The 144,179-nt window shown below is 39.8% G+C and overlaps 4 protein-coding genes, 1 long non-coding RNA gene and 1 other non-coding gene across 11 annotated transcripts; 2 read left to right on the top strand and 4 right to left on the bottom strand.

The window, feature by feature from the left end:
- Nucleotides 1-1,545: 1,545 nt before the first annotated feature.
- On the bottom strand, nt 1,546-2,619 carry LOC133252006 (putative olfactory receptor 2W6). The gene has a single exon (XM_061424761.1). It carries the CDS (start codon nt 2,488-2,490, stop codon nt 1,546-1,548), a length of 945 nt encoding a protein of 314 aa, XP_061280745.1. The 5' UTR covers nt 2,491-2,619.
- A 5,287-nt stretch (nt 2,620-7,906) lies between these two features.
- Nucleotides 7,907-28,892, bottom strand: LOC133251136 (uncharacterized). Its single transcript, XR_009737530.1, has 3 exons — nt 28,821-28,892; nt 10,029-10,131; nt 7,907-8,324 (listed from the first exon to the last, which is right to left on the bottom strand). It is a non-coding gene; the product is annotated as an uncharacterized LOC133251136 (long non-coding RNA).
- A 6,444-nt stretch (nt 28,893-35,336) lies between these two features.
- Nucleotides 35,337-36,944, top strand: LOC133252005 (olfactory receptor 2B11; the record flags this gene model as incomplete). The annotated part of the gene is made up of 2 exons (XM_061424760.1): nt 35,337-36,322; nt 36,928-36,944. Coding segments are annotated over exons 1-2 (945 nt in total), but the record flags the coding sequence as incomplete, so codon positions are not given.
- Nucleotides 36,945-38,180: 1,236 nt separating this feature from the next.
- On the top strand, nt 38,181-69,493 carry LOC133252100 (olfactory receptor 2H2-like). Its single transcript, XM_061424822.1, has 2 exons — nt 38,181-38,248; nt 68,407-69,493. Exons 1-2 carry the CDS (start codon nt 38,181-38,183, stop codon nt 69,365-69,367), a joined length of 1,029 nt encoding a protein of 342 aa, XP_061280806.1. The 3' UTR covers nt 69,368-69,493.
- An 8,422-nt stretch (nt 69,494-77,915) lies between these two features.
- Nucleotides 77,916-127,299, bottom strand: NLRP3 (NLR family pyrin domain containing 3). 6 transcript variants are annotated; one of them, XM_061423196.1, is made up of 11 exons: nt 127,054-127,299; nt 125,024-125,085; nt 124,536-124,838; nt 120,121-120,225; nt 117,858-119,613; nt 112,050-112,217; nt 104,411-104,581; nt 103,210-103,380; nt 82,525-82,695; nt 81,897-82,067; nt 77,916-78,693 (listed from the first exon to the last, which is right to left on the bottom strand). In XM_061423196.1, the coding sequence occupies exons 3-11, from the start codon at nt 124,816-124,818 to the stop codon at nt 78,594-78,596; spliced, it is 3,096 nt and encodes a 1,031-aa protein (XP_061279180.1). In that variant the 5' UTR covers nt 124,819-124,838; nt 125,024-125,085; nt 127,054-127,299; the 3' UTR covers nt 77,916-78,593. The 6 variants fall into 6 exon arrangements, with proteins under 6 accessions (XP_061279180.1, XP_061279178.1, XP_061279181.1 ...); XM_061423194.1 differs by lacking the exon at nt 127,054-127,299 and having other exon boundaries at nt 125,024-127,047; XM_061423197.1 differs by lacking the exons at nt 103,210-103,380; nt 127,054-127,299 and having other exon boundaries at nt 124,536-127,047.
- A 4,167-nt stretch (nt 127,300-131,466) lies between these two features.
- On the bottom strand, nt 131,467-131,573 carry LOC133252255 (U6 spliceosomal RNA). Its single transcript, XR_009737867.1, has one exon. It is a non-coding gene; the product is annotated as a U6 spliceosomal RNA (small nuclear RNA).
- Nucleotides 131,574-144,179: the final 12,606 nt, after the last annotated feature.

Genomic DNA, 144,179 nt, shown 5'->3' with positions numbered 1-144,179 from the left:
ATTTACTTAATATAAAAGAAACAAGCAAAGGGTGATTCCTATAACTAAGAGAAAGCATTTTTTACCTTGCAGATATTCACTGGGAAAATACTAAAGTCAGTTTTTACTAAAAAAAAAAAAAAAAAAAAAAATCTAAATAACAAAATTGCATCTATTCCAAAAGGAATAGATTACCCATGACTGTAAATATTATTGAGAGGCCGTTTACCTCACATTTGTCATCTCTAAACTTATTTAATCTCTATTGTTCTCAGTCATTCAGTCGTGTCCAACTCTTTGTGGCTCCATGGATGGTAGCCCACTAGGCTCCTCTGCCTACCAAGCTTTTCTGTCCATGAAATTTCCCAGGCAGGAATACTGTAGTGGGCTGAAATTTCCCTCTCCATTAACCTTTGCTACAATCTTGTAAAATTAGGATTATTTACCCCTATATGATACAGATGAAAAACCCTAGACTCCAAGATATAAGTGGTAAGAGGATAAACCAGTACCAAGCACAGATATGGATGATATCATCTCCTGTATCTGCTTTGTAGCATCATTCATGCCCAGTGAAGGTGGCCAAACATTCAAAATGCTCTAGGAGGATTTCTGGTTGATGTAAGAAGTTGGATTTAGAGTATTTCTAAATAACAATGATTTCCAAATTTGACTGTCATCTAGTAACATCTAGAGACCTTTTTAATAATAGAAATGCCTAGACCCCACACTTGTTTCAACTACAAGAAATCTAATGAGTTCTTGGAAATCTGTATTTTACAAATCTGATAGAAAATGAAGTTCTGGTAATACTGCTCTTAGTAACTTCCAGGCCCAATAACTTTGGCTGCCAAAAAATTTTTTTGAGGTGGTAATAATCGATCTGTCTATAAAACAGCTTTTTAAAAAGAAAAATATTTGCACCTGTTTAAAGTAGCCTGCTAAAGATTCCAGAGTGTTTCATTCTAATATTTTCCACTTGCTCTATTCTCTACAAAGTCTTAAATGCCTAAATCTACTCAACTATCTTGTAAATGCTTTGGCTATGAGATAAGGTCAAGGAAAAGGTACAAATGACAAAAAAAAAAAAAAATCTTCCTTCCTTTTCAAAAAGCAAATCAAAGAACACTCCTTAGTCGTAGAGAGCTAAGATATATCTAGGACAGCACACTATGATTTTACTGATGCTGACTCAACCCTCTCTGAAAAAACACTGTCATCATAAATAAAGGAGCTTCAAGAGGAAGCCATTCATGTTGTCTCATTTTTATTTGACATCTCATGACGTTGTCTGCAGACTGTGTGATCTGAATTCATTCCACATATCCCCTGCAGTTCTAAATAAAGCCCAAAGATGGATAAAATGCAAATGCACTAAAGATCTTCTAAAGTAGACACCTTTAAACAGAAGAAAGACACTTCACATCCAGAGAGTAAAGAATGGGGTCAAACTCAAAAGCCCATTGTGCCTATCCATGTTCCCTTCACGCTTTACATATTAGTTTTCCACACAGTTAAGATACACATAAGACAGCAGAACACCGAAGTATTATTCCAACATTTCTCTTAGGTTTCCTTATTCTCTTTCTCCCACCCCAAGAGTTTCCTCATTGCCCCTTTCACATCTTTGTTCCTTAAAGTATAGATGAGGGGGTTGACACTGGGAGTGACAATGGTATAGAAGAGAGTGAGGAACTTGCCCTGATCTTGGGAGTAGCTGTTGGCTGGCTGCAGGTACATGTAAATGATGGTTCCATAGAAGAGAATGACCACTGTTAGGTGAGATGAGCAGGTGTTGAAAGCCTTCTTGCGCCCTGCTGCTGACTTGATCCTCAGCACAGCAGCAGTGATCATGCCATAGGAGATGAGGATCAGAGAAAGGGGCACCAGGAGAAGAGCAACCCCCAGGACAAAGGCAAGTGCTTCCACCAGCATTGTGTCTTCACAGGACATGGCAATAAGAGCAGGCATCTCACACAGAAAGTGGTCCACCTTGCGACGCCCACATCGGGACAGATGCATCGTCTGGGGACACATAACAAAGGAGTTTAGAAAGCCACAGCACCAGGCCACAGCCACCAGTTGCAGGCAGAGATGTGAGTGCATGCCCACAGTGTAGTGCAGTGGCCGGCAGACAGCCATGTAGCGGTCGTAGGACATGACAGCTAGGAGAACACACTCAGTTGAGCCCAACACCATATAGATATAGAGTTGGGCCACACAGCCATGGTATGTGATAGTCTTCTCTGGACCCCAAAGGTTCCATAGCAGCTGGGGAACAATGCTCGTTGTAAAGCAGAGGTCCAAGAAAGATAGGTTCCCAAGAAAGAAGTACATGGGTGTGTGGAGCCTGGAGTCCACGATAGACAAGAGAATGATGGCTGTGTTGCCTACTAGAGTCAGGATGTAGAAGATCAAGATAAAAGCAAAGAGAATTATTTCCAGTTGAGGCCGGTCAGAAAAGCCCACCAAGATGAATGCCTGATGGTAGCTGTCATTGTCCCTTCCCATAATCTTCACCAGTTGTTATGGAGACACAGAGAAAAGAATCAGATAAGATAGCAGGTGAAGACTACCTAACACTCTCCAATTTCCACTTATGGGTCTGTGAATTTTGCAAGGTCATTTGCCCTTCCATTACTTTTTTAGCATACACTTATGGATATATTTCTTACACAAAGCAGTGTGCTTGATACTGCTGAAGATTAAAGGGTGAATTGACTTGGGAGTTGTTCTCCCTGGTGAATAATATATGCAAATAATGACAAAGAAAGGAGAAAAGTGAAAGTTCTCTAAAAGAAAACTTGTTTAAAAGCTGAGTGTTTTGCAAGTTATTTCCAATTGATCAGGAAAGAACTTATAGAAGTGCGTATATTACAAGAAGGGCTTCCCAGTTGGCGCAGTGGTAAAGAATCGGCCTGCCAATGCAGGAGACGCAAGAGACACAGGGTTGATCCCTGGGTCAGGAACAACCCTTGGAGTAGGAAGTGAAAACCACTCCAGTTTTCTTACCTGGAAAATTCCATGTACAGAGGAACCTGGCAGGCTGCAGTCCATAGAGTCGCAAAGAGTCAAACAAGACTGAGCACACATACACATTGCAAGAAACTGTTGCACCTGAGAGGTCCTTGTTTTTGCCTGTTTTTCAAATACCAAGTAGGAATTTTACATGTGGCAGATTGAGCAATATGTTTCAAGGAGAGAAAGTAGTACATAGAAAGGCCCAAAGGTTAAATTCATTGATGATGTTCAGGATATCCATGAATGTATATGTCTGGCAACTTCTTAATGACATGGAATTTTATTGAGATTAAACACAATATCTTTGGCTCTAAAAGGAGGAGTTGAGATAGATTGGATTCTGCCTCAAGTCTGCAAATGTGTGGCCAAATATCTGATTTCTTTCTCTGTATCTTGGATTTTCTTTGTGCAAGAGAGGGGCTAGATCCTTTCTACATCTCCATCCAGATGTCACATGTTTTCATGATTCATGACATCAGGTATATTACATGAACATTTTTAACTTCTCATGGTTTCTACAGTCAATACCAAGGAATTTGTTGGGGCTCTGCCTCATAGGAGAGCACTGGCATTCACCCAAGCTTGTATCAACTGTGGTAATAGAAAATGGCATCAAAGCAACACACAAGAAAGAAGCAGTAAGAACTAGAGTACAAAACCTTTTTGAAAGATGAGTGGCTCCATGAGCTTGCTGTCACCACTGTTTTGAGCCTGATAGTGAAAAAGTTATGAAACTCTCTCTAGTTGAAGCTGCAGATAGAAATTCTGTAAGTTCCCACTCAGTTCAGGCATAGGACTGAATCTAAGTTCCCATTCCCATAAAGGCACAAGAAGCTCAGCAAAATCCCATGAAGAGATTAAAGGGTGCAGGGAATGATCAGAAATAATCAGCCAAGTACCAAAGACTTTACTAGGTCAACTGAGTATTTAAAAGGGAGACTCCTACACACACACTCTGCTGGCATTTGTTTGAAAAACAACTTGCACTGTTTTTCCCACCTACCTGTCACAGCTCTCACTCAAGTTTAAGAGAATCAATAAACAGATCCTGTGAGTGACAATTAGACAATGTACACAAATTGCTTAGCTATATATATCGCTTAGGACATGTTAGGTAGGTAGAATAGGGAAAAGGAGTCCAAAATGGTGGTGGCTAAAAGACAAGGAAGGTCAAAGGAAGGTCCGAGGACCAGAGTGAAAACTTCAGGCAGAACAAACAGCACTCCTGGCTAAGCCCAATTTGCATAGGGCAGGCCCAGGTGGAGGAAAAAACATATAAAAGGAGGAGCCAAAGCGCTTTCTCTCAGACTCTCTCTACCGCGTGCATGCGCGCGCACTCTCTCTCTCTTTCTCTCTCTCTCTTTCTCCCTCCCCACACACTCCTCCACTTTCTTCTCTTTAAGTCTTGGATTCTCCTGCTATCTTCTAAATAAAATGGAGCTGTAACACTGATTTGCCTAAGAGCTGTAACACAGTTTGTCCAAGACCCGAGAGCTGTGATGCGCCGAGGGCTTTAATGTCCATCGCTCCAAATCTTTGTTGTGACGAGACAAAGAACTGAGGAACGTACACTCGCATGACACGACATAACTCCTCAGCCAAATTCCAACATCATATTTATTTATAATTTACCTATTCTAAAGGGCAGTTTATGAATGTGTTATTCTTTCATTCCAAGAAGCCCTAACGCTTAGGCCTCTGTCCCATACCGGAGACTCACCTGTTTCACCTAACAAGCATTTCAAGTATAATGTACTTGATTTTTCATGCTTTTCTTTTTTTAACTCATCCTTCGTTCAGAATCACGAAATTGCAAGGAATAAAGCTGTTGCAAATGGAAATTGAAAAGAATTAAGCTGCTCAAACACCAGTAGTAGTTTAGTTAGCATTGTTGTTCAGTTGCTCAGTTGTGTCCGACTCTTTGCAACATCATGGACTGCAGCATGCCAGGCTCCCCTGTCCCTCACTATCTCCCAGAGTTTGCTCAAACTCATGTCCATTGAGTTGATCACACCAACCAACTATCTCATCCTCTGTTTCCCTCTTCTCCTCCTTCCCTCAATCTTTCCCAGCATCAGGGTCTTAAAACTATAAACTTGTACTAATTTTGAAAACTTTGGCCTAAAAATCTGGACAGATGCACTGGACTTGATTCTCTGACTAAGGATTATACCCAAACTTGTACCACCAACTCATAAAGGAAGACTACCTGAATGGGATTTAACAATATCAAGTAGTGGAGCTAAATTTGTCTGCTTCAGGTATAAACATATCCTAAACAATCATCACTCGTTTCACAATTACAATACATTACATGTTTTGAAGAGCTTTTACACCTACACTTGCACACCATCCTCACAACAACTCTGTAATGTGGGCAAGCCAAGCATTAGGATCTCCATTTCAGAGATGAACAATCTCAATGACAGAAGGGTCAAAAGGATAGCCAACACTTGAAATTTCATATCATAGCAGGAACCATAAAGCCGCATGTGTGTGAAGTTGCTTCAGTAGTGCTGACTCTTTGCAGCCCTATGGATTGCAACCCACCAGGCTCCTCTGCCCATGGGATTCTTCAGGCAAGAATGCTGGAGTGCGTTGCCATGCCTTCCTCCAGGAGATCTTCCTGACCCAGGGATCAAACCCGTCTCTTACATTTCCTGCATTGGCAAGGCCATTCTTTACCATTAGCTCCACCTGGTAAATCCATAATCCTACTTATTAGCATGAAGTTTCATTTGCTCTGCTTCCTCCCCTATTTCTATCTAGTTACACTTGTTTAAAGATGATCTTTTATTACTACTCCCCCATGAATCTGCACATACAGACCTAACTACTATATTCTGAATACTTGCTGGGGTGAAATTTGTGATCATTCTCAACATTACCAGAGAAGGTTTGCAATGCTTGATTTGTCACTGTGACAAAATAGAACAGCAGCAGAGGTTTTCTGCTCAAATTGGCTATTATTTCAAGAGGAGATTAAAAAGGATAATTTGATATGTGTAAATCTAAGGTGACAGGATGCCCTTGGATTGTCCCAGCTATGAAGAGGAAGCAAGTAGAATGTAATTTATCCTAATCTACCTGTCTTGGATCCAGTTCGTTAAAATGTGATGCATTCTGTTGTTTTCTAATTGGATGCAGTTGCTGTGTTCCAAGATGAAATTAAAGTGTGAGTTGGCTTTGAGAACTTTCATATTCTGTCACCCTAACAGATAAAAACCCTACTAGAACCATCACAAAGATAATCATAAATCCTTCAAATGATCAAAGGTACAGAAAAAGATTCATTGCTACAGCAAAGCACATATCAAAATCTTCACTGTTGTTCCTCCCAGAAAGTAGAAGACCTAACAGTCTGTTAGCCCTCCTTACTTTGATTCCAGAGAGTTTTCTCAGGGATAAGGCAGCTAATTCTGGTCCCTTTTAGTTTCTGGATCTTCTGAAGGAAGGAAACTCCAACAAAAACTGATGGGGGATTGAGCACAAAAATAATTTATGCCCCATTAATGCTTTAAAATGAAACTTTAAGTATCACAGCTTGAAAAAGAAATAGTTAACTGTGGGCAAAAGTTGTCAGGAATGGCCACAGATAGCATCTCTTCTTAGCTAAATGGATGAGGTGGCGTGGTGCCACATTTCAAATCTGTATGTTTTATCTTACTCCTATATAAACAGGCACCCTAGGATTAAGGAGATAGTAGATGTTCCCCAGGGATGAAGGGAAGCATGCATCACTAAGAGCTTTAATACATATGATGATATTTCACTTGTGCATAATAAGGGGATGGGAGGACAACTTCAATATCATGTCACCTTGGGGATTTGAAATAATCTAGGGGCCTGAAGATAGATATCAGTTTGTTTACAGAGTTAAGACCTTAGGGACTGATGCTCTCATCTAGAGATCAGCTCAGGTCCCCACACATGAAGGCAAAACTCACAAGGGCGGTATCAAGGGAAATTCCCAAGTATGGAAGTCAGATTTTCTTGAAGAGAGAATGATTACTGAGTTTTACATAAAATTTAAGTTAGATCAATTTATTTTGATCCTGGACTCACAAAATTAAAACCATGTAATTGTGGGGAGCCAAGCAACTCCAAAGAGCTGAATCCACACCTTCTAACATGGGGGAAATGGGGTAAGGGAGACCAGATATTATAGAGAGTGGTTTGGTCTCCTGACATATTGAGAAGTCAAGAGAAAAGTCACTTCTTCCTTCTATTCCACCCAATGTGTCTTCATCTTGTATGGATAGTGCCAGAACTTGAGGCTGATGTTCAGCCAGTCCAATCTAGTTCAAGTGACTAGATAGTGTCCCTGCCCCTCTGCTTTCCACATTTACTGTTCATATGACTTTCCAGGGCCCAAGACTGCTTTGTCTTGCCTCTTGCAGACCCACCAAACACAAATATGGGATGGGAATATCAGTATTCCACATACTAGTAAAAATAATTTGATTACAATGTTTTATTTTATTTTTTCTTAGGCTTCAAAATCCCTGCAGATGGTGACTGAAGCTATGAGATTAAAAGGCATTTGATCCTTGGAAGTAAAGCTATGACAAACTTAGACATCATATTAAAAAGCAGAGACACTACTTGGCCAACAAAGGTCTATATAGTCAAAGCTATGGCTTTCCATTCTTCATATATGGATGTGATAGCTGAACCATAAAGAAGGCTGAGCACTAAAAAGTTGATGCTTTTGAAATCTGGTGTTGGAGAAGACTCTTGAGAGTCCCTTGGACTGCAAGGAGATCCAATCAGTCCATCCTAAAGGAAATCAGTCCTGAATATTCTTTGCAAGGACTGATGCTAAAGCTTGTTGGGGATTTTCTCCCCGGGACTCGGAAGCAATGAACCTGAAAGAAGGACTCTCGGACAGTCTCTTGCAAGGACTGACAAGTTTATTTCTGCAGTCAAGTCTTTTTTATAGAAGTAGGAACGAAGAGCTTAGAGTATACAGCCAGCAGAGTGCATATGGGGTTAACACCTAGTCAGTAAAAATATTTCAAGGACAGTGCGCTCTAAGTGACCCATGTACTTATCCCATAACCCGTTTTCTCAAGCAACATCCTTAATATTTATTATTAAATCTTGGCGCCAGGCATAACCAAAGGCAGGAGATGTTTTTCTGCCCAAGTAGACCAAGCTGGGGTATTTCTGGCCCTTCGCCATTTTCCCAAGGATTTCCTCCAACCGGCTATTTTGTACTGGGCTTCCCAACTATCCTCCTTTTGTTTTTAATTTAAGCATGGCAGCTGCTAGTTGGACTCCATCGTGGGAGGCACAGAGTCTTGACTAGAGACATCTGAATCCTATAAGCAATGACAGAAAAAGCAGGGTGATTAATACATATATAAAAATATTGCTTCCTGAAAACCAAGCTCTAGGGTCTAGAGATGATAGGGTTTTGGTTGAAGTATCATAAAATTGAGTGCTGTACAATTCCTTAGGTACCTTAACTTGAAAATTAGCAACTTGTTGTTTCAACAAATTGATGTCTAAACTTGAGTTATCTGTGAGATCCTGCAAATGTGCTTTAACTTTATCCCAAGGATATTCAGTGCTATTATAGGGCATGTTAGTCAGACAAAAAGAAGTAAAATTCCAGTGACAACGTATACGTGTTTGGAAAGTCAGTTGCTGCACTTGATCTCCTAAGTGGATAACCACAGTTTGTAACTCATTAATTCATGTTTGTAATTGCTGATCTATTTGAGCTTGTCGAGTCCAAAGATCATGAGAGTCTTTGTGCCAAGCAGTGATAAAATCATGATTTTGTATAGAATTATGTAAAGCCATACTGGACAAAGTTCTTACAGTCACAATAAAGATAAGGCTTAAGATGCCTGCAATAATCCACCCAATGATTCACTTAGATCACCTAAGTCCAATTTTCAACAATACAGAAAGAAATACAGAACCAGTCCAAGGCTTAGTTAAGTTTACTGGAAGCCATAACTCAGATCTTTGTTTAACTAGTGCAATGCTAGCATTGTGATATGAAATGGTGTGATTAAGGCAGGTATACAATGCACATGCAGTACAATCGACAATCTTGGCCGATAAGTCAATATCAAAATGCCCTACAATAAACAAGTACGGAAGGTGAACACACGATTGAATATAGCCAGTACTATTGTATAGGAAGGTATAATTAGAAGGACGAAACACACCCACAGTCCCATAAACACTAGTGAAGTGCTGTAAGGCTGCTGGAATTTTCCAAATGTGCCATTGAAGTAATTGTCGAGGATTTTGAATTATCTTTGCTATTTGAAAAAAATCATATGGCATCCAAAGTTCAGCCCATCCTCTGAGAAATTCTATACAGTAAGGAGAATTAGGTCCATATAGAGTGAATGCTTTCTTAAAGCTAGACAACATGCCAAAATCTAGATTAGCCCAAGGATTTTGGTCTTGGTCAGGTTGATTAAATTGCATTGGGAAAACGAAAGCGCAAGCAGGCATCTCCTGAGAAGGAGCGAAATGATTAGTATGAACAAAGTTAGCAATTGCTGTTACAGGTGGAGCAGAAGGAAAAACCTCAGATTTGGGCTGTCCATTGAATGAAATGACCTCCATTCTAAGCGGCTTCAATTTTGACACATCCTGTATATAGGTCTCTAAGTTGTTTTTCTAAGGATTGTGTCTGATTGAGCATAACATCCTTATATTTCAAAGCACCTTGCATATCTTGTTCCTTATGCTCATATTCATGTAAGGATTGAATAGTTTTTCACTTCCAAATTAACGTTATGCCCTTCAATTTGTTCTATGATAGCCCGTATGAGTGACCATGTAACCCTTGCCGATATGCTTGCAAAACATTATTTTTAACCCTTTTCTATATGTCTAGATTGAGTGTCCCCTCTTCTGGGAACCATGAATTGTTCCAATAGTATATGATAGCAGTCATTCAACTGATCTCTGGAAACATTAACACCGTTTTGTTTCAAAAAATGATGCATTATAGAAATGAAAGGAATTTTACTGCTGTGTTGTCCCATCCTGCTTACCTCTTTCTGCAGGGCTCGTCGCTTTGTTCAGCCTTCCTTTCAAGCCCCTGTTCGTGGCGCCACTTGTTAAGGATTTTCTCTCCGGGACTTGGAAGCGACGAACCTGAAAGAAGGACACTCGGACAGTCTCTTGCAAGGACTGACAAGTTTATTTCTGCAGTCAAGCCTTTTTTATAGAAGTAGGAACGAAGAGCTTAGAGTATACAGCCAGCAGAGTGCATATGGGGTTAACACCTAGTCAGTAAAAATATTTCAAGGACAGTGCGCTCTAAGTGACCCATGTACTTATCCCATAACCCGTTTTCTCAAGCAACATCCTTAATATTTATTATTAAATCTTGGCGCCAGGCATAACCAAAGGCAGGAGATGTTTTTCTGCCCGAGCACACCAAGCTGGGGTATTTCTGGCCCTTCGCCATTTTCCCAAGGACTTCCTCCAACTGGCTATTTTGTACTGGGCTTCCCAACAAAGCTGAAACTCCAATACTTTGGCCACCTTATGCAAAGAGCTGACCAATTATAAAAGACCCTGAATCTGGGAAAGATTGAAGGCAGGAGGAAAAGGGGACAATAGAAGACAAAATAATTGGATGGCATCACTGACTCAATGGACATGAGTTTAAGCAAGCTCCAGGAGATGGTGAAGGACAGGGAAGCCTGGTGTGCTGCAGTCCATGGGGTTGCAAAGAGTAGAACATGACTCAGTGACTGAACAACAACAACAACAAAACAGTGTTTTATTTAGCTCTTTAAATTGGTGTTGGCACTACCTCTTGCAATAAGACAAGAATTTCTTTGAGAAGTTGTAGAAAACAGAATATATATGATTTTCTTGGAGCCCAGCTGGTCACACTTCATTAATTTAAAGAATACAATCCTACATACAGTTTAAATTATTCTAACTTTATATATAAAGAAATTAATTTCCAGACACGTTGTGAACTCAAAGTCAGGTCACTAATGGCCAGTGACTACCAAATAGGACAAGCTCTCAGACCTTCTTAACACACAATATTTCCATGAAATCAGATAAAATGCAATGCTACTCATTGAAGTAAGAGATAATTAGTAATAAGGTTCAAACTATGCTGTTAAGGCTACAAGTTTAAGCTCTTGTTTTTGTAGAATAAAAATATGTGCTCACTGCACAGGATTCTGTCTTTTCTTGGACTTTGAAAATAGGAAGGCTTATGGAAAATTGGAGAGAATTTTTATATTTGGGCCTAAATCTAATACCTTTTCTCTTCTGTAGTATGCAACAAGACATTGAGGATCACTTATCACCTAATACCTGTCAGAATGGCTATCATCAAAAGACCACAAATAAGGACTTCTTTGGTCATATGGTAGTTAAGAATCCTCCTTGAAATGTGGGGGACATACATTTAATTCCTAAGTTGGGGAACTAAAATCCCACATGCCATGGAGCAACTAAGCCCATGCACCACAACTGAGCTCTCATGCTCCAGAGTCTGTGCATTACAACTAGAGAGCCCGCATACCACAACTAAATAGTCGGTATGCCACAATGAAAGATCCTGCATGACACAATGAAGATCCTACATGACATAATGAAGACCCAATTCAGTCAAAGAAATAAATAATTCTTTAAAAAGAATGCCTTGAAAAAAATACCACAAATGATAAATGTCTGTGAGAATGTGTGGAGAAAAGTGACCCCTTGTACACCATTAGTGGAAAAGTAAATTTGCACAGTCACTGTGGAAAACAGTATGGAGGTTTTTCAAAAAACTAAAACTGGTACTGCCATGCTGCTGCTGCTGCTGCTGCTGCTAAATCATTTCCATCGTGTCCAACTCTGTGCAGCCCCATAGACAGCAGCCCACCAGGCTCTGCTGTCCCTGGGATTCTCCAGGCAAGAACACTGGGGTGGGTTGCCATTTCCTTCTCCAATGCAGGAAAGTGAAAAGTGAAAGTGAAGTTGCTCAGTCATGCCCAGCTCTTAGTGACCCCATGGACTGCAGCCTACCAGGCTCCTCTGTCCATGGGATTTTCCAGGCAAGATTACTGGAGTGGGTTGCCATTACCTTCTCTGGGTACTGCCAGAGACCAACAATTGACCAACAATATGACCCAACAATTCCTGGGATTCCTTAAAAAACTGGTAATAGAACTGCCATATGACCTAACAGTCCCACTGCTGGGCATATACCCCTAGGAAAACAGAATTAAAAGAGACACACGCACCCCAATGTTCATTGCAGTACTATTTACAATAGCTAGGACATGGAAGCCACCTAGATGTCTGTTGGCAGATGAATAGATAAGAATGTTGTGGTACATATATACAATGGAATATTATTCAGCTATAAAAGGTAATGCATTTGAGTCAGTTCTAATGAGATGGATGAACCTGGAGCCTATTATACAGAGTGAAGTAAGTCAGAAAAAGAAACACAAATACTGTATATTAACACATATATAGGAATTTAGAAAGACGGTACCGATGATCCCACATGCACGGCAGCAAAGGAGACACAGATGTATAGAACAGACTTTTGAGCTCAGTGGGAAAAGGCAAGGATGGGATGATTTGAAAGAAAAACATTGACACATGTACATTACCATATGTAAAATAGATGACCAGTGCAAGTTTGATGCATGAAGCAAGGCATCTAAAGCTGATGTTCTGGAACAGCCCAGAGGGATAGGGTGGAGAAGGAGGTGGGAGGGGGCTCAGGATGGGGGGACATGTGTATACATGAAGCAAATTCATGTTGATATATGACAAAAACCATCACAAAATTGTAAAGCAATTACCCTCCAATTAAAATAAATTAATTAATTTTTTAAAAATTCCACTCCTGGATATTTATCCAAAAAATATCAAAACACTAATCCAAAAAGATACAATGCACCCCCATGCTATGTTCATAGAAATATTATTTACAATTGACAAGATATGAAAGCCACCTAAGTGTCCACCAACAGATAAATGGATAAAGAAGAAGAGATGTGCTATGGGGGGGACCTCCAAGATGACAGAGGAGTAAGACATGGCGATTACCTTCCATGCCCACAAATACATCAAAAATACATCTGTATTTGAAACAACTACATAACATCAACTGAAAACTGGCAGAAGACCACAGATTTCCAAAAAGGTCAGTTAATTTCCCCATAATGGAGTAGGGCAAAAGAAGTAAGGAAAAAGAGAGAGAGAGAGAAAGGAATCATGATGGCACCTGTGCCTCTGGGAAGAAGCTGTGAAGGAGGAAAGTTTTACATACATTTAGACACCCCCTCACTTGTGGAGACAGTACGGAGCTTCAGAGCCTCAGAGAAGAGTGAAGCAGCAGGGGTGCAGAGGGAAAAGTATAGAGAATTCCACACAGGGATTGGTACCAACCAGCACCCCCCAACCTGAGATGTTTGTCTGCATGCCTGCTGAGGCAGCTGGACACTGGGTGCTGAGGCTTAGACTTTGGAGGTCTGACCCCAGGGAGAGGACTGGGGTTGACTGCCATGAAGACAGTCTGTGGGGTCTAATATGACATAGCCAAGGGAATCCAGGGAAAAGCTTCTGCTAGCCAGAGAGGCAAGAGATCCCTGTCATGGGGTATACAAGAAGAAGGGCAGGCCTCCCAAAGACCCTCTAACTCCATAAATCACGGATGGCAGGGCACCAACATCATGAGTTCCAGAGGCAATGCAAGCTGTGGCTTCTATCTCTGACCCCAGATGTGGCCACAACAGCTACCACTGATGCCACTAAGCTGTGAGCAAGTACAGGTCACTGCCCACACCATCCCAGAAGATTGTGCAGCCTGGCAATGCCAAGGGACCCAGGGCCAACTCCCCAAGGAGAATGCATGGCCCCCCTCAGGCTGTAGCAACATCCTCAAGATCTCTACCACCACAGGTGCATTCCAATTGTAACTGCTGGATTCCTCACTCTGGCCAAACTGAGCAAGTGAAGTTGAACCAAAGTGAAGTCGCTCAGTCATGTCCAACTCTTTGCGACCCCATAGACTGTAGCGTACCAAGCTCCTCTGTCCATGGGATTTTCCAGGCAATAGTACTGGAGTGGATTGCCATTTCCTTCTCCAGGGGATCTTCCCAACCCAGGGCTCAAACCCCGGTCTCCCGCATTGTAGACAGACGCTTTACCGTCTGAGCCACCAGGGAAGTCAGACTGAGCAAGTGAGCCCTAATTAACCACTGCTTTTGCCCCCCTTCTGTCTGGGCAGGGAACTGGAGAGCAGCATATAAGCAAAGGTGGGGCCAAAATTAAAACTAAGCACAGTGGCTGTGTGATTAAAGAAGAGGACAACTGTGGACACTGGAAGCAAGTACAAGCTGGAGTAAAGCCAGATTAGAATCTGAACTGGCCCCACAGTGCTCATAGCAGGTCCAAATACCTTCCTAGAAATATTGAATGACTTCCTGAGTAGGCAGATTGGCTGGAGCTCACTGTGGGGAGCACGAACACTGACAGCTGAGGCCACAGGAAAATAATCTTCTTACTACTACTGTCTCTATATTTAATTTTCTTCTGTTCTTTTCTGTTTTGTTCTATTGTTATTTTTATTGTTCTTTAATTTTTTATTTTTTACTTACTTTTTAATGCTTTCATTTTTAAATAAATTTATTTTATTTTATTTCCTATTTCTACTGCACTCTTTTGTTATATTGCATTTTTCTGGACTTAGAAAAGGCAGAAGAACCAGAGATCAACTTGCCAACATTCATTGGATCATAGTAAAAGTAAGAGAATTCAAAAAAAACATCTACTTCTGCTTCATTGACTATGCTAAAAACTTTGACTCTATGGATCACAACAAACTGGAGAATTCTTCAAGAGATGGGAATACCAGATCACCTTACCTGTCTCCTGAAAAACCTATATGCAGGTCAAGAAGCAACAGTTAGAACTGGACATGGAACAAAAAACTGATTTAAAATTGGGAAAGGAGTACTTCAAGACAAAGGTGTCCACTCTCATAATTATCATTCAATAAGATTTGGAAGTCCTAGTCACAGCACTCAGAGAACATAAAGAAATAAAAGGAGTCTAGATTGGAAAAGAAGTAAAACATTCACTGTTTGCAGAAGACATCATGCTATACACCTAAAGAAAACCCTAAAGATGCCACTAGAAAATTACTAGAGCTAGTAAATAAATTTAATAAAGTCACAGGATATGAAATTAATACACAGAAATCCCTTCCTTTCCTATACACTAACAAGGAAAAATCAGAAATAGAAATTAAGGAAACAATCCCATTCACCTTTGCAACAAAAAATTAAAATATCTAGGAATAAACCCACCTAGAGAGACAAAAGACCTGTATGTACAAAACTATAAGATACTGATAAAAGAACTCAAAGACAATACAAACAGATGGAGAGATATATCATGTTCTTAGATTGGAAGAATCAATAGTGTGAAAACTACTATACTACCCAAAGCAATCTACAGATTCAATGCAACCCCTATCAAATTACCAATGGCATTTTTCACAGAACTAGAACAAAAAATTTCACATTTTGTACAAAAACATAAAAGAGCCCAAATAGCAAAACAAACTTGACAAAGAAAAACTGAGCTGGAGGAATCAACCTGCCTGACTTCAGACTATACTGCAAAGCTACAGTCAACAAGGCAGTACAGTACTGGCACAAAAACAGAAATTAGACCAATGGAGCAAGATAGAAAGCCCAAAAATAAACCTATGCACCTATGAGCACTTTACCTTTAACAAAGGAGGCAAGAATATATAATGGAGAAGAGACAGCCTCTTCAATAAGTGGTGCTAGGAAAACTGGACAGCTATGTGTAAAAGAATGAAATTAGAACACTTCCTAACACAATACACAAAGATAGACTCAAAATGGATTGAAGACCTAAATGTAAAACCAGAAACTATAAAACTCTTAGAGGGAAATATAGGCAGAACACTCAGTGACATAAATCAGAGCAAGGTCTTCTATGACCCACCTCCTAGAGTAACAGAAATAAAAGCAAAAGTAAACAAGTGGGACCTAATTAAACTTAAAAGTTTTGCACAGCAAAGAAAACTATAAACAAGGTGAAAAGACAGCCCTCAGAATGGGAGAAAATAATAGCAAATGAAACAACTGACAAAGGGTTAAGTCCCAAAATATACAAGTAGCTCATACAACTCAATACCAAAAAAACAAACAACCCAACCAAAAAGTGGAAAAAGACCTAAGCAGACAGTTTTCCAAAGAAGACATACTTAATGGCTACCAAATACAGGAAAAGATGCTCAACATCACTCATTATTAGAGAAATGCAAATCAAAACTACAATGAGATATCACCTCACACTGGTCAGAATGGCCATCATCAAAAAGTCTAAAACAATAAATGCTGGAGAGGATGTGGAGAAAAAGGAAACCTCTTGTACTGTTGGTGGGAATGCAAATTGATACAGCCACTAAGAAGTATGGAGTTTCCTTTTAAAAGTAGGAATAAAACCACCATATGACCTACCAATCACACTCCTAGGCATGTACACTGAGGAAACCAAAACTGAAAAAGACACATGTACCCCAATGTTCATTGCAGTACTATTGACAATAGCTAGAACATGGAAGCAACTTAGATATCTATTGACAAATGCATGGATAAAGAAGTTGTGGTACATACACACAGTGAAATATTACTCAGCCATAAAAAGGAACACATTTGAGTCAGTTCTAATGAGGTGGATGAACCTAGAATCTGTTATACAGAGTGAAGTAAGTTTGAAAGAGAAAGATAAATATCGTATACTAATGCATATATATGGAATCTAGAAGGATGGTACTGAAGAATTTATTGGCAGGGCAGCAATGGAGAAGGCAATGGCACCCCACTCCAGTACTTTTACCTGGAAAATCCAATGGATGGAGGAGCCTGGTAGGCTGCAGTCCATGGGGTCGCTAAGAGTCGGACACGACTGAGCGACTTCACTTTCCCTTTTCACTTTCATGTATTGGAGAAGGAAATGGCAACCCACTCCAGTGTTCTTGCCTGGAGAATCCCAGGGACAGGGTAGCCAGGTGGGCTGCCATCTATGGGGTCACACAGAGTCGGACAAGACTGAAGCAACTTAGCAGCAGCAGCAGCAATGGAGAAGTATGGAGACATAGAGAACAGACTTATGGACACAGGGAGAAAGGAGGAGAGGGTGAGATGTATGGAAAGAGTAACATGGAAGCTTATATTACCATATGTAAAATAAATAGCCAACGGGAATTTGCTGTATGTCTCAGGAAACTCAAACAGGGGCTCTGTAACAATCTAGATAGGTGGGATAGGAAGGGACGTGGGAGGGAAGTTCAAGAGGGAGGGCACACATGTATACTTATGGCTGATTTATGTTGAGGTTTGGCAGAAAACAAGAAAATTCTATAAAGCAATTGTCCTTCAAGAACAAAACCAAGAGCATTAAAAGAAGTAACCAAGAAGGAATCTAGCTTCTCTATTCAGCTTTAAGTAAAGTCACATTTATGACTTCTTTTAAAAAGTCATATAGGACTCTTTTCTTCTTTCAGGAGAAAAAAGAGTAGTCATCATAATTGTATGTTTGAAAAATTGAAAGATCATTTATTAAATAAAGACCATTTATTTAAAAAAAGAATGAAATTAGAACCCTTCTTAATGCCATACACAAAAATAAATTTTAAATGGATTAAAGACTTAAATATAAGGCCAGAAAGTAGAAAACTCTAAGGGGAAAACATAGACAAGAACACACGTTGACCTAAATTGCAGCAAGATTCTCTTTGACACACTGCCTAGAGTAATGGAAATAAAAGCAAAAATAAACAAATGTGACCTAATTAAACTTAAAAGCTTTTGCACAGCAAAGGAAACTATAACATGATGAAAAGACAATCCTCAGAATAGGAAAAAATATTTGCCAATGAAGCAACTGACAAAGAATTAATTTCAAAAATATGGGCAGAATATGGGAGGGAATATGTGTACACCTACGGCTGATTCATGTTGAGGTTTGACAGAAAACAGCAAAATTCTGTAAAGCAATTATCCTTCAATAAAAAATAAATTTTTTTTTTAATTTACAAACAATAAATGCCAGAGAGGATGTGGAGCAAAGGGAACACTTTTGCACTGTTGGTGGGAATGTAAATTGATATGGCCACTATAGAGAACAACGTGGAGATTCCTTAAAAAACTAAAAATAAAACTACCATATGACTCAGCATTACCACTTCTGAGCATATAACCTGAGAAAACTATATTTTAAAAAGACACATGTACCCCAGTGTTCATTTCAGCACTATTTACAATAGGACAACAGTCTATAAAATACTTTTGCTTATACACTGGGGAAAGTAAGCACTTGTCTGCACATTTTCAGCCAACTATTTTTCATTAAACAGTTGCAAGGGAGTATGCTATGGTGCATTATTTACCACCTGCTTGACTTAAACATGTTAATCACACTTTGGATTTGTAGGTTTAGTTTATTAACTCTTTGAAAACGTCTCCCATCTGCCTCCATGACCCAGTTGTCAATTTCTAATGAACAAGTCTATTAGATTTATTATTCATCTGAAAAATCTGAAAATAATAAAACTATTTTTATTAAATGTGTCTTTAAAAATACATCCCTGTGACATTGTTATCAAGTCTGCATTTTAACCTAGAAATAGACATTAATATGGAGATGAGAAACAGAGAAAAAGTAAATTGGCAGAGATAGATCGATTTAGTTAGATGAGAGGGAGAAGGCATGGGACTCATCATATTCATCATCGTGGGAAATGAGGCAATCCTGCCTTCAACATTTCCCACCTAAGCTCTCTAGGGCTCTCTGCTATAAGTGATACTCCTTTAAAAGTGATACTTTAAAAAAAAAATCATCCCTTTGTTTTAATTAGCCCCTTGTTTGCAATATAGAGTCATCTACTCAGAAATATTCAGGATGAGTGAAAGAAATACCTGTTCTGCTATATGTGTGTGTGCATGCATGCTAAGTCACTTCAGTCACAAAGTGTCTGACTCTTTGCAACCCTATGGACTGTAGCCCACTAGGCCCCTCTGTCCAAGGGATTCTCTAGGCAAGAATACTGCAGTGGGTTGCCAAACTCTCCTCTAGAGGATCTTCCTGACTCAGGGATCAAACCCACGTCTCTTTACATCTCCTGCATTGGCAGGCAGGCTCTTTATCACTAGTGCCATCTGGGAAGGCCATATGTGGGCTATATGTGGGAGGAGATTAACTGTGTAAAGGAAGATGGGGAAGAAAAACTAGCAGTCAGCTTCTGGATTCTCAGAAAAGCATTTTGGGAGAAAGAACATGTGAAAGTTGAAGCACACCTCCCATAGTATCTATCAAACATCGTCTTTCGGCTTCTTTGTAATACCTCTCATGAAGCCTTTGTGAATTTCAGAAATTATTTAATTTTATAATGAAAAGATTGTACAGGTCAGAAGCTGTTTGGCTCCTGATCCTAGAAATTGTGAAAACAATGTTATCTGGAAGATGAATCTGTACTGAGAAAAATCTTCCCGGTGCTGTGTCCTAAATATCTGAAATATTCCCCAAAGCAGAACAAGGAAGAACAAGAAGCTACAGAGGTGTGGCATCACACGGGGACCTCAACATTCAGACTCAGAACTGGAATGGTAGTCTAAACAGAGCCTTAACTAAAACCAGATTACAAGAAGTAACATCATAAGGGTTTGCTGGTAGCTCATTTCTGTGCTATACAGCGGGTCCTTGTTGGTTATCTATTTTAAATATAGAAGTGTGTACACTTCGTCATACACCTGAAACCAACACAACATTGTTAATCAACTCTACTCCAATATAAAATAAAAAGTTAAAACATAGAAAGGTAGACAATTATATAGGTATGTTTTATACAATGTACATAATTATGTGATTTATATTATATAGTATCAATATAAATATAATATAAATGAGCATGTATTTTAATATGTATATGCTGAGAATTCTGTGGATGCAGAGACCTATATTGAAGAACACATCAGCACATTCATGTTGTCAGGGCAATGAAAGAAAAATGTTCTGGAAAGAAAAAGAGTGATGAGCAGAGAGAATGGAAGATAAGTCTGGAAATCTGGATAGCCCCTGATTTTGCTCAGAACCCTTCCTGCTCCTACTTTTGCCACTGACAGCATCTCTCATTCATTTCCTGCCTCTCGTATCTTGTCAAAGCCACAGAAAGTACATCATAAACATAAGGTTTCTTATTTTTCTCACCCATCTGGAAAATTTTCCTTATTTTAATTTAATTATCCTATTTAATTTGAGTCTAAGCAATAAACATGGCAGACGGTATGGTCCAGTGGTAATGCATCCTAAAGCTGGTCTGAAAATAATTACCTGTATTTTTCTTCTCCTGGTCTCCCATGAAGCATATAACTATCTCTTTATAGCCTGTTAGCGCTGCACTCTGATGTATCAGTTGAATAATTACAGCAACTATCTGGAAGCACTTATAAATTAATTATTCCAGAAAAACCTCTAGTAGTCATAAGGCTAGGCATAACATAAAGTTTTAATTCAGGGTTATACTCTCAAATGTCCTGGAAATGATTTTAATAGTATAGTGTTTCAAAAATATAAATTAAAACCTGTCATGTTGTCTGTAACACTGTCTCTCATAAACGGTGCTATTTAATCATTGTTGTTCCTTCTTTATCAGTCTTTCTATTCTCTTTTTTCTCTTAAAAAAAATCTTAGTTTTTTTTAAATTTTCTTAATTTTATTTGTTTATTTTTCCCAAATATTATAAGTCTTTATTTTTTCCCATTTGGTTTTTCCTATTTGGTTAATCTGAAAACACAGTCCTTATACACCAAATTTAATTTTGAAACATTTTTCCCACAGAAGCAGTCCTTCATTTTTCTTTCATTAATAGTGGTGGTGGTGGTTTAGTCGCTAAGTTGTGTCTGACTCTTGCGACCCCACTTACTGTAGCCTGCCAGGCTCCTCTGTCCATGGGATTCTCTAAGCAAGAATACTGGAATGGGTTGCCATTTCCTTCTCCAGTGAATCTTCCCAACCCAGGGATCAAACCCAGGTGTCCTGCATTGCAGGCAGATTCTTTACCAGCTGAGTCGTGATTCATACCCACATGACTGAGATAAAGTTGTCTGAAATTGGTTATTAATTTAGGTACAACATATGATGACTTTAGTATACTTAACATAATTTTTATTGTGACACAAATAAAATTTGATTATCTGAAAGGAAACCTTGCTTTTCTTCTTTTTTTTTTTTTTCATTTTAATTGGTTGGAATAGATGCCAAAGAGACCAAATCATGGATGTTAATAAATAATGATCTTATCATCTTCTATTTATTTCTGAGCATGGGTCTTATTCCATATAACTAGTAAAGGTCTTAGCATACTAATCAGTGAACCATTTGACATGGATACTATGGACATTGCCTATGGGGGTCCAGCCCCGGTGGATCCAAGGAATTCGAAGCGGGGACAGCATCATCGAGGATCAGGAAACAATCGCTTAATTAAACGTTAATTAAGGATATACAGAGTGGTTAAATAAGGATAGCTCAGTGAGGAAATTCAGTGGAGAAAAGAGGCTGAATAATTCAGCCAGAAGGTGAGAGAAAGAACGACATGGGGAGACCAAGCTTCAGTGAACAAGGCCTGCACTTTATTTTCCAAAGTAGTTTTTATACCTTAAGTTATACATAGAGGATAATGGGGAAAGGGGTAGAGTCATGCAGTAAGCCAGGCTTTCTTCCTGCAAACTTATCACATGCAAAAGTTTAGGTGATTTGCATCATCTTCTGGCCCAGAGGCCTGTTAACATTTTAAGACCCTTTCTTCAGAAAACTTATTTTTCTCTAAAGGTGCTTAGTCAGGCGCCACCCTCCAAAAGCATTAGATAAAGTTGCATTCCTACAGGGCAAAGGTGTGGTGGACTATAACAAGAAAAAAAATTAACTCAAGGGTCCAAGGTTACAAACATTAAAGCTACTACTTACATTTCTATACACCAATTATATCAATCAATACACTGCCAGGGACACAGTAGGTAAGGGATATGGACACTTAGCAGTAAACATTGGCCCAACAAGTGAAAAACCCTTCACCAATACAATTTCTAATCAATCTTTTAACTGCTCAAAGGAATCTGTATTTAGACAGTTTAGAACATCTCATGCCTCTCACAGTTCGGAGGCTCTGAACAATCACATGTGGCCGGAAAAACCTATTCAGGCAGGCTAGAGGACTTCCAAAGGAGTTTGTAGGTTGAAACACTATCACACCCAGGAACTTTATTAACTGTAGCTGTAAGTTAACTCTTTTTCAGAGAGAGGTAGTGGGGGACAGCCCCCCGTAAAGTCAGAGGTATAGGTGAGAGCACAAAGCAGTAAAGTAGGCAGACTCTGGTTTTGGGGGTAGATGCTCGAGAATTTCCAGGGGGACTCCTGAGGCTCGATCCCACCTTTGAGTATACCAAGCCTCCTTCCTCATGACCTTTGCCACGGGCAGAGTTCCTCACGCTGGCTCCCAGCAGTTGCCATTCAATAGGGTAGGTCAAAGGTACTGAAGTACAATAATTATCCATGACTGCATCACATAGATTGCATATTCTGCTCAGAGACAGGTCAATTCCAACATCTTTATGGGTTTAAGACAGATTTAACTCAGAAGTGTGATTATGTGTCATCTCAGTCAGCGTTTGCCAATGAACATCCCTGAAGGTCGAAAACCCAGGTCTCCTGAATTGCAGGCAGATTCTTTACAGTCTAAGCCACCAGGGAAACCCAAGAATACTGGAATGGGTAGCCTATCCCTTCTCCAGGGGATCTTCCTGACCCAGGAATTGAACTGGGGTCTCCTGCATGGCAGGCGGATTCTTTACCAGCTGATCTACCAGGGAAGCCCAAGTATAAACTACTATTTATTAAATTATATACCATGAATACTAAGAAATTTGCATCTATTATTTCAGTTTTCCTCATAACAACCCAGGGCTCAGATAGTACTATTTCTATTTTACAGATAAATAGACTGGGCCTCAGAAAACTTTTGCAACTCATTCAAAGTCCAATAGTGAATACATGGGTACTGGGATGAGAATTCAGTTCATTTGATTACAAAAGTCTATTTTTCACCACCAATTTTTACTGATTTCATGTTCAATAAATATTGGTCTGGAGATGTTTCTTGTGGTTATCAGGTACAAATATTTTTCTCCTTTAATTTTAACCATACCTGAAATAACATGAAATTCCAGAAATATAGGCAATCTGTATTATACCCTCCCCCTCCACAAGAGAACCTTCCAGTTCATTCCAAGGAGAAGAGGCATCTCTCTTCTCCACTAACTATAGCCACATTAGGTATTTTTATCACATTTGATCATTAAACTGATCATTCATTTGTTCACTATTAATTCAATTATTAATCTATTTAATCCATATCAAGATAGACTGCTTTAGGTTATATTCTCCCAAAGTTTGGGAGATTGTTGGAAATACTGATATCAATACCTTTTTTATAGCCTATAATATAATAATTTTAAGAAAGAAATTTCAGAAAATCTTGAAACATCTGTCATAATTAGGTTCAGCTTTCTAAAGCATAAAACCAAATCGGTGCTAAAAACAAAGTGGAAGACTCTCTCTCATATCACAGATGCTAGAGGTCAACAGCTCATGGCACTTCCATGATCATCAGGGACCCTGGCTTATGTGAATGCTCCATCATTCATAGTGTGCAGCTTTCATCTTCAAGTTTGCCTCAAGGAGAAATATGGCTGCTAGAATTCCAGCCATCAAGTCTAAACTGGACACCAAAAAAATGGAGAAAAGAGGACTGACAAATATTTCTATGAGATTTCCCAGCATCTCATTCCTCTCATTACAGTCTTCTATCAAAGAAAGTGAAAAATATAACTCCTTCACAAGGTTCCTTACAGTCTGGAGTAAAAAGGACTGCCAAAAATAAGAGTGGCACAACAGATATTTGAAGTGTGGAAGTTGATCATTAGTATAAGGAGACTCTGTCTCAGTCCTGACAGTTTCTATGTATACCAGCATTTCCTTATCACCAAACTCTAAATTTCATCTATTTTTTTCCACCTTCACATATATTTAAGCCTCTATACCTTTGGAAATCACCCCCTCTGAACATGAAGACGATTCCCAAGAATTCCTACATCCCACATCTGGCTCACCATGAAAGAGAGCACATGTGAAATAAATTGGAATCAGGGAATTGCCCCTCCTTATCAGTGTCAAAGAACGTTCAATCTACTGTATGCTGCTGCTAAGTCGCTTCAGTCGTGTCCAACTCTGTGCGACCCCATAGACAGGAAACCCATGAGGCTCCCCTGTCCCTGGGATTCTCCAGGCAAGAACACTGGAGTGGGTTGCCATTTCCTTCTCACTGTATAGTCATGCTCACTTCACATGCTAGTAAGGTTATACTCAAAATCCCTCAAGCTAGGCTTCCATAGTACTTGAGCCAAGAACTTCCAGATATAAAATCTGGGTTTTGAAGAGGCAGATCATATAGCCAACATTCACTGGATCATGGAGAAAAGCAAGGAAGTTCCAGAAAAATATTTACTTTGGCTTCATTAACTACACTGAAGCCTTTGACTGTGTGAATCACAGCAAATTGTGGGAAATTGTTAAGGAGATGAGAGTACCAGACCACCTTACTTGTCTCCTGAGAAACCTGTATGCTGGTCAAGAAGCAACAGTTAGAACCAGGCATGGAACAATGGACTGGTTCAAACTTGGGAAAGGAGTACGACAAGGCTATATATTATCACCCTGCTTATTTAACTTATACGAAGAGTACATCATGTGAAATGCCAGTTTGGGTGGAATTACAAGTTGGAATCAAGATTGCAGGGGGAATGTAGGAACTCTTGGGAACTGTCTTATTGTTCAGATGGGATGATTTCCATTGCCGGGGGAAATGTCAACAACCCCAGATACGGAAATGATATCTCTCTAACGGCAGAAAGTGAAGAGGAACTAAAGAGCCTCTTGATGACTATGAAAGAGGAAAGTGAAAAAGCTGGCTTGAAACTCAACATTCCAAAAACTAAGATCATGTTATCCACTCTCATAACTTCATAGCAAATCAGATCAGATCAGATCAGTCGCTCAGTCGTGTCCAACTCTTTGCGACCCCATGAATCGCAGCATGCCAGGCCTCCCTGTCCATCACAAACTCCCGGAGTTCACTGAGACTCACGTCCATCGAGTCAGTGATGCCATCCAGCCATCTCATCCTCTGTCGTCCCCTTCTCCTCCTGCCCCCAATCCCTCCCAGCATCAGAGTCTTTTACAATGAGTCAACTCTTCCCATGAGGTGGCCAAAGTACTGGAGTTTCAGCTTTAGCATCATTCCTTCCAAAGAAATCCCAGGGCTGATCTCCTTCAGAATGGACTAGATTGGGAAAAAGTAAAAACAGTGACAGATTTACTTTTCTTGGACTCCAAAATCAGTGCAGACAGTGACTGCAGCCATAAAATTAAAAGACACTTGCTTCTTGGAAGAAAAGCTATGACAAAACTAGACAGTGAATTAAAAATGCAGACACATCACTTTGCCAACAAAGGTCCACATAGTCAAAGTTATAGTTTTTCCAGTAGTCATGTACAGATGTGAGAGTTCAACCATAAAATAGGCTGAGCACCAAAGAATTGATGCTTTTGAATTGTGGTGTGGGAGAGGACTCTTGAGAGTCCCTTGGATTGCAAGGAGATCAAACCAATCAATTGTAAGGGAAGTCAGTCTGAATATTCATCAGCAGGACTGATGCTGAAGCTGAAGCTCCAATACTTTGACCACTGGATGCAAAGAGCCGATTCACTGGAAAAGACCCTGATGCTGGGAAAGACTGAGGTCAGATGGAGAGGAGGGAAACAGAGGATGAGATGGTCAGATGACATCACTGACTCAATGAATAGGAAGTTGAGCTAACTCTGGGAGATAGCAGAGGATAGAGGAGCCAGGCATGCTGCAGTCCATGGGATCGAAGAGTTGAACATGACTTAGTGGCTGAACAACAAAAACCCACCTCATCACCCAGGCACAATTCACCATCTTTTTTGCAGGCAAGCTTTCTATCCTCATTCTAATCCTAGACAAAACGCTTCCTAAAACCCCAGAGGATAAAAAGAAACCACTGCCATAAACTGATATCATGCCAAATCAAGACATCTAGAACTATAGGCAAAAATAATTAAGTTGAAACATACAGAGTAAAAATAACTCTCCCCAAATGTCACTATCCATCGTGTTTTATGGTACACACTAACTTTTATTTCAGAGAAGGCAATGGCAAGCCACTCCAGTACTCTTGCCTAGAAAATCCCATGGACGGAGGAGCCTGATAGGCTTCAGTTCATGGGGTCGCTAAGAGTCAGGCACGACTGAGCGACTTCACTTTCACTTTTCACTTTCATGCATTGGAGAAGGAAATGGCAACCCACTCCAGTGCTCTTGCCTGGAGAATCCCAGGGATGGGGTAGCCTGGTGGGCTGCTGTCTACGGGGTCGCACAGAGTCGGACATGACTGAAGCGACTTAGCAGCAGCAGCAGCAGCAGCTTTTATTTACATGAATTAAAACTTGTACCACTTCACACTGGCTGCCTACCAAAAGATGTTTTTATCCATCCTTTCCATGTGACAAATAGAACAGGCAGTTGAAACCATGTGTAGTAGTCTGAAAAAAAAAAAAATCCAAAGCTATTACTCTGTGCCAGTCACTGTTCTGAGTGCTTTATGCTTTATAAAAATCAACTCATTTTGCACTTATAATAGACTGAATGATGACATGAGGGTTTCCTGTAGTTTTCTGATCATGAGTGAGGCACACAGAAATTAGGTAACTTGCTCAAAAATGCACAGACGGTGACTAGCTGAGTTTGGTGCTGAAGGCTGTTCAATGTCCACTTTCGGATTGAATTATGTGCTAGACAGACTAATTTTTCACTCTGGTTTTAAAGCAGTCTTGAGCTACCTGAAAAAGTTAAAAATACAGAGTTCTCATTCCTCATTATTGGTCAATTTCCTCTGGTCTTCTGGTCTTCTAGGATTTACCATTAATTGCAAGTACTCCAAACTCTCAGACTACATCAATTATCAGATAACCCCTCAGACACTAATTAAACAAAACATCAGGGATAACTTACAAGCCAGAGGAGAACAAGGTTTTCCTCTCAATGTCTGGGGAGAAAGAACAGAGCCCTTTTAGAAATAAATGTAGACAAGGAGATCAAATTTCATCTGAGGGATAATTTTGAAGTGAGCATGGAGCATGACATAGGAAGGTTTGTCATCTTAGAGTCTTATCCTCAGAGGTAACCTCCACTACATAAGCACATAAGCTTGCTCCACCAAATCAAAATGTCTGCAGGGACTCTGGAGACCAAGACTATAGCAGATCCATGGAGCTCACCCAGAAGGCACTTAGTCTCCGCACCAATCGTGTTGTGACGGAAGGCAGTCTTTTCTTCTAGACTAAGAATAACCTCTCCACATGTACTCAGAGGACAAGCTTCAGGTAAGGGTGAAGTCCTAGCAACTTCATGAGAGAAAGCATGTTGTATCTTTCTAGAATATGTTTCCAGTGACTTCATCCCTAAATGTCTCTGCCCAACAAAAAGCACCACATGCTGCTAATAAAGCCTCCATTCCCTAACCAAGCTCTCTGTATAAGTTAAGAAGTTAGCCCTTAACTCCAGACAAACTAAAGCCGGCACCATGCAGTAGAGGTGGTCAGTCTGTGGTATGAGAAACACTGGACTGCAATGGAGAGCAAGATGATATGGGACAGAGGACAGGCAGATCAATGAAGAGTGGCCAAGCATTAAGCAGCTTATACAATACTGTGCACCATAGAAGCTAGAAAAGGCATCCAGGAACAGAACAGGCTGCCCCTGCCTCTAGGTAGATGAGCTATTCAATATTCACTGGAAGAGTGGATGTTGCTCCGAGTAAATGAGACTCCAATCTCATTTATGCTGCCTCTGAATATTTTTGACAATGTTGAGTCATAGTCACAAAAACAATATTAAACCCTGCATGGTCATGAAAAAAGATAAACAGAGCATGTAAAGCCAAACAGTCCCAGAGACAGCAACTTTCCAGATGCATTTTAGCAGGGAAATGAAATATAAAGAGAGCATCAAAAGGCAATGGAAATGGGTGGGGGACCAGCTTTATGCAGGAGAGGCCATCCTGTCTCAGTGACATGTGTCTGCTTGCAGAAGCTGGTGCCCCCGCTGTGAGGGTTTGTGTCCCTTCTTTCTGGTCCCAGAGACCCATCACTACTGAGTTCCAGCTCCTTCTTCTTCCTTCCTCCCCACCCCAACCCCACCACCACAAGAAAGACTAACCCATGCAGCTCAGCACTCTACATACCATCTGGAATAAGGAGTTATTTGAAGAATGAGACCTTTGGATTTGTGAACATAATCAGTAATCACTTCATAAATTAATTGCATTACTCATGCTAAGTGCTTTGAATGGCACAATGTGTAAGATTCTCATTTTTAGAGAAATTACAATCTTCCAAAATTAAAAATTAACATATTGGAAATTATTAATGAAAAACATAACACTTATAAGATTTTCCTTTACACAAGGTCTTGAATATTTTTCAGAATATTTAACTAAGATTTGTGAATATAAAAGGGAATTGTTCATACTCTGGAGGCAATGATGTCCTGGCTCAGCAGTTATGACATCTGGGGGCTTATGAGGAGGTAACTTACCCTCTGGATGAACCAATATCAATGGACTTAAATATCTTACCCCATGGAGTCATACTGCAGCTTCAGCCTGAATGAGGAAGATGTTCTTAAGCTTTGTGAACTTCTGTTTTCCCAGAGTTATTGAAGTAGGAACTGAAACAGTCCATATATAGTGTCTGGTACACAGACTAAGTAATGACACTCATTCAGTGCTGATTTACTTCCTATCCTTTCTCATGGTTTGCTAGAAAATGTTTGTTTGTCTGTTTTATAATCTCTATAAGTAAAACACCTTGAAAAATCATACCTCAGTCTTCTTGTGAGGATATGGTTACCTATGCTCTTCAAACCTCTCTGTCTATGGGATTTTACTGGGGATGACCCACAGTGAGGATCAGTGAGGATGCTTGATGAAAGAAGTAGAGGTTGAGCTATAATGAAATCAAGCATATGATGTAAAGTAAAACAGCCCAGGTTTGCAGTTGAGGTGTGTGTGTGTGTGTGTGTGTGTGTGTGTGTGTATGCGCGTGCGCACGCATGGTCATCCAGAAATGCCTGATACACTGAACTGGAAATTACAAAAAATCTCTTCTCAATTCCCTTACCACTCTCCCTCCTCTGACATTACTTTTCTCTTTCTGGCATTCTTTTCTGTCTTAGTCATTTGCACAAATGCTGCTGCTCTCCCAGTCACTAACTGCTTTTACAAAAGCAAAGTTCTAGAAGAAAAAACAGCAAAAGCAAAACTAAACAAGAGGGATTACATCAAACTAAATTTCTGCATGGCAAAGGAAATTACCAGAAAAATGAAAAGGCAACTTACTAAATAAGAGAAAATATTTGTAAATTATAATAACTGATAAGGGGTTAATATCCAAAATATCTATATAAATTCATACAACTTAATAATAAAAAACAATCAATTCAATTCAATTCTAATGTGCAGAGGGCCTGAGTAGACATTTTATCCAAAGGAAACATTATAAACAACCAGCAAGAAAAGGTGTTCAACATCACTAATCATCAGAGAAATACAAGTCCAAACCACAATGAAGCATCACCTCACACCTGTCAGAATGGCTGTCACCAAAAACTCAGCAATTGTTGGTGAGGATATGGAGAAAAAGCCACCCTCATTCACTGTTGGTGGGAATGTAAATTGGTGCAGCCACTATGGTAAGTGGTATGGAAAAAAATAAAAGTGGGACAATTAAATATGATTCAGAAATTCCACTTTTGGGTGTTCATCTGAAGAAACCAAAAACAATCCTGGCATAACTCAGAGATATTGTGGGTTCTGTTTCAGACCACAACAATAAAGCAAATATCGATAAAACAAATGACACATTTTTTTTTTTTTTGGTTTCCCAGTGCATATAAAAGTTACTATATTGTAGTCTATTAAAAGTGTAACAGAAGTATATTTTTAAAAATGTACATACCCTAATTTTAAAATGCTCTATTGCTGAAAAAAGAAAAAGGCTAACCATTATCTGAGCCTTCAGGGAGTTATAATTGTTTTGCAACAGTAATATCAAAGATCACTGACCATAGGGAATTCCCTGGAGGTCCAGTGGTTAGGACTCTGCTCTTGCACTGCTGAGGCCCTGAGTTCAGTCCCTGGTCAGGAAACGAAGATCCCACAAGCCATGTGGTGCAGCTAAAAACAAAAAGAGGACAGGATCACTGATCACGAATCACCATAATAAATAAAATAATCATTAAAAAGTTTGCAATATTGTGAAAAGTACTAAAATGGGACACTGAGATGTGAAGTGAACAGATGCTATTGAAAAAATAATGCCAATAAATTTTTCAGTGCAGGGTTGCCACAAACTTTCAACTTGTAAAAAATATAATAAATGAAAAGGCCAATAAAGTGAACCTCAATAAAACAAGCTATACGCATAATTCAAAAAGATGTATATACACACCCACTGAAGCATTATTTGCAATAGTCAAGATATGGAACCAAGCTAAATGACCCATCATTCATCAATGAATGAGTGGATAAAGAAAATGTGGTATATATACACATGAAATACTACAGGACGATAAAAAAATAAAATCTTGCTATTTGTGACAACATTGATGGGCCTTGAGGGCATTATGCTAAGTGAACTAAGTTAGAGAAACAAAAATACCATATGATTGATTGTACTTATATGTGAACTACTAGGGAAAAAAAAAAAAGCTCATAGACACAGAAAACAGACTGGCAATTGGCAGAGGTGGGAAGATGGACAAAATGGACTAACAGGGACAAAAGGTATGAACTTTCACTTATAAATTAAATAGGTAATGGAGATGTAATATACATCATGGTAACTATAATTAATAATACTGCTGCTAAGTCACTTCAGTCATGTCTGACTCTGTGTGACCCCATAGACAGCAGCCCACAAGACTCCCCCATCCCTGGGATTCTCCAGGCAAGAACACTGGAGTGGGTTGCCATTTCCTTCTCCAATGGATGAAAGTGAAAATTGAAAGTGAAGTCACTCAGTCCTTCCCGACTCTTAGCGACCCCATGGACTACAGCCCACCAGGCCCTCTGTCCATGGGATTTTCCAGGCAAGAGTACTGGAGTGGGGTGCCATTGCCTTCTAGTATTGCCTTCTATTATTGCCTTAATAGTAGTGTATTGTATATTTGAAAGTTGCTAAGGGAGTAAATTGTAAGTGTTCTCATAACAAGAAAAAATTGTAACTATATGAAAACAGAATGTCAAATAGAATTACTATGGTAATAATTTTCCAATATATATGAATAGAGAATCATTATATTGTACACCTGAAACTAATATAGTGTTATATGTCCATTAGACCTTAATTTAAAAAATTAAAAGGCAAAGTGCTAGAGAGAATAATGATTAAGATCATAGCTTTCAGTATTGATTATCTCTTGCTGCTACATAAATAATCTAAGGTAAACGAGTTATCTTCCCCAAGTCAGTCTGCTTAGCAGTAAAACAGGAGTGAAAACATCTGCCTTACTGGATTGTTAAAGCCCTAAAGCCACCTCATGCGAAGAGTTGACTCATTGGAAAAGACTCTGATTCTGGAAGGGATTGGGGGCAGGAGGAAAAGGGGACGACAGAGGATGAGACGGCTGGATGGCATCACCGACTCGATGGACGTGAGTTTGAGTGAACTCCGGGAGTTGGTGATGGACAAGGAGGCCTGGTGTGCTGCAATTCATGGAGGTCGCAAAGAATCGGACACGACTGAGCGACTGAACTGAACTGAACTGAACTGAAGATAATCATATAAAAGTGAAAGCGAAAGGAAAGTGAAGTTGCTCAGTCGTGTCCGACTCTTTGCAACTTCATGGGCTGTAGCCTACCACGCTTCTGCGTCCATGGGATTTTTCCAGGCAAGAGTTCTGGAGTGGGTTGCCATTTCCTTCTCCAGGGGATCTTCCCAGCCCAGGGATCGGACCTGGGTCTCCTGCATTGTAGGCAGACGCTTTACCATCTGAGCCACCACGGAAGTCAATCATGTAAAGCTGTTATTAAAGAATCTCACTCACACTGAGTGCTTACTCAAATAAGATAAAAAATAAAGCCAAGCCAAATCTGAAAAAAGAATAATTTGTATTTATTATTACAATAGCCTGTATATATTTTTCTTTCTTCCTCCATACCTTTAGGATTCCTTGGTGGCTCAGACAGTAAAGAGTCTGCCTGCAATGTGGGAGACCCAGGTTTGATCCCTGGGTCAGAAAGTTCTCATGGAGAAGGAAATGGCAACCCACCCAGTAATCTTGCCTGAAATATCACATGGATGGAGGAGCCTGGTGGATTACAGTCCATAGGGTTGCAAAGAGTCAGACACAACTGAGTGACTTCACTACCCCCATACTTTTATCTTTTTTCAATATCCCTGCAACAGTTCCCTTTCTTGTATATTTTAGGTTCTGAGAGGAAACCTTAGAATCAGAAATTAGGAAAGGAAAGCGACATGATCACTTTTCATTTTAAAAAGGGAGAAAACCCTACTTTGCCCTGCTGCAACTCATGTATCAAAATCTGAGTGCTGATTTCCCATTAGAGATAAAATAATGAAATTCAGTAAGAACTATCCTAGAAGTACTTTTGATAGAACAGGTAGGGGGGAGAAGTGCAGCAACTGGATGTTCCACAAGAATATAGGAAATATTATAATATAGCTTTGAAAAAGCAGAGGAAGAAAGGTAATTTGCATTTATTTATCCATTTCAACCCCAGAGTTTGAATTCTTTTCAAATGTATTAGAGTTCTTTAGAATGTAAGACTGTGGGGGTGGGAGGAAATATGCTTATTACCTCATCTAGACTGAAGAGCAATGGCACCCCACTCCAGTACTCTTGCCTGGAAAATCCCATGGACAGAGATGCCTGGTGGGCTGCAGTTCATGGGGTCGCTGAGAGTCAGACATGACTGAGCAACTTCACTTTCACTTTTCATTTTCATGCATTGGAGAAGGAAATGGCAACCCACTCCAGTGTTCTTGCCTGGAGAATCCCAGGGATGGAGCCTGGTGGGCTGCCATCTATGGGGTCGCACAGAGTTGGACACAACTGAAGTCACTTAGCAGCAGCAGCAGACTGAAGAGATCTCTATGAATTTTAGATTTTATGTATAAAACCAAACATGCAGATGTAGAGAATGGACATGGGGTCGGGGGGAAGGGAGGGTGGGATAAATTGGAAGAATAGGATTGACACACATATATATATATTACAGTACCATGTGTAAAATAAATAGCTAGAGAGAAGCTGCTGTATACACAGGGAGCTCAACTTGGTGCTCTGTAATGACCTAGAGGGATGGTGGGGAGTGGGGAGGGAAGCTCAAGAGGGAGAGGATATAGTTTATCCACTTCGTTGTACAACAGAAATTAAAACAACATCGTAAAGCAATTATACTCCAATTAAAAATACAATATAATTGTATTTTAATGCCAGTTGTATAATTGGCATTAAAAATACCAATTTTTAATAAAATTGGAGAAGGGGCAACAGAGGATGAGATGGTTGGATGACATCGCCGACTCAATGGACACGGGTTTGGGTGGATTCCAGGAGTTGGTGATGGACAGGGAGGCCTGGCATGCTGCAGTTCATGGGATCGCAAAGAGTCGGACATGACTGAGCAACCAAACTGAATTTGGTATAAATAATTTTAAAATGAATACTTCATAGGTTACCTGCACACAGGACTCAATTCCCTTTCAATAGTTTCATGGATTATATCATCTCCACCAAGAACTTGAGGGTGTACAGTCCTATGGGGAGTGCAGGAGTTTGGAAATTGACGCAGCTCAGTAGTAAGACCCCTTGAATCAGCAAATAGCAACCCAGTTGCTTTCTGACAGCAATGGAATCAGTTGTGTCTTTCAACTCCGAGAGGAAACAGCTCCTTGGCAAAGAAGTTGTAGAGGGAATTCAAATGTCATTCAAACTGTCTGTTTTCTCTAGAGGCAATTGGATCTTTCAGTAGAAAACTTGAGGTGCTATGTTTCTTCCACTGACCAACACTTTTCTCCGTTTGCTCAGAATTCTACGTTCTGGGGTCTCATTTGTTGACATGACTGAGTCAAAGGTGGGCACGACTTAACTCCTCCACTCAGAAGATGTTGGACTGTGCTTTCTATTTACTGACAAATTGAATAATAGTGCTGCACATGTATGAACTGTCATGGAGGGAGAGACCAGCATGGTACAGAGGGTCAGGGAGGCAATATAAGCCTTAGGAGGTAAGTAGGATGTGTTCTTATCAAGAAACCCCTTATCTGTTTACAAAGCCCTTATTCTTATTTTATACCACCTTTAAGCTCCCTCCCACTACCACCTCCAAAAGGCAAAGCAAGAATGCCTGAGAAAATGACCAATGCCTTGTTAATGACTATGTAGAGAGAATTCAAACCTTCTGATAGTGATGGGAGCTATGGCAGACTTCGACCAAACTGGAAGAAAATTGCTTTCACAAACCTAATGTCCCTTTATCATCCTCAAGACTCTGTAGTTGAAGCAGGTACTTTCTCCACACATTACAGATGCAGAAATTAAGTTTCAGAAAAATTAAATGGCATAGTCAAGGTCAAAGACTATGAAGGAAAGCAAGACATATATGTAACTCTTCTAATTCATGGTTCTGATTTCCCCAATATTTCAGTGTCCCTACAGAGATAAGGCTTCCCTGGTTGCTCAGCTTGTAAAGAATCCTCCTGCAATGCAGGTGACCCCAGTTTGATTCCTGGGTCAAGAAGATCCGCTGGAGAAGGAATAGGCTACTTATTCCAGTGTTCTTAGGTTTCCCTGATAGCTCAGCTGGTAAAGAATCTGCCTGCAATGTGGGAGACCTGGGTTTGATCCCTGGGTTGAGAAGATCCCCTGGAGAAGGGAATGACTACCCACTCAAATATTCTTGCCTGTAAATTTTCATGGACTACATTTCATGGGTCCTGAAGAGTTGGATACGACTGAGTGACTTTCATTTTCACTTTCAAAGAGGTAAGGAAAATCAGATAGGTGGAACTTGTGAAAGCAAGAGCAAGCACAGGAATGAGAAAGACATTTTTCATTTATTTATTTATTTATTTATTTTATGCCAGCTTTCTCAATTCATCCCAGGTGCTGGAAAGTGCCTCAGCATGAGAAGTGACAACCAAAGCATTTGGGGGGATCCCCCTAAGGACTTCATCCTTCTGGGTGTTTCTGACAGGCCATGGCTGGAACTCCCTCTCTTTGTGGTCCTCCTAGTGTCCTATGTGCTGGCCATGTTGGGGAACATTTCCATCATCTTGGTGTCCCGCCTGGATCCCCAGCTCCACAGCCCCATGTACATCTTCCTTAGCCACCTCTCCTTCCTGGACCTCTGCTATACCACCACCACTGTTCCTCAGATGCTGGTCAACATGGGCAGCTCCAGCAAGACCATCAGCTACAGTGGATGCACAGTACAGTATGCAATTTTCCACTGGTTGGGATGCACTGAGTGCATCATTTTGGCAGCCATGGCCCTGGACCGCTACGTGGCCATTTGCGAGCCCCTCCGATATACCATTATCATGCACCGCCCTTTATGCCAGCAGCTAGTGGCTGTGGCCTGGCTCAGTGGCTTTGGCAACTCCCTCGTTCAAGTGGTCCTGACAGTGCAGTTGCCTTTCTGTGGGCGACAGGTGCTAAATAACTTCTTCTGTGAAGTGCCAGCCATGATCAAGCTATCATGTACTGACACAGCCGTGAATGACACCACACTGGCGGTGCTGGTGGCCTTCTTTGTGCTGGTCCCCCTGGCTCTCATCCTTCTCTCCTATGGCTTCATTGTCCGTGCAGTGTTCAGAATTCAGTCCTCCAAGGGTCGGCACAAAACCTTTGGGACCTGTTCTTCCCAGGTGGTGGTGGTCTCCCTCTTCTACCTACCTGCCACCTACATGTACCTGCAACCTCCTTCCAGCTACTCCCAAGAGCAGGGCAAATTTATCTCCCTCTTCTATTCCATTATCACCCCCACCCTCAATCCCTTCATCTATACCCTAAGGAACAAGGATGTGAAGGGTGCTTTGAGAAGACTTCTGGCAAGGATCTGGAGGTTCTGCATAAGGTACAGACCTGAGATGTGGTAGTTTCCATTAGTTAGAGAAAACTAGGCAGGTGTATTGTGTGCTTAGAATACTTTTCATTAAGGAGTCAATAATGAAACGGTGTACTTGTTTTTGAGAGAGCCCAAAATTCGCTACCCAAAGTATCTCACTTCCTGTGTTCTCACAGTATCTAAAGTCCCACCTTTCCCAGGGATCTTTAATTCTAAGAGGCCATAATTAGGAACCGTTTAAACAGAATTGATGAAAAGATGCTTGCTCCTTGGAATAAAAGCTATGACCAACTAAGACAGCATATTAAAAAGCAGAGACATTACTTTGCCAAGGTCTGTCTAGTCAAGGCTATTGTTTTTCCAGTAGTCATGTATGGATATGAGAGTTGGACTATAAAGAAAGCTGAGTGCTGAAGAATTGATGCTTTTGAACTGTGGTGTTGGAGAAGACTTGAGAGTCCCAGGGTCTGCAAGGAGATCCAACCAGTCCATCCTAAAGGAAATCAGTCCTGAATATTCACTGGAAGGGCTGATGTTGAATCTAAAATTCCTATATTTTGGCCATCTGATGCAAAGAACTGACTCATTTGAAAAGACCCTGATGCTGGAAAAGATTGAATGCAGGAGGAGAAGGGGGCGACAGATGATGAGATGGTTGGATGGCATCACTGACTCAGCGGACATTAATTTGAATAAACTCCAAGAGGTGGTGATGGACAGGGAGGCCTGACATGCTTCGTCCATGGGGTCACAAAGAGTCGGACACGACTGAGCGACTAAACTGAACTGAACTGAATTGATGTCCAGTAAGTGTCAAATTATTTAGCTTCTAATTTCCTGATCTTTTCCCCTTTTCATGTTCCTGTTTTTCTTCTGCTTCTCCCATTTGTCTCTTTCTAAACTTTCTTCCTTTTCGCATTACTTTTAAGCATAAATAAGGTGAAACTAAGCAATCTTATACTACTTATAAGAAATTTATGCTCTTCTTCATGTATTTAAATCTTCATAAATTATATGTGCTTTTGAAAAAATTCCAAAACTGAAGTAGATTACTTTCTTATTCCTGTCTTAGGTGGTGCTTTTTTCAAGTTAAAGTTTTTTTCTATAGAAAGTTTTTTCCACCATTTACTGAGAACTAGTACAAGCATATGTATTGTGAGTATATAAAACTCTATATTGGTTCTATGAGTACAAAAACAAACAAAAAAAAAAATGGCATAATCTCTTTTCCAAAAAAGAGAATGCATTCTAATTGAGAACACAGGATATAAATACAATCCTAATTAATGACAATAAAAACTTTAAACAACAAGTTCAAGTTTATTGCAATAGCTAGTATTTGTAGCAGACTTCCAAAATGTAAGTACTACATTAAGTGCATTTACACAGACCATCTTGTTTAATCTGCAAATAACTTTATAGTATAATCACTGTTATGATTCTTCATTGTCATAAAATAAATTAATTACTAGAGAGGTTGCAATAGCTTGGCCAAGGTCCTTCCAGTAAATGAAAGAACTGAGACAAGAACTAAACCAGAACCGTGTGGGCCACTTCTCTTAGTAGTAAAACAGATGATAATGTTAGAACTTTATATTTGTATTTTGTTTTTTCCTGTTCTAGATTTCTTTAAATTTAATTCATTCATTTTTATCCCCCTGCCATGCATATGCCAAATATGCAAGCATAAGAAATAGTGTATAATAATAGTAATATAAATAATGTATAAAAATTAAGAAAAAACAAAATTGAAGAAGTCCTTCTACAGTAAGGACAAAAAAAGGAATATGAATCAGAAAGCTAAAGCATTTGATTTAAGAGGAGTGAAAAAGTGAAAAAATCATGACTATTCCTGGTACCAAGACGACGAAGGACTTTTCCCCCCTGGGCGACCATATAGCAGCCACTGGGTAGTAGCAAACATACATAATGATGCATGAGAGCTTACTCCTCTCGTTTTTCCTGATGACACAGATCCAATTCAACAAAGCAGTGTGACCTGGAAGAAAGTCAATCCACACATACAGCTATGAAATGAACTGACCTAATTCTAGAACACATGGAGAGTATTAAGTTTCTCAAAAGACATGCTAGATTAAAGATGATCTCAAGGTCTTTTCTATCCTGCAATGAGAAGTGGAGACTAATTTTCTTTTTAAATGAGGACTGACCTTAGTGACTTGATTGACCATTTGAATGAACTTATGGTTGCTGGGGGAAAGGTAGGGGAGGAAGGATAATTAGGGAATTTGGGATGGACACGTACACACTGCTATATTTAAAATGGATAACCAATAAAGACATAATGTATAGCACAGGGAACTCTGTTCAGTGTTATGTGACAGCCTGGATGGGAGGCGAGTTTGGGGCAGAATGGATACATGTATATATTTGGCTGAGTCCCTTTCTTGTTCAGGCCTGAAACTATCACAACATTGTTAACTGACTATACACAATACAAAATAAAGATTTTTTAAAAATAAATAAATAAAGATAGGGTTGTAAGAAAAACCTGGCAGCTTCCAGATAATAATATTCCTTCTGGGTCCCTAAAATCCCTAGGTAAGAAGTCCAGCTATCCTAAGACATCCTTGCTAGGGAAACTGCAGGTAAATTCTACTGTACAAAATGAACGAGGCTTCCAGCCAGCTGTGCCACACCTGAGTGGAACCATCCTAGACCTCCCCACTAGTTGAAGACCTTCTAGTGACCTTGGTAGACATAACATGGAGCAGATGAGTCTCCCTCCCAGCTGAGCTCTGCTCAAATTCCTAACCCACAAAATGGTGAGACAGAGAAGCCTGGGGGGCTACAGTCCATAGGATTGCAAAGAATTGGACACAACAGAAGTGACTTAGCAATAAAATAGTTGTCACTCTAGTAATAATAGTTGGAGAAGGCAATGGCAACCCACTCCAGTACTCTTGCCTGGAGAATCCCAGGGATGGTGGAGCCTGGTGGGCTGCCATCTATGGGGTTGCACAGAGTTGGGCACGACTGAAGCAACTTAGCAGCAGCAGCAGTTGTTACTCTAAGCCACTAAATTTCACTCTGGGTGGGACAGCAGAGGGCAGTGGCAGGCAGCCATAGATAACTAGAATACTAGGAACCCCTAGACTATTCAATATTAGTTATATAAAGCCACAGGTAAACATGGTGAATTTTCCAGAAGCATCAATGTTATGCAACATTTTAGGGGAAAATATTTAAATAACTCAACTAATAAATAAATTAAAACATGTTTATATTACAATCAACTGACATGATAGATATAAAAATATAGGTAAATTTTTATAATGAAACACAGGACTCCAAATATTTTATATGCTCTTGGTGCTCTGCTTTGTTTTACAGTAAACTTCTTGAAATTCACTTTCCTCTGCCTTTGTAACTACTTTGTAGAAAAATGAGAAAAACTTATGAAAAGGAAATAATAGAATGTGTGTGTTCTTCACGTACTCTTTCAAAAATATCATTTTTCCCAAGAAAGATTTGGAAATATATTGGTTTGTACTGTGAATATAGAGAGACTCTTTGAGAGGTTCTTGGAAGTAGTTATATGTTGCCAATTAAGAGCAAAGCCATGGTCTTCAATGGTCACATCTTGGATACTTTACTCAAAATGACTCAACGCCTAACTTGGTGTCTCAAGGTGTCTACCCTGAGTAGACACCCTCTTGAAGTGAACATGAAAGTCAGCAGAATATCAAAATCTTCCTCAAGAAAGCTTGGCAATATATATTCTAAAATTTCACTGCCGCCTATAGAGGGTCAACCTTTGATCGATAAAGGTTTTTCACACACTAAATATGGGGTTTGCAAAATATTCAGGTAGTTGTTAGCCATATCACCTTGTGGCAGAATCATTAATTATTGAGATTTGTATAGAAAAAAAAGAATGATATTAAATCTAGGATTTCCATGGCACTTATTTCTTTTTTATTTTTGTTTATTTTTATTGGATTATAGTTGATTTACAATGTCGTGTTAGTTTCTGCTGCACAGCTCAGTGAATCATTTTTAGACTGTTTTCCCATCTAGGCCACTACATAGTTTCGAGTAGTTTCCTGCACTACTCAGTAGGTATATCTATTTTATATGTAATAGTCTGTATATGTCAATCCCGATCTGCCCATTTATTCCTTCCTCCCTTACCCTCTGGTAACCATAAAATTATTTTCTACATCTGTAACTCTCTGTTTTGTAAATAAGTTCATTTGTATCATTTTTTTAGATTCCAGATATAAGTGATATCATACGCTATTTCTCCTTCTCTGTCTGATTTACTTCACTCACTATGACAACCTCTAGGTCCATCCATGGTGCTACAAACAGCATTGCTTCATATTTTCTTATGGCTGAGTGATATCCCATTGTATTATATATAGGTACCACATCTCAGTTTATCCATCCCTTGGTCAATGAACCTTTAGGTTACTTCCATGTCCTGGCTATCGTAAATAGTGCTCCGGTGAAGACTGGAGTACATGTATCTTTTTGAATTATGGTTTTGTTGTTGTTTTTCAGTTGCTAAGTTGTGTCTGACTCTGTGATCCCATGAACTGCAGCATGCCAGACTTCACTGTCCTTCACTGTCTCCCGGAGTTTGTTCAAACTCATATCCATTCAGTCTGTGATGCCATCCAATCATCTCATCCTCTGTCACCCTCTTCTCCTCCTGCCCTCAATCTTTGCCAGCATCAGAGTCTTTACCAATGAGTTGGTTCTTCACATTAGTTGGCCAAAGTATTGGAGCTTCAGCTTCAGCATCAGTTCTTCCAATCGGATATTCAGGGTTGATTGCCTTTAGGATTAATTAGTTTTATCTCCTTGCAGTGCAAGAGGCTCTCAAGAGTCTTCTCCAGCACCACAATTAGAAGGCATCAATTCTTTGGTACTCAGCCTTCTTTATGGTCCAGCTTTCACATCCTACTGGATGACTGTAAAAACTATAGCTTTGACTATATGAATCTTTGTTGGCAAAGTGATGTCTCTACTTTTTAATATGCTATCTAGGTTTGTCATAGCTTTTCTTCCAAGGAGCAAGCATCATTTAATTTCATGGCTGCAGTTGCTTTCTGTAGTGATTTTGGGGCCCAAGAAAACAAAATCTGCCACTGTTTCCATTGTTTCCTCATATATTTGCCATGAAGTAATGGGACCAGATGCCTTAATCCTAGTTTTTTAATGTTGAGTTTTAAGCCAGCGTATGCATGTCACTTATTTCTGACATTAATCATTTAGCAGACCCAAAGTCTAATCAGGTCACTCTTAGTCCATGAAGATAAAATAAATAAAATAAATGTTTTAATTCTTTATTTCTCTAAAGAATTACTACAATCTTCCATGTTTCCCTCATTAGCAATTATCAGATGTTTTAAAAATCATGTAAGTTAAGCACACAAATTTGACCTTTTTCAAGTGCTTTCACTTTTTTAATGCCTTTGGAACTCATTATATTTCAAGAAAAACCCAAATTTCTAAATAAAACATATGCTTATCCTTGTCCTTTCTCTTAGTTTCATCTCCTATGATGGCTGTCCATCCACCAGGCATTAGTTCTTCCTCTGCTCATCCTTGTCTCCTATATCCATATTGCAGTTGTAAAGACTGATTCAAGGCATAAGGTTCTAATGCAGCATCCTTTTTTCAGTTGATTTTGAAAACTACATTTTCATTCTACATTCCAGCCAAATTCTCCAGCATAAGGATAACCATTTTATGTTATATCACATAAACATGTAAGTCTTGTGCAGTTCAATTCAGTCATTCACTTGTGTCTGACTCTTCACAACCCCATGGACCACAGCATGCCAGGCCTCCCTGCTTCCAGAGTTTACTCAAACTAATCTCCATTGAGTCGGTCATGCCATGCAACCATCTCAACCTCTGTTGTCCCCTTATCCTCCTGCCTTCAATCTTTCCCAGCATCAGGATCTTTTCAAACGAGTCAGCTCTTCACATCAGGTGGCCAAAGTATTGGAGTTTCAGCTTCAACATCAGTCCTTCCAATGAACACCCAGGACTGATCTCCTTTAGGATGGACTGGTTGGATCTCTTTGCAGTCCAAGGGACTCTCAAGAGTCTTCTCCAGCACCACAGTTCAAAAGCATCAATTCTTCGGTGCTCAGCTTTCTTTATAGACCAACTCTCACATCCATACATGACTACTGGAAAAACCATAGCCTTGATGAGATGGACCTTTGTTGGCAAAGTAATGTCTCTGCTTTTTAATATGCTGTCTAGGTTGATCATAACTTGTTACTCTCATTTTATTCTGGGGGTGGAGATGCAGTTAAGTCATCACAGTGTTTCTCTAAGTGCTTATTTTACTGAAAATGACAGGCCTGGCATTTTATAATACAATTATGGTGCATGGTTTATATTAATATTTTCAAATTCATCACATTTGGCCATCTCTAGAACATAGTAACAACCAATGACCTTGAGAGATGTTGAAAATAGATATTACTGCTGGCACATCTTGACAATTTCTTTTTTCATTCCCTTTTATCCCAAGGATATCTGTTCACTATGTTGCTGAACTCAGGTTTGGCTGCTCACTTCTCAAAAGTCATGAAAGAGGCCAGGTTGGTGGAAATGAAAACTTGCTTTTTTTCAGAGCCTGGCAACCGGTTGGAGGTGGAGGGAGTGGATGCCTGTCCAAAGGCCAACTCCCCTTGACAGAAACAGCACAGTCAGCTCTGGCAGTCATCTTGAAATTGGTCATTGGTAGTCCAACAAGCATCATCTTAATTCTTTTTGTTTGTTTGTTTGCTTTAACTTTTTATTTTATATTGGGATATAGCTGATTAACAAACAATGCTGTGACAGTTTCAGGTGAACAGTGAAGAACTCAGCCATACATACTCATGTATCCATTCTTCCACAAACTCCCCTCCCTTCCAAGCTGCCACATAACATTGAGCAGAGTTCCATGTACTATACGGTAGGTCCTTGTTGGTTATCCATTTTAAATATAGAAGTGTGTACATGTCTATCTCAAACTCCTTAACTGTCCTTTTCCCCCTTACCTTGATTATTTTAAGTACAGTTGATCTTCGGTTCCAGGGTCAGTTTGTTCCCATTTCCTTGAGGCCAGTTATCAGAATTCTGGCAGGTTATGTCACCACTACAGTCTGGTCATCATGTAATTAACTTGTCCACAGGGTAGATGTTTCAGTATCTATAAGACAGCTCACAGGACATGATTCAGAATATTATCTATAGCCTCTGAGAAGGAAGCAAAGGTCCTTGACTATGCTTAATGACTAAACTATTATTATTTAGTCTCCTTTGTCTGCTTTCCTTTGTTTCTGTATGTTCTCATTTCTCTGATGAAACTTATTATTTGCCTAATGTTTTTCCACAGAGAAAGGCAAGCTGAGAACATGTGGAGGTGGGGACAAGGACCCTAGGGTCTTGCTGTTTCAACTATATAATGTGTGAAACACACATCATGAAAATTAGAATCATGATCTTACCCCAAGTATATTGAGATTTATCATTTTCTTCCTTTGAACCTCAATATCATCTATTTTATGAAATCTTCCTTGCTGAACTAAAAGAGGCACACCAAAACTTCCCCTAGTCCCATCTCCTCACCCCTAACTCCTGAAACCTCCCTTGGTCATCTCTTGGCACACATACTCAATTCTCATGTTCACTTATTTTTATTCACACTCCATACTAAATAGTACTGTGCTGGCTCTAAAGTTATTGCCTCTCAATGTCAAGTTGACTCCTTTGCATTCCTCTTTGCAGAACTGGGACTCTGAGTAAAAGGCTTCTTACTGGTTGGCTGCTTCCTATAAATTCTTCCATTTAGAAGCATGGTACTCAGGCTAAAAGAGACAGAATTACTATTTCATCCTGCTTTCTTATATGTCTCAAATTCATCTCAGCAACACTGCTTTCCCTCAGCTGCAGCAGCTTATTCCAGAGGCAGCAGCTGCTCCAGTATGCAACACTTGAAGAAGCAGACCTTCATATCCCTCTGGAACACCAACATCAATCCAGCAGCTCTCCTTTCTCAGAGGCTGAGATTCAACCCCATGGGACCCTCTTCCAAAGATCCAATAAATCCAACTCACCTGCTAACTGAAGTTGCTTCCCCCATGAAACTTTTGTTTTTCTCTCTCTTGTCAAGTGGACAATCACTAATCTAACCATCTGGTTTCTATCATGACTGTACTCAAAGGGGGCAAAGACAATACAAAGAGTGATAGGGTCAGTGTAGAAAAAAGTGAAACCAATGTTAGTGGAGTGTAGACTTCATAATATGTCAAGGTTGGACATAGAAGCAAGTCAGTGGAGTAAAAATGAATCCTTGTTAATGCATTTCAGATCATTGCCCGAATGTCCATGAATATAATTCATTGTCATCCTCGTCCATACTCAGTGTCAGCCATGCCACGGGGGAATGTCATCCCCCCACTGTGTCCACCAGGAAAGGCAGTAGTTTGAAGCAGTCTCTCCACCTGGAAAAATATTGCAGTCAACAGTTTACTGCATAACATCCATTTTTTTAAGGATAAAAATCTAAGCTTTAAAAAATCCTCTATAGTGAGAGAAAATGTCAAAGGACTAAATCTTCAGGAAAAACATGTAGCAAAATAACCCTCTGAGATATACTTTTATGTTTAAAGCCAATGGTTTTATTGATGTGTTACTTCATATCACACAATTCATTCATTTATAATGTACAATTCAATATGACACCTAAAGCACAAGCTACAAAATTTTAAAAATAAACAAGTGAAACTGAAAATGTTCTGCACAGCAAAAGAAACCACCAGAGAAATGAAAAGACAACCTAAGGAATAGGAAAAAATATTTGCAAACAATATATCTAATACAGGGTTGATATTCAAAACATATAGAGAACTTGTACAACTTAATAAAAAAAAAACCCAGTTAAAAATTGGCAAGAACTTGAGTAGAATATATGAAAGGCTAAAATGTACATGGAAAGATATTCGACATCACTAGTCATTAGGGAAATGCAAATCAAAGTTACGGGAAGCTATCACTTCACACCTGTTACAATAGCCATCATCAAAAAGCCAAGGGCTAAACACTGGCATGAATGTGGAGAAAAGGGAAGATTTGTGAACTATTGGTGGGATAGTAAATTTTTTCAGCCACTACTGAGGTTCTTCAAAAACATAAAAATAAAACTACCATATGATCCAGAAACTCCACTTCTGGGATAGGAATGTATCCAAGAAATGAAAACACTAACTCAAAAACATATTTGCAGTTATGTTTATAGCAGCATTAGTTACAATAGCTATGACTTTGAAACAGTCTAAGGGTCTATCAATGGAAGAATGGATAAAAAAGTTGTGACATAGATATAAGTATAGATAGAGATAACGAAATATTATTCAGCCATAAATAATGAAAAAGTCCTGCCAGTTGTGATCTGAATGGACCTTGAAGGCATTATGCTAAGTGAAATAAATCAGACCAAAAAAGACAAACATTATATAATCTTAGTTTATGTGTAGAATCTAAATAAAAATAAAACCTCATAGAAAAAAGAGGTAAGACGTGTCTGGTGAGGAAGAAGGAGGTGAGAGAGGGAACTGGAGAAAGGAGGCCAAAAGACACAAAGCTCCAGTTATAAGATAAATAAGTAATAAGAATGCAATGTACAGTGGGATGATTTGAGAGAATAGCATTGAAACATGTATATTACCATATGTGAAATAGATCGCCAGTCCAGGTTCAATGCATGGGACAGGGAGCTCCAGGCTGGTGCATTGGGAAGACCCTGAGGGATGGGATGGGGAGGGAAGTAGGAGGGGTTTCAGGATGGGGAACACATGTACACCCATGGCTGATTCATGTCAATGTATAGCAAAACAACACTACAATATTATAATTAGCCTCCAATTAAATAAATTTTTTAAAAAAGAATGCAAGGTACAACATGAAGACTACAGCTAACATAGCTGTATGCTATATAGGAAAGTTGCTAATAAAGTAGACCTTAGAGTTTTCAACACAATGATTTTTTTCCTTCTTATTCCTTCTTTTTTATTGTTTCCAAATGAGAAGATGGATATTATTGAATCTATTGTGGTAATCATTTCATACATATATAAATCAAACTATAAAGCTGTAACCTTGAACTTGTATAGTGAAGTATGTCAACTATCTTCAATAAAACTGGAAAAATGGAAAATTCAATGGCTTTTAGTATATCTACAGATTTGTAAACTCATCACAATTTTAGATTTCTTTTCTTCAGAGAATGCTCACTCTCCTTAGTCACCACACCGCTAAAAGTTCATTCCACCACACCCTAGTCCTAGGCAACCATCTACTTTCTGTCTCTATAGATTTGCCTATTTAAGACATTCCTCTGAAATATTTGAGGTGCATTTTTTCTTCCCAGTGATTACTGGTACCCTAGAGTTTCCCCACTGAGACTGAAGCATCTGCTGTTTCAGTGGTGTAAAGAAACCGTTCTTAACCTTGACATTTATCTTTAAAAACCTAAAGGAAAACAACCCTGAAAATTCTTTGGAAGGACTGATGATGAAGCTGAAGCTCCATACTTTGGCCACCTGATGCAAAGAGCTGACTCACTGGAAAAGACCCTGATGCTGGCCAAGATAGAAGGCAAAATGAGAAGAGGGTGGCAGAGGATGAGATAGTTAGATAGCATCACCGACTCAATGGACATGAATTTGAGCAAACTGTGGGAGATAGTGAAGGACAGGGAAGCTTGGAATGCTGCAGGCCATGGGGTCGCAAAAAGTCAGACACAACTTAGTGACTGAACAGCAAAATTCAGTTTCTCAACAAAATTTCCTGGAAATTGTTCTAGCCTTTCCATATGGAATAGTTTTGGTACTCTTGTCAAAAATAACTTGACCCTATATGTGTGGTTTTATTTCTACATTCAATATTTTATTTCATTGTTTTATATAACATAATTTCTATATATATGGAATAATTACTTGATAATTATGATTAAAACTTTAAGAACCATAGAGTCTATGTAAAAGAAAAAAAAAAACTAAATGGAAAATGTGGCCATGATTATTTGAGGGTCAGGAATTTAGGCAGGACTCTACTGAATGGTTCTTCACTGACATCTGCATGGTCCCAAAGAATCAGAGTCAGGAGCTCTGGCTTGGTGTGGTGTTCCATAAGAGCTAATAGGAAAAGGATACACATTCAAACTTTTCAAACTTAAGACTACAGAAGCAGGGACTTCCTGATTATCCAGTGGCTAAGACTCCATGCTCCCAATGCAGGGGAATTACTAAGTTATTAAGATCAAACCTGGGTTTGATCCCTGGTCAAGGAATTAGATACCACATGCTGCAACTAAAGATTCTGCACACCACAGTGAAGATTAAAGATCCCCATGCAGTCAAATAAATTAATTAATTAAAGTAATATATACTTTTTTTAAAAAGGACTACAGAAGCAGAAGTCAAAACTCAACAAGAAATGACAATTTTCCACCTTTTCCCCCCACATATAGTCATGCACTCCCTCATTCTCTTCATTACCTGCAAGGTATTTGTCTTTGTCCTTCTTACTTTCTTCTCAGTCTCCCCGTGTAGTTTCCCAATTAAACAACTTCAACCTGAGAAGAGAATGCCACATAACCAAGCACTTTGGTGGTTGTGTTCTAGGATGTTGGTCTCTCTGCTGGTCAAGGTAAAGCTCACCCCCCCAGCCTTCCTCTCTAATCTACCTCCTAACCCACCCTGTGGCAGGTGGCCTGACAATTTGGTGCATGAGAAGAGTTTTCCCTAGTACTCCAGACCTACATATTTTTACAGAACCAAATGAAGGAGATGAAAATGGGTAGGCAGCAACCAGAAACAGCTATGTTGATAACTTCTCAGTTCTTCCAATAGATATATAAACCCTGGTTTCACAATGGTACCAAAATATGCATTCACTATTCAGAGATGTTTTTATTTCAGGCATTGGCATCTGCATTATGTAAGTCATTGTTATTAGTAGTTACTTGATAGTGTAGCCATAACAAAATCTAAGTGGCAAAGGGAAGGTGCAGGCATCCTCTAGTCCAAGGCCACGGTATAAAGGAAGAGGAAATGGAGTGCCCAAAAGTAAGGTAATATTCACAGGCTTCTAAATGATAACTAAGTGATAACTGATCTGAGATGGAAACTTAGGAAATATGTTTGTGCTTTTTAGAAACACAGCACTTCCCCTCTAGCATATTGTGGATTTTGGCTTTTGTAAAATTTTTTGTACTTTGTGCCATGAAGTAAGAGAAAGAGAAAACCTACAGATAGATCTTTCCCCCTTGATGTTTTTCAGCCTATCATTTTGTCTCTACCATAGGGAAAAAAGAAGCTTCTCTTCTGTGTAGCTCAGTCGGTAAAGCATCTACCTGCAATGCAGGAAACCTGGGTTCAATTCCTGATCCCCTGGAGAAGGAAATGGCAACCCACTCCAGTATTCTTGCCTGGAGAATCCCATGGACAGAGGAGCCTGGCAGGTTACAGTCAATGGGATCACAAGAGTTGGACACAACTTAGCACTATCTTTCTTTCTTAGGAAAAAAATATGTATATAGTTGGCTTTGCATTTGTCCTTATGTACATACATAAAACTATGATGGTGACTACTGCAGGAAAACAGAATGGAGTTAGAATGAGAAAGTTTAATGCTTCTTTTTACATAAACTCAGTATACATGAGGGGGCTTCCCAGGTGGCACTATCGGTAAAGAACCCTCCTGCCAATGCAAACGATGTGGGTTCAGTCCCTGGGTCGGGAAGATCCCCTTCTCCCCCTGGGAGAAGGACATGGTAACCCACTCCCATATTCTTGCCTGGAGAATCCCACGAACAGAGGAGCCTGGCAGGCTACAGTCCATAGGGTCCCAAGAGTAGGACACAGCTGAAGCAACTTAGCACACATGCACGCAATACATGAATTTTCTTCTATAAGGACATATATAATTTATTTTGTGCATGTGTTCAACTGCTTTTCACATTTTTCAGTTTCCATATCAAACATTTTAATTTACACTTAAAACAATTTTTGGTTACAAAAAAAAAAATACTTGGTTGGCCAAAAAGTCATTTGAGTTTTTCCTTAACATCTTATAGAAAACCTAGACAAACTTTTTTTTTGCCACAGTAGCCCTTTTCAGCTGACAGAATTTTTAAAAATATTTGGATCAGTATTATAAACACAAAGATGACCCACCAGTTGAAGGATACATATAATTTAGAATATAAATATATATATATATATATATGAAATATTTTCTCCTGAATCCCAAAGTCTTTTCTGAGTATCTTTACATTTTTGTCCATGAGGAAGAAATCACTAGATTCTGAATCTAAACACCAGACTAGGGAAAGCATAAGAATGGGACCCAAACTGAGAAGGCTCCAAGGTCAATAGGATTTATTGAGTTTTCTGCTTACTGAATGGTTTTAAAACAGTAAAATCTAACTTAGATGAACAGAAAAACAGGGCGAAAGTCCCTTAAGGTGGATACCTATAAATTTTCCATCTCTAATAACTAGGAGCAGATATGGTTAGATCCCAAGGTGATGGAGAACTCACCATAGGAGACATTCAGACACAAAGCTGATTTTCTTCTGGGAAGGGAGTCCCAGTTGCCTCATCAGTCTCAGCAAGCTGAGGCTTCTTGAAATAGGCAGGAAATTTCCACAGCACTAGTACTGTCATCTCTTCATGATTCTGTGCCCAGGATGCTAATAAAGACAGGTCTCTAATTTCAACACTTCTTCAATGACCATGGTGTCCTGGAGGTAAGCCATTTATACCCTTGCTAAGGCTATGATCAAACTTGGGCTGATATACTATAAAATGCACATGAGAAGGGAAAAGGAACATGTGATGCCTTTGGGAATGGCTATGATTAGGTACATCGAGGGGAAAAGTAAACCTACTCCATGCACAAAGAACAATATGAGCAAATCACACTGGTAAAAATAAAAATAAGAAAACCAGAACTGTCTTATGAAGTATGAGGATGTGAAGTTCAAACATGATAGGATATTATTGAGTTATGAGAAAGAAGGAAATCCTACCATTTGCAACAACATAGATAGAATATGAGGGCATTATGTTAAATGAAATGTCAAGACAAAAGTAGGTAAATACTATATGATATCACATGTGTGGAATCTAGAAAAACTGAACTCACAGAAACAGAGTAGAGTGGTGGTTGCCATGGGCTGATGGGTGCAGAAATCAGGGAGATGATCAAAAAGTACAAACTTACAGTTAGAAGGTAAATGACATCTTGGAATCTAATTTATAGCACAATTATAGTTAAAAGTATCATATTATGTACTTGTAAGTTACTCAGTCTGTAGATCTTTAATGTTCTCACTAAAACAAAAACAAAAAGTAATTATGTGACATAATGGGCCTATTATTGAGGTTTTGGTGGTAACCATTCTTAATATATAAGCATATCAAATCAACACATTGTGCACTTTAAACTTATACAGTGTTATATGTCAATTAAATCTCAATAAAGCTGGAGAGGCAGGGAAAAGAAGCAACTTCATCTGAAAAAAAATTATGCCCAGAGTACTTGAAGGTGGAACAGTTAGTCAAAGGATAAAAGCAATATTTCTCTTTCTAAAAGACTAATTTAGATTTAACAGTGGTCAGCTGAATGAGGAGAAGGCAAAGGCGCTCCACTCCAGTACTCTTGCCTGGAAAGTCCCATGGGCAGAGGGGCCTGGTGGGCTGCAGTCCATGGGATCGCGAAGAGTTGGACACGACTGAGTGACTTCATATTCACTTTTCACTTTCATGCATTGGAGAAGGAAATGGCAACCCACTCCGGTGTTCTTGCCTGGAGAATCCCAGGGACGGGGGAGCCTGGTGGGCTGCCGTCTATGGGGTCACACAGAGTCGGACACGACTGAAGCAACAGCACCAGCAGCAGCAGCTGAATGAAACCCAATGAGAATGATTACCATTTTTTGTGTGTGGAAGATAGCATACAAATATTTGTGGGAATGCTACTTTTTAATTAATATAATTCATTTTCAGAGAAATTTTAGGTTCGCAGCAAAATTGAGGGTAAAAAATTCCCATATATTCACTCCCCCTATACATGAATAATCTCCCCACTATCAACATCCCACACAACAGTGGTACATTTGCTACAACTGTTGAATCTACATTGATAAATCATTATCATCTAAACCCAGAGTTTACCTTGAGATTCACTCTTGGTGTTGTACATTCTATAGATTTTAATAAATGTATAATCATGCATATCCACCATTATAGTATTGTACTATAATTTCACTGCCCTAAATATCCAATATGCTCTGCCTGAGAAAATGGTCTTTGTTTGAAAATTTTGTCAGTGATTTGTCTGTCTTTGCCTGGATTTATAAAGTGAGGAAAACATACAAATCAACATTTTCTGTAATCATTTTGGACACTTTTACTACCAATTAGCTTGTGTTATAACCAAAAGTTTATAACAATAGATACAGTTTATCTGTGCTTCACAACTTTATGATTTTTGTGTAATGCTTTGTATTCATTTTACATTAAATTATTTTCCAAATAAGTAGTAGAGATAGATGTGAATTCACCAAGGATGAGCCCAGTTCCACTCAAACCAATAGATTTTAAGACTGATGCTTTTGCATTGCAGTATTCTGACAATTCTCCCCAGATGATCAGCTCTACTGGTCATGCAGAGTATGTGGTCCAGGACGGGTGAATTTCTCAAAACCAAGAAAGGCTAAGGAGAGTTCATGGAGAATGGCAAAAAGTGGGGCTCCAGACTGCTAATACATGGCAACTGAGAACCAGAAAGGTGATAAAGTCAATCGACATTTTCCACCTCCTGGGATCTGTTATTGCCCCTCACTCTCTATAATCTCTGCCCCGGTGTACATGCCAGCTTTCAGCATCAATGATGTCATTATGTAATGGGAATACTTTATGGCAAGTGGATCTACATTTGTTCACTCAAGAGTGCTCTGGAAAAAACATAGGTTCTGGTAAGAACAAAACAAGTAAAAGAAGTTTCCACAAATTCTTGGGTCCTCAAGGATTTGTAATAACCAGTGTTGCGAAGATTGACAGGAATAGCTGGAGCTTTGATTAGAAGGGTCACAACATCTGTGAAAATAAAGAGTTTCAGAAGTTTATCACTGATAGACTAAACATTGTATGACTGAAGATTTGCCATTATAGAATAGGATGCTGCAACACAGATAATGGATGATGCTTTCTGAGCTTCAAGTACAAGGACCAGGGTTTCTAGAACAATATAATCCTAGACCTGGAAATATTATATTTCATTGTTTATAAATTATTAAATTAGAGGCTACAGATAAAGTGAATATATTTCAAATAAACACATAGTAATTAAGTGTTACTCGCTCAATCATGTCCAACTCTTTGAGATCCCAGGGACTGTCACCCACCAGCTCCTCTGTCCAGAGGATTTCCCAGGCCAGAATACTGGAGTAGATAGTCATTCCTTTCTCCAGGAGATCTTCCCAACCCAGGGATTGAACCAGGTCTCCTGAATTACAGGCAGATTTCTTGACTGTCTGAGCCTCTAGGGAAGCCCCAAAATAAATAAACCACAAATAAACACATCAGTTCAGTTCAGTTCAGTTGCTCAGTCGTGTCCAACTCCTTGTGACCCCATGAATCACAGCACGCCAGGTCTCCCTGTCCATCACCAACTCCCAGAGTTCACTCAGACTCGCATCCATCAAGTCAGTGATGCCATCCAGCCATCTCATCCTCTGTCGTCCCCTTCTCCTCCTGCCCCCAATCCCTCCCAGCATCAGAGTCTTTCCCAATGAGTCAACTCTTCACATGAGGTGGCCAAAGTATTGGAGTTTCAGCTTCAGCATCAGTCCCTCCAAAGAAATCCCAGGGCTGATCTCCTTCAGAATGGACTGGTTGGATCTCCTTGCAGTCCAAGGGACTCTCAAGAGTCTTCTCCAACACCACAGTTCAAAAGCATCAATTCTTCAGCGCTCAGCCTTCTTCACAGTCCAAGTCTCACATCCATACATGTCCACAGGAAAAAACATAGCCTTGACTAGACGAACCTTTGTTGGCAAAGTAATGTCTCTGCTTTTGAATATTCATAGTGGTGAACAAAATAAACTCTTCATGGAGCCATTAAGTGATAGCTGAGTACTCCCCTAGAAGATAAAGTAGGATTACCACACAGATCTCATGACACCTAACATTAGAGACTTCCCCTATCAGAAGTGCAGAGCATGTATCAGTAGCATGTTATGTTGGAAAAGAGAAACTTGGAGCTACAAGGGAACAGAGATCATTTAGATGAATATATATATATATATATACACACACACATATATATAGCTAAGGAGTCAAGGAATATGGTAAACGGAAGGCAGAATTCACCAGAAGGAAACTTAATCTACCTTTGCTACATCCCTACTATAGCATGGCCCAGAAACTACCTCTTCCCTTCATACATTTCCATAGTGCCATGTTAAGCTAGCACATTCCAGATTCAGCTTCCAGCTCCAAGTAGGTATCTCCTACCTGAATCGATCACAGGCTGGAGTAAGGTAATGAGAAAATGAATGAAACATAAATTCCTCCTTGAAGAAAATTATATTGATACAGAAATGCATCATAAGGACTGTTTTGGGATAAATAATATCAGTTAGAAAGTAAATAAACGTAGTCACAAATATTGAGCAATAATTAATATCGGCATTATTACTGAAAAGTATTAATGAGAAACAGATACTGTTATGATGCCTGCTTTGAAAACCAGTGGTCAGAAATGGCACTGTTGTCCTAAGTGTTAAAAAATGGGCAAAAAGAAAAGAAATGGCACCTTTTTAACTGAAGTTGCAAAGTGATAAATATTTAGTGAGTGCTTTACTTTGAAAGTCCCTTAGAGGGATGCTGAAATGAATTAGGTGAAGTTCTTGTCTCAGGGAAGTAAAAATCTCATAGGCATATATGACAACTTTCTTATTCAAAGGGCTCAAGCTCATTGTGTATATTTCCCCTAATTGAAAGTTCTATGCATTTTTGGAAGCCAGAGAAAGTAATATCTGTGAATAATGAGCAGAGCAATTTGGTATTTACTTGGAGTTTCTGATACCAGAGATTTGTCACAATATGTCAACATTTAGGACTGCTATTTAGAAGAGAACACAATAGATAATTGTCACATGAGAATGAAAATGAATCTAGTATGAAATTAGATGAATAAAAGTATAAATAGATAGGATGCATTTTTTAAAATTATCAACTATTAATGTAAGAGAACTACAGTAGGAGTGCTTGGGTGATACAAACTGAAATTGTCAGCAATCCAAGTATTTAAGATTTAGACCAGGATAGAAATGTGAATATATTAAAGTCTTTGATAGCAACCAAGATAACATTTTCCTAGATTTCAAGTAGCTGAAATAACACTAATCTCCATTTGGCCTCAGAGGTGGCAGGCACCATGATGATATGATCATCAGAGTAGCCAGAGGGCATCGGAAAGAAGCTCGCTGCACTTGTACAAGGACAGGTTCAGCATGATGCTAGCTAATGGCAGGGCTGTGGGGAGGTATCAGAAGATGGGAAATAATCAGAGATCCCTAGCAGGGTGAGGAGGGGACCTAGTTATGACTGTTCATCTAATTAATTAAATTTATGCTATGGGAAAGTGAAGGTCCTAAGCAGATGGAGGAGAAGGAGGATGAGAGAACAGCCATTTCCCAGAGGACTGTGTGTGAAGCTCAGGACTTGCTGCAGCATCCTAGCATGAGGGAAGCTGGACCTGCACTGCTAGTAGTGAGTAATGAAGAGGAAAATGCCAGGGAACACTGCCAGTAACACAAGGGAAAGTTTGGGCATGCACTTAGCTTATGTGTTTAGCAGGGAGTGGAAAAGCTTCATTATTTCTCCTATGCCATACTTTATATCATTATATTATATCTGACTCAGAAACACTTTATGATTCCCCAAAATATGCACAAAGTCCAGGTGAGACATTGCCCTTCCGTCAATGACTACCTCTTTCGTTGTTAGTTTTCTCTTTTATGTTTTCCTGGAGTATAGGATCATATACATGGATTCTCTATTCTTCTCCACCACCTGTAACCATGACTTCCTTTAGTTTAGGCCCTGAATGGGGTTTCCATGAATTATCAAGACTAGATAAGTAGAAAGACAGGGGAGGAAAGGCAAGTTAGGGACCAGCATCCTGAGGAGGAACCACAAAGCCGGCACCTCAGGGTTTTGGCGGAGGTTACATCCTAAGTGCAGCCCATTAGACCACCCAGTGCTGGTTAGAGAGGAAAGACCTGCAGTGAAGGGTAGGATGTCCTTACCCTTTTTCTGACCCACCTCTCACAAGCAACACCATCAGTAAAATCAATCCCTCCTAGCATCAGAGTCTTTTCCAATGAGTCAACTCTTCACATGAGGTGGCCAAAGTACTGGAGTTTCAGCTTTAGCATCATTCCTTCCAAAGAAATCCCATGGCTGATCTCCTTCAGAATGGACTGGTTGGATCTCCTTGCAGTCCAAGGGACTCTCAAGAGTCTTCTCCAACATTACAGTTCAAAAGCATCAATTCTTCAGCGCTCAGCTTTCTTCACAGTCCAAATCTCACATCCATACATGACCACAGGAAAAACCATAGCCTTGACTAGACAGACCTTTGTTGCCAAAGTAATGTCTCTGCTTTTGAATATGCTATCTAGGTTGGTCATAACTTTCCTTCCAAGAAATAAGTGTCTTTTAATTTCATGGCTGCACATAGACATGTATTATTAGGAAAAAATCACAGGCAGCTCCATGGAGTTGGGGGTAAAATGGGACAAGCATATCTTATAAGCTAAAATGTTTTGGAAGGAAGATCAATTAGCCAAGGCTTTTCCAGATGTGGGAAGAGAGTATCTAAGAGGCTGCTTGTTGCCAACCTCTGAGCACCTGCACACACACTGACAAAAAGTACGTATCAGCTCACAAAATCTTGGTGGCTTCATTACTGCTTGATGGAAATGCCATTCAGTGACACAACATTAGATGTCGAATTCTGCTCACTAGCAAAGAGTAGATATGCCTCAGGATGAGTACAGAAATGGATTGCTTTTCGGGGAGGGGGGTGGTAGAGGGAGTGGGATGGGTGCAGAGTTCCAGTTAGAGTAAACAGATTTCAATCAAAACCACTTACATAGAAGCTAAAGGGCAGCCTTGATTCCAAAGAAGAGATTAGAAGAATCATTTAATGCTACTACCGAAGGATGGCAAGGGTTGAGGTGTTTTGTGGAGGCTTTATTGCAGTTTTACTGAGTTATAGTTAACATACATCACTGCGTAAGTTTAAAGTGTACAGCATAATGGTTTGACAGACATACATTATGAAATGATTACATGCTTCATCTCGTATAGATAGTATAAAAAGAAAAAGGGAGAAAAAAATCCTATCCTTGTGATAAGAACTCTTAGGATCTGTTCTTAGTAACTTTCATGTACATCATAAAGTGAGAGTCTAATTGCTCAGTCATGTCCTACTCTTTGCAACCCTATCGACTATAGCCCACCAGGCTCCTCTGTCCACGGAATTCTCCAGGGAGTGGATAGCCATTCCCTTCTCCAGGGGATCTTCCAGACCCACGAACTGAACCCAGGTCTTTTGCATTACAGGCAGATTCTTTACCATCTGAGCCACCAAGGAAGCCCATTATAAAACAATGTTAACTATACTTATCATGTTGTATTATATCCCTTACTATTCATTTATCTTATACTGGAAGTTGGTACATTTTGACAACCTTATTCCAATTCCTATTCCCCCAACCTCTGCCTCTGGTAACAACAAATTTGATCTCTTTTTATAGGAGTTGTGTTTCATTCTTTTTGCATTCCACATTTAAATGATATCATACTGTATTTGTCTTTCTCTGTCTGACTTACATTCAGAAAACGAAGATGATGGCATCCGGTCCCATCACTTCATGGGAAATAGATGGGGAAACAGTGGAAACAGTGTCAGACTTTATTTTTCTGGGCTCCAAAATCACTGCAGATGGTGACTGCAGCCATGAAATTAAAAGACGCTTACTCCTTGGAAGGAAAGTTATGACCAACCTAGATAGCATATTCAAAAGCAGAGACATTACTTTGCCAACAAAGGTTCGTCTAGTCAAGGCTATGGTTTTTCCTGTGGTCATGTATGGATGTGAGACTTGGACTGTGAAGAAGGCTGAACGCCGAAGAATTGATACTTTTGAACTGTGGTGTTGAGGAAGACTCTTGAGAGTCCCTTGGACTGCAAGGAGATCCAACCAGTCCATTCTGAAGGAGATCAGCCCTGGGATTTCTTTGGAAGGAATGATGCTAAAGCTGAAACTCCAGTACTTTGGCCACCTGATGCGAAGAGTTGACTCATTGGAAAAGACTCTGATGCTGGGAGGGATTGGGGGCAGGAGGAGAAGGGGACGACAGAGGATGAGATGGCTGGATGGTATCACTGACTCGATGGACATGAGTCTGAGTGAACTCTGGGAGTTGGTGATGGACAGGGAGGCCTGGCATGCAGCGATTCACGGGGTCACAAAGAGTCGGACATGACTGAGCGACTGATCTGATCTGATCTGATCTGTCTGACTTATTTCACTTAGCATAATGTCCTCAAGATACAATGACATTGCTGCAAATGGTAGGATTTCCTATATATATAGGAAATCCTATATATATATATATATATAGGATATATATATCCATATATATAAATATAAATAGGATTTCCTATATTTATAAATATATATATATATATCACAGCTGCTTTACCCATTCATTCAACAGACAGGTTGTTTCCAGGTCTTGGCCATTGTAAACTCTGCTACTATTAGCATAGGAGTGTAGATATCTTTTTGAGTTATTGCTTTCATTTCCTTTGGCTGTATTGCCAGAAGTGGATTTGCTTGATCATACGGTAGTTCTAATCTTAATTTTTTGAGGATCTCATGTATGTTTTCCATTATGTCTGCACCAGTTTACAATCACACCAACAGTGCACAAATGTTCCCTTCTCTCTATATCTTTGTCAGCATTTGTTATCACTTGTCTTTTTGTGATGGTCATTCTAGCTGATGTAAGGGGATATATCATTGTAATTTTGATTTACATTTCCCTAATAGCTTGTGATGTTTAGCATTTTCTTGTGTTCCTATTGGCTTTTTGTATATCTTCTTTGAAAATATCTATTAAGGTTCATTCAGTTCAGTTCAGTTCAGTCACTCAGTCGTGTCCGACTCTTTGTGACCCCATGAATCACTGCATGCCAGGCCTCCCTGTCCATCACCAACTCCCAGAGTTCACTCAGACTCATGTCCATCGAGTCAGTGATACCATCCAGCCATCTCATCCTCTGTCGTCCCCTTCTCCTCCTGCCCCCAATCCCTCCCAGCATCAGAGTCTTTTCCAATGAGTCAACTCTTCGCATCAGGTGGCCAAAGTACTGGAGTTTCAGCTTTAGCATCATTCCTTCCAGAGAAATCCCAGGGCTGATCTCCTTCAGAATGGACTGGTTGGATCTCCTTGCAGTCCAAGGGACTCTCAAGAGTCTTCCTCAACACCACAGTTCAAAAGCATCAATTCTTCAGCGTTCAGCCTTCTTCACAGTCCAACTCTCACATCCATACATGACCACAGGAAAAACCATAGCCTTGACTAGACGAACCTTTGTTGGCAAAGTAATGTCTCTGCTTTTGAATATGCTATCTAGGTTGGTCATAACTTTCCTTCCAAGGAGTAAGCGTCTTTTAATTTCATGGCTGCAGTCACCAACTGCAGTGATTTTGGAGCCCAGAAAAATAAAGTCTGACACTGTTTCCACTGTTTCCCCATCTACTTCCCATGAAGTGATGGGACCGGATGCCATGATCTTCGTTTTCTGAATGTTGAGCTTTAAGCCAACTTTTTCACTCTCCACTTTCACTTTCATCAAGAGGCTTTTGAGTTCCTCTTCACTTTCTGCCATAACGGTGGTATCATCTGCATATCTGAGGCTATTGATATTTCTCCCCGCAATCTTGATTCCAGCTTGTGCTTCTTCCAGCCCAGCGTTTCTCATGATGTACTCTGCATATAAGTTAAATAAGCAGGGTGACAATATACAGCCTTGATGTACTCCTTTTCCTATTTGGACCCAGTTTGTTGTTCCATGTCCAGTTCTAACTGTTGCTTCCTGACCTGCATACAAATTTCTCAAGAGGCAGGTCAGGTGGTCTGGTATTCCCATCTCTTTCAGAATTTTCCACAGTTTATTGTGATCCACACAGTCAAAGGCTTTGGCATAGTCAAGAAAGCAGAAATAGATGCTTTTCTGGAACTCTCTTGTTTTTTCCATGATCCAGTGGATGTTGGCAATTTGATCTCTGGTTCCTCTGCCTTTTCTAAAACCAGCTTGAACATCAGGAAGTTCATGGTTCACGTATTGCTGAAGCCTGGCTTGGAGAATTTTGAGCATTACTTTACTAGCATGTGAGATGAATGCAATTGTGCGGTAGTTTGAGCATTCTTTGGCATTGCCTTTCTTTGGGATCAGAATGAAAACTGACCTTTTCCAGTCCTGTGGCCACTGCTGAGTTTTCCAAATTTGCTGGCATATTGAGTGCAGCACTTCCACAGCATCATCTTTCAGGATTTGGAATAGCTCAACTGGAATTCCATCACCTCCACTAGCTTTGTTCGTAGTGATGCTTTCTAAGGCCCACTTGACTTCACATTCCAGGAGGTCTGGCTCTAGGTCAGTGACCACACCATCATGATTATCTGGGTCGTGAAGATCTTTTTCGTACAGTTCTGTGTATTCTTGCCATTTCTTCTTAATATCTTCTGCTTCTGTTGGATCCATACCATTTTTGTCCTTTATTGAGCCCATCTTTGCATGAAATATTCCTCTGGTATCCCTAGTTTTCTTGAAGAGATCTCTAGTCTTTCCCATTCTGTTGTTTTCCTCTATTTCTTTGCATTGATCGCTGAAGAAGGCTTTCTTATCTCTTCTTGCTATTCTTTGGAACTCTGCATTCAGATGCTTATATCTTTCCTTTTCTCCTTTGCTTTTCACTTCTCTTCTTTTCACAGCTATTTGTAAGGCCTCCCCAGACAGCCATTTTGCTTTTTTGCATTTCTTTTCCATGGGGATGATCTTGATCCCTGTCTCCTGTACAATGTCACGAACATCCATCCTTAGTTCATCAGGCACTCTATCTATTAGATCTAGGCCCTTAAATCTATTTCAGGTTCATTACCTATTTTTAATTGGATTATTTGGTGTCTTTTTTTTTGTTTGTTTGATTGCTTGGTTGGGATTTCGGGCGATGTTTTGCTCTTTTTTTTTTTTTTTGATATTGAGTAGTATGAGTTTTTTATATATTTTAGATATTAACCTCTTATCAGATAAAGGATTTGCAAGTCTTTTTTTTCTCCCATTTTGTTGGTTATCTTTTAATTTTGTTGAACATTTCTTTTTGCTGTGCTGAAGTATTTTAGTTTTATGTAGTCACGTTTATTTTTTATATTGCTATTTATGCTTTAGGTGTCACATTTTTAATATTGCAAAGACCTATGGGGTTTTCTTCCCTATGTTTTCCTCCAGGAGTTTTATGTTTCAAGTCTTACACTTAAATCTTTAATCTATTTTGGATTAAGCTTTGTGAGCTGTATAAAAAAGTTTCGTTCTTTTTACATATGAATATTCAATTTTCCGAGCACCATTTATTGAGCTCTCTTATTGTTGGCTCTCTTGGCAAATGTTAGTTAAAAGTATGTACTAAGTTTGTTTTTGGGCTCTGCGTTCTATTCCAATTATTCATTAGTCTGTTTTTTTGCCAGTCTCATACTGTTTAATTTCCTAATTTTATACTATAGTTTGAAATGGAAGTGTGAAACTTCTCACTTTGTTCTTTTTCCTCAAAGTGAAAGTGATAGTTGCTCAGTTGTGTCCGTACATTAACTTTGTATCCTGAAACTTTAATGACTTTGTTAATTTGATTGAATAGTTTTTAGATGGTGCTTTTAGGATTTTCTATACATAAAATTCCCCTTCATGGATCACTGCCTTGTTGTAGCAAAGGGGCTTGCATAACTCAATGAAGCTATGAACCATGCCGTCATGCAGGGCCATCCAAGATGGATGGGTCATAGTGGAGAGTTCTGACAAAATATGATCCACTGGAGGAGGGAATGGTAAACCACTCCAGTATATGTGCCGTGAGAACTCCATGAACTGTATAAAAAGGCAAAAAGATATTGTTGTAGCCAAACACCCCGGGAAACAAACTCACTCAGAAGGACAGTGCAGATAGTGGAGTGCAGTTTATTACACCAGCAGGTCCAGGGCAGAGTTTCCTCTTTAGCCAGGGACCCTGACCATTTTTTGTGTCTGCCTTTTATACCTAGTGTGTATGTACCCAAGCCCACATTCCCAATTTTCTCAAGTCTGCTCTGGAAAATGTTAGAAGGAGATATAATTAAGTTACAGTCATGTTTCACATTCTGAAAGCCAACTAGCTATGCAGTGTAGCCCACATCAGTAAGTACCATTAAGATTACAGAAGGTATTCAATAACATAGTAAGTTATCATATTCTTCTCCTAAGAAGTCTAGGTATGAGGTCAGCCTGGTCTAGTGTTCATCCATCCAGGAGGCCTGCTCGCCCACTGGTATATTATCTCCATGGTTACCAGATGTGTAGTCCAGAGTTCATTAAAAGTATAAGGTGGAGTTGGAGACGGCAATGGCACCCCAATCCAGTACTCTTGCTTGGAAAATCCCATGGATGGAGGGCCTGGTGGGCTGTAGTCCATGGGGTCACTAAAAGTTGGACACGATTGAGCGACTTCACTTTCACTTTTCGCTTTCATGCATTGGAGAAGGAAATGGCAACCCACTCCAGTGTTCTTGCCCGGAGAATCCCAGGGACGGGGGAGTCTCGTGGGCTGCCGTCTATGGGGTCGCACAGAGTCAGACATGACTGAAGTGACTTAGCAGAAGCATAAGGTGGAGTTAGTTCAGTCTGGGCGATCTGCTTCTTCCCTTCTTCAATATGATACTGAAAGATGAGCCATCCAGGTCAGAAGATGTCCAATATGCTACTGGGGAAGAACGGAGGACAAATACTGATAGCTCCAGAAAGAAGTGCCTGGGCCAAACTGGAAACGACACTCAGTTGTGGATGTGTCTGGTGATGAAAGTAAAATCCAATGCTGTAAAGAACAGCACTGCAAAGGAACTTGGAATGTTAGGTCCATGAATCAAGGTAAACTGGACCTGGTCCAGCAGGAGATGGCAAGAGTAAAATGACATCTTAGAAATTAGTGAACTAAAATGGATGGGAATGGGTGAATTTACTTCAGATGACCATTATATCTACTACTGTGAGCACGAATCCCATAGAAGAAATGGAATAGCAAGAGTCTGAAATGAAGTGCTTGGGTGCAACCTCAAAAATGACAGAATGATCTTGGTTTTTTCCCCAAGGCAAACCATTCCACATCACAGTAATTAAAGTCTATGCCCAAACCACCGACGCTGAAGAAGCTGAAGTTGATCAGTTCTATGAAGACCTTGGGCTTCCGTGATAGCTCAGTTGGTAAAGAATCCACCTGCAATGCAGGAGACCCTGGTTTGATACCTGGGTAGGGAAGATACACTGGATAGGGGATAGGGGCTCAGCTGGTAAAGAATCTGCCTGCAATGTGGGAGACCTGGGTTCTATCCCTGGATTGGGAAGATCCCCTGGAGAAGGGAAAGGCTTACCCACCCCAGTATTCTGGCCTAGAGAATTCCACGGACTGTATAGTCCGTGGGGTTGCAAAGAGTCAGACATGACTGAGTGACTTTCATTTCACTTCATGAAGACCTCCTAGAATTAATAACAAAAAAAATTTCTTATTCATCATAGAGGATTGGAATGAAAAATAAGAAATCAAGAGATACCTGGAGTAACAGGTAAGTGTGGCCTTAGAGTACAAAATTAAGCAGGGCAAAGGCTAACAGAATTCTGCCAAGAGAATTCACTGGTCATAGTAAACACCATTTTCTGAAAAGAGATGACTTTACACATGGGCATCACCAAATGGTCAGTACAAAAATCAGATCAATTAAATTCTTTGTAGCCGAAGATGGAGAAGCTCTCTATACAGTCAGCAAAAATGAGACCGGGAGCTGACTATGGCTCAGATCATGAACTCCTTATTGCCAAATTAAGACTTAAATTGAAGAAACTAGGGAAAACCACTAGACCATTCAGGTATGACCTAAATCAAATCCCTTACAATTATACAGTGGAAGTGACAAATAGATTCAAGGTATTAGATCTGATAAACAGAGTGCCTGAAGAACTACAGACAGAGGTTCATAATATCGTACAGGAGGCAGTGAACAAAGCCACCCCAAAGAAAAAGAAAGGCAAGAAGGCAAAGTGGTTGTCTGAGGAGTCTTTACAAATAGCTGAAGAAAGAAGAGAAATGAAAAGCAAGGGGAAAGGGGAAAATACACCCAACTAAATGCAGAGTTTCAGAGAATAGCAAGGAGAGACAAGAAGGCCTTCCTCAATGAATAATGCAAAGAAATAGAGGAAAACAGCAGAAGGGGAAAGAGCAGAGATCTTTTTAAGAAAACTGGAAATATCGAAGGAATATTTCATCCAATGATGGGCACAATAAAGGACAGAAAAGGTAAAGTCTTAATAGAAGAAGAGATAAAGAAAAGATGGAAAGAATACACAGAAAAACTGTACCAAAAAAAAATCTTAATGAACTGGACAACCACGATGGTCTGGTCACTCACCCAGAACCAGACTTTCTGGAGTGTGAAGTCAAGTGAGCCTTAGGACATGCTGTCAATAAAGTGAATGGAGGTGATGGAATTCCAGCAGAGCTATTTAAAATCCTAAAAGATGGTGCTATCGAAGTGCTGCACTCACTATTTCAACAAATTTGGAAAACCCAGCAGTAGCCACGGAACTGGAAAAGATAAATCCTCATGCCAATTCTCAAGAAGAGCAGTATTAAAGAATATTCAAACCACCGGACAATTGCACTCATCTTCCATGCTAGTAAGGTTATACTCAAAATCCTTCATGCTAAGCTTCAGCATTGCACGAACTGAGAAAACCAGATATTCAAGCTGGGTTTATTTTTTTTTAACCATATATTTAAGGTTTCTTTATTTAAAAACACATAGGGGATGCAAATAAGAAGATATACTTTGAATCTAAGCTTGCAGATTACACCTTTTCTTTAATAGCCTGATTTGCTGAAAAAGTATATGATAAATTGTTGAAAATGAAGGCTGTTTTTTCAGTAGTTACTGAGTTTTAAGGTTTCCTTGGTGATGGTAAATAATCTGCCTGCAATTCAGGAGACCCAGGTTTTATCCCTGGGTGGGGAAAGACTCCATGGAAAAGGAAATGGCTACTCACTCCAGTATTTTTTGTCTGGAGAATTCTATGGACAGAGGAGCCTGGTGGGCTGCAGTCCACGGAGTCGCACAGAGTTGGACATAAATGAGCAACCAACACTTTTACTTTTTCACTCAGTGTTAAATTCTAAGATGGATAGTAACACCACATATACATACATACATATATGATATTAAAATAACAATTGATTCAGACTCATCAGATTCATACATACATATATTAAAATAACATTTGATTCAGATATACATATATATTTATTAAAATAGCAATTGATCAAAATAACAATAGCTTAGACTCATTAAAACAACTTTCTTATTAAGTAATAATTATTTTTCTTCCCTCACACAATTCATTTCTCATCTAGATTTTTCCAAAGAAGGCTATGTTATTGTCACAGAACCTTCTGTTATTAGAACTTAGGAGGTCATTTCTTATAGAGTAAAATGTCTCATACTTACATGGAGATTTCCAAAGGTTTAGCATCTTTATTAGTTCTTAAGATCTACTATGATATCATTGCACAGAAAGTCAACTTCTAGTCAACAATTTTAAAATAATCTGACTCTGGATGTTCAGAACTTTAGTTAGCTCTCAATTGCTGTAACTGTGGATTTTTTTTACTCCTCTCTTGAAAATACATATCAATAAAACCAGAAAGCAACAGTCATTCACTGGCAAGTAAATAGCTGCCACATTGTATATGTTTTATTTAGAACACCAGTGTTTTGGTCATTAAATGGAGGCAAAATGATTTGTGAATACTAAGTGCCCTGCAAACAGGTATTAGCATCTATGAATTTTGCATGCCACTTGGACTAGGCTGTTAATCAAGCTGGATTTAGAAAAACCAAAGGAACCAGAGATCAAATTGCCAACATTTGTTGGAACATAGAGAAAGCAAGGGAATTTCAGAAAGACATCTACCTCTCTTTCATTGACTACGCTAAAGCCTTTGTCTGTGTGGATCATAATAAACTGTGGAAAACAAAGAGATAGGAATACCAGAAGATCTTACCTGTCTCCTGAGAAACCCATATATGGGTCAAGAAGCAACAGTTAGAACCTTGTAAGGAGCAACTGACTGGTTCAGAATTAAGAAAGTAGTACGACAATGCTGTTTATTGTCACCCTGTTTATTTAACTTATACGCAGAGTACATCGTGCAAAATGCCAGGATGAATGAAACACAGGACGGAATCAAGATTGCTCAGAGAAATATCAACAACCTCAGACATGCGGATTATACCACTTTAATGTCAGAAAATGAAAAGGAACTAAAGAACCTCTTGATGAGGATGAAAGAGGAGAGTGAAAAAGCCAGCTTAAAACTGAATATTTAAAAAACCAAGATCATGACTAGAGAAGGAAATGGCAACCCACTCCAGTATTCTTGCCTAGAGAACTCCATGGACAAAACAGCCTGGTAGGATACAGTCCATGGGGTCACAAAGAGTTGGACACAGCTGAGCGACTAACACTGAAGATCATGGCATCCGGTCCCATCACTTCATGGCAAATAGAAGGAGAAAGAGTAGAAGCAGTGCCAAATTTCCTCTTCCTGGGCTCTAAAATCACTGTGGATGGTGAGTGTAGCCATGAAATTAAAAGATGATTGATTCTTGGGAAAAAAGCTATGACAAAACTAGACAGTATGTTAAAAGCAAAGACATCATTTTGTCAACAAAGGTCCATATAATCCAGGCAATAGTCTTTCTAGTAGTCATGTATGGATGTGACAGCTGGACCATAAAGAAAGCAGAGCACCAAAGAATTGATGGTTTTGAATTGTGTGTTGGACAAGACTCTTGAGAGTCCCTTGGACAGAAAGGAGAATAAACGAGTCAATCCTAAAAAAAATCAACCCTGAATATTCATCAGAAAGACTGATGCTGAAGCTGAAACTCCAGTACTTTGGCCATGTGATGTGAAAAGCCAACTCTTTGGAAAAGACTCTGATGCTGGGAAAGATTGAAGACAGGAGAAGAGGACAACAGAGGATGAGATGGTTGGACGGCATCACCAATTCAATGGACATGAATTTGAGCAGCCTCCAAGAGATGGTGAGGGACAGGGAAGCTTGGCATGCTGCAGTCCATGGGGTTGTGAAGAGTCAGACATGACTTGGCAAATGAACAGCAACACAGAATTGAATCATCTTCGAATTAAATCATCTGCAAATTGGAATCCTTTCCAATTCTATTGCCTTTTGTGTGTCTTTCATGCCTGATTCCTCTGGCTAGGACTTGTAGAACTATAAGTGGTAAGTGAGTGAACCCCCTGTATTATTCCTAATCTTAAAGAAAAAGCTTTCAAACTTTCACCATTGAGTATGATGTTAGCTGTGGACTTGCCATATATGGCCTTTATTATGCTGAAATAGGCTTCCTTGGTAGCTTGCTGGTAACCAATCCACCTGCAATACAGGAAAAGACCCTGGTTCAATCCTTGGGTCAGGAAGATCCCCTGGAAAAGGGATAGGCTACCCACTCCAGTATTCATGGTCTTCTCTGGTAGCACAGATGGTAAAGACTCTGCCTGCAGTGTGGGAGACCTGGGTTCGATCCCTGGGTTGGGAAGACCCCCTGGAGGAGGACCTGGCAACCTACTCCAGTATTCTTGCCTGGAGAATTCCCATGGACAGAGAGGCCTGGAAGGCTACAGTCCATAGGGTTTCAAAGAGTCGGAAATGACTGAGTGACTAAACACAGCACAGCATGCTGAGATACTTTCCTTCTATACCTAATTTGTTAAAAAGTTTTATCATGAACAGATGTTGAATTCTATAAAATGATTTTCTGTATCTATTGAGATTGTCATATGATTTATCATTTCATTTTATTAATGTGTTGTATCACACTGATTGATGTACCTATGTTGAATTATCCTTGCATCCCAAAGCCAAATTCCATTTCGTCATGGTGCATGATTCTTTAATGTGCTGCTGAATTTGATTTACCAGCATTTTATTGAGAATTTTTTCACCCATAGGTATCAGGGATATTGGTTTTAGTTTTCTCTTCCAGTAGCATATCTAGAATCTGACTTTGGTATCAGGGTAATGCTGGAATCATAAAATGAGTATGGGAGTTTTTCTTCACCTTTGATTTTTTGGAAGAGTTTGAGAAGGTTTGGCATTATTTGTTCTTTGGGTATTTGATAAGATTCACCAGGGAAGCCATCTGATTTTGGGTGTTTCTTAGTTGGGAGAGTTTTGATTATTCATTCAATCTCCTGACTAGTAATTGGTCTATTTTGATTTTCCATTTCTTCCTGATTCAGTCTTGGTTGTTTGTATATTTCTAAGAATTTTTCCATTTCTTGTAGGTTGTCCAGTTTTTAGCATGTAGTTGACTGTAGTGGCAAGGGTTAATTTTGAACATTCACTTACCATATTCTTGGCTTCTAGGAAAATGCTAGAATTATCCAAGTTTGAAGAAATGAACAGATGAAAATATCCAAAAATTAACAGGATGAATAAAAGGTCAGCAAAACATCAGAAAAAATATTAATATAGGATAATAGAGACAGTTTTCTAAAATCACAAATCACTTTTCTCTGCTACCTCTAGGTGATATTCTAATTGATGTCTTGCTTCTTGCAGTCCCAGATGGGCACTAGATGGACATGTCAATGACACCATCCCAGATGACTTCATCCTTTTGGGTTTTTCAGATAACCCCAGCCTTGAAATGACCCTTTTTGTGACTGTGTCTATCTCTTACATGGTCACCCTAATGGGCAACACCACAATCATACTTCTGTTCCACCTAGACCCCCACCTCCACACCCCCATGTACTTCTTCCTCACCAACCTCTCCCTCCTGGACCTCTGTTTCACCACCAGCTGCATTCCCCAGATGCTAGTCCATCTCAGGGGCCCAGACAAGACCATCAGCTACCTGGGATGTGCAGTCCAGCTCTATATCTTCTTGGGACTGGGAGCTGCTGAGTGTGTGCTGCTGCTGGTCATGGCCTTCGACAGATATGTGGCAGTATGCCGACCCCTACACTATACAGTCATCATGCAGCCTCACGTGTGTCACAAGCTAGCATTTTTGGTCTGGACAAGTGGGATATTTGGCACCTTGGTGCAGTCACCCACCACCATGAAGCTCCCCTTTTGCCATCATCACCGGGTGGATGACTTTGTCTGTGAAGTCCCTGCACTGATCCGTCTGGCCTGTGGGGACACACATTCCAATGAGCTCCAGATTTCTGTTATTGGCTCTGTTTTCCTGATGGTGCCACTCCTGCTCATCCTTATCTCCTATGGTCACATTGCCCGGACAGTGTTGGCCATCCAGTCCCATGAAGGGAGGAGGAAGGCCTTCCAAACCTGTTCCTCTCACCTGGTGGTTGTTTTCCTCTTCTACTGCACAGTCACTGCTGTCTACATCCAGCCCCGAAGCCATTTTTCCCGGAAGGGAGGAAAGTTTCTAACTCTTTTCTACACTGTGGTGACCCCCACTCTCAACCCTCTCATCTATACCTTGAGGAACAAGGACATGAAGGGGGCTCTCAAGAGGCTATTTGGGAAAGACAGAACATCCAATGTGCAGTAAGCAAATCAGCTCAGATTCATGAGCTAATTTGTCAGCCTTTGTCCAGTTCAGTTGCTCACAGCATTAAATATGTGGTATTTCTTTTGTGGGAACTCTCAATTATCAACAAGAATATGAAAGGTCAAAAGCCTTATTTGTCCAGACAGAAGATCCATCAATACTAAAATCTGATGCATCCTGCAATATTGTTCTTAAATTTAAATGGAAGTGCAACATTGCTCCCATCAGGTTACCAGCACATAATAGACACCATATATTTTATTTTTTTCAGTTTTTATTGGAGTATAGTTGCTTTACAATGTTATGTTAGTTTCTGCCATACAGCAAAGTGAATCAGTTATACATAGACATATATCCCTCATTTTTAGTTTTCCTTCCCATTTAGATCACCACAGAACACTGAGTAGAGTTCCCCGTTCTAGAGTAGCTTCTTATTAGTTATCTGTTTTATATATAGTGGTGTATATATGTCAATCCTGATCTTCCAATTAATCCCATTTCCTTCCTCCTTGGAATCCATAAGTTTGTTCTCTATGTCTGTGTCTCTATTAAAAGAGAGAACTTATTATAAGAAATTATTAACTAGCTATTGAAGGAAGGAAAGGCAAAAGGAAGTAGCTACAACCCCTAGCACTAAGGAAGCACAAGGAAATGACTGAAATTGCTAAATCTGACTATTGAAAAGAGCAACCTCAAGATGCCACCAAGCAACAAGCAAGGTCACCTGGACAGGCTTTTTCTACCTGCAAAGGTTTTCTTTCAATGGAGACCAGTTAGACCAACTCCCGCTCATTGTCAGCACTGTCGGGTTTACCTTCTGTGCTGTTTCTTTTAGTAATACCTGGTTGGGAGACTGCCTTCGAAGGGATAGTATCTATAATAGTAAGTGGAAATCTTGACCAATTTTCACAGCTAATGACATCACCTCAGTTTTGGCCCTAAAAATGGATCTGCTGCTGCTGCTAAGTCGCTTCAGTCGTGTCCGACTCTGTGCGACCCCATAGATTGCAGCCCACCAGGCTCCCCCGTCCCTGGGATTCTCCAGGCAAGAACACTGGAGTGGGTTGCCATTTCCTTCTCCAATGCATGAAAGTAAAAAGCGAAAGTGAAGTCGCTCAGTCGTGTCCGACTCTTTGCGACCCCATGGACTGCAGCCTACCAGGCTCCTCCGTCCATGGGATTTTCCAGGCAAGAGTACTAGAGTGGGGTGCCATTGCAGGCTGCATCAATTCTGGCTGATAGGTCTCTGGGCCAGATATTCCAGGACTGGGAACAATTTGAACAACAGGAATGAAGAAGGGAAAAACTTATTAAGTTATGTCACCCAGTTTGGCCACAATATCAGTTCGGAAATTGAAAATGGAATGAAGTACACTGTGTTCAAATTTTCATGGCCTTGCATTTAGGTAATAGAACCCAAAAAGAAGTTAAGGCATGTGTAACTTGGAGGGATAAATCCAGGAAGTACATAGAGGACATTTTAATAGACCCTCCCTACAGGACCATGCAGTCAGTATACTTAGTTGGGAATGAGGCCATCCGTGAGGGAAATCCACAATGGAATTACTTGGTGAATTCAATTGATAGAAATAGATGGGACCATATGATTACCCATTTAATAGAAGGTATGAAGAAATTTACAGTAAAACTTGTTAAATATGAAAAGGCAAAACAGGTCCAATAGGGGTCGGATGAAAATCCTGTAGTATTCCAAAGGAGACAAGTGGAGATTTTTTAAAAGTATACAAACATAGATTCCTCCTCTCCTGAAGGACAGGCCCTTTTGGATTCCATAGGCCAGTCTTCCCCAGACATCAGGCACAAAATTCAGAAAGTGATTTGTGAATCACTTCAGTGTGAGTTGTTCCAATTAGCTTATTCAGTTTCAATAATAAGCATATGGCCTTAAATGCTGAATGCACCCAGAGAAATATTTTAAAGGCCCAAATGTTGGAAGTAGCTTTTTCTGCTCAGAGAGCCCCAAAGGGGAAGCTGGTTTTTCTGATCCAATCTGGCCCTGGCAGACCAGCCGGCTTACAAGTACCCAGGCAGGACTAGTGTACCCCATGCAGATGAAAGGGGCACTGGATGAGGATTGCGATCAAGGAGACCCTGGCAAACAAGCAGCACATTGGAAGAAGGAATGCCCCAGATGCCAGAGAGTGGTGGGTGGCCCCTGGGCCATCGATAGTTTTGCAATCAGAAGACTGAAGGAATCAAAAAGTAGCTCTGACTAAAGATACCATCTACCTAAATAATGTAAAGCCTTGGGTGGTCTTTGATGTGATGGACTGCTTGATAGAATTCCCTATAGATTCTTTTTTTTTATTTTATTTTATTTTATTTTATTTTTTAACTTTACAATATTGTATTGGTTTTGCCATATATCAAAATGAATCCGCCACAGGTATACATGTGTTCCCCATCCTGAACCCTCCTCCCTCCTCCCTCCCCAGACCATCTCTCTGGGTCATCCCAGTGCACCAGCCCCAAGCATCCAGTATCGTGCATTGAACCTGGACTGGTGACTCATTTCATACATGATATCATACATGTTTCAATGCCATTCTCCCAAATCATCCCACCCTCTCCCTCTCTCACAGAGACCAAAAGACTGTTCTATACATCAGTGTCTCTTTTGCTATCTCCTATACAGGGTTATTGTTACCATCTTTCTAAATTCCATATATATGCGTTAGTATACTGTATTGGTGTTTTTCTTTCTGGCTTACTTCATTCTGTATAATAGGCTCCAGTATCATCCACCTCATTAGAACTGATTCAAATGTATTCTTTTTAATGGCTGAGTAATACTCCATTGTGTATATGTACCACAGCTTTCTTATCCATTCATCTGCTGATGGGCATCTAGGTTGCTTCCATGTCCTGGCTATTATAAACAGTGCTGCGATGAACATTGGGGTACACGTGTCTCTTTCAATTCTGGTTTCCTCAGTGTGTATGCCCAGCAGTGGGATTGCTGGATCATAAGGCAGTTCTATTTCCAGTTTTTTAAGGAATCTCCACACTGTTCTCCATAACTCTTTTGTGACCCTGGGGAATGTAGCCCTCCAGGCTCCTCTGTCTATGGGATTTCCCAGGCAAAAATACTGGGGTGGGTTGCCATTTCCTCCTGCAGGGGATCTTCCTGACCCAGAGATCAAACCCACCTCTCCTGCACTGGCAGGTGGATTCTTTACCACTGCACCATCAGGTAAACCAGTCTTTTCTGTAAATATTAGTAAAAAGATTTAGCCGTCTAGAAAAATGAGTTTGATTTGTTCCATCTGCCAGAAGCCTAATTGCAATCCAACAGTTTGTAGCTGATGAGTTTTATGATATTGTACCTGACTCAAGGCTGAAATTTTGTAATGGGAACTATGAGACCTCTGTGTGTGTGTGATTGTTAAGAATTTGTGTGTTACCGCTGCATGGTATTGCCAAAAATTAATTCAAAAGAGTTCTATTTAATTGGCTTAAAGGAAATTGAGTGCTTATACAAATACTCAGAAATAGAAAATAATCCAGCCAGAATAAATTTCAGGTTCATATCATCTGGAAAATATTCAGTACTAAACTCATATTTAGTACTAAATGTGGCTTAACCTTGTTGAATTAATATATACATGTCTTTAGAGTCATCAATGTTAAGTACAGAACTTCTGTTGTACCTATATTTACTAGAGATCAAATAAGACCTTATTCTGTTACAAATTTGTTAACAGGAAAGGTGAACTTAATGTGGAAAAAACTTTTAAAGAAAGTAGAATGTGTGTTTTCAGTAAAGAAGATACAAGGAATGAAATTGTATTTTATGAAGGGAGAAGACAGTAACTCTGTCTTAAAGCTGACTATTTCTGAAGAGAAAAAAATTAAGTGATATATATAGAAAATGATGGGAAGGTTTTTGGAAAGTGGACCCTGAGGAAAGTGTTTTGTGCATTGTCAGGATTGACTGTGTTTAGGATAGATTTAACTGAGTAAAGAATTTTAAAAGTAATCTGATGTAAGACTTGAATGGGCTTCCCTGGTGGCTCAGACAGTAAAGAATCTGCCTGCAAATGCAGACCAGGGTTCAATCCCTGGGTTGTGAAGATACTCTGGAGAAGGAAATAGCAACCCACTCCAGTATTCTTGAATGTGGCTTTTCTCTCTGTTAAGCAGACAGGAGACCCAGGTTTGATCCCTAGATAAGGAAGATACTCTGGAGAAGGGAATGACTGCCTACTCCAGTATTCTTGCCTGGAGAATTCCATGGACAGAGAAGCCTGGTGGGCTACAGTCCATGAGGTCACAAAGAGTCAGTTAGCAACTGAGCATGCACACATACATACATTGTGAAACAATCATCTCAATCAAGCTAACTAACATATTCATTATCTCATATAGTTGCACTTTTCCTTTTGTGTATACATGTGTATTTGCCTGAGCTGAGAACATTTAAAACCTACCCTCTTAGCAAACTTCAAGGATACAATTCAGTATTGTTAACTATAGTCACATTGTTGTACATATAGCTTTGCTTTTAAAGTTTGTCTTCATTACATTTGTAATTTATTTGTATTATATAAGGCAGAAATATAATGTTTCTATGTACATGGCTGCTTGTCCCAGTCAGGTTCATTGACTAGTCTTTCCTTTTCTCAACGTTTTTGGTGTCATAAATCATATTACCATGCATGCCTATGCTTGTGCATGAATTCTATCCTGTTTATATTACATCAGTCAGTTATTAATCTCTAGTGTGTCAAGTTCTACTATGTTGTTGAGTTTCTTCCAGATATGCTTTGATTCTTATTTTTCATATTCATTTAAACATTATCTTGCTCAATTCTGTGGAAATCTCTGTCAGTATGTTAATAACAATTGCACTGAATTTTAGTTTGAGGGGAGGGATAATCAGCAGTGAATGCTGCTGAATCTTCCCATCCATGAATATGACATATCTCTCAATCTCTCCATTCATTCAGGTCTTCTTTTGTATGATTTTTATACAATTTTTAAGACATTTATTCCAGGTGAATATTGACTGAAAGAAAAATATACAAGTTAAATTTTATTCAAGATCTTACTGAGGACTTTAGCCCAGGAGACAGCCTCTCAGATACCTCTGAGGAACTGCTCCAAAGAGGTAGGGGAAGAAGCCAGTATACATGAGATAAATCCAAGACAAATTCTTAAAACTGAAGGCCTTAGGGAATGAGTGTAGCTAAGAATACATCTTGGTAAAAGATTATTGCTAGTCACAAAGAAAAAATATCTCAAGTTAATGATTACTGTGCTTTTTTATGTAAGGTAAGATGAAAGAAACTGGGTTTATTAAAATTCTTCCTGAGATACATCTAACTAAGAAAACTGTTTGCCCACAACACAAAGCATCTTGTAGTCATCTTTAATTTCCTCTGTCTGAAGCACAGAGTGCACTGTTGGTCAATGACTACAGTGGATGTAGTAATTCAATTCAATTTAATTTGTAGACTTCAGTTCAGTTCAGTTCAGTCGCTCAGTCGTGTCCGACTCTTTGCAACCCCATGAATCGCAGCACACCAGGCCTCCCTGTCCATCACCAACTCCCAGAGTTCACCCAGACTCAAGTCCATCGAGTCAGTGATGCCATCCAGCCATCTCATCCTCTGTCGTCCCCTTCTCCTCCTGCCCCCAATCCCTCCCAGCATCACAGTCTTTTCCAATGAGTCAACTCTTTGCATCAGGTGGCCAAAGTACTGGAGTTTCAGCTTTAGCATCATTCCTTCCAAAGAAATCCCAGGCCTGATCTCCTTCAGAATGGACTGGTTGGATCTCCTTGCAGTCCAAGGGACTCTCAAGAGTCTTCCCCAACACCACAGTTCAAAAGCATCAATTCTTCTGTGCTCAGCCTTCTTCACAGTCCAACTCTCACATCCATACATGACCACAGGAAAAACCATAGCCTTGACTAGACAGACCTTTGTTGGCAAAGTAATGTCTCTGCTTTTGAATATGCTATCTAGGTTGGTCATAACTTTCCTTCCAAGAAGTAAGCATCTTTTAATTTCATGGCTGCAGTCACCATCTGCAGTGATTTTGGAGCCCAGAAAAATAAAGTCTGACACTGTTTCCACTGTTTCCCCATCTATTTCCCATGAAGTGGTAGGACCGGATGCCATGATCTTCGTTTTCTGAATGTTGAGCTTTAAGCCAACTTTTTCACTCTCCACTTTCACTTTCATCAAGACGCTTTTTAGTTCCTCTTCACTTTCTGCCATAATGGTGGTGTCATCTGCATATCTGAGGTTATTGATATTTCTCCCAGCAATCTTGATTCCAGCTTGTGCTTCTTCCAGCCCAGCGTTTCTCATGATGTACTCTGTATAGAAGTTAAATAAGCAGGGTGACAATATACAGCCTTGACGTACACCTTTTCCTATTTGGAACCAGTCTGTTGTTCCATTTCCAGTTCTAACTGTTGCTTCCTGACCTGCATACAGGTTTCTCAAGAGGCAGGCCAGGTGGTCTGGTATTCCCATCTCTTTCAGAATTTTCCACAGTTGATTGTGATCCACACAGTCAAAGGCTTTGGCATAGTCAAGAAAGCAGAAATAGATGTTTTTCTGGAACTCTCTTGCTTTTTCCATGATCCAGCAGAGGTTGGCAATTTGATCTCTGGTTCCTCTGCCTTTTCTAAAACCAGCTTGAACATCAGGAAGTTCACAGTTCACGTATTGCTGAAGCCTGGCTTGGAGAATTTTGAGCATCACTTTACTAGCATGTGAGATGAGTGCAATTGTGCGGTAGTTTGAGCATTCTTTGGCATTGCCTTTCTTTGGGATTGGAATGAAAACTGACCTTTTCCAGTCCTGTGGCCACTGCTGAGTTTTCCAAATTTGCTGGCATATTGAGTGCAGCACTTTCACAGCATCATCTTTTAGGATTTGTACACTTGGATGGTGACAAAAATTATCTTTGCTTTTCTTTTTCCTGTACACTTAATAACTTTTATTGCTATGATTAATAGGATTTTGTTATATTTTAAGTGGCAGGTGTTTAGAAATAGTATTTCTTTTTAATTATTTAAACTTTTTATTTGGAAATAACATCATATGTACATAAAAGATGCATGAACAGGAACAGTTTAAAGGATAATTTAATAACTCCCCCACCCCAACATCTACCCATTATTAACACTGACATTGACATTCTTGAATATAGTCTCCTTTACCTTTTCATAGAACTTCCTCATTTGGAGTTTGTGTGGTGTTTGCTAATTAAATTTTGGGTTCTCAACCAGAAACACGCAATAATTGATATCAGTTTCTCCTCAAGTCATCTTACCTGAAAGAAGGCGTCCATCTGCCCTCCCTGATATTTTTTATTAGATGGTCAGGGTACTGTCTAGTTTCTGCTTTTTATATAGTTAGTATTTTTCTTTTGCAACTGATTAGCCAATGTAAAAAGATAATTTCAGACTACACAAGAATCCTGCTCATCATTTAAATTTCCTATTAGGTTTTAGCACCCATTGCTGCTTCATGCCTGACTTAATTTTTACTATGATGGTTGGAAAGAATGATTTCTTTCTAACTGTTTGTGTTGATGTTTGCATATTGATTTTCTATCCATCATCTTTACTTATTTTTTAGCTCTCCTAGTGAGGAAAACTTCATGGATTTTTCCAAGTTAATAGTTATACTGTGGGGTCTTTATTCAGATATTTCTCTTGACCTTTGAGAGGTAAACTCTTAGTTCAATTTTGAGAGCCTAGTGCACAGAAATGTTTCTATCTTTCCAGCTTAACTGTGTGTTTCTAATTATATTTTATCCTGAATGTCAAGGTATTTTTAGCAGAGAGGCAGTCTGCAATACCTCACTTTACTAAGATGCAAAAATACAAATATTGAGACTGGAGTTACTCAAAAGTGCTGGTACTACAGACGACAAAGACAAAGACTTTGCATCAGAATATAAATTACATACTGCTTCCCTATTGAAAGAGTCTTACCATGAAAAAAAGTTAGCTCATGTAAAAAAGCAGTTTTGATCCCTGGGTCTGAAAGATCCCCTGGAGAAGGAAATGGCAACCCACTCCAGTATTGTTGCCTGGAGAATTCCATGGACAGAGGAGCCTTGAGGGCTATACTCCATGGGTTGCAAAGAGTTGGACATGATTGAGTGACTAACTTTCACTCTTTTCAGAAATCCAATGGCTATACTTTGACAAGCAAGGTCTAGATGACTCACTTGAAAAAGGAAGTAGTATTTCTATCTTGAACAATTCCATGTGGTTCAAGAGTTTCTCCATGTGTGGAAAAGTAATTAATCAATACATATTAATGAGTTAATGCTGTGTGAAGCGTGATAGATGAAATGCTCTTGTGATGAGATATATCCAAGACAAATTCTTAAAACTGAAGGCAAAATGCATTTTCTACATAATACTTCTATTTATGAATATAGGCTCCATCTACTCTAAAATTTTCCTTTGCATGATTTTCAACCTCCTGTCTTACCAGAACTGAAATTTCAACCATCAGAATTAGAGGGATTTTTTCCCTCATTCATTACAATTGAATCATTTGGCAAAGAGATTTTTTTAATACATGAAGCAATTTAATTTACCTTTAGTAGTTTAGATAAATAAGTAAAAGGCTTTCTAGGCACCCTCTGTTAAAACCAAGGAAAGGAAACAATTTAACTCAATAAATACAATAAAGATTTTTTTATATTTTCAAAATTTCCAACCAGCTATAATACAATAAAAATCAGTTATTTTATTAGAATATATAACAGTTAAAAAATTAAAAATAAATAAGTTGCTGCCACAAAATTGCAGCATAATATATAGTTAACTCATTCTGTTATGGTCAGTTAAGAGAAAGATGGCAGGAAAGATGATATAGTCAAAGAAAAAAAGTGGGGAGAGGTACAAAGGAAAGGAGAGTTAGAGTAAAAAGAGAAAAAGAAAGAAAAAGTGTTTTCCTGAATGAGTTAGATACATGAGGTCACCAAGAGGAACACATCCTCTGACTGAGCCACTGCAGTAAGAACTGTATCATTTGATGATTTTACTGCACTGGTGTCTTCAACCTAGGGGTAAAGGAGATTCTCACATTCACCAGGCAGAAGGACCATCAGCAAGTTTTCACTCTTCCTCACTGGACCAGAAGAATTGCAGAGAGGTGATCTTAATGCTGAAGGAGGAATGCTCACCACCACTTGTCCACACCTGAATGGCAGAGTGCTTCCACCACTACCGAGAAGGCTCAAAGACAATGGTTAATTCAGGCTTTTCTTCTTGAAGTGTTTCTAGGGCACGTTTTGTGTCATAGTTGAAATACATTTCACACAACCTATAAAAGCAAAAAGAGAGCCTTGGATTACACTCTTCAAATGAACACTTTGAGAGTTTTGGGCTTTAAAAATCTCGTCTCCTCTCTTAACCTCATACTTCTAAGCTTTCCAGTGCTACATATCATGCCTAATGTGATTTCTGTTACATTTTTAACCTTCATGTTTGGAAATGTTTAAAAGTGCAAAGATAAAGAGAATAGTATAATTAATCCTGCCATCTAGCTTTGACAGTTAACAACTCATGGCCAGTCTTGTTTCATCTATTACCCACCCAACTCCTCACATCAGTGGATTATTGTAAGCACAGCAGTTCAAGCATCTATAAATATATCAATGTGTGAAATGAAACAACTTTTAAAAGAGAATTACAATGCAATTATCATACCCATAAAGGTTAACAATAACTTTCACATATCAATATATGTCCAACCAGTGTTTCAATTTCCTCAATGGTCTGATAAAATTTTTATATTATGTTAATTTAATCAGGAGCCATATAAAGCCCACACATTGAGAATTCCCTGATGGTCCAGTGGTTAAGATTTGGTGCTTTCACTCCTGTGGTTTAGGTTCAATTCCTTGTCAGGGAAACAAGTTCCCATAAGTCACAGCCCACCCCTCCACTCTGCCAAAAAAATCCCACATATTGTAATTGCTTGGTACACCTATCAATGATATGAGTTCTTCCTCCATCTCTCTCTCTTTTTTTTTTTAATCTCCCTTACAACTTAAGTAAGAAATTATGCTATTTGTCCTGTATCATTTCTAGTAATCTTGATTTGGGTATGTTACGGATGCTTTATGTTCCTTCAAAATTCATATGTTAAAGCCTTAACCCTCAATGTGATGGTATTTGGAAATGGAGCCTTCAGGATGTAATGAGGGTTACATGAGTTCATAGGGATGAGTCCTCAAGATGGGATTAGTGCCCTTATAAGAAAAGATACCATAGCATGTACTCTCTATCTCTGTCTCTGTCTGTCTGTCTTTCTCTCTGTGTACCACATAAGGGCACAACAAGCCCAGAGGAAAGCTCTCTGCTGCTGCTGCTAAGCCACTTCAGTCGTGTCCAATTCTGTGTGATCCCATAGATGGCAGCCCACCAGGCTCCCCCGTCCCTGGGATTCTCCAGGCAAGAACACTGGAGTGGGTTGCCATTTTCTTCTCCAATGCGTGAAAGTGAAAAGTGAAAGTGAAGTCGCTCAGTCGTGTCTGACTCTTAGCGACCCCACGGACTGCAGCCTACCAGGCTCCTCCATCCATGCGATTTTCCAGGCAAGAGTACTGGAGTGGGGTGCCATTGCCTTCTCCAGAGGAAAGCTCTCACCAGAAACCAAATCAGCCAGCACCATGATCTTGGATGTTCCACCCTCCAGAACTATGAGAAATGAATGACTATGATTTGTTTAAGGCATATAGACTATTCTGTTTTGTTACGGCAGCCTAAGTTCACAAGGCAGGTTGACTGCATCCATGGATTCCCCAGTCTGTGTTGAGCTTATCCCTCATCTCCAGAGTGTCCTAAAGATACAGATAATAAGTAAACAAGCAAATGATATAGCTTATATAATGGTGTTCAATACAGTGGAGGAAAATAAGCAGAGAAGAGGAAAGGCATTGCTGGGTTGCTATTTTCATTAGGATGGTTATAGTCAGACTCACAGAAAAGACCTCTGAGCAAAGAATTTAAGGATTCACAGGAATAAGACATGTGGACATCAAAGTGTAAGAAGTCCCAGGCAGAAGGAACAGCAAGTGTATAGTGTCAGAGGTGACACTGTTTTTTGAAACAGCAAAGAGAACAGTGTGAATGGAGAAGGAACTAGGGTTAGAAGATGACTGCAGAAATAGCAGGATTATGTGGGGCCTTAGACACTGCCATGAGTTTGTGGCTCTTGCTTTGTGAAACAAGCATGCTAGTAGGAGTGATATGCTCTGACTCACATTTTAGCTATACCCTCCATCTGCAGTGGTAGATGCAGAATAGCCTAGTAGAATGCCATCAGGACAGTCCAGACAAGAGGTGACAATGGCTTGAGCCAGAAAAGGACCTGTGAAGCTAGCAAAAAGTGGTCAATGAGTGGGCATGCTGTGAAAACAGAGCTAAAAGGACATGCCAATGGACTGGATATTCACATAAAGAAAAAGTGTCAAAGACAACACAAGGCTTTCTGTACCTGAACAGTTCAGACTGAGTTACCATTGACTGAGATGGGTGAGAAACAGATTTTACACAGAGGGGACAGCACAGGTTTGGGTTTGGACACGTCAAGTTTGGATGGCTTATTAGATATCCAAGCATAAAGGTGAGACAAGCATTTAGACATGGAATTCAGGGAGATATGAACTGGAGGGAGGGGTACAGCACATATGTGGTAAAACCAAAAGACTAGATGATATTAAAAAAAAAAAAAGCAGAAAGTATAGAGAAGAAAAATTAACTCAGATTGAGTTCTGGGTATTCAGCATGCAAAGGTCAAGATGAGGAAGAGAAACCAGAGGAGACTGAGCAGAAATAGCCAATGTAATAGGAGAAAATTCAGAGTAGAGTATGTTGTCCCTAAAACCAAGTGAAGGAAATGTCTTTCATGAAGGATGTGATTACCAGTGCTAGCAGAAGTTACGAAACTATTAGGAAGCTCTTACTAGAGAGGTAATCAATGAGTGGCTTAGTGGTATCATTGATGATGGAAGGGAGCGGATGGTCCCAACACCCTGAAGATAGGCCAAATTTTATGAATTTGTGATCTTGATGTTTCTGGAGCACTTTTCAATTAGAAATTCTCAGAAACAAGATGCACAACACCGTACTATGCAAGGACTTTTACAATAGATGGGTCTAATTTTACAAAGTACAATACCTTGTATAGAAATGTAATTCTATTTAGCTACTTTCTTTGTGAATTGTTTCTTTCAAGAATATGGATGGAAAGTCTTTTCACACCCAACTGAAATTTAGTTATTCCAAACATCTGGACGAAGTTGAATATGGAGTTCATGACTCACATACAGTATATAGTAAAAAAAAAAAAAAAATCTGCAATTGAACAAGGCTCAACCTTCAGACTGAGCAACTAAACTGAACTGAACTGAATAACCTTACCCAGAGTGCAAATGAAGCCATCCTGGATTTTGGAAACTGCAAAAATTTTTCTTTAGCACTGTGAGCCCTGCCATACAAATCTCTGCAGGGCACACTTACCTCAGGCTTTTCAGGAGGCAGCCCTGCTGTTTGAGCACTTCACAGAGAAGCATGACCCCCAGATCACCCAAGTCGTTGTTGCCTAGGCACAGCTTTCGCAGGCTCTGGTTAGAAGTTAGAAGTGTGGAAAGATCCCAGCAGCAGTGTGATGTGAGGCTGCAGTTGTCTAACCTGCAAGAAAGAAGGTGACTTTTTAAAAATGTCCCCTTAATTATCCTACACAGGTTTCCCAGATCTTAGCCTGTAATGTTTCAAATGTAGGAAAAGCTCAGGATTAACAAGCTTTGAACTGCTTTATGTGCCAAGAGTTATTCTCTCTTCTTTAAATGAGAATATTTTTTCCAATCTACTGGATTGTGCAGATCAAATTAGTAAGAGCAGTTTGTGAAACAGTTCTTCCCAATTCTGTGCCTCCTCACAAATTTTCCTAAAACAAAAGTGCGTACCAACCCCAAGGAACTCTAGTATTCACCTTTACACTATCTAGAAGTACAGCTCCTCCCAGTACCATAATCCTGTAATAATCCAAACCCTAGGAAGACATATCGCTTCTCATCATTCTCCCAAACTACCCCATTCCCTGGGGCCACTATGCATTCCCATCACCATAATAAGCTAAGAGACTTACTCCAACACCTGAAGCTTGCAGTTGCGGTGCAAGAGTCCCTCACAGAGTAGCTTGACCCCCATGTCTCCAAGAGCATTGCCCTGTAGGTAAAGGTGGGTGAGATTCTGATTTGTACTGAGCACTGAGGATAGAGCTGGACAACAACCTGATGTAAGGCCAGAATTCACCAACCTGTGGAAGGAATAAGGAAAAGAAAATTCAATGTGGGGTGGGGAGGATAAATCAGGAGCTTAGGATGAACATACACACACTACTATATATAAGATGATAACCAAAAGGACTATATAACACAAGGAATTCTACTCAATATTCTGTGACAACCTATATAAGAAAATAATCTAAAAAAGAATGAATATAGGTATATGTATAACTGAATCACTTCACTGTACACCTGAAGCTAACACATTGTAAATCAACTGTACTCCAATAAAAGTAAAATAAATTAAAAAAAAAAAAAAAGAATCCTCAATGCCCAACCTTTCTTGGACATCACACAGCTGTCTCAACATAGGAATGTCATCTTATCTGAAAAGTTTCATCCCTCAACTTACAGACCAGAAGCCAGCATCTTGAATATAATCTGTAAACAGTATGACTCCTTATCTCTGGCCTCATAAAAGATACAGATGATGTCTAAGCAGATGCTTTCCTGGGGTCAATAGAAGAGACAGAGCAAAAGCAAACTGATTCACATTACCTCCACATTTCTCCTTCTTCCTACATATATTCCCTCTGGCTATACATGTTCCTCACAACCACTTCTTCAAGAAAGACATCCCAGATTATCTCTTACTATTAATACTAATTCTCATTATTTTTATATTAACAGTGCAGAGACTACCTTATTTGATTTTTCTATCAACTGGGCAAGGGGGCAGTGTAGCTCTAACTGTAGAATATTTTTTTACAGATGAGAAAGCTGAAGTTCATCAAATCATGTTCCCCTTAAGGTCAAAGAGAAAGTATTTGGAAGAGAAGGAACCTATACTAACACCTTCTAGAATCATCCCCTGCTCCGTTGCCCCTTCTATCCACCTCATACTATGTTCTGCACTATAAAGGGCCTCTCAGAGTATAAAGCCTAGTTTTGCATTATACTCAGTAAAATTAAGACTGTTGATGTACGACTACTCTTGGGTCAAGTTGAGCATACACCATATATTTGTGAAATGTATACCATATGTTTGTGAAAAAGCATTTCACAAGCTGCTCAACTTTATAACTAGATAATATTATAATATAGCATTATCACCCAACAACAGCATGAGGGCTCTGAAATAGAGAGCTGTGTCACTTCTGAAAAGAAGCTCAGAGGGTGGTATAGTACACAGAAAGTCACAATGTGAGACCTTGAACAAAGCCTTTATTTAAGAGTATCTCATGCAGGCACATTCCTTTCTGCCAGAACCCTTAACCATGATATGTTTTTAAATTCTAAGGTGTCTTGGAATCAGGAAAAATAGAAGAAAGTCATTCAAATAGTATAGCATGAACAGATGACCAAAAGGAAACAGAAGTACTTACCCACCCACTGGTCTCCATCTTCATAGTTAAGGATGAATCACAACAAAAAGACTGAGTAAGCAAGGCAACGAGGGAAATGAAGCCCGAGATGGTGAGCAAAAGAAACTGAGTGGTTTATAGCAAGTTTTATCTCCAGCTAAGAAGAATTTTATCAGAGGATCTTTAGTGAACATGCAGAAGGGTTTTTCAGGACTCCTGGCTGTTAGAATGAACGTTTGTAGTCCCTTACCCCCAAATTTCATACGTTGAAATCTTAACTCCCAATGTGATGGTATTAGAATGTGGGGCCTTTGAGATGTGATTAGGTCTTGAGGGTGGAGTCCTCATCATGGGATTAGCACCCTTATAAAAGAGACCCCAGAGATTTGCTTTGCTCCTATTACAATGTGAAAAAACCAGAGTGGCTGTATGTAAGGCAGGAACAGAGTTCTTATCAGGAACCAGGTGATCTACAGGCCTAACCCTAACCCTAACTTTGGATTTCCAATCACCAGAACAGTGAGAAATAAATATTTGTTGTTTGAGCCACCCAGGCTGTAGTATTTTTGTTATTGCAGTCCAAATGGACTAAGATACTGGCAAAGATGAAGAACGCTCCGGAAGTCTAGAGATAGTCATCAAAAACTAATACAATATTGTAAAGTTTAAAAATAAAATAAAATTAAAAAAAAAAAAGATTCAATGTGGGAAAAAAAAAAAAAGGAAAGGAAGAATATTTTGAAAGTTACAGAATAGTAATTTTTACCACTGTTTCCAAAAAAGCGTTGGAAGGTACTATACAACAAATGTCTGAGGAGAAGTACAATGAAGTGGCAGCAATTACCAGCAGATAGGGTGGTTTTGTTAAGAATAAGTCACATCAGGCTTATCAAAACCACTGAGATTGACTGAAGGGTACACAGAGCATATAGTGAAATGTTTAGAAAATCAAACCACCAAGCCCTACCAAACAATCTATTAGGTTTGAGGAATGTAACCAACATCCTATATCTTGGTTTCACCCAATCCATTCAACTCAGATCTACATTTACATTCACTGAACATAGATATTTCACCGTGTATTATATGGTGGTTGATTTTTTAAAAATTATTAATGATTTTGTGATTTATGTCACAAAAATGTCTCACAGAGAAAACTGAAGAAGAAGGTCTAACATCTACTGAGTATCTACTAAGTGCCTGGCTGTGTGATGATACATTTAAATAGAATTATTTCATTGAAGTATTATAAAACCAAGATGCAGGTGTTATTTTTAGCTTTATTTTTAAATAGAAAAACTGAGAATCAGAGAAATTAATTGAATAAGAAGGCGTTTTCTAGATGGATGGTGGGAATAGGAGAGTAAGGGTAACCCTTCAGGCAAAAGGAAAATGCTACACAAGGGTGAGGAAGGGTGAAAAAGTAGCCAGATTCTTAGAATTAAAAATTAATTTAGTATGACTCAAAACAGAGTGAAGGGCCTGATAGGCAAGAGGGAAGGAGAGTGACCTAGGGCTGACTTCAAAGAAAAATTTCTGAAAGTTTTTTGAGCAAAAGTCCAATATTAACCAATCTGCACTTTAGAAAATTCCCTGCAGTGTTATGTAAAAGAAAGATGAAAGGCAGAGGGGATTGAAAGTAAAAACAAAATAAAAATTATCCTCTGTTTACTTGTCAGCCGCCTGGAAAGTCCCACTATTCAACAACATGGAATAGACAGGGCAAGAAGAGGGCAAAGGAGAGGGATGAGAAATAAGTTACAAGAAATAAAGATTTGCAAATGCTTAGTATGTGATGCTTGTGTAACACTGTGGAGGGGGCAGGGGCAATATATAGTCAGAAAGAAAGGTCTAAAGTTCAAAATAAGGAAATTTGACTGTATCTAACAAAATATAAAATGCCTAAGTTTTGCCTTATTAATTCTACTTATAGGTTTCTGTCTCAAAAGAAATATGCTTACATAAAGTATATACAAATATGCTTTTTTCAGAGTTATTTGTAACAGTAAAAAAGAAACTCATCCGATAGTACATCATTCAATGAATAGCAAACTACATTACTGTAATGAATACTACAGAGCATTACCAAAATCTGTAGATTTGTATATAGCAGCATGGCAATGTGTCCACAATAAATGAAAAAAGCAAATCATGGAAAAGTATCCACATACTGATTCCTGTTTGGACAGACATAGTGTTATGGGTTGAATCATGTCCCCCAAAATTTCGTATGTTGAAGTCTTATCCCCTAGTACTTCAGAATGTGACCTTATTTAAAAATATGGTTATTGAAGATGCAATTAGTTAAGATGAGGTAATTAAAGTAAGCTCTAGTCCAATAAGACTGATATTATTATAAAAGGGGGACATTCAAACACAGAGACAGACACACATCAGCACAGTTAGAATACCAAGTGCTGAAAAAACTAAGATTGAAGTGATGCGCCTACAAGGAATGTCAAAGATTGCCAGTAAACAATGAGAAACTGGAAGAGAAGTATGGAACAGATTCTTCCTCACAGCCATCAGAAGAAACCAACCCTGACAACACCTTGATCTTGGCCTTTTAGCTTCTGCTATTGAAATAAAATAAACTTTGGTTGGAACTATTTTAACAGCAGAATACACATTCATCTCAAGAGCACTTGAAATATTTTCTAGGATGGATCATATGTTAGGCCACAAAACAAATCTTAAAAAATTCAGTAAGATTGAAATTATGCCAAGTATCTTCTCTGACCACAGTGGTACAAAACTAGAAATCAATAACAGGAGGGTAACTGAGGAAACTCAAATACATGAAAATTTAAACAACACTCTTCTGAACAACCAATGGGTCAAAGAAAAAATGTTACAGGAAATAAAAAATAGCTTGAGTTAGACAAAAATTAAAACACAATATACCAAAACTTATAGGATGCAGCAAAATCATTTCTGATAGGGAAGTTTCTAGGTATAAATGCACACATCAAGAAAATTGAGAGATCTTAATTAAGCAGCTGGACTACTCTGATGGCTCAGAGGTAAAAAATCTACCTGTCAATACAGGAAAAACAGGTTCAATCCCTGGGTCAGGAAGATCTCCTTGGAGAAGGAAATCCCAACCCACTCCAGTATTCTTGCTTGGGAAATCCCATGGACAGAGGAATTTGGCAGGCTATCGTCCATGGGTCCCAAAAGAGTCAGACACAACTTAGCTACTAAACAACAGCAACAATTAAACAACTAACTTTACACCTCAAGGAACTAGAAGAAGGGGAATAAAGTAAGCCCCAAAGTTAACAAAAGGAAGGAAATAAAAAAGATTATAGCAGAAATAAATAAAATAAAGAACAGGGAAATAATAGGAAAAATATTAGCCAATTAAGTAGGCCCTTAGACAATTTACAAACGTTTAGCTAGGAAAAAAAATAATAATAATAATAAAGAGAGAGAGAACCCAAATCAATAAAATTATAAAAAAGGTGAGACATTAAAACTGATACCACAGAAATACAAAAGATCATAAGAAGTGCTATAAACAACTATAACAACCTGGACAATCTACAAAATCTGAAAAATTCTTAGAAACATGCTAAATACCATTGACTCAGAAATAGAAAATCTAAACAGACTAATCACTAATAAAGAGAATGAAGTAGTACTCAAAAAAACTCACAACAAAGAAAAGCCCAGGACCAGATGACTTCACTGATGAGTTTTAGTAAACATTTAAAGAAAAATTAATGCCAATTCTTCTCAAATTCTTCCAAAAATTAAAGAAAAAGGAAAAATCACTAACTCATTTTATGAGGCCAGTTACCTTGATACCAAAAAGGACACTATAAGAAAAGAAAACTAGAGGCCAATCTCTTTGATGAATATAAATTCTCAACAAAACACTAGTAAATTAAATTCAGCAACACATTATTAGGATCATGCACCATAATCAAGTGGAATTTATCTTCAGATGCAAGGACTGCTCAACATATGCAAATCAATCAATGTGGTATATCACATTGCTGCTTCTGCTGCTAAGCCGCTTCAGTCTTCTGTGACTCTTTGCGTCCCTATGGACCATAGCCCTCCAGGTTCCTCTGTCTGTGGGATTCTTCAGGCAAGAATACTGGAGTGGATTGCCTTGCCCTCCTCCAGGGGATCTTCCCCACCCAGGGATTGAACCCATCTTCCCCACCCAGGGACTGAACCCATTTTCCCCACCCAGGGATTGAACCCATATCTCTTGGGTTTCCTTGCACTGGCAGGCAGGTCTTTACCACTAGCACCACCTAGGAAGCCTGATGTATCACATTAATGAAATAAAATTTAAAAATTAAAACAGACTTATGGACATGGTAGAGGGGAGAAAGGAGGGGGTGGGGTGTACGAAGAGAGTAACATGGAAAACATACAATACATATGTAAAATAGATAGCCAACAGGAATTTGCTAGCCAATGGGAATTTGCTGTGTGACTCAGGGAACTCAAACTGGGGATCTGTAACAACCTAGAGGGTGTGATAGGGAGGGAGGTGGCAGAAAAGTTCAAGAGGGAGGGGTCATAGGTATACCTAATGCTGATTCAAAAAGTTTCATTCTTTTACATGTGAATATTCAATTTTCCTAGCACCATTTATTGACAGACTGTCTCTTCTTCTTGAGTATTATTGGTTCTCTTGGCAAATGTTAGTTGAAAGTGTATACTAACTTATTTCTGGGCTCTATATTCTGTTCCAATTATTCATTTGTCTGTTTTTGTTGCCAGTGTCATACTGTTTAATTTCCCTAATTTTATACTATAGTTTGAAATGGAAGTGTAACACCTCTCACTTTGTTCTTTTTTCTCAGACTGAAAGTGTACATGAAAGTTGCTCACTCAAGTCTGACTCCTTGTAACTCCATGGACTATACAGTCTATGGAATTCTCCAGTTCAGAATACTGGAGAGGGTAGCCATTCCCTTCTCCAGGGGATCAAAGTATATTATAAAATCATAGTAATCAAAACAGTATGGCAGTGGCATAAAAACAGACAATAGGTCAATGTAACAGGATCAAGACCCAAGAAATAAATCCATAAATATGCAGTCAACAGATATTTGACAAAGGAGCCAAGAATATTCAATGCTGAAGATAATCTCGTCAATAAATGGTGCTGGAGAAATAAGACATTCATAATAAAGGGAATGAAGCTAGATCCCTGTCACACACTACTCCCCAAAATCAACTCAAAATGGATTAAATACTTAAATGTAGGGGTGTCCCTGGACTCAGTGGTAAAGAATCCGCCTGCCAATGAAGGACACAATGTTTTGATCCCTGACCTAGGAAGATCCCACATAACATGGAGCAATTAAATCTGTGTGTCACAACTATTGAGCTTATGCTCTAGAACCCAGGAGCCACAGCTAGGGAAGCCCACATGCCCTAGAACCCGAGCTCCACCACAAGAGAAACTACCACAGTGAGAGGCCCATACACCACGACTAGAGAGTAGCCCCCACTCACAGCAACTGGAGAAAGCCCACACTCAGCAACAAAGATCCAGCACAGCCATAAATAAATAAAATTTAAAAAAAAAAAAAGATTGAGAGGGACACAGGAGGGAGTTAAAAAAAAAAAAAAAAAAAGACTTAAATGTATGAAAGCATAGAACTCTTGAAAGAAAATATAGGAAACAAAACTCCTTGACGTGGAATTAGTGATCATTTTCTTTAATATGACACGTAAAGCATTAGCAACAAAATTTAAAATAAACAAATGGGACCACATAAAACTAAAAGCTTTCACTTAGCAAAAGAGACAATTAACAGTGAAAAGACAACTTATAGAATGGGAGGAAATATTTGCAAATCATGTATCTGATAAGAGGTTAATAGTTATATCCTAAATGTATAAAGAACTCATACAACTGAATAGACAAAAACAAAACAATCCAATTTAAATATGGGCAAAGGACCAGAATAGATATTTTCCCAAATATATTCAAATAGCCAATGGGTACATGCAAAGTCATCTGGAGAAGGGAATGGCAACCCACTCCAGTATTCTTGCCTAGAAAATTCCATGGACAGAGCAGCCTGGAGGGCTACAGTCTATGGGGCCCTAAAGAGTTGGACTTGAGGAGGAAATGGCAACCCACTCCAGTATTCTTGCCTGGAAAATTCCATGGACAGAGGAGCCTGGCCGGCTACAGTCTACAGGGTCGCAAGAGTCAGACATGACTGAGCGACTAAGCACACACATACAATGCAAAGTCATACTGAGATATGACTACTCACCAGGGATATGTAAATTAAACCACAATGAGATATTACCTCATGCCTGTCAAAATGACCATCATCAAATGTGTGTGTGTGTGTGTGAAGCCACTCCAGTCATGTCCGACTCTTTGTGACCCCATGGACTGTTGCCTGCCAGGCTCTTCTGTCCATGGAATTTTCCAAGCAAGAATACTGGAGTGAATTTCCATGCCCTCCTCCAGGCAATCTTCCACATCTCTTATGTGTCCTTCATTGGCAGGTGGGTTCTTTACCACTAATGCCACCTGGGAAGCCCATCATCAAAGATGAGTGATAACAAATGCGAGGATGAATGTGCAGAAAGGGAACTCTTGTACACTGTTGATGGGATTGTAAATTGGTATAGCCACTATAAAAATCAGTATGGAAGATCCTAAAAAACTTAAAAATAGGACTACCATATGATCCAGCAATTTTACTTCTGAGCATATATCCAAAGGAAATGAAACCACTATCTCTAAGGACTTGAAATTAGTATGTCAAAGAGATATGATAAAAGTATAGATATCTACAATGGAATACTCATCAGCCATAAAGAAGAAAAAATGGTCACAATTTGCAACAATGTGGATGGATCTTGAGGCATCATGCTAAGTAAAATAAGTCAGACAGAGGAAGACAAATACTGTATGACCTCATTTAAAAAGAATATTTTAGAATTTAAAACAGAAACGGAAACAAAAAACTCAAACTAAATTCATAGAAAAAGAGATCAGATTTGTGATTACCAGAGGCAGGGGAATGCAGGAGGTGGGGAGGTGTAAGATAAATGAGTACTAGGGATATAATGTACACCCTGATGACTAAAGGCAACGTATCTGTATGGTATATTTCAAAGTTGCTAAGAGAGTGATTCTAAAACATTTTTGTAGCTGAGGTGATAGATATTATCTATGGTAATCATTTTGTAATATATGTATATCAAGTCATTATGCTACACATCTTAAACTTACAGTGCTGTGCATCAACTATATATCAAAAAAATTGAAAGAAAAAAAGTGAAAACAGAGACTTCCCTGACAGTCCAGTGGTTAAAACTCCACACTTCCCCTACAGGGGCTCGGGTTTGATCCCTGATTGGGGAACTAAGATCCCACATGCCACGCAGCACAGCCAAAAAAAAACAGTTTGTTAATTTTAAAAAGAGAATTTAAAAAACGATGTCTGTTGTTTAAGTCACTCCCTTTATCATACTTTGTTACAGTAGCCCTAGAAATCTAACACCCACAATATATTAAAATAGGTGGGTAGATGGACAGATAAATGGATGGATAATTGCTCATTCATAACAAAATGTCTGGAAGTTTGCTCATCAGCCTGTTGCAAATAGTTCTCTCAGGAAGTGAGCTGAAAAGGAGCTTTCACTTCTTACTTCACATATCTTTATTATTTAATATTTTACACTAAGCATGTATTACTTTTGTAATTAAAAACTTCACAAGCAGGACTTCCAGTTTCCAGACCAGCATGTAGAAAGCTTAGAAGTTGCTGTTCCATCCTAACAATAAGTTAAAAGCTGGATAAGTTGACAAATCAATTCTTCTTAAATCCACAAGAGAAATGTGGTCACAGCACAACCCACTGACCCTAAAATGACACACAGGCAAATACAAAGAATCACAACTTCCTGGATCAGAAACCGATGAGCTTAAACCTCCATGGGAATCACTGGCCAGGTAAGAAAACCTGGTGGCTCAGTCAGTAAAGAATCCGCTTGTAATGTGGGAAACCTGGGTTTGATTCCTGGCTCAAGAAGATCTCCTGAAGAAGGGAATAGCTACCCACTCCAGTGCTCTTGTCTAGAGAATTCCGTGGACAGAGGAACCTGGCAGGCTAGTGTGCATGGACTCAGAAAGAGTCAGATACAACTGAACAACTAACACTTTCACTTTACTTCAAAGGCTAGTTGTGGACAAGTCTAAGAGATTAAAAACATTAGGAGGACTCAGTCATAGAGGGATCTACATACTTCTGTGAGTTTTATTTCCAGGGGTGCTCAACCAGGTTTTCACACTAAATATAAGAGAAAAATCCCTCTGTGCTTCCAGCTGGGGAAGGAGTAAAGAACTACTTTATTTTATTTTGCCTTGCTTTGTTCTACTTTGTTTTATTTTTTAGAGAATGCCCAGTTTATTATTGGAAGGGAGTAGGGGAGAAGGACATGCACATGAGAACCATTTGTGGCTCAGACCTGGGACTCTGGGGGTGGACAGAGTTGTTCAAGGGTCTCTAGTCCTGAGTGTCCTCCTGAGTTTGGTCTTGCAGGCAAGACACTATGGTTCCAAGAATAAAAAGAATGGAGGAGAGAAGCCAGGTGCCCAGTCATAACCAATACGTAGAGCTGAGTGACAGGCACTGAAGGGCTTGGGATGGACTAGAAGCAGTACCCTTAAGACAAATTCCTCCAACTTATTTTTCCTTTTTGGCTATGCCACGTGGCATGTAGGATATTAGTTCCCCAACCAGGGATCACACCTGCACCCCCTGCAGTGGAAGCACAGTGTCTTAACCACTAGACAGTCAAAGAAGTCCCAGGAACCATTTATAAATACAAAAATACTTCAGAGATACTGTGAGTTCAGTTCCAGACTACCATAATAAAGGAAATATCTCAAAAAAGTGAGTCACATGAATTTTTTGGTTTCCCAATCAGGAAGATCCCCTGGAGGAGGAAATGACAACCTGCTCCAGTATTATTGCCTAGGAAATCCCACAGGCAGAGGAACCTGCCAGGCTACAGTCTATGGGGCCGCAAAGAGTGGAACATGACTGAGCAACTGAGCACAACAGTAAGCGCATATAAAAGTTACTTTTACACTATTCTATAATTAAGTCTGAAATAGCATTATGTCCAAAAAAACGTGAATACTTTAATTAAAAAATACTTTATTACTGAAAAATGCTAACCATCATCTGAGCCTTCAGTGAGTCATAATCTTAGTTGGTAGGAGGCCTTGACCTAGTGTTGATGGCTGCTGACTGATCAGGGTAGTGGTTGCTGTGGGTTAGGGTGGCTGTGGCAATTTCCTGAAATAAGACAACAGTGAACAACAAGGTCCTACTGTATAGCACAGGAAACTATATTCAGTATTCTGTGATAAGCCATAATGGTAAAGAATATGAAAAAGAATGCATATATATGTATAACTGAGTCAGGTAGCTGTATGGCAGAAATTAAGACAATATTGGAAATTAATTATACTTCAATAAAATTTTTATAAAGAGACAACAATGAGGTTTGCCACATCAATTGATTCTTTCTCTCACATGAACACTTAGAAGAACTGTATGGTTATTAACTGACCTATTTCAATATTGTGTCTCAGGCCCATTGACAGGGAGAGACATGGAAACAACCAGTTAGTAGAGCAGTCAGAACACATACATTGATTAAGTTCACTGACTTATACAGATGTAGTCTGTGGTGCCCCCAAAACATTTCTAACAGAAACATCAAAAATTGCTGATCACAGATCACTGTAACAAATATAACAATCAAAAAGTCTGAAATACTGAGAGAATTTCCAAAATGTGACACAGAGACACAAAGTGAGGAAATGCTATTGAAAAATGGTATGAATAAGACTTACTCAATACAGGGTTGCCGCAAACCTTCAATCTGTAAAAAATGCAATGTCTGTGAAGCATAATAAAGCGGAGATAAAAAAAAAATAGAGGCATGTCTATATACCAGAGTACTCTGTTCCTTTCACCTATACTTGTCCTCAGGAGAAACTAATTACCCAAAGCCTAACCTGCTGGGATAGTATTAGTCTAATTGATCTCAAGGAAGAGAAATATTCAGCTTCAGCCCTCTCTGGCCATCTTGTTCTGCTGAGAAGGGAGAAAAGAACTGAGATGCAGTTGAAAACCACTGAAAAGTCACAGTCCAGAGGTATAAATTCACTAAAACTGAGACCTAATCACAGGACTGCTTCCTCTCTCCTCAGCCTGCATTACCACATTACTGAAGTTCTATTTACAGTAGTTCCCTTTCCAGTACCACATGTTCAGTCTTCAAGAATAAGTTACAGGACATTTTAAAAGGCGAAAAAATAAAGTTTGACAAGACAGAGAAAACATCAGAACCAGAGTCTAAGATGGCAGGAATGTGAAATTATCAGACCAGGTATTTAAAATCATTATGATTAATACCCTAAGAGCTTTAATGGATTAAGTAGACAGTGTGGAAGAACAAACTGGCAAAGTAAGAAGAAAGATGGAAATTCCAAGAAGAAAACAAAAGAAAATACTAGTGATAAAATAGTAAATTATTTTTTATAATAATAATAAATAATACTATTTACTATAATAATAGTAAATAGTAAATTACTATTTACAAATAGTAAATAAAAAAAAAACTGTAATAGAAAAAAGAATGTCTTTAATGGGATTGTTAGTAGTAGTAGACTGGACATAGCTGAGAAAAAAAATCTCTGAGTTTGAAGATATCTCAATAAACACCTCCAAAACTGAAAAGTAAACAGGGGAAAAAAAAACCCAGAATATCCAAGAACTGTGAAATAACTATAAAAGATGTCATATGAGTATAAGATACACATAATGGGAATACTAGAAGAAGACAAGAAAGGAACAGAAGACTTACAGGGAAGGAGTATGACCAAGAATTTCCCCCAAATCACAGATCCAGGAAGTTCAGAGACACCAAGTAAGGTAAATACCAAAAAATGGAGGAGTGTGGGGGAATCCTACAGATTGGCATATCATTTTCAGAACACAGAAGATCAAAGGTAAAGGAAAAATGCAGAAAGAAGCCAGAGTAGGGGGAAGTACTTTATCTGTTTAGGAGCAAAGATAAGAATTACAACTGACTTATTATCAGGAACTATGTAAACAAGAAAAGAGTGGACTGAAATATTTAGTGTTGAGGGAAAAAAAATTCTAGAATTCTGTACCCTTTGAAATTAGCCATCAAAAATAAAAGAGAAATAGTTTCTCAGACAAACAAAAATTGAGTGAATTTGTTGCCAATAGAACACCTCACAAGAAATGAAATTTTCATAAGTTTTTAGAGAGAAGAAAACAATATACAAAAGATGTGCAAAAAAAAAAGAAGAGCACCAAAGAAGAAACAAGTGAAAGTGAAATAAAAATTTACTTTTCTTATTTTTAATTGATCAAACAGATAGCATCATGTTCAAAATAATAGCAATAATGTATTCAATTATTTATATTTATGTGTATATATACACTCATAAATTGACTGAATGACTAATTATATAAGGATAGAAGGAAGGAATTAAAATTACTTTGTTATTATAAAATAGTTACATTGTAAATGTCGTTTAGGGTCATTTGAAAGTAGATTAGTTGTAAATATATACTGCAAACTCTGGTAGTTGTAAATATGTACTGCAAACTCTGGAGCAACCACTAAGAAAAGTTTTTTTAAAAGTAGGATGGAGGGAATTTCCTGGCCTTCCAGTGATTAGGAAGGTGCTTTCACTGCCGTGGGCCAACTTCAGTCCCTAGTTAGGGAACTAAGATCCCACAAGCTGGAGAGCAAGGCCAAAAAAAAAAAAAAGGGCAAAATGGAATTATAGTAAAGGTTCAATTAAAGTCACAAAAGGCAGAAAAGGAGATGAAAACAACAATAAGATCAAAGAACAAGAGCAACAAATGGAAAACAGGAACAAATATGAGATATTAGTTCAATTAAGTCGATAATTAACTTGATTATCAATGATCTAAATGAATCAATTAAAAAGCATGTATCAGAGAGCGAACAAAAAAGTAAGACACAACTGTATATTGTATATAAGAAATCTACTTTAAAAATAAACACATACAGTTTAAAAGCATAGGAATAGAAAATATAAAAAATAAAATAAGTGTAAAAGGATAGAGAAGGATATACCATGCTAACACTAACCAAAAGAAAGCAGGGGGAACAAAGGAAGCGGAAACTACGTGGTGTATATACACATATATATGCAATGTAATATTATTCAGTCTTAAAAAGGAAGAGAATCCTGCCATTTGTGACAACATGAATGAACCCAGAGGACATTATGCTAAGTGATAAAAGCCAAAGATCTTTAAAAAAAAAGTCAGACTCACAGTAAACAGAGTAGAATAGAGAATGGGGGGATAGGGGAAAAAGGAAGATACTGATCAAAGGGTACAAACTTTCAGTCCTAAGATGAGTGCGTGCTGGAGACAATGTACAGCATGGTGACTGTAGTTAATATGTTGTGTGTTTTATATTTGCCAAGAATAGATTCAGACTGGGCTTCAGATCCAGGCTGTCCAACTTCAGAGCCCACAGTCATAACCACTTTTATTCCAGAGTAAGGGGAGGGTCATCCTTCTAGCCGTAATTTAACAATCCTGAATACTCATTGGAGGGACTGAAGCTGAAGTTGCAATACTTTAGCCACCTGATGCAAAGAGCCAGCTCATTGGAAAAGACCCTGGGAAAGATTGAGGGCAGGAGGAGAAGAGGGAAGCAGAGGATGAGATGGTTAGATAGCATCACCAACTCAATGGACGTGACTTTGAGCAAGCTCCGGGAGATAGTGAAGGACAGGAAAGCCTAGTGTGCTGCAGTCTTTGAGGTTACAAAGAGTTGGACATGACAGAGTGACTGAACAACAGCAATGGACTTCTTCATCTAACAACAGAGGAATACACATTCTCTTCAGGTTCACACATAACATTTACCAAGACAGGCCACATTCTGGGTTATAAAATGTATCTTAACAAGCTTAAAAAACAGAAATCAGACTGCAATCAATTGAAACTAGAAACAAATAGCTGGAAAATTCCAAAATATGTGGACACTAAACAACACACTTTTAAATAATGTTTTAAATATTCAACACAACATACAAAACAAAGAGTGAACCTTAATGTAAACTATGAACTTTGGGTGATTATGATGTGTCAATGTAGGTTCATTAGTTCTATCAAACAGCCACTCTGGTGGGACATGTCAGTAATGGGGGAAATTAAGCACATGTGGTATGGGGGCATATGGGAAATCTCTGCATCTTCCTCTAAATTTTGCTGTGAATCTAAGTTGACTCTAAAAAAAAAATGCCTATTTAAAAAGAAAAAAGCACAAGAGCAATATCTAAGTTTGACGAGCCACCTGTATACAGGTTGTTTTCAAAGCTGAGGATCTTAGGAGAATTCCCAAAGAGTGTGGAAACATTTAGTGAAAAAGAAAACCAACGGTGAAATCCCCAGATGACAGGAAGAGAAGTCAACGCAAACCCTGAGAAGCAGAAGCTATAAAATTAGTAGGAAAGACTGCTGCTGCTGCTCAGTCAATTCAGTTGTGTTTGACTCTTTGTGGCCCCATAGACCACAACCCACAAGACTCCTCCGTCCGTGGGATTTTCCCAGCAAGAATACTGGACTGCAAGTTCGATGCATGAAACGGGGCACTCAAAGCCGATGCACTGGGACAACCCCAAGGGATGGGATGGGGAGGAAGGTGGCAGGGGGGTTCAGGATGGGGGACACATGTACACCCATGGCTGATTCATGTCAATGTATGGCAAAAATCGCCACAATATTATAAAGTAATTAGCTTCCAATTGAAATAAATTAACTAATTAAAAAAAAAAAAGAATACTGGACTGGATTGCCATGCCCCCCACTCCAGGGGATCTTCCCGACCCAGGGATCAAACCCACATCTCCACAATGGAAATTCTAGGAACTTTCTAAAAATAAGAGAAAAGGATTTCAAGGAGGAGATAAACAGAATTAAAGGCAGCAGGTTTCAACTAGGATTAGGATTGAGAAGGATCTACAAGAGTCAGAAATAGGATCATTGAAGGTCAACTGAGAGTTTATACTCTGAGCCTCTTTGCTTTGTATGGAGTGTTTTCCCCTGGCTTCTTCACGGATCCCATGTCACCTGCATGAGAGGCATTTACTGAACACCTGGACAAGGATGTAGCTCTCTCTGCCACTCCAGTTTTTATTATACTATATATATATATAATTTTACTTGTCTATTGTCTAGCGTCTATCATCATTCCATATGAGAATGTTTGTGAAAACAAGGTCTTGGTTTGTTTTAGTCACTGCTGCTGTCAGCACCCATGACTGAGCCCCCAGAGTACCTAGAAAATAAAGTGACCAAATCATACCTGTTGGACAAACCAAGAGTGGCAAAAGCCAAATTGTTGTGGCAGAGCAATAATATAAGGGAAGGAAATGAAGGCATTGAATATAGCCTTTTTTACTAAATTGATGTGGCAATATCTGAAGAAGAGCAATGGGGAGAGGCTCAGGGAGGTAACAGGGCTTTGTTTTTATAGATTTTGATTATGGACTAACAGATTATTCCTCAGCAAAGACCGTTTCTGCTCCACTTAGTAATGATCTAGTTGGTATTTATGTCAGTAATGTGAATGAAGACATTTACAGTTTGCTTGTTATATGTCTGGGTAATATTGACAGGATCGTGATTCAAAAATGCCTAGACAATGAGTCAAAAGAAAGATAAGATGAAAATTAACAGAGCTAAATGTGAGAACCCATATAGTTGGATAGAGCAGGATATAGAAGCCCTTTAGACAGCCTACTGCTGCTGCTGCTGCTGCTGCTAAGTTGCTTCAGTCATGTCTGACACTGTGCGACCCCATAGACGGCAGCCCACCAGGCTCCTCCGCCCATGGGATTTTCCAGGCAAGAGTACTGGAGTGGGGTGCCATTGCCTTCTCCAGAGAGCCTATTAGCCAACTCATTATGAAGTTTTTCTGGAGTTAAGGGAGGGTTTGGTGGGTCACACTGGACTCTGTCTGCATTGGGTTCCACTGCCTTTTATCTGGGTGTCCTTGGACAAAGGTTTTAAACTCTTTGAGCCTCATTTTATCCTCTTTAAATTAGAGATACCAATATCTACTTGTCAGTTTTTATGAGGCCAATGGAGAATAAACCATGCAAAAAACACAGAAGGGCAGTGTTACATGGTCAAGTGCATGTAACAGAGGGTATTTCTGTGGTATAATAAGAAATATATTTGGTCTTTGTCCCTCATTCCTATCTCAGAGGTCCTAAAAACCTTGGAATTTCCTAGGGGCTTCCCTGATAGCTCAGTTGGTAAAGGATCTGCCTGCAATGCGGGAGACCACGGTTCAATTCCTGGGTCAGGAAGATCCACTGGAGAAGGGATAGGCTACCCTCTCCAGTATTCTTGGGCTTCCCTTGTGGCTCAGCTGGTAAAGAATCTGCTTGCAATGCAGGAGACCTGGGTCGATCCCTGGGTTGGGAAGAGCTCCTGGAGAAGGGAAGGGCTACCCATTCCAGTATTCTGGCCTGGAGAATTTCATGGACTGTACAGTCCATGGGGTCACAAAGAGTCAGACACAACCGAGTAACTTTCACTTTCAAGAGTGTCTATTGCTAATCAAAGGAGCCTCTTTTGATCACATTTGAGTTTATGTTAATGGGGTGACTTAAAGTGGGGCCCTTAGATTGGCTCAGGATAGGGCTAATCATCAGAAAGGCCAAGTGGTTAGAAAGTTGGAACTTTCAGCCCCACCCACTAACCTCCAGCAAGGAGAAGGAAGGAAGGCTGGAGATTAGGCTCTATAAAATCTCTTGAACAATGAGTTTTGGAGATCTTCTGGGTCAGTGAATCTAACCAACCTGGCATCTACATACCAGGAGGATGGAGCACCCCAACTCCATGGAGAGAGAAGCCCCTGGGCTCCAGACTCTTCTCTACCTCATCCTATGTGTCTCTTCGTCTGTTTGTATACCTTATAACATCTTTTATTTAAAACTGTAAACATAAGTATCTCCCTGATTTCTGTGAGTCAATCTAGCAAAGTTTCACACCTGAATAGGGGGCTGTGGGAATCCCCAATTTGTAACCAAGTCAGATAGAAGTGTGAGTAATCTTGGGACTCATTACTAAAAATTGATGTCTGGACTGAGCCCTTAGCTATGGGGTTAGTGTTGAAATCTAACTGGCTTGCAAGACACCCAATTGGTGCCTGCAGAGAATTGGTCATTGGTATTACAAAACATCCAAAGTTGTGTGTTACTATTTCCCACAGACTTCCAATAGAACTCATGATCTGATGTGACTGCCAAAAATATAAGGAAACCTCAGTCCTCACCACTGACAACATAGTGCCCTACCATAAGAGGTGAAAGTTCCACCACACATCGTTAGGAGTGTCATGTTCAGGTCTGTGTACTGCACTTCAAATAGGGACATTAAAAGACCAACTCTTACCTAGGAGAGCATAACTAAATAGGTGAAAGTACTAAACCATGTCCTAGTTAAATATTTAGAGACATCCAAGTAAAAGATGAGAAGAACTAGAGTGTGAGTGCTGCCTCTAAGGAATCAAGATCAGCATCTCTTAGCAGACTCTGAGGAGCAGAACAAGGGCCAATGCACAAAACAATAGAAGGGGCTATATGGAAATAAGAACTGCAGGCATTGCAGCAATGACTAGCATGCTTAGAAGTTTTCACACATAAAACGGGTGAATGTCTTAGAAGCAAGTGTTCGTTCAATGATGAACTGGACTGTACAATTCCTAGGGTTTCTTTCGACTCTGAGAGTCTCCAGACTCTATATGTAATAGGAAAGAACAAATCTGACTCCATATTAGACCTAGTTCTTTCATTTTAACCTTGGGCCCTGTTGACTGTGCTTAGTCATGCTGGCTCTGCACCCTTGTAAAAGAATGTTCCTGGGTTTCCCTGGGTGGCCTAGTGGTTAAGAATCTGCCTGGCAGTGCAGGGGACAGGGGTTTGATCCCTGGGCCAGGAAGATCTCACATGCCTCAGATCAACTACTGAAGCCTGAGGATCTAGAGCCCATGCTCTGCAACAAGAGAAGCCACCACAGTGAGAAGTCCATGCAACCACAGTGAAGTGTAGCTTCTGCTCACCAAAAGTAGAGAAAGTGCTCACAACAACGAAGACCCAACACAACCAAAACAAACAAAAATTAATTAATTTTAGCCATTTGCAGCAACATGGATGGACCTAGAGAGTGTCATACTGATTGAAGTCAGATAGAGAAGGAAAATATCACATGATATCCCTCATATGTGGAATCTAAAAAGAAATGATGCAAATGAACTTACTTACAAAATAGGAAGAGACTCACAGACTTAGAAAACAAACTTATGGCTGCCAGGGGAAGGAGAAGTTAGGGACTTTGGGAAGGTCATGTACACACTGCTGCTGCTGCAGCTAAGTAGCTTCAGTCGTGTCCAGCTCTGTGCAACCCCACAGACGGCAGCCCACCAGGATCCCCCGTCCTTGGGATTCTCCAGGCAAGAATACTAGAGTGGGTTGCCATTTCCTTCTCCAATGCAGGAAAGTGAAAAGTGAAAGTGAAATCACTCAGTCGTGTCTGACTCTTAGCGACTCCATGGACTGCAGCCTACCAGGCTCCTCCATCCATGGGATATTCCAGGCAAGAGTACTGGAGTAGGTTGCCATTGCCTTCTCCGAATGTACACACTACTGTGTTTAAAATGGATAACCAGTAAGGACCATTGTATAGCACATAGAACTCTGCTCAATGTTATGTGCCAGAATGAATGGAAGAAGGGTTTGGGGGAGAATGGATACATGTATCTGTATGGCTGAGTCCCTTCACTGTTCATCTAAAACTACCCCAACATTGTTAATCGATTATACCTTAATACAAAATAAAAAGTTTAAAAAATAATAATAAATTAATTTTTTTAAATTTTTGTTAAAAAATGTTCCTATTGCCTGAAATATACAGAATAGCCTATTCTCAAGGCTCAGATCTTTAAGAGTCATTTGGAGATAAAGAGTTGCAGAACAGAGAATAACATTTATCTTGGAGGTTTACAAGAACAGCTTTACCTGCCCTACATGGACAACTGCAAGAACAAAGGATTCCGACACTAAGGAGTTTGCAACAACCAACCGCATCCCTCCCTCAACTTGCCTTTAAAAGTGCTTTGCTGAAACCCTTAATGGAGTGCAAGGTTTTGAAGTACAAGAGCCACCGATCTCCTTCATGGCCCTGCAATAAATCTTTCTCTGTTCCAAACTCCAACATTTCGATTTGTTTGGCCTCACTGTGCTTTGGGCATAGGAACTTGCATTCAGTAACATGTAGACATAACAATTTTGGGGGGACCCAAAATCATTGCAGATGGTGACTGCAGCCATAAAATTAAAAGACACTTGCTCCTTGGAAGAAAAGTTATGACCAACCTAGAGAGCATATTAAAAAGCAAAGACATTACTTTGACATTACAAAGACATTACAAAGGTCTGTCTAGTCAAGGCTATGGTTTTTCCAGTTGTCATGGATGTGAGAGCTGGACCATAAAGAAAGCTGAGAGCCAAAGAAGTGATGCTTTTGAACTGTGGTATTAGAGAAGACTCTCGAGAGAACATTGGACTGCAAGGAGATCCAACCAGTCAATCCTAAAGGAAATTAGTCCTGAATATTCATTGGAAGGACTGATGCTGAAGCTGAAACTCCAATACTTTGGCCACCTGATGAGAAGAACTGACTCATTTGAAAAGATCCTGATTCTGGGAAAGATTGAAGGCGGGAGGAGAAGGGGACAACAGAGGATAAGATGGTTGGATGGCATCACTGACTCAACGGACATGAGTTTGAGTATACTCCAGGAGTTGGTGATGGACAGGGAGGCCTGGCATGCTGCAGTCCATGGGGTTGCAAAGAGTCAGACATGACTGAGTGACTGAACTGAACTGAGACATAACAAACTTATTAGCAGTAGGTAGTATCTAGTACTTCAAACTACTTTAGACATTGTCTCTTCCATTCTCTACCCTCAACTCCATCTGATTAATCCTTTTTAGAGTAACCCCATTCATATTTTCCAAATAATGTATCACTGAAAATAAGTTGCTTTATTGCTGAGACGTTCATGAAGACTTACCCCAGTTTTTGCAAGTTACAGTGTGGATTCTTTACTTTTTCACACAAAATCCCAACTCCTGAGTCTCCCAGAGCATTTTCCCCCAAGTAGAGTCTGGTCAGGGAATGGTTGGTGCTCAGGACAGATGCAAGGTCCTCACAGCTTGCCGATGTGAGACAGCAACTGACCAACCTTTCAGAGAGATGGCAGATGGTCACAACACCTCTCTCAGCCCAGTCCACGCACTGCTGTGAGTCAAGACAGCACTTGTCCTGTCCTTGCCTATAGTCCAGTCCGCACATGAGAAGAGTATATCCAAGCTTTTTACCAACTTTTTGTTTCTTTTTCTGTTTGGTGAATTAGCAAGAAAACACCCTCAAAGCCCATGCAATGTTACATCTTCCTAGATCTCTACCTTTATTTTTATTGAGGCAAAATATGTATAGCATAAACTGTACCATTGTAAACATGTGTTCATTTATAAGTGTTACAATTTAGTAGCACTTAAGTATATTCACATAACTGTGCAACTATCACCAGAACTCTTTTCCATATTCCCAAACTGAAATTCTATACTCATTAAACAATAACTCCAAATTCCCTTCCCCCAAAACCCTGGAAACCACCATTCTACCTTTTGTCTCTATGAATTTGACTATTCTAGGTATTACATATAAATGGAATCATACAATATTTTCCCTTTTGCTTCTGGCTTATTTTACTGAATATATAGCCCTGTTGTGTTTTGCTTTTTTATAATAGCCACCCTAACAAGTATAAATTGGCCCTACCATTTTCAAGTGATTTTTTGTCTTCTTCAAAATTCAAGTCTCCCACAGGCATTCAGAGAAGAGCTACATAGACTGTCAAGCAACTGCATTGCTTTAGCCCCATTTTTCCTATTTAACGTGAACCAGGGCCTTATCATCAAGTCCCAAAACTCTTCTAAAGCAAAATACATTGGTTTTATTTTCTTAGCTAGGTTGTAAATACCTTAAAGGCAAGCATAATATTTCTGATTTTTTTAAGTTCCCCTCCAGGTCTGACTATGTGACTTTTCCCACAAAAAATGCTAACTAAACTAATTATTGACAAACATGCAGAGATAAACACAAGGAATCCTCTAAGTAGCCCAAGGCCATTTTCACATTAAAATTCTAACACATCATGGCTCATTAAAGCCACAGCTATTACTTCATGAGGGAAATTAGTTCAGCCTCACCAGAGCTTCTTCAGATTGCAGAATAGATGCCTCAGTCCCACACACAGAAGTCTGATCCCGAAGTCTCCCAGGGCATTGTGGCTCAGGTCCAACTCCACCAGCTTCTGGTTGTTGCTCAAGACTGAGGAGATGTTGAAGCAGCACTGATGGGAAAGGCAGCACTGTCCCAACCTTCATGACAAGCACAGAAACAGAAAAATCTCAGAGCATAGGCCGCTTTTCTGTCACTGCCTTCTGGCCTCTGCTGGGTTTTAGCACCAGGCAAGGGCACTGTGTTCACATGTTACAAAGAGAATTAAACTCAATTTATAATTAAATTTTCATGAAGGAAAGTATCATCTTGGGACTTCCCTTGTGGTCCTGTGGGTAAGGGTCTGTGGTCCCAATGCTGGGGGTCTGGGTTTGATCACTGGTCAGGAACTAGATCCCACACTCCACTCTGAATATCAAAGATCCTGAGTGCTGTGACTAAGACCCAATGAGGTCAAATGTAAAAATAAATATTTTTTTAAAAAAAGGAAAGTATCATTTCATCAGAAACTCCTGACTACAGCTCAAGACATATTGGGAAAACAAATTCGACTCAGTTCTAGTGAAGTGGATGAACCTAGAGATTGTCATACGGAGTGAAGTAAGTCAGAAACAGAAAAACAAGTATTGTATATTAACACATATATATATGGAATCTAGAAAAATGGTATTGTTAAACCTATTTGCAGGGAAGGGATGGAGACACAGGCATAGACAGCGGACTTGTGGACACAGTGGAGGAAAGAGAGGGTGGGATGAATGGAGAAATAGCATTGACATATACACACTCTGTTAAAGTAAATAGCTGGTGGGAAGTTGCTATGCAACACAAGGAGCCCAGACTGGTACTCTGTGATGACCTAGAGGGGTGGGTTGAGGGGAGGAGAGGGAGGCTCAAGACGGAAGTGATATATGCATAATTATGAGTGATTTACTTTGTAATATGGCAGAAACCAATACATTATAAAGCAATTTTCCTTCAATTAAAAAATAAGTAAAAAAAAAAAAGGCATATTGGGAAGATAGTTCTCAGGCTCTGTGGCTCACAATCTGTGACCATAGCTGCCAGGGAGCACCCTCTAAATAATGGGCAATTCTCAAGTATTTAAATGGCATGTTTCTGTTTCATAAATGAAAACAATGGTTAGCCGATGAGCTCCACGTCTTTACCACATGTTCCTAACAGCTGAAACTCCCTCAGATGGATACTGCTCTCTCTAGGGCTGTATGCATCTTCCTTTTCCCTTGGACAGTCTTGTCCCTGCTGTTTTGTTTGATGTTTTAATCCCAGCCCTCCATCTACACTGAAGGAGTGAGCATCTCTAATTCTTGATTTGCTTTCCACAGACACACACCATCACCATCATCACCACTATCAGCACCACCACCAAAACAATTATTGCTCTCCGAGAAGCAAGAACAGTATTCCAGCTCATTTCAAATGTCCTAGGAGCTTGTGGGACTACCTTTTCTGTCTCCATTTCCACACCAACTAGAAGCAAATAGATAACTAAATCTTTATCTGCAGAACATCTCATGCTCACACATGTCTCCCTGTTTGTGTCTCACTTTCTAGAATCACAGAGGGGCATCTCATCCACAGGGTGATGGAGAGAGCGGCATGGTATAAAGGTAGGGAGGAATGTTAAATGTTAAAATCAGCCAGAACCTCGAAGGCAAAAAGAACACTTTATAATTTATCAAAACAAGTAAGAAAAAGCTCTTAAGCAAGGAACTGCCATGATCAAAGCATAATCTTTTAAATATTAAGTAACCCTCTGTCTTCTGTACAGAGAATGAATGGTGGGTGGCGAAAGTAGATGCAGGGACACCAAACAGACAACATTCATCTGATACGTATTTTTGAGCACAAACAAATGGTAAGAGCTTGTCCAGACATTATGGAGACAATTGCAGGACAAACATGAATCGTGTCATGAGAAGTTAATGGTCTTGGAGGGCATTGCAATATCTAAGCAAATAATTGTGGTTGTTGGATCTGGGCTGCTGGAGTTGAGACAGGCTGGGACCTGGGACCCTTTACTGCAGTGCTTGCACCAGGATGAAAGTCTCCTCGGGCAATAGAATACAAAAGAAACTGTAAGGGAGGAATTCCCTGGTGGTCCAGTAGTTAGGACTCCACAATTCATATGTAGGGGAAGAGGCCTGGCCACACAAGGTAGCGCAAGAAAAGGGATATTTAAAAAAAGGAAAGAAACTATAAGGGACTAAAAATAACTGCATGCACGCGTAGTTGAGGCAAATTATGAATAAAAAGATACAAAAAGGCCAAAATCCCGACTGCCATTTCTGAAGTACCAGGAGCGAAAGTACGGTAACTGCACATGATCCCTGCACACAGTACCACTGAGGGGGTGAGCAAACCACCTAAGCCATCCCTCCGGTCCAACCCACTGATCTGCCCCTACCCTCACTGCATTTAACAAACCAACTCACCCCACCTCAGAGAGCCAGCAAGGGTACTTTTTCTTGTTTTCACTCCCTCATGCTGCAACACTACCCCCAGTAAAGCCATGGCTTTACTTCCTTATTTACTTAAAGTTTCTTATCTGGCATTTTACTGATTTTTGTTGATTAAAAAGTCTATGGGGGGATTTCCCTGGCAGTCCAGTGATTGAGATTCTGCACTTTTAATGCAGGGAACATGGGTTCAATTCCTGGTCAGGGAACTAAAATCCCACATGCCCAGTGGTGTAGCCAAACAAAAGGCAAAAAGAGTCTAAGGGACTTGCCTGGTGATTCAGTGGTTAAGACTCTGCTTCTACCACAGAGGACATGGGCTCAATCCCTCATCAGGGAACTAAGACCCCATATACTGTGTGGCACAGTCAAAAAAAGAAGTCTAAGGACCCTGGATGGATGGTAACAAAATAAGAATGAGGAAAAGTGGAAAATGGCTTGTACAAGGGTGAAATTAAGAAGACTGATGATAGGGTGGTTATTAAGAGTAACACAGAAAGGTATGAAAATGTCCTGAGGTGGTGGGCTTTAAAACTGGCTGTGAAGTCCAGATTTGTGATGCAGGAGGGTTGCAGAGATGGCCCCTACAACTATGTACTTGATTCAGGGCATGTGAGTCTAATTCACAGTGTGGGCTCATCACTTCAGTCACTCAGTCGTGTCCAACTCTTTGCTTCCCCAAGGACTGCAGCACACCAGGCCTCCCTGTCCATCACCAACTCCCGGAGTTTATTCCAACTCACGTCCGTTGAGTGGTGATGCCATCTAACCAATCTCATACTCTGTTGTCCCCTTCTCCTCCCGCCTCCCACCTTTCCCAGCATCAGGGGTCTTTTCCAATGAGTCAGTTCTTCACATCAGGTGGACAAAGTATTGAAGTTTCAGCTTCAGCATTAGTCCTTCCAATGAATATTCAGGACTGATTTCCTTTAGGATGGACTGGTTGGATCTCCTTGTGGTTCAAGGGACACTCAAGAGCCATTAAAAAGAATACATTTGAATCAGTTCTAATGAGGTGGATGAAACTGGAGCCTATTATACAGAGTGAAGTAAGCCAGAAAGAAAAACACCAATACAGTATACTAATGCATATATATGGAATTTAGAAAGATGGTAACAATAACCCTGTATGCAAGACAGGAAAAGAGACACAGATGTATAGAACAGTCTTTTGGACTCTGTGGGAGAGGGACGGGGCCGGGGGGGGATGATTTGGGAGAATGGCATGGAAACATGTATAATATCATACAAGAAACAAATCGCTAGTCCAGGTTCGATGCAGAATACAGGATGCTTGGGGCTGGTGCACTGGGATGACCCAGAGGGATGGTACGGGGAGGGAAGTGGGAGGGGGGTTCAGGATTGGGAACACATGCACACCCGTGGTGGATTCATGTTGATGTATGGCAAAACCAATACAATATTGTAAAGTAATTAGCCTCTAATTAAAATAAATAAATTTAAATTAAAAAGAACACTGAAACTGATTATAATTTGATCAGCTAATGAGTTATAATAAATGTAATCCAACTGAAAAAAAAAAAAAGAGTCTCCTCCAACACCACAGTTCAAAAGCATTAATTTTTTGGCACTCAGCTTTCTTTATAGTCCAACTCTCATATCCATACATGACTACTGGAAAAACCATAGCTTGGACTACATGAACCTATGTCACAAAGTAATGTCTCTGCTTTTTAATACCCTGTACCTGGGATTTCTTTGGAGGGAATGATGCTGAAGCTGAAACTCCAGTACTTTGGCCACCTCATGCGAAGAGTTGACTCATTGGAAAAGACTCTGATGCTGGGAGGGATTGGGGGCAGGAGGAGAAGGGGACGACAGAGGATGAGATGGCTGGATGGCATCGCTGACTCAATGGACGTGAGTCTGAGTGAACTCCGGGAGTTGATGATGGACACAGAGGCCTGGCATGCTGCGATTCATGGGGTCGCAAAGAGTCGGACAACTGAGTGACAGAACTGAACTGAACTGAACCGGTTGGTCATAACTTTTCTTCCAAGGAGCAAGCATCTTTTAATTTCATGGCTGCAGTACCATCTGCATTGATCTTGGAGCCCAAGAAAATAAAGTCTGTCATATTTCAAGTTTCCCCATCTATTTGCCATGAAGTGATGGGACCGGATGCCATGATCTTCAGTTTTTGAATGTTGAGTTTTAAACCAACTTTTTCACTGTCCTCTTTCACTTTCATCAAGAGATTCTTAAGCTCTTCTTTGCTTTCTGCCATAAGGGTGGTGTCATCTGTATATCTGGGGTAATGATATTTCTTCAAACACTCTTGATTCCAGCTTGTGCTCCCTCCAACCCAGCATTTCACATGATGTACTGTGCATAGAAGTTAAATAAGCAGGGTGACAATATACAGCTTTGACTTACTCCTTTCTCAATTTGGAACCAGTCTGTTGTTCCATGTCTGGTTCTAACTAATGCTTCTTGACTTACATACAGATTTCTCAGGAGGTAGGTAAGGTGGTCTGGTATTCCCATCTCTTTAAGAATTTTCCACAGTTTGTTGTGATCCACACAAAGACTTTGGCATAGTCAATAGAACAGATGTTTTTCTGGAACTCTCTTGCTTTTTCTATGATCCAACAGATGTTGGCAATTTGATCTCTGGTTCCTCTATCTTTTCTAAATCCAGCTTGAACATCTGGAAGTTCACAGTTTACATACGGTTGAAGCCTGACTTGGAGAATTTTGAGGATTATTTTGCTAGCATGTGAAATGAGTGCAGTTGTGCAGTAATTTGAACATTCATTGGCATTGCTTTTCTTTGGGATTGGAGTGAAAATTGACCTTTTCCAGTCCTGTGGCCACTGCTGAGTTTTCCTGATGTACTGAGCACAGCACTTTAACAGCATCATCTTTTAGGGTTTGAAATACCTCAATTGCAATTCCATCACCTCCACTAGCTTTGTTTGTAGTGATGCTTCCTAAGGCCCACTTGCCTTTGCATTCCAAGATGTCTGGCTCTAGGTGAGTGATCACAGCATCATGGCTATCTGGATTATTAAGATCTTTATTGTATAGTTTTTCTGTGTATTCTTGCCACCTCCTCTTAATATCTTCTGCTTCTGTTAGGTCCATACCATTTCTGTCCTTTATTGTGCCCATCTTTCCATGAAATGTTCCCTTGGTATCTCTAATTTTCTTGAAGAGATCGCTAGTCTTTCTTGTTTTACTGTTTTCCTCTATTTCTTTTTTTATGATTTTTTTAATTTTATTTTTTAACTGTACAATATTGTATTGGTTTTGCCATATATTAACATGAATCCACCACAGGTATACACGTGTTCCCCATCCTGAACCCTCCTCCCTCCTTCCTCTCCGTACCATCCCTCTGGGTCATCCCAGTGCACCAGCCCCAAGCATCCTGTATCCTGCATCAAACCTGGACTGGTGACTCGTTTCATATATGATATTATACATGTTTCAATGCAATTCTCCCAAATCATCCCACCCTCTTCCTCTCCTACAGAGTCCAAAAGACTGTTCTATATATCAGTGTCTCTTTTGCTGTCTCATATACAGAGTTATTGTTACCATCTTTCTAAATTCCATATATATGTGTTAGTATACTGTATCGGTGTTTTTCTTTCTGGCTTACTTCATTCTGTATAATAGGCTCCAGTTTCATCCACCTATTAGAACTGATTCAAATGTATTCTTTTTAATGGCTGAGTAATACTCCATCGCAGCCCTGTTTATAATAGCCACAACATGGAAGCAACCTAGATGTCCATCAGCAGATGAATGGATAATAAAGCTGTGGTACATATACACGATGGAGTATTACTTAGCCATTAAAAAGAATACATTTGAATCCTCTACTTCTTTGCATTGATCACTGGAGAAGGATTTCTTCTCTCTCCTTGTTATTCTTTGGAACTCTGCATTCAAATGGGTATATCTTTCCTTTTCTCCTTTGCCTTTAGCTTCTCTTCTTTTCTCAGCTATTTGTAAGGCCTCCTCAGACAACCATTTTGCCTTTTTGTGTTTCTTTTTCTTGGGGATGGTCTTGATCCCGGACTCCTGTACAATGTCACAAACCTCTGTCCATAGTTCTTCAGGCACTCTGTCTATCAGACCTAATCCCTTGAATATATTTCTCCCTTCCACTGTATAATCATAACAGGTTTGATTTAGGTCACACCTGAATGGTCTAGTAGTTTTCCCTACTTTCTTCAATTTAAGTCTGAATTTGGCAATAAGGAGTTCATGATCTGAGCCACAGTCAGCTCCTGGTCTTGTTTTTGCTAACTGTATAGAGTCTCTCCAGCTGCGGCTACAAAGAATATAATCGATCTGATTTCAGTACGGCCATCTGGTGATGTCCATGTGTAGAGTCATTTCTTGTGTTGTTAGAAGAGGGTGTTTGTCACAGTGTGGGCTCATAGCAAGCACTTTATTATAGACCCACATGATATGCCCTGTGACAATTTAATCCACGCAAAATATTTTAATGGGTTCCAGGTCAGGTAGCCATTTCTGTATCTGAGGAAACTCTTCTATTCTCATCTATAAGCATGACTAATGAAGAAATGGAAGACACTAAAAGTCATGCCCTTTCCTTCAACAAATGACTTATTTTCAGTTCCCCTTTATTCTTCCCCATCTGAAACTTCTCAAATAACTGTCCTCCAAACCATTTGGCCTTCCCATTTGTAATAGGCTGAGCTGCGTCCCCCCAGAAAAGTTCATGTTGAAGTCTCAACCCTTAGCACGTTAGAATATAACTAAATTGGATTTTTAAAAGGTAATTAAGTTAAAATGAGGTCATTAGGGCAGGCCCTAACCCAACATGACTGGTGTCCTTGTATGAAGAAGAGATCAGACACACACAGAGACCATGTAAAGACACAGGGAAAGGACAATGATCTACAGCCAAGGAGAGAAGCAGCAGAAGAAACCAACACTTCTGACAACTTCATCTTGGACTTGCAGCTCCCAGGATTGTGAGAAAGTTAATTTCTATTATTTAAGTCTCCCACTCTGTGGTACTTGGTTATGCCAGCCTTAGAAAATTAATAAACTGCTAAAATGGTCCTTCTTCTCCCTTTCTCTCTTTCTCACATACACATACACACATATACACACAGATTCTTACCACAATCTACGAATGTTACAGCCAGGTTGTTGGAGTGTTTCACATAACACGTTCATGCCTGGGTCTCCCAGGGTATTGCCACTGAGGTTCAATTCAGTGAGATTCCAGTTATTGCTCAGGACTGAGAAGATGCCCCTGCAAATGCTGGAGGTCAGATAGTTCACCAATCTAGAAATTGGAAGGAAGGAAGAAGAGAAAACAAAGTTAATCTCTAAGAATAGCAAACTGAAGTTGGAGCCAGGAGTGGATGACACTAGTGCAAAGGCATCCTAGGAATTAAGAAATGTGTCACAGAACCAAAGACTGGGCTCTGAGGAATGCAAAAGGCCAGAGGAGTCCTGGTAAGGCTATTCTGCACATTTTATGATTAAAAGAGTCTGTGATGCACCAAGGAAACCAGAATTGAAAAAGACACGTGTACGCCAATGTTCATAGCAGCACTGTTTACAAAAGCCAGGATATGGAAGCAACCTAGCTGCCCATCGGCAGACCAATGCATAAGAAAGCTGTGGTACATATACACAATGGAATATTACTCAGCCATTAAAAATAATGCATTTGAATCCGTTCTAACGAGGTGGATGAAACTGGAGCCTATTATACAGAATGAAGTAAGTCAGAAAGAAAAACAACAATACAGTATACTAACGCATGTATATGAAATTTAGAAAGATGGTAACAATGACCCTATATGTGAGACAGCAAAAGAGACACAGATGTAAAGAACAGTCTTTTGGACTCTGTGGGAGAAGGCAAGGGTGGATGATTTGAGAGGGTAGCACTGAAACATGTATATTATCATATGTGAAGTGCATCACTGGTTCAGGTTCGATACATGAGACAGGGTGTTCAGGGCTGGTGCACTGGGATGACCCTGGGGGATGGGATGGGGAGGGAGGTGGGAGGGGGGTTCTGGCTGGGGAACACATGTGCACCCATGGCTGATTCATGTCGATGTATGGCAAAAACCACTACAATATTGTAAAGTAATTAGCCTCCAATTAAAATAAATAAATTAATTTTAAAAAGGAAAAGAGCCTGTGATGAATAGATAAAAAAGGTGTGATATATACATACACAAACACAAACACACAACAGAATACTACTCAGCCATGGAGACTCAGACACAGAGAATGGACTTGTGGACACAGCAGGAGGAGAGGGTAGGACAAGTTGAGAAAGTAGCATTGACATATCAGTTCAGTTCAGTTCAGTTGCTTAGTCAGTCATGTCCGACTCTTTATGACCCCATGGACTGCAGCACACCAGGCTTTCCTGTCCATCACCAACTCCCAGAGCTTGCTTTGACATACATACACTAACACATGTCAAATAAATAACCAGTGGGAAATTGCTATCTAACACAGGAAGCCCAGCCTGGCACTCTGTGACAACCTAAAGGGTAGGATGGGAGTGAGGAGGCTCAAGAGAAAAGGGATATATATAGAGAGAAAGAGGCAGGATTGATTCATGTTGATGTATGGCAGAAACCAACACAACATTGTAAAGCAATTATTTTCCAATTGAAAAATACAAAAATAATGAAAATTTGTCATTTGCAACAACTTGGATGGACTTAGAGGGTATTATAGTATATGATATCACTTATATGTGGAATCTAAAAACTAATACAAATAAACTTATTTGCAAAACAGAAAAAGACTCACAGACATAGAAAACAAAATTACAGTTATCAAAAGGGAAGGGGGAGGAGGGATAAATTAGGAGGTTGGGATTAACATACACATACTACTATATATAGCTTCCCAGGTGGCTCAGTGGTAAAGAAGGCCCCTGTCAAGCAGGAGACATGCATTCGATCCCTGGGTCGGGAAGATCTCCTGAAGAAGGAACTGCCAACCCACTCCAGTATTCTTGCCTGGAAAATCCCATGGACAGAGGAGCCTGGTGGGCTAAAGTCCATGGAGTCACAAAGATTCAGACACGACAGTAACTAAACCACCACCACTGCTATATATAAAATTGATAACCAACAAGGATCTACTGTATAGCACAGGTATACAGTATTGTTACAACAATAACTTGTAACAACCTATTAGGAAAATAATCTGAAAAAGTATATGTATATATACATATATATAAAACACACACACACACACACATATATATATATATATATATATATAACTGAATCACTGTGCTATAGATTTAAAAATATGACATTTCAAATCAACTATACTTCAGTTTAAAAAACTAAAATGGGAAAAGATGAGGGGAGGGAATCATTTGGGAGTTTGAAATGGACATATACACACTGTTATATTTAAAATGGATAACCAAGAAGGATCTACTTGCGTGGCACATGAAACTCTGCTCAATGCTGTATGAAAGCCTAGATGGGAGGGGAGTTTGGGAGAAAATGGACACATGTATATATATGGCTGAGTCCCTTCTCTTTTCACCTGAAACTATCACAGCATTGTTTGTTAATTAGCTATATCTCAATACAAAACAAAAAGTTAAAAAAAGAAGTACACATTACTATGTGTAAAATAAATAAAATACAAGAATAAGTTGTACAACACAAGGAATATCACCAATAGCTATAAACGGAATGCAACCTTTAAAAATTGTGAATCACCATATGTAAAATAGGTAGCCAATGGGTATTTGCCGTATTACTCAAGGAAATCACACTGGGGGCTCTGTGACAACCTAGAGGGGTGGGATGGGAAGGGAGGTGAGAGGGAGGTTCAAGAGGGAGAGGACACATGTATACCTGTGGCTGATTCATGTTGATGTATGGCAGAAACCAACACAATATTATAAAGCAATTTTCCTTCAATTTAAAAAATTTTTAATTTAAAAAAAACAATTTTTTAAAAACTATGAATCACTGTGTTATACACTGGAAACATTGTATATCAACTATATCTCATTGAAAAATAATAATAATATTTTTTTAATAATATTTTTTAAATTACAAAACAGCCTGTGACTTTGGCTGACTGTGAAGAGCCTCTGGTTCCTCCCTCAGGAATCCTTCTCCTCCTTCATCAATTGGCTACCCTGCCCATGGCCCTGGACACTCTGCTAAATGACCCAGAGGCTGGTTCTTACATTAGCTGCATAATAGCGTCAGTACTGATCACAAAAATCCCTATGCCAGGCCATGTCATAGGAATAAAGCCAGAATCTCTGAGGTAGAACCAAGCATACTGATATTTTTAAGACTTCCAGGTGATTCCAAAGTGCTACTCCTGTTAAAATGAAGATCCCATGGGTCTAGGATCAGGCCTGCGGTCCTTCACTTCTAACAGGCACCAGGTGGGTGCTCATGCTGCTAGTCCTTCGAAGGCTCTACAACACACTAGGCAAGCTCCTGTCTGCAGAAGAAGGTAGCTGTCATCTACCATGATGGGCATCAGGCTTTTTCTTCAAGGTTTTAGTCTGAGTTTCTGCCAGCCTTCTTCACAATCCTGTGATCGTAGGTGTCTTGTTTTCTGAGCCTCATTTTTAGTGCCCTAGTGAGATCTTATCTCAAAATATGGTAGCAGCTGGGGCTGTATAGTTTGAAAAAAAAAAATCAATATGTAAAAAAGCTAGAAGTCTGGGACCTTGAGGAATTCAGACTGCTCATGTCCAGGTTGTCCTCAGAACTGAGCCCTTGGTGGCACAGTACCAAATCTACCAAATCTTCTTTCTCTCGACAGGTATCAACTGGTATGCTTCTAAGAATGAGATACTGCCAGAAAGCCTTCACATTCAGTTGCATTAACTGAGAGCACTGAAAGGCCATCTCTTGTAATAAGTGACAAGTGGAACATCTACAGAGATTTTATTTATAAGACTGAACAAACTAAGCAAAAATCTTTCTTGCAGTCATAATATGCATGCTTATTTCTAAAGACTGAAAATGAAAGTTCACAGGATTTGCAAACTATATTAGGCTCTTTCATAGGTGCTGTAGTCCCCCCTGTTCTCGCTCTCTCCCTCTTCCATCTTCTTTCTAGCTATTCTGAACTATTTGCCATTGTTAAAATGTACCCTGCTTTCCCATCCCATCTTTGAACCCACCATCCCCTTGGTCTAGGCTGCCCCTTGCACATTCTTGGCTCTTTCATACTCCATGCTTCAGGATCCAGCTGGTCAAGGGCTCCCCCTGTGTGCTTCAGATGCACTCCACCAATATTCTTACCAAAGCCCGCCCCCTCTACCAACAGCCCTGGTTTCCTTCCTGGCCCCACAACCCAACTGTAAGTTGTTGTGAACAGGACCTGGGTCTTAGCCACTACTGAAGCCTCAGCAGGTAGTCCTTGATGACCGAAAAATAAATAGAAAAGTCATCCTAGTAGCGATGCCAAGGAAAAGAGAGGGAGCTAAAAGCTTATTGCTGCCAGTGAAAGGGCCAGCTTCTTTTCTCCTTAATTTTGTCCCATGTCAAGTGTCCTCTATAGAGGTCAAACCCAAGCATTCACAGAGCAGACAGCTCCCCACAGCCACTGAAGCTGTGGTAGTTTCTGCCCAAAGATTTAGAAGTCAAGGAACTCAACCCTTTCAATGAACACACACAACTGATTTCCACCCTTCTAGCAACTGAGTAAACAGACCTTGAAGTGGGTGCTGTTGACAAACGACAGTGTTAGTTCTTCAGTCATGTATAACTCTTTGCGATCCCATGGACTGTAGGTCACCAGGCTCCTCTGTCCACTCTCCTGGCAAGAATAGTGAATTGGGTTGCCATACCCTTCTTCCGGGGGTCTTTCTGACCCAGGGAACAAACCAGGGTATCCTGCTTTGCAGACAGATTTTTTGCCATCTGAGCCACCAGGGAAGCCCTAGCTGTTGACAAATGCCTGGCTGCAATCACAAAGTGAGGGCCTTGGAGCACTCTCTCCTTTCCAGCCCTATTTCCCTTCATTGCTTCTTCCAGTGAAGCCACGTCCCTCCCCATTTTCTCCTACGTAAATGCTCTTCCTCAGACCATATCCATGTCTCCTTCATATAAGACCCCACTGCCAGGACTTTCCTGGTGATCCAGTGGTTAAGAATCTGCCTGCCAATGCAGGTGACATGAGTTCAATCCCTCTTCCTGAAAGATTCCATCTGTACAGGCCAATTAAGCCCACGTGCCACAACTACTGAAGCCTGCATGCCTAGAGCCTGTGCTCTGTAACAAGAGAAGCCACCTCAGTGAGAAGCCTGTGCACCACCACTAGAGACTGGCCTCTACTTGCAGCAGCTAGAGAAACCCCACACACAGCAAGACCTAGCATAGCCAAAAATAAATTAATTATATTTTTTAAGAGATTGTCTAGGTAATAAAAATTTCCTTTTCCTTCTCTGCCACCCACCTACATTCTCTCAATCGTTCAAGGCAAGCTCAAACTTCACTCCTCCAAGAAATCTCCCCCAAGCATCCCACACTGAGGTCCTCTGTCCTCTGTGTTCCTGGGCAGAATCATACTGGTTGTTCTGCCCCTTAGGTGACAGGCTATTAAGCAATAAAGTCCCAAGTAAATTACAAGCAATTTGAGTTTATGAACATTTTCTTCCATTATTTTTTTCACAGAACACATTGTGCTAAATTGGCATCCACCAAACATTTGCTTATTGTTTCATTGGCTTTTTTCTCATGTCATTTGTCCACCTACTCTTCCTCTGCTAGTCAATATCTGCCAATGAAGGGGTCTGGTAGAAATAAGTAATGCTGGCATTGTTTTGTAGCTGTGGAAACTGCATTTGCAAGACTGTTGAAAACAAAGGAGAGAGAGCAAGTGCCAAGAATCAGATGACTAGAAAGTAGAAGACATATAGCACCAATTGCCTGAAGCAAGATCTCCTTACCCCTGAGAATATGCCACCTCAAAATCAGAGAGAACAGAACGGTCCATATGAGAGTGTCTAACTTCCTCCTCTTCTTCCTCCTCCTTGGGTGAGTTATGGAGCAACCTCAAGGAAAGGGATTCCATATGGCGACAGTTCTCAATACAAAAAGAAGAAACCACATGGTCCATTCTGGTGGACAGCTTGATCTCAATTTTGGGGAAATGGCTCATGGCCCTTTGCACAAAGTCCTCCTCCTGCATCTCATACAAACAATAGAACAATTCCAGCTGGCTGGGCTCAATCTGTAGTGTCTTGGCATTGGCTTTTGCTTCAATCCATTTCAGCAGCTCCAGCCTGATTTTCTGAGAGATCTTACAACTCAGTTTTTTCTCTAAGTAGGAGGTTCTCTCCTGGTTTATAAGGCCAAAGAGGAAACGGACAACAAAAATCAGATATCCCTTTTCGAATTTGCCGTAGTTTTCGAGAAGGACCTTCACATCTCGGTTGGGAAGCTTTGAACAAGCCTGAGGCGTGTTCCTCATCTCCCCATGATTATCTTCTTCCAGCAGGTAGTACATGGCAGCAAAGAACTCCTGGAAAGTCATGTGGATGAAGCTGTAGAATTTCTCGCAGTCCACTTCCTTTTGGAACAGGTTCATCCTCAAGAAAGCAGACACATCTGCCTTCTGCAGGCCATGATTTCTGAGATCGCACTCCTGAAATAGGATTTTCTGGTTCCAGATTCCATCTGCAGCCAGTGAGCAGAGACCCCAGAGGGTAGCAGAGTTGTGGTTCTCCTGGCTCCCTCCCTGAGATTGCAACAAACTGGAGAGGAAGAAGATATACACTGCAGTGGTGGTCTTGGATGTCCGAGCAAGACTCTTACCACTATCCATCTGCTGTTTCAGCCCAGTGCACACAATCCAGCAGACCAGAGGAATAAAGCACATGGTGAAGAGGATCTCATTCTCCTGAATCAGTCTGAAGGCTTCCCTTGCTTGCTGCTCATCTGAGAAATACTTTAAGAAATATTCCTTCCTCCTGGCCTCTGAGAAACCCAGGATCTCCACATGACGAGCCTGGCCCAGCAAGTGCTGAAGTTTCTCCAGGGCCACGGGTCTTGTGGTGATGAGGAGGGAGGCCTCAGGAAGCAGTCTTTTTCTGATGAGGCTGCTCAGGAGAATGTCTCCCCGCTCCACCTTCCGCCAGTTTGTGCAGAGTGCTTCTGTGTGCTCATCAAAGGCACCTTGCAGCTCATCAAAGCCGTCCATGAGGAAGAGGATCCTGGAAGGCTTGCTTACAATCTTGCCTATGGGTGGGTTTGGGCCAGGGCAGCAGCTGGCAATCAGGTCCCCCAGACTCCTCTGCGTCCCAAGGCTCACCTCCCGGCAGTGAATGTAAAACAAATAGTCAAATCTATCCTGGTAAAGTTTCTCTGATGCCCAGTCCAACATGATCTTCCTAGCCAGTATTGTTTTCCCAATGCCCGCTGCTCCCTGGAATACCACTGTGTGCACAGGCTCAGAGTATTGGTCCTCAGGATCAAACAGCAATTCCAAGTTCACAGAACTCACAGGGCTATCCTGTATCTTGGCCCAGGTCCTACCAATGGCCAGGAGCTCATGCTCCCTCTCCTGTTGGCTCCTGTGTTCCTTGATGAGACGCAGCCTGGTGAAGCGTTTGTTGAGGTTCACGCTCTCACCCAGACGGGCATTCCTGTCTTCAATACACTGGAATTTGCTTCTCACATATTTTCTGTACTTCTTACAGTAATCTGTGTCAGAGACAGAAAGTTAGACTTCAGAAGAAGCTTGATCACATCCACCAGAGACAAGCTATCAACAGGGGCTGGTGGTCTCTAAGGAATGGAAACTGATATTGAAGAATGGGAGTTGCAATTTCTCGCCACTGCCTGGGGTATGGATAGCCCCAGAAAATGTAGGGTGTCGAAATCTTCCTAGACACAGTTGAACAGAAGAACAACAAAGTGCCATATGCTTTGGCCCTAGCCAGCAAGTCTTTCTTCATTCAATCTTACTCCTTTACGTAGTCTGCAGCTCATGCCCTATAAAACCTGAAACATTCAGTTGTTCACCCACAGTTCTGGGACTGCAAGGAGTGAAACATGCATCTATTTCTTAAGCTAAAGTGGATTTCCTAAGACAGACCTTTTCACCCCAAGGAACATGTTAGGATCACCAAGTTATCCACCTTCTGAGCTTCAAGTACCTACAGAACCAGGTCTCTAAACCCAATCAGAAATACCAACTACATTGCTTACCTTTTTTTTTCCTACAAATAGAGATTCTGGAAAGGTATCCCAGTAAACCCATCCATTCTTCTTCAAGGCTTTCCTCCTGACTTAGCACAGAAATATTTGCATTCTCTGAGAAATAAAGGAAGAAAATACAAAGTGTCAAAAACCAGGACTCCTGATTAAGGTGATGTCATTGAAACCTAATGACAAAGGTCCATCTAGTCAAAGCTATGGTTTTTCCAGTAGTCATGTATGGATGTGAGAGTTGGACCATAAAGAAGGCTGAGCACCAAAGAATTGATGCCCTTGAACTGTGGTGTTGGAGAAGACCCTTGAGAGTCTTGTGGACTGCAAGAAGTTCAAACCAGTCAATCCTAAAGGAAATTAACCCTGAATATTCATTGGAAGGACTGATTCTGAAGCTGAAACTCCAATACTTTGACCACCTGATGCAAAGAGCCAACTAATTAGAAAAGACTCTGATGCTGGGAAAGATCGAAGGCAGGAGGAGAACGGGATGACAGAGGACAAGATGATTGGATGGTATCACGGACTCAATGGACATGAGATTGAGCAAGCTCCAGAAGATGGTGAAGGACAGGGAAGCCTGGCGTGCTACAGTCCATGGGGTCTCAGAGTCAGACACAACTGAGCGACTGAATAGCAAAAACAATTGAAATCCAATAGCCAGCACCTGGCACAGGTCAAAGCCACCTGCCGTGAACATCTCCCAAACCAAAATACAGCTCAGTTGAATGTCCAGTTGGAGGCATTCCTGTACTCCTAATTTCAAAGCAATGGATACCAACTAATATTGTGTCCTCATTGTATCCAGGCTTGGAATCTATCTCCCAAGCTTGGAAATCAGAAGGCAAACATATGAGGCATCAAAGTTTCTCATCCTCATTTAGCTTTGGCAGACTCCCTCCCTTGTGCTCTGGTTTTGAGACCATCCCCACACTCTCAGGTATCCTCAGGATGGCCAAAGGCCAGCAGTATCATCTATCCTTGAGCCCAAATGCCTGGAATTCATCTGACCCATATTTGGAATCTTCAAGAGCAAGAATAACCCATCTGACTTATATCTAATTCAGAATTTTGACTAACTTTAGATTCACTTAGAAAGTTTTAAAAGTATTGATTCTAGGACTCTACTCCTAATGATCCTTCTTCAGTTCTCTGAGGTGGAGCCCAGGCACCATTATATTTATCTATTTTTAAAATAATTTTTATTGGAGTACAGTTGATTTACAATGCTGTGTTAGTTTTCTGCTGTACAGAAAAGTGAATCACACTTATACATATATATATATATATATATATATATATATATATATACACTCGTTTTTAGATTCTACTCCCATATAGGTCATTACAGAGTATCAAGTAGAAGGCACCTTTTTATTTTAAAAGCCCCACATGCATCCACAGTTGAGAATTACAGACCTAAACAATCAATAAATTACACATCCAAAAGAAGTATCTTATAGGAGAAATTAGACACAGCAGAACAAGAGATAGGTACCAGGGCAAATGCATGGGACAGGTAAATTTAGGTGGGCAGGAACTCCAGAGCTATATAAAAGATTCCTGAGGTGTCTACTTATTCTGAATGCAAATGCTCTTAACCCCCCACACACAAAACCACAAAATAAAATCTAAACATTAACTCAAACCAAGAGCAAAACTTAATTTTTACCTAAAATATAACACTAGCCAGCCCCCTGAAACAAAAAACAAAAACTTCTAACCCTAGGTATAATTCTTCCACCCCCAAAACCTACGCCAAATGGTATAATGGTTATTCGACCAAAGAGACTCTTGGCATTGAATCCAGGCTTGGCTCTGGTTAGAACAGAGCTATGGACAACTATAACTTTTTCCAGGCTCATTTCACATGGTTTTGCAACCATTCTCCAGAATTATTTTTCATCTGGTGAAAATGAAATTCTTTATATCCATTAAACAACAGTTCTTCATTCCCTATTCCTTGCAGCCCCTAGAAACCATCACTTTGTCTCTATGAATTTGTCTACTCTAGGTACCTCTTATAATGGAATCACAGAATATTTGTCTTTTTGTGATTGGCTTATTTCACTTAGTATAATGAAATTGAAAATTTATTTGAAAAAGCACAGGGTTCTTGTGAGGAATAAATAAAATCCATAAAATCTGCTTAGTGAACTACTTCTGCAACCACGATTGCAAGTGAAAGTCTCAGTCCCTCACTCTTGTCTGACTCTGTGACCCCATGAACTGTAGCCTGCCATGCTCCTCTGTCCATGGAATTCTGCAAGCAAGAATACTGGAGTCGGTTGCCATTCCCTTCTCCAAAGGGTTTTCCCAACCCAGGGATCGAACTCAGGTCTCCCACATTGCAAGAAGATTCTTTACCATCTGAGCCACCAGAGAAGCAACCTTGACTATTACACTTTAAAATGGTTATTGAGAATGTCAATACTGACACAATTATAATTAAGCCATTATACACAATTTGTTTATAACATCACACTGATAAACACACCTGCCTTCATGCACCTATTTTTTATCTCCCTCATTAGATCCATATTTCTTCCCCACCTCACTCTGCTTGTGATCCGCTGATCTATTTTATATTTGCCAGTATAAATACTTTTTAATTAACTTTAGATATGCCAACATGGACAAAACAAGGTTAGAAGAAAAAACAGGGTAATCCGAAAATAATTCATTAGAAAACAGAAGTTTAAGTCTATAAAACTGACTTCAAATGGCATAGATGTACTACATATACACCACCATTTTTGTCTGTTTCAGAAACACTGATTCATTTTTATTACTCTTTTTTACTAGCTCAACATCATCATCTTGTGATTTTCTAGGTTCCTCTGAGCCCTTTCTTGTACCCTTCCCTTGCTCAGAACACCAAGCCAGAAGGAAGAACCTCACCATATGTCCACAGAGATGAAGAGGATTTCTTTCACTAATTTCAACGCCCAAATTAATGGCCATAGGAAAAGCTTTTCTGCAGAAATTACATACTTCTATAAGCTGAGAGATTGCCCCAAAGCCATGGGAAACAGAGATCCAAGTCTGTTGACCATGCAGGTAGATACTTAGATGCTAGATGAAGACTTGGAGAAAGTCCAGGCCCAGGAGAGATGTGAATAAAGTGTAACCAATTAAAGAAGGTTCTTATGGGTATGTGAGCCCTGACAGGTTTTTAAAGGAGTTAGAAAAAAGAAAACTGCTTTCCTCCATCTTCTCATAGCACTATCATGAGAAGAAAAAATAGATGATAAAGCCAAGATAATAAGTGATTAAAAAACAAACATATCAGCTTTGATTTGTCAAAGGATACCATCAACAGAGTGAAAAGACAACCCTCAGAATGGGAGAAAATATTTCCAAATCATATATTTGATAAGAGGTTAATATCCAGGATATATATATATATAAATGAAATGAAAATGAAGTCACTCAGTCATGTCCAACTCTTTGCGAGCCCATGGACTGTAGCCCACCAGGCTCCTCAGTCCATGGGATTTTCCAGGCAAGAATACTGGAGTGGCTTGCCATTTCCTTCTCCATATATATATATAAAGGACTCCTAAAGGTCAACAGCAAAAGACAAACAACCCATTTAAAACATGGGAAAGGAATTGTATAGACATTTCTCCAAAGATAAGCAAATGACTAACAAGCACATGAGAAGAGGTTCAATATCACTAGTCAATAGGGAAATACAAATGAGATACCATCTCATGCCCATTAGGACGGCTACTATTAAAAAAAGAAAACATAAATGTTAGTAAGGATTTGAAGAAATTAGAACCCTTGTGCACTGTTAGTGGGAATGTAAAATGGTGCATCTACTGTGGAAAACATTATGGCAATTCCTCAAAAAATTAAACTAGAATTTACCATATAAGCCAGTAATTCCACTTCTAGAAATAAACCCAAAAGAATTGAAAGCAAGATCTCAAAGAGATTTGTACAACCATGTTCATAGAAGCATTATTCACAATAGTCAAAAGCTAAAAGCAATTAGAAAGTCCATTGATGGATGAATGAATGAACAAACTGTGGTATACACATATCACAAAATATTATTCCACCTTAAAAAAGAATGAAATCCTGACATATGAGACAATGTGCGTGAAGCTTGAGGAAGTTTATGCTGCTACACAAAAAGACAAATATTCTATGATTTCACTTATAAAAGGTACTAGAATAGTCAAATTCATAGAGACAGAAAGTGGTTGTCAGGGGCTGAGGGGAGGGTAGAATTGTTTCATGGGTACAGAGTTTTGCAAGATCAAAAAGAGTTCTGGAGATTGAACAACTGTGTGAATGAGCTTACCACCACTGCATCATACACTAAAAATGGCTGATAGTAAATTTTATCTTATGTATATTTTATCATGATTTTTAAAAAGTACTGTCTTCATTCCACTCACCCCATTCTGGCTCTTCCCTCTTAGCTTTCTCATAAAGGTCTCTCCTGTTGATTGCAGCAAAAATCCACTTGGCCATGGCCCATGCCTTCTCTTCCCCGTTGAAATCAATCATCAGAGTGGCTAGATCCACGTGATCTGCTTTTTCTGTCTGACCCCGAGGAATTGAGGTGCAGCCCTTCTGACTGGGATAGTCTTCTAAATGCATCTTGAATTTCTTAAAGTCTATGTCTTCCAGGTCCTCCAGGTAACGAGCCAGCTTGCAGCGGACACTTACCATTCTCATCTGCACACCCGGTCAGAGTCCTTGGGCATAAATCCACACTTGGATGTTAGGTGGTGCAAATAGCATATGGTTAAGAAGTCTTTTCAGAAATTTACCCTCAGAGAGAATTAAAGTATCAAAAACCCAGAAAATTGAAAGGAAAAAAATATCACTGGATTCGAACAAGTTGCCATCTTTAGCTTTTAAAAATGAGTCAAATTCTTACCAGAAAGTCTTTCTATTGGCTCAACCCAGGTGTGTGTCCTGAGCCATGGAAGAAAGGTGCCCCTATGGAGAGAAACAAAATCACCAACACAATCACATTAACAGTGCAACGTAGTCTTAAACCGCTTCCTGATGCCGTCTTGATGTATCACCAAGAGAACTTTGATCCCACTGATTACTGGCTATGTATGACCCTGGGCAATCTCTCCACTATTTTTCAACTTCAGTTTCCTCATCTATAAAATGGCAGAGTGGAAAAGATTTTTTTACCTTCCTCCCAACTGAAAGACTCTGGTTTCTTGTTTCTGTTTCGAACCAAGGAAAGATGAATAAGGGACAAGAGAAGAAAGGATACCAGGAATGAGTAATTATGGTGATAACAGAACAGCATATGTCTAGAGAGAAGGAAAGAGAACATAGAAGCATGCAGAGGAAGGCATAATCTGCAACAAACCCTTTATCAACACATTGATTGATTAAAACTGAAATGGGATGGAACTTGGGGTAATAAGGAAGAATGATAAATATATACATTTCTTTAATGTCTCCTTGCAAAATTCACAATTATAATAATTATTAGAACTCACATTTATTGAGAGCTTCCCATGAGTTAGGTGCTATACTGATGCACAAAACTGAAAAATTATATTCCTAGTTCCATGGTATGGAAGTAGAAACTGAGTCTTAGGCTAACTGACTTGCCCAGAGTTTCACAGCCAGGAGGGACAAAGCCAGGATTTACACTAGGGTCACTGATTTCTGAGTCATGCCCCTAACATTGCATTTTTCTCTGCATAAAAAGTGTGAGACCATTTCTTCCACCATTTAAGTAGGTATCTCAGTCACGTAGGAGGAAAAAATGGTTGAAGATGATAACAAAATATAGATGAAAGTGAAAGTGTTAGTTGCTCAGTTGTGTCCGACTCTTTGTAACCCCATGGACTGTAGCCCACCAGGCTTCTTTAAAATTCTCCAGGTAAGAATACTGGAGTGGTTTGCAATTTCCTTCTCCAGGGGATCTTCCTGACCCAGAGATTGAACCCATCCTGCATTGCAGGCAGATTCTTAATCGTCTGAGCCACCAAGGAAAACCAAAAATCAGATTGTTAAAAAACAAAAGCACTTTCCCAGGTTTTATCACACAATCTCATTGTAATGTTCAATGTCTCGGTTTCCTAACTAGACTTCAAGTTCCACAAAGACTTGAAATCAGCGGCTATATCTCTTGATCATACACAATTTCTAGATTTTGGATGGATGAGCACATTGGCTTTGTTTGGAATTGAACTCTTCATATTATTGAACTTAGAAAAGAATTATAGGAAGGGAGAAGCCCTATGAGCCCAGGTCTCCTGCATTGCAGGAAGATTCTTTGCCATCTGAGCCACCAGGGAAAGCTTATGAAGCTTTCAAACTCTCCAAACTGGAATTCGTAAAAGCCCAGTTTAATGTTCAAGACATTTTAAACATGTTCAACACTCCTTCTGTCTCCATTCCTGCCTCTCCACTCCTTGCATCATGCATCGCCCACCCCTCGCTGCCCCGGTCAAGTCCATCCCCTATGCATTTGGCAGGTGGCAGGAGGAGAGGGGTTACTCCAGACAGATCCACCAGCTCTGCCAACCCTCTCAGGTCCCATTGCATCAGTCTTTCCATCCACATCAGGACTCTGCCTCTCCTCTGTGCTACCGTATCCCTAACCTTAGTGCACCCCCACCCTGACCCTTACCTTCTCTGTCCCTTGGTTTCTAAATATGCTCATTTCCTTATATGCATCCCATCTATCTACTTCCTAGGGGAATGAGTGTGAGCCATGGTCACTGTTCCTGACCCCCACTCCCCACACACATGCACTGGCACACATAGCGACCAAATATTGATAAACGTAAAAGAAACATTCCAGAAACATTGTTGAAGGATAGACTTGAAGGCTGGCAGAAGGAACCTCTAGTCAAATCCTGCCCCTTGAAACAATTTCCCCACTCTTCCCCAGGCTATTTCAGCCACCCGGCTCCACAGAGCTGGACTCACCCAGACGTCAGCCTCGGGAACAGCCGGAGAAGAAACTAGATGAATTTATAGCAGTCACAACCCAGCAGGAAGGATGTGGTCTCAGTTTGGAGCAAACAGGCTTGCATCACAGGCAAAAGCAGAGACTAACGGTTACTCACATCACTGGATTTTCCAAACTGAAGCTCTCAAAGCTGAGCCTGCTTTCAGCCAGAGATACCTGGCCTCCCCTCAATGGCCACTGGGGTAGAAAAGGGGAGGAAATTCAACTGCTGCTCAATGAATGTTCCCTCTGACTCTGACAGCAGCCATGTGAGTGTTTTGATGACACAGAGGGGGCTGTGATGGGGAATACCATAGCAGCATAAACAGACAATTAAAAGCATAACCTGGCTATCAAACTGCAGATCCCATTCACTTTCAAGCTGTCACATGGAGGAGGTCAGTAGACAATATAGTAACCACTGACTGTTATTTTTCTTCACCACTTAATTGAGGTAAGTATATACCTGTGAAACCATCACCACCATCAAGGCTATAAGCATATTTATCACCTCCCAAAGTTTCTCCCCACCCTATTATATGGGGAAAATTGACTCTGTGTGTGTGGTGAGAACACAATATAAGATCTACCATAAACAAATATTAAGTACACAATTTAGTATTATTAGCTACAGGCTCTATGCTATAGAGCAGATCTCCGGGACTTATCCAACTTGCATAATAGAAACTGCCCACTTTCTGACTAACATTTCCCTCTTTCTGTCCCTCCCCAGCCCCTGGAAACTGTCATTCTACTCTATTTCAATGAGTTTGACTATTTTAGATCCTATATGAGTGATTTCATTTGGTATTCATCTTTCCTCTCATTTATTTCATTTTGTCATCAAAATCCATTCATGTTGTTGCAAATAGTAGGATTTCCTTATCTATCATGGTTGAATAACATTCCATTGTGATATTTTTCATATATGTATATGCTAATATGCATACGAAATATTCATATGAATATATGAAATATTCCATATATATAGAATATATATAGTTCAACATATATTCCAATAATATACTCCAATGTATATTCCAACATTCTAAATATATATTTATGTATGTATATATATCACATCTTCTTTATTCATTCATCTACTGATGGATGCTTTGGTTGTCTTTATTCATTCTTCTGATTATGAACACTTATGCTGTTTCTGTGTCTTGGATATTGTGAATAAAGCCACAGTGAGCATGGAAGCACATATCTCTTCAAGATCAGATCCTGATTTCAATTCTTTTGGATAGGCACAAACTCTACTCTCCCACTCACTGACTTATTTGTTCAACTAAAATTTATGGAGTACCTAGTGTGTGTCAAGCATGAACACAAAGCTGAATAGCAGCTTGCCTTACCCAAGAAGAGCTAGAGAAGATAGATACACCCAGACCTGCTTTTCTAAATGTTACCATGTCTGCAGGACCACAGTCCAATAATAGCATGAATTCCATGGAACATGGTAAGTGAGAGGCACTCAGCACCCCAGGGAATGCAGGAAACTTGGAGCAAGAAGAAAAAGCATTCAAGTCTAACCTAAGGGTACAGAGGCATTGGTGGATGACTTTGTCTCCCTGTGTCTCAGTTTCCTCATCTGTAAAATGGGGATAACAATAGCACCAATCAGAGATGGTTGTCATAAAAATGAAGCAAATGGGTAAATGTGAGGCCTTTGGAACAGAGCCTGAATCACAGAAACTGGTATCAGTGGTTAGCTCCTCCTCCTACTGTTGTTACAGAATGGTGTGCAAAATGCCCTTGAGAGAGTCAGTTCCTAGGTAGGTTGATAAGAAGTCCGGGGTCCCCTAGGAGGAGAGAGGGGTCTGGGGCTCCCAAAGAGTAGATAGGGATCTGGAGTTCCCAGGGAGGAGAAAAGGACATTTTTTCTACATTCCTTAGTCACATAAAATGTTTTTTTCTTTACGCCCAGAGCTGATGATTACACAATAAAACAGCTCAGCTTAAACTCTGTACTAAGGATTATATAACAACAATATGTCCACCTTGAGGACAGTTTCTCCTACTTGAAAACCTTCTGACTAATCCTGTTATCCTAAAATGTATATTATTCGAGTGAGTCTGGTAAGATCTTTCTATTGTTAGTTCTAATTCTGTCATCTTAAAATGTAAATTGTGAGAGTGGGTCTAGTAAGACTCTTAAAAGCTTGATACATTCTTCTGATTTACTGTAATAATCAATTTAAAAAGTATATAACTCCCTTGCTAAGACTAGGGAGGGGGCACTCTCCATCCCTCTTCTGATGTCTATTTCAGAAGCTTTCTCTGTCCCTTTTTATACTTTAATAAAACTCTGCTATACAAAAGCTCTTGAGTGATCAAGCCTGGTCCCTGGTCCTGAAGCTAAATTTTGTCTGGAGATCACAAATCCGACATCGTTCACAGTAAGCTATCACTCTGAGAGATGAAAGAGAGACATCTTCTCCCACTGAAGCAAGGGCAGGATAGCAGACCTGAGTCTCAAGCTCTGCACGTTGTTAAAGGCCAGGGTGCATGCAGGAGCTGTGAGAACTCCAGATGCTGAGGCTACAGAGAGAGACAGCAGATCAATCAACCAATAACTGAGAGGGAAATGCAAAGTAGAAAGCAGAGTTCAAATGTCATTCCAGAATTTTGAAACAATACTCTAATCATGTATAAAAACTAATCAAGAAAAAGAAAAAAAAAAAAACACCATGCTTTGCCTGCCTGTTATTCTGCATTCTGAAAACATTGTTTCAGATATGGGACTATCAAAATCAATACAAATAATAAACAAAGAACGCCATAAAAATAGAATACAACAATTCTCTTCCTATCTATTCATCACTCCCTTCTAAAACCTTGGTGAATAACAATGAAATATTGTGTACCAAAGAAAAACAAGTATACCCACGAAACACCTGCAACTCACTTCTGTAAAGCAGAGTTGATTGGAGTTCTGGGTATTGCCAAATTTGCCACAAACTCTTTCTAATTGAATAATCTACAGGAAACCAAACCAAAATGAAAGTAAATCCACATGTTGCCCCAACCCACTTCCAAGTACATACGAGCCATCCCTGATTGTACAGGTGGGAGCAAAATGAGGAAATGAGATAGGGGTTTTTTTGAACAACAACAAAAAAAAATCCAGACATGAGACATGAAAGTATAGGCATGGTGACAAAGATCTAAAACATATAAAGTCAAGATTCTATTGAAAAGTCCAAAGCAAAACAGCAATAACAGTGAGAAATGGGAAAGAGAAGTTGCTCAGGTGTGTCCGAGTCTGCAACCACATGGGCTGTAGCCTACCATGCTCCTCCATCCATGGAATTTTCCAGGCAAGAGTACTGGAGTGGGTTGCCATTTCAAGCTACCCTAAATACTACATGTGTCTCTGGGCCTGAATGCTTCCAAATCCTCACCCATCTTGCCCTTCCCTCGACCTCCACACAGTTAACGTGATATGCTAATTGCCCTTCCTGAGCCTGTGGGGAAAGTAGTTTCAGTTCTACAGGAGAAGCCGGAAGGCACATTGCTTTCCTGGCAAAGATACTCTTTTTTTTTTTTTTTAATTTATTTTTAAATTTTTTTTATTTTTAAACTTTAAAATATTTTATTAGTTTTGCCAAATATTGAAATGAATCCGCCACAGGTATACCTGCGTTCCCCATCCTGAACCCTCCTCCCTCCTCCCTCCCCTACCCTCCCTCTGGGTCGTCCCAGTGCACCAACCCCAAGCATCCAGTACCGTGCATCAAACCTGGACTGGTGACTCGTTTCATACATGATATTATACATGTTTCAATGCTATTCTCCCAAATCTCCCCACCCTCTCCCTCTCCCACAGAGTCCATAAGACTGATCTATACATCAGTGTCTCTTTTGCTGTCTCGCATACAGGGTTATTGTTACCATCTTTCTAAATTCCATATATATGCGTTAGTATACTGTATTGGTGTTTTTCTTTCTGGCTTACTTCACTCTGTATAATAGGTTCCAGTTTCATCCATCTCATTAGAACTGATTCAAATGTATTCTTTTTAATGGCTGAGTAATACTCCATTGTGTATATGTACCACAGCTTTCTTACCCATTCATCTGCTGATGGGCATCTAGGTTGCTTCCATGTCCTGGCTATTATAAACAGTGCTTCGATGAACATTGGGGTACACGTGTCTCTTTCCCTTCTGGTTTCCTCAGTGTGTATGCCCAGCAGTGGGATTGCTGGATCATAAGGCAGTTCTATTTCCAGTTTTTTAAGGAATCTCCACACTGTTCTCCATAGTGGCTGTACTAGTTTGCATTCCCACCAACAGTGTAAGAGAGTTCCCTTTTCTCCACACCCTCTCCAGCATTTATTGCTTGTAGACTTATGGATTGCAGCCATTCTGACTGGTGTGAAAAAAAATATGGAACGCTTCATGAATTTGCGTGTCATCCTTGCACAGGGGCCATGCTAATCTTCTCTGTATGGTTCCAATTTTAGTATATGTGCTGCCGAAGCGAGCACCAAAGATACTCTTTTAGGCTGCAGGCATTGCAGTCACTTTCCAATCGTCAACCCTGCACTAACCAATAGAGTAGCTACTAGTCTAGTCACACATGGCTACTGAAATGTAAACTTAATTAAAATTAATGATTCAGGGGGGCTTCCTTGGTGGTCCAGTGGCTAAGACTCCACACCCCCAAAGCAGGGGGTTTGCTCCCTGATCAGAGAGAACTGATTTGGGAACTAGATCCCAAATGCCACAGCTAAGAGTTTGCATGAGGCTTCCCTGGTGACTCAGTGGTAAAGAATCCACCTGCTGATACAGGAGACACGGGTCTAATCCTTGATGAGGGAATATCCCACAAGCTGTGGAAATACTAAGCCCATACTCCACGACTATTGAGTCTGTGCTCCAGAGACCAGGAGGCACAACTACTGAGCACACGTGCTGCAACTACTGAAGCCTGTGCTCTACAAGAGAAGCCACAGCAACGGGAAGCTGGTGTCCTGCAGCTAGAGAAACACACGCGGCAATGCCAGCTGGCAGAGCGTCTGCCTGCAATGAGGGAGACCCAGGTTCAGTCCCTGGGTCAGGAAGATCCCCTGGAGAAGGAAATGGCAACCCACTCCAGTACTCTTGCCTGGAGAATTCCACGGATGGAGGAGCCTGAGAGGCTATAGTCCGGAGTGACTTCACTAATGAACACCCAGCACCATCAAAAATCAATCAATAAATCAACATTTTTAAAAAAGAGTTTGAATGCTTGAGTCCTAACGGGGAGGCTAACTAAAAACTGAACATGCTGCAATTAAGACCTGGCACAGACAAATACATAAATAAATATTTTTTAAAAATCAATTCAGTTCTGGCTGCACTGGTGGCATAATAAGGGCTCAGTAGCCACATGTGGGGATAGTACAAAAGAGTACACGTATATCACAACTGAGTTTTAATGGTCAGCCTTGGTCTGACTCGAAGGCTAGAAGGGCATCCTTGAGCTTAACTCCTAATGCTTGGAAATCTTAAATTATTTCCTGCTGAATATTATTCTATCAGACATTACATTGTTGAAGATATATATAAATATATATATGATTACTTATTTTTTAAATATATATATGCACTTAGCACTTATTAATACATGGTATAGACAAATTTGGAAGACCTGTATCTGAAACTACAAACATGAAGTTAGAACACAGAGAGAATTTTTATTTTTTGCTTTAATACAGAGGACTTTCATTGAGTATGTTGTACAATATACATTTCTTCATTGACTGGCTTTTTCCCAACAAGCATATGTAACTTTGCAATTAAAATAGGAAAAAAAAAGAATTCTACCTAGCACAGCTATCAAGTTGGTGGGTTTTGATGGCCTTGAAATAGGATAGCAGTGACAGTTGGGCTTCCCCGCTTTTCCAGCCTCCATCAGTACCCCAGTCCTCTAACTGATAACACTCCTTTTATTGCTTCTCCCCTATTAGGTGCTGATTCTTTCTCCTATGCCTTCTAATCCACGTCAAGACATGAACTGCAAAAGGCTAAACACGCTGTGATGAGTGTAGAATTTCACAGAAGTGAAACAGATGCTATAGATGGTCAGACCACCATCCAGTGGCCACCTTCTTTCTTGCTCAAAGGAACTCAATTTTGTGCAAGAATTCACCTCTTCCTCACAGAACTTGGGAAAATTTAACTCTCCTCCAATTTAAGGGGTGTATTCTGGTTTATATAACTCAATCACTAGATCCTGCTCTCATAGTAATTATTGTTTAAGGAGTGGGCTGGTAAGTTCTGATTAAAAGACCCGGACTCCACAGAAAAAAGTCTGCTCTAAAGATTCTCCATATTTGCTGCCAGTAGATGTGGTCACATTGGGATATGATGCTCCAAACTGCATGAGGGAGCACATAACACACTAAGGATGGCACGGCTGGAGATGGAAGGAACATGTCCGCTGAAGCAACCAGCCCAACAGTGCAAGGCCCGTTTAATATGAGTCTTCTGCTCCTTAGATCCAAAGGCAACTTACACTTACATGCCTTTGTTGAGGCATGATTGAGTTCTCTGTGAGTTTTTATTTCCCTGAAGTCAACACTGAACTAATACTCACTACTTACAGACATAGCATGGCTGAAAACCTGTGCATGGGCTCACAGGTGGGCATCAGTGCCCTAAGAACTGTTAAATTGTTCTAAAAATAACACAGTTGCCAGCCACTACCGTTTCCTCACCGTTTGCTACTCAATTGAAAAAAAGTAACCAAGTCATTTATATTTTATTATATTGATAAAATACAAACACTTTTACATATAAAAGGGTAAATCCAATCTGTCCTAGAATTTTTTTTCTTTTTGCATGATTTTGGTGCCTTTTTCCATTTTATCTCCTTTAAAATAAGGTTTTTTGTTTTTTTTTTTTTTTTGGCCATGCTATCCAGCTTGCAGAATCTTAGTTCCTCAACCAGGAATCAAACCCATGTCCCTTGCAGTGGAAGCACTGGAGTCCTAATCACTGAACCACCAGGAAATTCCCTAAAATGAATGTTTAATTAGTTCTTCCTTAGGAAAAGAAGGCAAATCCTTAGCTGTGAGGGTTAGAGGCAAAACTTTTAGCCTCACAAGATATTTACATTTTAAAACTGGTTGCCAACAAACAAAATCAGAGGTTTTCCATAAAACAGATGTCAGCTTTGTGTCTAAAACTTAGAATTCTAGAACCAATCCAAGCAGCACTCCTTCAATATGGAACCAGGAGCTGGAAAAGGAAGCCACACTGAGCTAACTTCAGTTTTCTGCAGTCTCCGTCACTCCCTCCAACCTCTTAGATTCAGCCCATACCTCCTTTTATATTTGCTTGCTTGGAACTTGACTTTGAATTCCTAATTCCTCAGTCATATCTTCCCCACCCCCACCCCCAGATTTATTGAGATATAATTGACGAATAACACTGTGCACGTTTAAAGTGTAGAACATGATTTGGTACACATTATATATTGTGAAATGATTACCATAAGATTAGTTAACACATCCATCACTTAACATAGTTACCTTTGTGTGTTTGTGTTGAGAATTGTGTGTGTTGTGTGTGTGTTGAGAATATTTAAGATTACTCTCAACAATCAAGTATAAATACATATTATTAACTCTTAGTCATCATGCTATATATGAGGTCCCCATAAGTTAACTCATCTTATAACTGAATGTCTTATCTTTAAGCAAAGAAAATAAACATTTCAAGTTTTTTCGTCAGAAAGAAGGGATATTTGGTAAGGTTCAGTTATATGTATATTAAAAGTCATTTTAATATACCTGTGTATAGCCAAAGGTGGAAGCAACCCAAGTGTTATCAACTAGTTAATACATTAACAAAATATATTATATATATACCATGGAATATTATACAGCCTTAAAAAGGAAATTCTGACATATATTACAACATGAACCATGCTGACATTATGTTAAGTGAAATAAGACAGTTACATAAAAACACATGCTGCTGCTGCTGCTAAGTCACTTCAGTCATGTCCGACTCTGTGCGACCCCATAGACAGCAGCCCACCACTTATATAAGATTCTTAGAATAGTCACATTCACAGAAACAGAAAGAATGGTGGCTGGAAGGGATCCAAGGCCGGGGGTGGGTGGTGGGGAGGGGGAAACAGGGATGCATTTAATGGTGACAAAGTTTCAGTTTTGCAAGATGAAGAATTCTTGGAATTCCCTGGTGGTCCAATGATTAGGACTCTGAGCTTTCATTGCCAAGGGCCTGGGTTCAGTCCTTGGTTGGGGACCTGAGATCCCACAGGCGGCATGATAAGGCCACATAAAAAAAAAATGATGAAATGTTCTGGAGATGGGTGATGTTAATGGCTGCACGATGATGTGAATGTATATCACACTGCTGGACTGCACACTTAAAAATCATTAAAATGGAAAATTGTGTGTTATATATATTTTCTACAGTAAAAAAGAATATCAATTATGTTACACATTTCCACTCCTCATTTTCTTTCTCTCTCGTTTAACCCAGAAGAATAAAGAAGTACAAACGCTACTCCTAGCACTCAGTTAAAAATAAGCAATTATATTTCGCTATACCAGCTACCTCTCTAGCTGGTATATTGCAATTGTGGATCAATTGCAATACTTAAAATGTTTATATAGAGACAGAGAAAAGATGAAAACAGACACACACCACATTTTTGCTTCCCCCAAAAGGTTATTGTGTGGGAAGAAGACGACATTCTCCTTCGTGCAGTTCTGTATTGTCTCTATCATAATGAAGCCCCCATGGACCGAGGAGCCCGGCAGGCTACAGCCCATGGGGTCACAGAGTTGGACAGGACTGAGCAACTGAGCACGTTGTCCATAGAAGGCAAGGACATGATGAACCTTAGAAACCTTTTAAAAGTTATGGGGAAAAGCTAAAAAGATTTCCTATTAAAGAGAGAAGGAAGAGAAACCTCTAACCCTTGTGTCTCCTCTGAAATTAATCCAGAACAACAGAGAAAAAAAAAAGAACTTCCACTTCTATGAAGTCACCAATCATGAGAGGGCCCAGGGCTCTTGAAGCCTAGAACTGGAGTGAGAAGGGACATAATGAGAGAGACCATCTTCAGGAAAATAAAGAGAATCCAGAGTTTTCCAGAGTAGGGAACACACACTAGTGGGAAACAGCAACCCCAGTCCCACCCTCCTTGCAATTTCAAGGTCTGAGTGTTTGGGCAAATCACCAAACATCTTTGAACCCTGTGGACCACAGTAGTGGCAGGATGTTGGGATATTACGGGGACATACATTTTCAAGAGTGAGTGATTATCTGCTACTAGTGTGGGGAGAAACTGTGAGTGAACCAATAGAAGACTGATTCTTTTTTTTTTTTTTAATTTTATTTTTAAACTTTAGAAGACTGATTCTTGCTGACACTGGTCAGCTAAGGAGAAATCCAAGCTAAATCACCCAAAATCTGTGATGTGCAGAGTTTTGACACATGTCAAGGAACTTCCTGTTTTTTGGAAGGGGCCCACACCCAGCTGAGAGGAACAGCGAGAATGGGACAAAAGGCAGGAATGTTGTACTCATGCTGCAAGCCTGCTGATGTGCATGGGTCCCTTCTCAGAAGAATATATTCAAATGCATAAAATAAAGCACATAAGATCACAAAGGAAGATGTTGAAATAGAGGTACCAAAATACTTTTAAGTTTGTGGTATTTATGCCCAATAATTCATAATTTGAAAGAAATGATGAGAGTAACTGGTATGTCAGGCTTTCTGTAAAGTGATATGAAAATAACTCTAATTTCCACTGGTGACAAATGTGTAGGATACATGGGCTGTGTTGCCTGCATTAGAGAAAAATCAAGATCAAAATTTTTCCCATCCAAAAAAAAAAAAAAAATTTTTCCCATCCAAGTTAACAGACCCCACCAGACGACATCCACAGAAGCCTCGGGGATATACGCTACCTCTTCCTCCAATTGAAGTGAAGTGAAGTGAAAGTCGCTCAGTCATGTCCAACTCTTTGAGACCCCATGGACGGTAGTCCATGGAATTCTCTAGGCCAGAATACTGGAGTGGATAGTCTTTCCTTTCTACAGGAGATCTTCCCAACCCAGGGATCAAACTCAGGTCTCCTGCATTGCAGGCAGATTCAGTTTTTCCAAAAAAGCTGTTCAGGAAAAACTCCATTATTTTAAAGAAAAGTGATATTTTTTTTAAAAAAAGAATGATCATGAAAACTATATAAAGATAACACAGGAGGAAAAAACAAAAGAAGTAAAGGCATCTGGCAAATAAAAGATAATGACAAACACTTGAATATAGTAGCATGGTGGAAGTTAGTAGCATTCCAAAGCAAGGGGAAGTTAGTGGGGCAGGCACAATAATGCACTCCCTCCCAGCATATCCACATGCTAATCCCCATAAATCATGAGTATATAACCTTATATGACAAGGGGAATTAAGGCAGCAAATAAATCAAGTTTGCTAATGAGGTGACAAAATTGAGGAGAGTATCCTTGATCATCCAGGTAGGACTAATATCATCACAAGGGTCCTTATAAGTGGAAGAGGAGTGAAGAAAAATTCAAAGTGATCTGATGCAAGAACACAGGGAAAAAGAGACATCTGCTGCTGCTACTGCTGCTAAGTTGCTTCAGTCATGTCCGACTCTGTGCAACCCCATAGACGGCAGCCCACCAGGCTCCCCGTCCCTGGGATTCTCCAGGCAAGAACACTGGAGTGGGTTGCCATTTCCTTCTCCAATGCCTGAAAGTGAAAAGTGAAAGTGAAGTTGCTCAGTCGTGTCTGACTCTTAGCGACCCCATGGACTGCAGCCTACCAGGCTCCTCTGTCCACGGGATTTTCCAGGCAAGAGTACTGGAGTGGGGTGCCATTGCCTTCTCCGAAAGAGACATCTAGAAGCTGGAAAAGGCAAAGAAACAGATTCTTCCCTAGAATCTCTAGAAAGGAAGGCAGCCTTGCTGACACCATGATTTTAACACTGCAAGACCCATATTTGAATTCAGACCTGCAGAACAGTAAGATAATCATTTTTTATTGTTACAAGCCAATAAGTTTGTGCCAAGTTGTTATGGCAGCCACAGAAAATGAATACAATTAAGAACCCCTACTTCTGGGACTTCCCTGGTGGTACAGTGGATAAGATTCCACCTGCCAATGCAGAAGATACACAGGTTTGAACCCTGGTTAGGGAAGATTCCACATGATGGGAAACAGTTAAGCCCCTGCACCACAACTATTGAGCCCTCAATCTAGAACCCATATAACACAACTGCTGAAGCCTGTGTGCTCTAGGGCCTGTGCTCCCCAACAAGAGAAGCCACCATGATGAGAAGCCCATGTAACACAATGAAGAGTAATCCCCACTCACTGCAACTAGAGAAAGCCCGTGTGCAGCAATGAAGACCCAGCACAGCCAAAAATAAATAAAGAAATAGATAACCCCTAGTTCTCCAAGAATAGAGAAATAAACCCACATACCAATTACTCACATATCACATATAAATAAACCCACATATCAATTAATCTTTGGGGACTTCCCTGGTGGTTCAGTGACTAAGACTCCAGGCTCTCAATGCAGGGGGCTTGGGTTCGATCCCTGGCCAGGGAACTAGATTCTACATGCTGAAACTAAGACCCAGTGCAGTCAAATAAATAAAATTTTTAAATTAATTAACTAATTAATTTTAAAAATTCATCTTCAGCAAAGGAGGTAAGAATATACAGTGGAGAAAAGAGTCACTTCAGCAAGCAGAATGGGAAAAATGGACAACTGCATGTAAATCAATGACGTTAGAACACTTCGTCACATCATATAAAAAATAAACTCAAAACAGCCTAAAGTCTCAAATATAAGACATGGTATTGAGCTTCTCTGGTGGCTCAGTGGTAAAGAATCCATCTGCCAATGCACAAGACAGAAGTTCAGTCCCTGGTCTGAGCAGATCCCACATGTCACAGAGCAACTAAGCCCATATGCCACAACTATTGAGCCTGTGCTCTACAGCCTAGGAACTGCAACTGCTGAGCCCACTCACCCTAGAACCATACTCTGCAACAAGAGAAGCCACCACAATAAGCTTTTCACTTTGGTTCAGCCTCTTCATTCCTTCTGGAGTTATTTCTCTATTTTTCTCCAGTAGCATATTGGACACCTACCAACCTGGGGGGTTCATCTTTCAGTGTCCTAACTCTTTGCCTTTTCATACTGTTCATTGGGTTCTCAAGGCAAGTATGCTAAAGTGGTTTGTCAATTCCTTCTATAGTGGACTATGTTTTGTCAGAACTCTCCACCATAACCTGTCTGACTTGGGGGCCCTATATGGCATGGCTCAGAGTTTCATTGAGCCATGAAAGGCTCCTGGGTTTCCTTATCACCTCCTACATATCCAGGAAGGGCACTAAAGACTCCTGTGATGAAACTCAGTTCATCCTCCCCAAAATGTAGTACCTTGGTATATTGAATATTTTGAGCTGAAGGAATTTAGAAATGGGATGTGCAGGAAGGACTTTCTGACCTTTCCTCAAAGCACGTCATGAAATCCTCAGGTAAGAGGACCTTCCCTATACCTGGTAGAAAGGCAAATCCTCATCCTAAAGGGATACAAAGAGGAATCAATGAACAGGCCTTGCTAAGTTCCCCCTAGTTTACTGCACTTAGCTCATACCCTTTTTCTGTCTGATCACATCTTTCCATGACTTTCCACTTTTCAATAAATCTATCATAATGTTTATGTTTAATTGCCTTTTCAGGTCTTCATTTCCTTATGAAGGCTCTTATGTCATGTAAAATGTTAGTCATTCAGTCATGTCCAACTCTTTGCAGCCCCATGGACTGTAGCCCACCAGGCTTCTCTGTCCATGGAATTCTCCAGACAGGAATACTGGAGTGGGTAGCCATTCCCTTCTCCAGTGGATCTTCCCAACCCAAGGATCATTGCAGGCAGACTCTACCATCTGAGTGCCAAGGAAGTAAAATTTGCATTAAATAAATCCATACACTTTTCTTGTGTTAACCTATCTTTAGTTACAGGGGTCCCAATCGAGAATTTAAAAAGTTGAAGGAAAAAGTGTTTTTACTCCCCAACATCTCCAACCCAGAACCACCAAGAGCAAAGATAAAAAATGTTGCAAGAAAATAAAATTGCTAGAGGCAGAAAAGGATGGTTAGTTCAGTTCAGTCTATCAGTCGTGTCTGACTCTTTGCGACCCCATGGACTGCAGCAGGCCAGGCCTCCCTGTCCATCACCAACTCCCAGAGTTTACTCAAACTCATGTCCATTGAGTCAGTGATGCCATCCAACCATCTCATCCTCTGTTGTCCCCTTCTCCTCCAGCCTTCAATCTTTCCCAGCATCAGGGTCTTTTCAAGTGAGTCAGCTGTTCACATCAGGTGGCCAAAGTATTGGAGTTTCAGCTTCAACATAGTCCTCCAATAAATATTCAGGACTGATTTCCTTTAGGATGGACTGATTGGATCTCCTTGCAGTCCAAGGGACTCTCAAGAGTCTTCTCCAACACCACAGTTCAAAAGCATCAATTCTTCAGCTCTCAGCTTTCTTTATAGTCTAACTCTCACATCCATACATGATTATTGGAAAAACGATAGCTTTAACATCCCCTGGAGAAGGGAATGGCAAACTACTTTGGTATTCTTGCCTGGGAAATCCCAAGAACAGAGGAGCCTGGCTGACTACAGTGGGGTCGCAAAGAGTCAGATATGACTGAGCAACTAACACACACAAGGTGATAAAAGGACTGAACACCAAAATCAACTAATTGGATTCAGTTGACATATATAGACCACTCTACCTAAAAACAGTAGAAAACAAATTTTTTTCAGGGGAACACTGGAACAGTTATCAAAGTATACCATGCCCTGCACCACTGAGGGAAAAAAAACAAACCCTCAACGTATGATTTAAATTCTTTGAATTACATTGAGTTTTTTTTTTTTTTTCTCAGTGGTTCAGGGCATGGTGAAGTGAAGTGAGTGACTGTCATAAGTGAAGTGAGTGACTCACTTCACTTCACCATGCCCTGAACCACTGAGGAAAAAAAAAAAACCCTGAATGCAATTCAAAGAATTTAAATCATACAGAGCATGTTCTCTTGTAATAATGGATTAAACCTAGACAACAGGAAAGTTGTAAGACAATGGGAAAATCTCCATGCTCTTTTCACTAGCATGAACCCAAATGACATCTACAAATGTCAGTAGATGAGAAACAACAGGGCCTCATGCAGGCCAGCCCCACATCCCACACGCTCCATATGAGTAGGCAAAACAGGAATATTGGTAAATATCCATTTAAAAAGAGCAAAATCCCCAGGAAGAGATTCAAACAGGATGTAGTAAACCATATGTTAAGAACTGAAAGTACATTTCTTGTTAGTAACCTGAGAATAAAGCCAGTTAGATACTATATATGCTTTAAATGTTTGTAAAATATTAATAATAAATTGTAGACAAGTAAGAAATACCATCTAATACACAATATTGCAAAAGAGATTGAAGCTTCCTAAAATATGTGAAAATGTCACTTGTACAGTTTTGGAGCAAATGTAGTTAAACATTGGGCAAACCAGTGTTAGATGAACTGACTTTGGGGCAACTGATTTGCTTCCAAAAGCAGGGGCATTAGGGAAGAGTCCCAGGCTTCTCAGTTCACACGCAGGACTGTCTGTTCACAAAACAAGTCATTTTACGTCCTGGAAAAAATGTAGAGGCTTAAATTTACTTTACTTAGGCGGCCATCAGCACCACCTCTGAGGACAGATGTTGGTAAAAAGGAGGGCAGGGTTTTGAGTTTGGAAGAAGAATCAAGGTGAATAGAGAGAGTTAGAAAGAAGTGTACACTAAAAGCACCTCCTTGGCCCCTATTGTCATGTCACCCACGATTAGCCTTGATGAGGGGCAGAGACAGGTCTCAGAGATGGAGAAGAACATACATGGAATTATTACATTTTTCAATATATAAATGTATCAAAGCAACATGTATATTTTAAACTTCCACAGTGTTATATGTCAATTATATCTCAATAAAGCTACAAAAAATAAAGCATTCAAATATATAATTTGAACTATATTTGATATACATAGAGATGTCTGTGTATGTATACCTCACTCATTCTCCAAAGAACTCAACAAGGAATTCCCTGGCAGGGCTATTATGATAGTCCTAAATAAAGTCTCCCTTACCATTTTAACAAATGTCAGAACAACTATTTAACAACAGCTATTGCTCACGTTTCTAATAGTATAACGTAATCCACTTTGCCTAGAGTCCCAAAATGAGATCTTTGTGCTAAAAAGAAAAATTTCAAAATTTTGCATCAGGTCAAATATTTCCTTCATTCTTTTTGTGCACAAAATAAACCTGTCATAAGACATTTGCAAATGACATATCCAATAAGGGGTTGATATACAAACTATTAATATAAAACTCAATATCAAAATTTTTTAAAGCATTAAAAAACAGGCAGAGGATCTGAACGCTTTTCCAAAGACATACAGGTGGCCAGTAGGCACATGAAAAATACTCAATATCACCAATTGTCAGGGAAATGCAAATCAAAACCACAATGAAATTTCACTGCCAAGGGTGCAGATTTGATCCTTGGTCTGGGAACTAAGATCCCACCAGTCACATGGTGTGGCCAAAAAATAAATAAATTTAAAAAGAATTTAGCTACAATGAGTTATCACTTCATGCTTGGCTACTATCAAAAAGACAAAAACAACAATTGTTGGTGAGGATGTGGAGAAAAGGGAACCCTCATGCACCACTGGTGGGAATGAAAACTGATGCAGCCACTGTGAAAAATAGTATAGAAAAATTAAAAATAGAATTACCATACAATCCAACAATTCTACTTCTGGGTACCTATTCAAAGAAAACAAAGACACTGATCCAAAAAGATATGCATCCTTATATTCATTGTAAATTCCAAGATATGGAAGGAACCATCAACAGATGAATGGATAAAGAAGATATGGTTCACATATACAATGGAATATTATTCACCAACAAAAAGGAACAAATTTTAGTCACTTCTAGTGAAGTAACTTCGGAGAAGGCAATGGCACCCCACTCCAGTACTCTTGCCTGAAGAATCCCATGGACGGAGGAGCCTGGTGGGCTGCAGCTCATGGGGTTGCTAAGAGTCGGACCCGACTGAGCGACTTCACTTTCACTTTTCCCTTTCATGCATTGGAGAAGGAAATGGCAACCCACTCCAGTGTTCTTGCCTGGAGAATCCCAGGGACGGGGGAGCCTGGTGGGCCACCGTCTATGGGGTCGCACAGAGTCAGACACGACTGAAGTGACTTAGCAGCAGCAGCAGCAGGGAGATAACTTAACATAGATCCTCTCATACATTAATGCACATATATGGCATCTAGAAAAATGATACAGATGAACCTAATGCAGGGCAACTATAAAGATGCAGATGTAGAGAACAGACTTGTGGACACAGCGGGGAAGGAGAGAGTGTGATGGATTGAGAGAGTAGCATTGAAGCACAATGCATTACCATATGTGTAGTAAAGAACCAGTGGGAATTTGCTGTATGACACAGGGAGCTCAACCCGGTGCTCTGTGACAACCTTGAGGGGTGGGATGGAGTGGGAGATGGGAGGGAGGGGTTCAAGGTGGAGGGAATATATGTAAATCTATGGCTGATTCATGTTTATGTATGGCAGAAACAGCCACAGCATTGTAAAGCAATTATCCTCCAAATAAAAATAAATTAATTTTTAAAAAGAAGATATGGTATATATACATATTACTCAGTCATAAAAAAATAAAATAAAATCTTACCATTTGTGACAATATGGATGGACCCACCAAGAGGTGAAATGTCACACAGAGAAAAATAAACACCATATTTCACTTACGTGTGGAATCTAAAAACAAAAATAGATTCATAGACACAGAAAAAACTGGTAGTTGCAGGGGAAAGTGAAATAGGTGCAGGTGATTAGGAAGAACAAGTTTTCAATTATAAAATTAATAAATCAAAGGGTGTATTATTCAGGATAGAAAATACAGTCAATAATATAATAACTTTAATAGTAACAAATGGTAACTGGACTTAGT

This window comes from Bos javanicus, chromosome 7 (assembly GCF_032452875.1).
Source record: "Bos javanicus breed banteng chromosome 7, ARS-OSU_banteng_1.0, whole genome shotgun sequence".
NCBI lineage: Eukaryota > Metazoa > Chordata > Mammalia > Artiodactyla > Bovidae > Bos > Bos javanicus.
This window is presented reverse-complemented; position numbering and strand designations above follow the sequence as displayed.

Bases quoted from the DNA above. Each gene is read 5' to 3' on its own strand.
- LOC133252006 (XM_061424761.1), bottom strand. From the start codon at position 2,490: ATGGGAAGGGACAATGACAGCTACCATCAGGCATTCATCTTGGTGGGC.
- LOC133252100 (XM_061424822.1), top strand. From the start codon at position 38,181: ATGACTATTCCTGGTACCAAGACGACGAAGGACTTTTCCCCCCTGGGC. The intron at 38,249-68,406 runs GTAGTAGCAAAC...TGCTTCTTGCAG, and splicing joins GACCATATAGCAGCCACTGG to TCCCAGATGGGCACTAGATG.
- NLRP3 (XM_061423196.1), bottom strand. From the start codon at position 124,818: ATGAGAATGGTAAGTGTCCGCTGCAAGCTGGCTCGTTACCTGGAGGAC. The intron at 120,226-124,535 runs GTGAGTGGAATG...TTTATTTCTCAG, and splicing joins GAGGGAAGAGCCAGAATGGG to AGAATGCAAATATTTCTGTG. The intron at 82,068-82,524 runs GTAAGTCTCTTA...TCTTTCTTGCAG, and splicing joins TGCAAGCTTCAGGTGTTGGA to GTTAGACAACTGCAGCCTCA.